This window comes from Lissotriton helveticus, chromosome 7 (assembly GCF_964261635.1).
Source record: "Lissotriton helveticus chromosome 7, aLisHel1.1, whole genome shotgun sequence".
NCBI classification, from domain to species: Eukaryota; Metazoa; Chordata; class Amphibia; order Caudata; family Salamandridae; genus Lissotriton; species Lissotriton helveticus.
The window spans coordinates 323,420,931-323,565,109 of NC_136068.1; positions in this window are offsets into that span (position 1 = coordinate 323,420,931).

A 144,179-nucleotide genomic window follows, 5' to 3' on the forward strand; every position below is an offset into this window, starting at 1 on the left:
ATTTTGCAACTTTCAAATGTGGTGCATTAAGCAGCACACATAGAAGTGACAAAATGGCATTTCAGGATTGTTTATGTGCAGTAAGGTACACCTTCCTACACATAAACAACCATCCCCTGCACGCAGACACCCTTGCACTACGGTGCAAGGTTGCCTGCATTGGCGCTCCACTGCTAAGTGTAGCGCCAGCGCAGGGGAAATGCAAGGCTTCACTATATTCTTCTAAATATGGTGCAGCCTCGCGTTTCTGAAGTGGCGTAGTGAGGCATTAAGCCATGACGGCTAACGCCTCACTCCGCCACTTCCTTGTACAAATGTCCCAAAGTGTGCTAAAATAAATAGGTTTTAGAGACATTTCTGACAGAAAGGACACACATTGAATAGTCTAATGTGTCATGGTTTACTTCAGTACCCAGCTGCATCATTCTTCTACAGCATATAGAACATCAACATACTCATTCGAATAACTGTCTGGATGGTGTATGCTCTAACATTTCTTTGAGATTCGAATTTAATGTGAACCATGTTTCAGAAAGAGGCACAGGAGAGCATGCCCTCTGCCACAGAAGTTATCATGTCCATCCAAATGCATACAAACCACACATTGTAATATAATTGCATTTATATAGCGCTTACTGCTACTGACGATGCGTCAAAGAGCCATTTTGGCAAGTAGCACTCTACTCTGGAATCCATAAAGGATTAGTGTTGAATTAGTATAGTGAAATATGCAAGTAATTTGATTGGTGGATAGGTTAGTCAGTTATTTGGATTCAGAAGGATATCAGAAGGATAGAAGAGGGAAAAAAGGTTTGCATTTATATAGCGATTGTTACCCCTGATGGAGAGTTGAAGTGCTTTTTTGCGAGTAGCATGCTATTCCGGAAACCCATAAAGGATTATTGTTGAAAATTAGTATAGTGAAATATGAAAGTAATTTGAGTAGTGGATATTAGTTGATTATTTGGATAGAGAAGGGTAGGGCGGTATACAAGAGGGAGCGAGGTTTGCATTTATATGGTGCATGAAGCACTTTTTTGGCGAGTAGCACGCTACTCCGGAACCCATAAAGGTTTAGTGTTGAAAATGAGTGAAATATGAAAATAATTTGATTGGTGGATATGTTATTCAGTTATTTGGATACAGAAGGGTAGCAGAGGGATAGAAGAGGGGAACAGGTTTGCATATATATAGTGCTTCCTGCCCCTGATGAGGTTCTTTTTTAGCGAGAAGTACTCTACTCTGGAACCCATAAAGGATTAGTGGTGAATTAGTATAATGAAATATGAAATTTGAGAAGTGGGCATACTAATATGTTATTTTGATAGAAAAGGAACGTGGAGGGATAGACGAGCGAAGGATTTAGACTTTTTTTTGTTTGTTTTGGAAGACATAGCAGTAGGGGGAGGCTTGGGACGAATAAAAAGGGATGTGGAGGGTAAGAGTCAGAGGAAAGAGTTTAGAAAGGCTTGTTTTGCGGGATCAGTATAGTAAAAGAGGTGTCAGATGATGCAAGGAGGGGTAGAGTAGGGGAGAGTCTTTTAAGAGTTATTTTGGGGATCATAGTGGTGGTAATGGGTTTAGGATTAATTAGAGAGTGGATGTATAAGATATATTGGTAGAGGTACAGGGTGAGAAATAGGGTAGTGCATTGGAAAGAGTAGTAGATAGAAGTTTGAGATGAGTCAGAAAGTTGGGGAAGAAGATCTATTGAGAGAGGTATAGGGTGAGAAATAGTATAGTGCTTTTTATATGCTGAATTAGAAGAAAGTGTTAAATATATAAATCCATAAGTACATGGAAAGTATATAGATGCATAAAGGAAGTAGGTTTATGTAGGTTAAAGATATTGATAGAGGCATAGGATAATAAATAGGGTAGTGCATTGAATATGCTTTTTTAGGAGAAAAGTAATAAATATATAGATCCAAGTACATGGAAGGTATATAGATGCACACAGGAAGTACATATATGTAGATTAAAGATGCATTAGATAAACTCTGGATTTCAAGTGTTGTTGTCCTAAAAAATTTATTTTATTTATTTTTAACAGCATAATTATTCTACATGTTTATACGAAGCAATACACAAAGATAGGTACATATCTATAGTACAAAGAAACGCATATATACTGACGGATATGCTGTATATTTCTGTATGCCTATGGTGCTTATGTGGGGAAGAGCCAATTCTTGAGTAGTTTTCTGAAGATATGGTGGTTGTCCATGGATCTTATTTTGGGGGGTAAAGATTTTGGCTGCTTGAACACAGAAGGATGTGCCACCCATGTTTTTTTTCTTGTCTCTTGGGATTTTGAGGCGAGTTGCCACTCTAGACCGGACATACCTTTGTTGAATGTGTTTGGGTATTTTGTTCCTGATGAAGAGCGGTCCCATTCCATGTATGACTTTGTGGGTGATAAAAAGCAGCTTGAACGTGGATCTTCTGGCAACTGGTAACCAATGCAGGGCTTTCAAGGCAGGTGAGATGTGGTTTTGCGGTTTGCAATGCAAGAGTAGTCTGGCAGCCGAGTTCTGGATCGTCGTAGTCTTTTCATGTTCGTTAAAGATGATCCGTGGTAGAGGCTATTGGCGTAATCGAGTTTGGACAGAACAAGGGAGACTGTAGCTTGGACCTTGTGTGGAAATCCCAAATGGGGATACATTTGTTGCAGATTTTTTATAGTGACAAAGCTTGATCTTGTTAGTTTGTCCACTTGGGCATTCATCGATAGCTTGGAGTCCATGGTCATTCCGAGGTTTCTCATTTCTTTCGATAATTTAGGTGGTGTTCCCAGTTCATCATCCAGATGGCAAGTGGGTCATAATGTTTCCAATTGCCACACATGAGTATTTCCATTTTGGAAGCATTCAATTTGAGATGTCTCCAAGTCATCCACTGATCCACAGCTCTGAGACAACTGAAAATTGGAGAGTTTCCAATGTCTTTGAGGCATTCCAGTTGTAGGAGTATTTGTATGTCATCTGCAAAGTTATAGCACTTAAGGTGAAATTGATTGATCAGTACCTGTAATGACTTCATGTAGATGTTGAAAAGCACGGGCGAGATGATCAATCCTTGAGGGGACCCTGCTTTTGTGGAGTATAGTTTGGAAGAGAAAGGTGGGGTCTGGATGGCATTAGTTCTGTTTCGAAGGTAGGATGCGATCCAGTCTAGACCAGCCCCCTTTATGCCGGCTTCATATAGTCTTTGTTTCAGAGTGTCATGGTCAACTGTGTCAAAGACAGCCGACAGGTCCAAGAGGAGTAGCGCAGCAACCCTGTTGCGGTCAACTGTGTTTTTCAGGTCATCACAGATGGCTAGGAGGGCAGATTCAGTGCCTCTTACTGGACGGAATCCTGTTTGGAAGTCTGAAAGTGTGGCATTCTCTTCAATTAGTTGTGATATCTGGGTGAATGCTGCTCTTACTATCAGTTTGCCCAGGAAAGGTCCATGTGTAATGGGTCTGTCAGGGTTCAGCTGGTCCAAGTCTGTTTTCTTCAGTAAAGCATATTTGTATGTCTTTTTGAGTTCTTCTGTAAATATTCCGGTACTTAAGGAATTGTTGATGATTTTTCTTACTGGAGTGGCAGCAGAGATAGTTAAAAGAATTGCCTTGAAAGTTTGCAGTGGACACAGGTCAGAAGGGCAGCCGTCTGGTCTGCTTGCTTTGACCAGGTCCATAAATTCATTGTATGAGATGTGTTGAAAGGAAAGGAGAGGCTGGGTTAGAGTATTCTTGGATTATTGTTTTGTAAAAGGGTTAGTGCTGGTACTTTGTGTCTGTTAAGTATGAGTCCAACATATCTGCTTTGTCCGTGTAATGATTTGTCGGTTTGTCTGTAAAATCTTGAGTAGCAGGATGAGTTCCTTCTAGGCAACCATGGGTTCTTTATTTGCACATTGAGCATTTGAATTATGTCTGAATAGTACCTTTTCTTAGCTTTTTTGATAGCTGACTTGTATATTCTGTTCATTTTCTGTAGGTGAACTTTGTCTTGTTTGGCGCTTGTTTTGAGCCAGGTACGTTGCTACTTTCTAATTTGTTGTTTTATGTCTTTTATCTCTATATTTCTCCAAGGTGCTTTTTTCTTTTGTTCTGTTGTGTGGTTTTGCGTGGTATCATATTTCATATGTCAAAGGGAATACTATCTAGTGTGCATCTTGTAGCAAGAGAAACAATAGCTTTCAAAACTATTGTACCAAAAATATGCAGAGCAGAATTCATGGGGCAGGAAAATATTCATCAGAATCCCTGTTTCACAGGATATGTCAGTTGGAATTCATACACCCATGCTATGTACATGAGTATAGATGTGCCCAGAGAAGAGTACAGTGACATAACCTGCCTCTAACAGCAGTATAATAATTTTTTTTATACCGTGCACATTTAAGCATATAGCAAACTACAGAGGAGTTCCATGCTATATGGAGGCACGAAACTGCCACTTGAGTAACCTTTACAACATTGCAAAACTCTGGAGACCTTGCACCTACCCCATAATTTATGGTAGGGTTTATAATACTACTGTTTATGATACTTATTCCCTTATTAGGAATTTGTCAGAATAAAGAGTGGTATTTAGCACAGTTGGAAAATGCAATTACCTCACTATGAGATATTTATCACTTGTCTTAAATAGCTCCTATTCTGGGTTTCTTAAAGTAAAATAGGCAATACAATACAATGCCGTATTGGTTTTTAACACACCACATTTCATGCTTTTTTGTTTTCTGGGCCTTTTCCCACAGTAGAGTTTGGAAGGTTTCACCTGCTGAGATGGTGTGATAATCATCATGCAACTCATAATTCTAATCCCTCTGCAAATACTTTATATTTTGAAGTAAGAAGAAATAAATAATTTAACTGTATTTGTTTTATAGTTTTGCAGTCGTCGAACAAAACATTTTTCATACAGAGTCTGAGTTACATATATACTACTATTGTGCTATATGAGTATTTAAGGTGGACTTTAAATATTAGTAAATATCTATTTAATATACTCTGTTACCAAATATTGTGTTTCATACTTACTTTTATCTGTATGCATGAATGTATGTGGTATTGTTAAAGCACAAACCTAGTTGAAAGGCAGTAGAGTGCTGTAAATCTGGAAAGACAAAGATACAGTCAAGAAGTGATTGAAGGACTGGCTGGGTTCTCAGAGCGAAACAGGAATCTCACTGTATCAAGATCTAGGGGCATATTTCTCATTGTAGTTGCATTGCCCTTGCACCACACAATAGGGCACGAGTGTGGCACAACAACAAAGTCAGATTCATCAAGCCACCCAAGACCACCTTGCATGGCCTCCTTGCCTGGCTTGATAAATCTTGAGTAATGCAGTGCAGCACAAACAACTGGATTGCGTTACTCTGCCCCAGGGAGGCGTTCCATGGGTGGAACGTGGGTGTTCCTATGCATTCACCCATGGGTTTTTGCACATTCCCAGATTTACCATTAGTGGTAGTCCTGGGAATGCGTCAAAATGCTACCCCTCCAGAGATGAGGTGTAACAAGGAGAAATATCTTTATTTCTCCTCAGTTATTTCCTCTTTCTATGTGTACTGATTTCTGCAGCACACATAATAAGAGGAAAATGCCACAGAGGATTGTTTTTGTGCAGGAAGGTGTCCGTTCCTGCAAAAATGCAATCCTGCTTACAACGAGGGAACCCTTGCACCTTGCATTGACACTAGGCAGCCCAGAGTGCACCAGCACAAGGAAAGGACAGGAATATGCTGTAGGATGTTAAATGTGGCACATTCCTGCCCTTTCATGCAGTGCATCTCCAACTCGGTCCTAAAACTGGAGCAGTATTGGAGCAGTTCTGTGTATAGGGGGATGTTATTTCAGACATTGGCAGGCATATTTATCAAATTATCATGCAGTGCAGCTCAGCAAGCCACCTAATTGCGCTGTGTGAAAGGAAAAGGGCAGGAATATGCTGTATTTAACATGAGTATTTGTAAAGTGCACGTTCACCACTACGGGCATCTTGGCGCTGAAATAACAGATGTTTGTTGTTACCCAACTCAATGGTACTCATTTTATCGACCCCAAATGGATGAAAGGCTGAGTGGACCCGCCGGGATTTGAACCTGTGACCATGAGGTCGAACACAGGCCCCTGCAGTAGACGCATTAGTCCACTGAGCCACCAGACCCGGCTATTTAATATTATGCAGTGCATTCCTGTAATTTCCCATCGCTGGTGCACAATTCCCTGCCTAGCGCCAACACAGGCACCCTTGCACCATGGTGCAAATGTGCCTGCATTGTAAGCGGGATTGTTTTTGTGCAGGAAGGGACACCTTCCTACAAAAAAAACAATCAAATAAGGAATTTTCCTCTTTTTGTGTGTGCTGCAGAATGCATCACATGTAGAAAGAAGAAAATGAGAAGTCTCTTTCATACATTTGACCATGGGTTCATAGCCAGAGAAGCATATTGCCTTGTTTTTATTTGTTTGCATGCTCTGTCCAGTCTCTATTTTGATGGTGCCTTGGTCCTGGAGGTTTCAAGGTTATCAACAGGACAGGCAGGTCTTCATCTTTTCTTCAAAGGTTATGTCAGGGGCAACTAGCTTACAATGGGATGTGGCTGGGGATCTATCTAGCAGTGAAACATGTGCAATTTAGTATGATAAAGGTAGCTGTGTTTGAGAAACCTTTTGTTGTGTTCTGTAACATGTAGACATTTTTTATTGTATTTTGTTCACTGAGTGAGAATAGTTCTTAATGCTTTGGTTTTTTGGGTACCGATAACTAAACACTGTGGATGGTATATGTGGTGTACTATTTTTATGCATCTTGGCTAGCATTTTGTTTTGGTTTCTGATGGTGTTGCTTTTGTTAATCTTTCTTTCTTTACTGTTGCAGTGGAAGAGTGTGTACTTTCATTTGCATTCCTTTAAGTCATAACCTATGTTGCCTGATGTATTGTAGTCCTTATAGTTCATATTAATTTCCAACTATTCCTTTCAATAATAGTAAAACATTGAAATTTTGAAGACCATTTTGCAGTTATGAGCGTAAGATATATATTATGTTGCATTTATCCTTTATGATTGTACGAGGATGATATCAGAAGTTGTTTCCTAATTGTGCTTTTTGTTCTGTTAAGGTTTTATGCTCGTATTCTGTCTCATGTGATGGCCATTGGTGTGGACAGTAGCATTATATTTGTAATTTGCAGACACGTTATTTTTCTGAATAAGAATAGTTGTTTCACCGGCTCTTTAGCCAGTCACCAGGTATATAGGGAATTTTCTCTGCTATATTCCTGGCCACTGGCTAAATGGTAGAAATTATTCAGTGTGTGGCCAGTAGCCTTCAAAATAGCAGAGAAACTTCACTATTTACCCAACTGCTGGCTAACTAGTAGAAAGTCTGCACTGCTTAGCCGTCAGCAGTGCCAGTAGCAATCTTCACTATTTACTCAATAGCTAGCTAAATAGTAGACATTCTGCACTGTTTGGCCATCAGCCGTGCAAATAACAAGGAAACTTTACTATTTACCCTGGCTAAATAGCAGAGGTTATGTACTATTTGGCTAGTAGCCATGCAAAAAAGCAAAGAACTTTGGCTAACATACAGACATGATGTACTGCTTGGCCCGCTGTAAAAGAAAAAGTAAAAAAAACTTTCACTCATAACCCAGCTGCTGGTATAACAGTAGACATTGAGTACATTTTGGCCAGCAGCCATGCAAATAGCAAATAAATGTCATTACTAATTGCACTTCTTGTTAAATAGCAGAAATATGTACTATTTGGCTGGTGGCCTGGTAAATTGCCTATTTACTTTGTTTCTGGCTAAATAGCAGAACTGATGTATTGTTTATCTGGTGGCCTTGGACATAGAAAATTAACTTGATTATTTACCTAGTTACTGGTTAAATAGCATGCATGATGCACAAGTTAACCGGTAGCCATGCAAATAGAAGAGAAACTTCACTATTTACCAAGCTGCCTACAAACAGCTTAACGTATGTATGCATTAGTATGCATTAGTTAGTATGCATTATGCAGACTTCAAAAGGCAGTTACTACCAGTGGCGGTTTCTGCTGTTGGGCTTTGGGACTTCGCCCCCCTTTACTTTAATTGCCAAGGACAGGAGTAAATAAAAGCAACTTGTGCACACCTGCTTTCTGGCTATGGAGCTGATGCAACCTGTTACTCACTGTGCTTGCTTCCGTCCGTAACAGAAGCAAGCATTCCTTAAAATGCTGCCCCAGGGCATGCCCAAAGTGTAGAGTATTTACCAGGCTGAAGCTCTCACTGCCTTAAGGCCTGTGAGGTCATCAATTCAGCAAAGACAAAGGTTTGTCAACCAGTCTCCACACCCTGATGCCCTGGGGATAAAATCAGCCCCAGGCGTGTTTCACAGAAGCCCTGTATCTCTGGGGCTTCCCGTCAATCAGGGAGGTGAGAGCATGGTCACCACACCCTTTCCCAGCTCGTCACACGGTGGGAGGTCCCCACCCTGTGATGTGCTAGGAAAGGGTGGAGTTATGGCTACAGGCAGCAGGGAAGCCAAGAAGTCTGCGCAGTTTGTCTTCATGAATTTTGAAGACACACTTTGCAGACTCGAGGTTTCTGCTTCCCGCGCTGCAGACATTTTTGGACGCCTTTTCTACCACCTGCAGACTCGTGGACATCAGACACTGCAGATGTCCAGTGCAGTCTCTGATGAAAGAACTGGCCTTGCTTCACTTGAAGATTCATCCGAGTCAGTCCTGACGATGCCTTTCAGTTCCGAATCCTGTGGGTGGACAGGCAGCCAAATGAGAAGAAAAAAACTTTGCAGCTGGTGAAATGGGAAAGTGACTTGCTCGGGCCCGGCCTATTTGAAGGAAGCAAAGTAAGCAATTCAATCAAACATCGCTGCTGTATTATAATCTCAATAAAATGGATACATTTATTGTTTTTGCATGTTGGAATGGACACATCGTTTTCATACTTTCTTAAAGTTTCTTTTTAGGATCCGAAGGGAGGAATTTTTATTGTATAAATGTAATTTGTAAATACAGGGAGGAATGTATTTATAATTCTTTAGAGTTTTATTTGGGGTGCTATTTTAAGTAGATGATTGTCCTTGTAAACAGAATGATCTCATGTGGTGTGCTTGTGACATGTAATGACTGACATTTTTCTTTACGGGAGACGATGTGAATGTCAGAGCGGCCGATTTTTGTGTGGCAAACCGGGATCGAGTCCTGGTGTCAGTTAAACATCCTGTGGATCTGGGCAAATATCTTACTCTCCCTGTCCTTATAGAACATGAATATGTCCGTGTATCGTGCAACTGGTGCTCATGTAAACACCAGTATCTTCGGTCGAGTTTGAGAGAGCACAAATCTGAAAAATGTATAAGTGCACCATATTTACAAGCACGTAGTTAGTTTAAATATATTTTGCACCAGAGTGTTTTATATCCAGAAGTGAATATACAGAGTGTATTAGTAGAGTAACGATAACCATAGTAATGTGAAGACTAATATAGAAATGTTAGAATGAATATGGAAACCTCATGTTCTCATGTTAAGTGATCATGTAAGGGTAAAGTGAAACCTTTCAAACCAGTTAAAATGTGTAGGCCTCATGGCGATTCACAGTAAATATAAAAGTGCTGCTAAAATAATGTGAGGTGGGGTTGACATTGTTCTTCTAAAATGTATTATTGAGATTAGTACTGAAATATATGTTTTATAGATGTGTTACATTATAGAAACGTGTGTTAGTTAAGAATACTGTTTAAATGCGGTTAAATGTTTTCAGAATGCAGGGACTCGCTTCATGTAAATCAAGTAGGCCTGAACAGATAATGTCGTTTCTTTGATCTGCAATGTGCTCGTTAGAGAAGAAGTCGAGAGGCGCCAAATACAGAGTTTTACGTATGTTTTATGACCTATAGATATGGTGGAGTCTGGAATTTGAGGCCCACTGTAGGACGGTCTGTATGCAGGTGCGAGGGGTCCTAATCAGTCGAAATGAATGGGGCTTTGTTCAGTGGCGCTTGGTGCAGGCCTGTAGGAGTTTTCAGGAATTTCAGGGGGTACCGGCGCGCTGGAGAAGAAGCCTGGGAACCAAGGTCAACTTTAACGAGGGTCTTGAAGAGTACCATCATGGAGTTTGCCGCTCAAAACTGCACCACGTGAGGGGCGTCCCGGGGGGCGTTCCTATCGGAAATGTGATTTTGTATTAGGGAAAGCGACCCGGGAGGAGAGCAGAACAGATGATTTTGGGAGCCTAAGAGAGCGGTTGGGTAGGCAGATAGGCTGATCATCAGAGACCGATTTTCAGAAGAGACTAAACGAAGTGTGTGATCTTCTTAGGAAGTCACCACGGCTGACACCTTTTGGGTAAAGATCTTGTTAAGTAGGGATGTCACTTAGTCTAGAGTAGGGACAGACTAACCTGAATTTTCTTTTCTGTAAATGACTCTCAGGTTGCAACTCACAGCGATTCTTGCAACGCCTATGCTCTTTGAAGTAGTTTTGATAATTTCCTTTTGTCGTTTAAGGATATTCAGAGAGTATCTTTTTGTATTAATACCTGTATACCTTTTGAATCTTATTCTGAGATGTTTGTATCTTCAGATACTTTTGACTTTGAATTAAAACTTTTTAACCTTTCCCAGTGGTAAGTGGTTCTTTAGAGTGGTCTAAGTTCCTAATTGTCTAACCTAGTAGTAGATTGCCTTTTACTCAATGACAGGTACCAACGATTCAGTCGACTTGATTTGGGATCTGGTAATATAACGAGTGACCAGAAACCCCGCGTTAACAGTTGGTAGCAGGTAGGATGGTTATCTTCTTGAGGAAGGTAATCTAGACAGGTTAGTTTACCCCAAGGCCCCTAGACATCGAGAGAAGAGCAGCGGAAGAATCGTGAGCCGAAGGTGCAGACGGTGCGAGAAAAGCCGCAGTATCGGAGGAGAGTGAGTATAACAAGGGTCATGCGTTAACAGATTGCGGTGTTTTGTGTTGTATTTGTATTGTAATGTCTTGCGGAGTTGAATGCCTGTAGTGTGATTGAGAGAAGGTTGTGATCGCGCGCAACCTGGTAAACTGGTTACCTCGTAAACGGGTGAACTGGTGAATCTTAAGTTCAGGCCAGAGCTTAAGTGGTTTTGGGTGTATCGAACATCCAGAGTAGTTGTCGACCATAGTACGGAAGTCATGAGGTACCATTGACTGCCGTGGGACCGAGATAGGGGGAGTGTCAGAGTGAGTGTATGAGTAACGGACGCTGGTCAAAAGTTACTGCGTGTGAGTAACCTATCAGAGAAGGCGATTGTCTGGAAGTAAACGGAAAGACATCTCGTCAAGTTAAGGTGACAACTACAGAAAAGACTGTGGGCGTACAGTCAAGAAAAGTGATCGCTTGGACGGAAGTAATTATTTTTCAGAGTATGAATGGGATGCATGCATGACCGAGGAGACGAGCTGAGAAAGGAGGGGAACTGCTGCGAAGGGGGACGGGTGACGTTGGTTAGAGCCGCGCTGTGATTGAGCGGTTGGTGTGACGTTAGCTAGAGCCGCGCTCTGGTTGGGCGGCTAGAGTGACGTCGGAGGAAAGCCGCGATCGGATAGGCCAGTTAGCAGGAACAGCGCGGTGATTGGTAGATTGTCATCAGGAAGTAAACAAACGCGGAGAAAAGAGAAATCATGAAGTGTTTTAAGTGTTTGAAAGGGATTTTTAAAAGAAAAAGTAGTGAACATTATTACGGGGAAGAGGCACCGCCGGAGGGTACACCAGCTCATTATATGGCAGCGAATGTGGGGCTGCATACAATATTATGGATTGGGGCTTGGAATAAGCTTACGGAAGGGAATGAGGAAATGCAGTTCCCGAAGTATGGGACGTTTAAGTTAGAAGTGTTACATCGGTTGAAAGCAACCATGTCCTCACTGAAACCCCCGCCTAGACCAACCCAGTTTGAAGCCCTTAATGCATGGATTAGGGCGGCGCATGACAGGAATTTGAACAGGCGTCAACAAAGACTGACGCGAACGGTAAGAGCAGTGCGGGATTCCAAATGGGACGAGGAAGCAAAGAGATGGAGGGTACAGGCTATTGAAGTAGAGAAATTGTATCCAATGAGGGAGGTGGGAGGAGGAGGCAACCTCATGGAAGAGGATGAGGAAAGCGAGTCGGAAGACAACGTGATAAATAGATTGCTGATAGATAGACCACCTCCGAGAGTTGGGGAGATAGAAGATAGAGGACTTGCAAGGGAAGACGGGTTTGCCATAGAGGGGTTTACACCACTCCCTATATCGGAATGGACACCTATCAAAGGCGAGGGGACACCTCAAAACAACACTGTACAGAGTGTAGTGGGAAGGTTTGTGGTACAGAAGACGCCAACCACCGAAAAGGTTGAGTCTTTTGGATTGCCAGACGCTCTTCAAGTGCCTGTTACCATAGGACCTATAGTATCGATCTATAACCCTGAGAGAGATAGAGAGGAAGAACAGAGGCAATTGGATAGAGAAAGGATTGAGATGGAAAGGAGGAATAACATGACAAATGCATGGAAGCAATTGCCAGGATCGGTAACGTGGAACACCCTGTTAGATACAACTGTGGGTCCCAACCCAGGACAGGGAGGTCAGAGAGGACAGATGGACCTGAGGGGACCGCGGCCGAAGTCCTATACAGAATTAAGAGCTGATTTGAGGGAATGGGATGGGTCCGCAGTAACCCCAAGTAACAGGTCAAGAACAGAACCCGAGTGGGAAAGCAGAGGTAACGGGACGGTATCTCATTGCGGGGCTAGCGAAAGCAGTCAGGGGCGAGAAGGCCAAAGTCAGGAGAATAGAGGAGTTACACATCCTATAGATGAGAGGGAACAGCAAGAGCAAAATAGTAGGAGTGTGGAGTGTGAGGAGATGTCCCGTCTCTGGGAGAAAGGTGGAGACCAAATGGTACAGGCATTCCAGAATAGGTTTAGGTGCCTTCATCATACACTCGGAGAGGACGTTCAACATTGGAGAAAGGAGAACAGTGATAGGTCCCGCCATGCCTCGAGTAATCAAGAATCACAGGGGAATAGTGAGGAAAGGGGGAGTAATGGAATGCCTTACTATGCATCCAGAGAAAGCAGGTTGGACGGGGAAGGTGGGAATAGGAGACGCAATGAAGTGTTTCACCATACACCCCGAGAGGATGGAAAAGCATGGGATCTGGAGAGGTGGGAGCATGGGAAGACTCCGCATAACTCACCGGAGCCTAAACGTAGAACTCGGAGCTGGGATGGGAGAGATGTGGATGGAGTAACTAAATCTAGTGTGATAAAAGCTGCAGTAAAGGCAAAGAGGCTTGATGTCTCCAGTTTAAAATCTGACGTGGATGAAATAATAGATGGTACGCTGCCTTTAGAAAGGATAGAATTGTATGAACAAGATGAGCTGCTGTTCATGGCAAAGGATGTTACTAGGAAGGCTAGAGCAATTCATGAGAAACTGACTAATTTGGCAGACAGGTACGCCGTAGATTTACCTAGGACAAGGGCATTACAGAGTAACCACAGATTGCAGTACGCAGACCAAGACCTAGATGAGAAGAGAACTACCGGATTAAAAACACACATAAGAGAATTGGTATCAGGAATAAGGGTATGGAGAGAACTGGAAAAATGGGAAGAGAGGTGGTCAAAAAAGGGCACGGTTAGGCGGAGTACAAGTGTGATGTCTCCAGAGGGAAGGGTAATGCAGATGGAGGCGTTCCCTTTGCGAGAAATATCGAACGGAAATTATGTACATGTGCCCTGGAGTAGAGGAGATTTAGCTGCATTTACCAACTCATTTCCGAAGTTAAGGGATAATCCAGTAGAGTGGTATAAGCAAGTAGAAAGGTTTGTAAAGATCTCGAAAGTATTGTGGATTGATTTGAACACTTTGTTTGACATCGTGGTCCCATCTGATTTGTGGACATCGTGCAAGACTAGTGTTGAATGGCCAACTACTGAACCAGTGAGGGATGCTCTGACAAATGGACCGTCCGAAATCGCCATGCAAAAGTATGAAAGGGTAATAGCTTGGCTGAAAGATAAGGTACCACCCCAGGACATAGATTGGGGAAAAATAGAACGAACAAGACAGGAACCAAAGGAGACAGTTCATGAGTTCTATGAAAGGTTGTTGAAAACATTCAAACAATACAGTGGACTAGATGTAATGGATCCCAAAGATATAGGACAGTTTGTGTCAAAGTTTGTTTTAGGGTTGAGACCTGATATTTGTTTGATGATTCAGCAACATTTAATTTGTTGGCAAAACAAACCACTGGATGAAATTTTAAGGTATGCCAGATACTGTAGCGATGAGATAGATTCCAAGACAAAGAAAATGAAGGAGAAGTTGATGGTGGTGCAAATGCAGTCAGCCGGGAAAGGCGGACAGCCGAAACAGGGAACGGGGACAATGGGACGGAAGTCAAACGGTCAGAACAAGAATAATGAAGAGGGCCAGAGACCTAGAGTAGACTTTGCCACTTTAAAGAAGACGACAAAGTGCCACCAGTGTCACCAGGTGGGACATTGGAGACGCGAGTGTCCCTTTAACCCTGAAAATGGAGAGCTAGAATTAGAAGAGCAAGTTCAAGAGGTTCCAGCTCAAAAGGCGACAGTCCCAGGAAGCAAGGTGGCCAAAGGGGGGACTTCGGCTCCAAGAGCTCAGTTTCCACAGCCACCGAAAATCGCGACAGGGGGAAAGGTCTTTAAACAGATGCCTCTTTTTATTGAGGAAGAAAAGTGGTATTATATTGATCCATTGACAGGACAGCGTGTGAGTAGGGAAGAGGACTGTACCCTCGGGGCAGTCCTAGAGGTGGATCAAAGGGGGCCATTTGTTGAGGCTGAAGTGGCAGGATGTCCTACAACGTTTTTGGTGGATACTGGAGCTACTCGATCAACTCTGAGATCAGCAGTGGTTCCAGATTTACCGATGTCAGGGGAAACAATTCAGGTGGTAGGAGTTGCAAACAAAAGGATGACTAGTCCTTTGACTGAACCAGTATCAGTGAAAATAGGAAACCATATGAATGAACATCAGTTTGTAGTATGTGATTCGAGTCCGGTATGTCTGTTAGGAAGGGATTTGTTGTGCAAGTTGAATTGTACAATATACTGCACACCGCAAGGTGTGGAGGTACAGACTACAGATGATGATGCTATTTTCAAGGTAGCCAATTCAAAATCTTGCATAGAACTATATCCTACTCTGACTGTAGAAGATCTTCCCCAGGACTTACGAGATGCAGTGGCATCAGAGGTATGGGATTTCACAGGCGAGGAAATAGGATTGATCAAAGGGGTGGAACCAGTAAAAATAATGGTAAAGCCGAATGCCGAGTTTCCGAGAACACCCCAATACAAACTGTCCCAGGAAACGATTGCAGGAATAAAACCTGTAATTGAGTCAATGATTCAGCAGGGAATACTAAAAGAAATCGTGGGAAGTCCTTGCAACTCCCCGATTATGGGATTGCAGAAACCTAGTGGGAAATTCAGGATAGTACAGGACCTTCGAAAAATTAACAATATAGTTGTTTCATGTTGTCCAGTGGTACCGAATCCATCAGTGATACTGTTTCAGATACCATGCCAAGCAGAATGGTTCACAGTGATAGATCTTTGCCAGGCTTTCTTTTCAATCCCTTTGGATGAAGAAAGCAGGTACCTTTTCGCTTTTAAAATGGAAGATCGCGTTTTAACATGGTGTCGAATCCCACAAGGATTCACAGACAGCCCATCCATCTTCAACCAGTTGTTGAAGAAGAATCTCGAAAATCTAGTACTGCCGCAGAATTCGGTTCTGGTCCAGTACATAGATGACCTACTTGTTGCGTCAGAGACCGAGGAAGCTTGTAAAATAGATTCCATTGCCTTATTGAACCATTTGGCTGAAAATGGACATAAGGTATCTCCGAGCAAGTTACAGTACTGTCTGACCGAAGTGCAGTATTTGGGACACCGGTTAGAAAAAGGAAAACGCAAGGTGTCCCCAGAGAGGATTGAGGCGATAATGAAGATGAATGCGCCTACGACACAGAGAGAAGTTAGGATGTTCCTAGGGATGGTTGGTTATTGTCGACAGTGGATAGTTAACTTTTCACTGAAAGCGAAACCCTTACAGAAACTGACGCACAAGGAGGTGAGTGATCCGGTACCATGGGACGACGAATGCCTAGTGGCATTCCTGCAGCTGAGAGACGACTTATGTCGTGCTCCGGCTCTGGGGATGCCCGACTACGAGAAGTCTTTTTCACTTTATTGCTGTGAGAGGGAGGGATGTGCTTTGTCAGTCTTGCCACAGACCCATGGAAATGCCCGTAGACCAGTTGCCTACTTTTCGGCTACATTAGATCCGGTAGCCGCAGCGTTGCCCGGATGTCTCAAATCCGTTGTTGCAACGGGTGTCAGCTTTGAAAGGTGTGAGAGTATTGTTATGGGACACCAGTTAGTGGTGTATGTACCACATTCTGTAGAATTGTTAATGACCAGGACGAAGACGCAGCATCTGACCAATAGCAGGCTCACGCGCTACGAGCAAGTTATTCTTGCTGCGGAGAACGTGACCCTCAAAAGATGCTCGGTCTTGAATCCTGCTACATTGATGCCACTACCTACTGTAATAGAAGGCGATGGATGTGAAGACCACGATTGCCTTGATGTGACTGAACTATGCACGAAGCCCAGACCAGATATTGTGGATGAGCCGTTGTCTGACCCTGATGAGATATACTTTGTCGATGGCTCATGTTTAAGAGACGATACTGGTCGGTTGAGAGCAGCTTATGCTGTTTGCACTATTGCTGGAGTTGTGGAAGCTGCTTGCCTGGAAGGAGTACATTCCGCACAGGTAGCAGAAATCATTGCATTAACTCGTGCCTGTATAGCTGGTAATGGAAAAAGAGTCACCATATACACAGACAGCCAATATGGTTTCGGTGTGGTTCATGATTTCGGGCAATTGTGGTCTCAGAGAGGTTACATGACCTCTTCTGGTTCGCCCATTCGAAATGGAGAATTTGTGCGACTGTTGTTGGAAGCATTACAAGGTCCAGCTGCCATTGCGATAGTAAAATGTGTAGCTCACACTAAGAATACAGATTTTGGGTCACAAGGTAATCGGTACGCTGATGAGGTCGCCCGCTATTGTGCGGAGCACGATTACAATTTCACGAAGGTGGAAATTGATGGTGCTGAAGAAAAAACAGATTTAAGCATGATGTTGGAGACAGTCGATACTTGGGAGGATTTAAGGGTAATGCAGGAGAACGCACCTGAAACTGAGAAAAAGACATGGGAGATAGCAGGTTGTGTGCGAAGTGAAATGGATTTTTGGATTTCAGCAGATGGGAGGGCTGTGTTACCTGAGGAACTAGCGAATCCCATGGCCAGACAAATACATGGTCCAGTACACCTAGGAAGGGATGCCATGCTGAGGGTGTTTAGGCAGACTTGGTATTGCCCTAAGTTTAGAATAGCAGCAGAATCAGTATGCAAACGATGTGTTACTTGCCAACAGTTAAATATAGGAAAAAGAACACCAGTTACACTGAGTCACATTGGGAGGGCTGGGGGGCCTTTCAACAGAATGCAATTAGATTTTATTCGAATGCTAAAAATTAACCGCCTTAGGTATGTTTTAGTGGTTGTATGCATATTTTCCAGATGGGTTGAAGCATACCCTACACGCAGGTGCGATACACTCACAGTAGCCAAATTGTTGCTCAGGGAGTTGATACCACGCTTCGGGGTGCCTGCCTCTCTGGAATCGGACAGAGGAACACATTTTAACAGCGAAATTGTGAAGATGCTGTGCTCTGCATTAAAGATCGACCAAAAACTGCATTGTAGTTATCGACCAGAGGCCTCAGGGATTGTGGAGCAAGTGAATGGCACCCTGAAGAGTCGACTAGCTAAAGTCTGTTCATCCACTTCTTTGAGTTGGCCAGATGCTCTTCCTTTAGTGCTCATGAGCATGCGTAGCACACCCGACAGGAGGACAGGTCTCTCTCCGCACGAGGTGCTGATGGGGAGGGCCATGAGACTTCCTACTGTTCCAACTGCTGCCCTATTAAACATTACAGATGATCTGATCTTGGATTATTGTAAGGGACTGTCTGACGCCATCCATTCTGTGTCCCTTCAGGTGCAGGCTGCTGAAGTTCCATCATCAAGGAACCTGTGTCATGATCTGTGCCCAGGAGACTGGGTGCTGGTCAAGAAGCACGTCCGGAAGAACTGCCTAGATGTACGTTGGCGTGGGCCCTTTCAGGTAATCCTGATCACGAATACCGCGGTGAAGTGCGGAGGGCTGCCAAATTGGATCCATGCATCCCATACTCGAAGAGTTCCAGCACCTCTAGAAGAAACAGCTCCTCTCCCCGAGGAAAGTCCAGTCGTGGAAGAAGAAACCCAAGAGGGGACTGGATCAGCTGTGGGGGTGTCGGAAGAAGTTGGGAACGCATCGGATCCAGAAGAAGAGGGAAGGCAGGACGGCAGTGAAACCGAAGACGCAACTGAAGGAGAGAGCTGCAGTGAATACGACTCAGACACAGATCAGTACCAGAGCGATCAAGAACCGAGTGTGAGGACGAGAAATAGGAGAACCAGGCGTGAAGCAGCCACTTGGCCGGAAAGAAGGAGAAGGCTAAGTTTGAGGTAGGCTCAGGAAGAAACGCTTGCTCCTATATCCGAAGACTCGGACCCGGAAGAAGATACCCAGGATCAAGCCTAGGAGGGTCCAAGAAGGTCAAGGAGGGTGCGAGTGCCTAGCAGAAGATACTCTACTCCTGATTGGACCTACCTCGTCGCAGATGTCCGGGGGACACAGAACTGGGAGGGTCAGGGAAGTGAGCCTGATCAGAATTGAATCTATTATCACAGTGCAAATAAGGTTCCTGCTACCAGGAGTAGAGGCCGAAAGGTTGCTGACACTCAACATCGTCTATCCTCCTCTCCTGAGCGGAATCAGAAAATGTATTTTAGAGACAGTTGACTTTCCGGTTTGTTGTTCTCAATATCCAATATTGGAGGGAACTCTTCTTCGATTGGAAATGCTTGAGCGAGTAGTGGAAGTTCTTGGCACGCTCATTGTCTTGGAAATACCTTATTGTAAATGTCTTCGAAGGGGCGCAGAACTGGGAAAGTGAAGAAAGTGATCTTGGTCAGAACGGACCCCTTCGTAACTGTGGACGTAGAGTTGATAGTACCAGGAGTGGAGATTGAAAAAACATTAACTCTCAATTTTGTTCGTCCACTTGTCCAGAGCGAAATAAGAAGAATAATCCTAGAGACAGTCGAATTTCCATGTTGTTGCACGAATTGCCCAGAATTTGAGGGAATACTTCTTCGTATGGACATTTATGAGGATGTGGTGTCCCTCCTTGGAACACTCATAGTTTCAGATTGATAAAAGACTTTTGAAAAGAACTTTGTAAATATTGCTGCAAGATAACCTAGCGCCGAGTGGAAGAAGAAAAAATGGTAGGGACTTCCTTTTAGAGGACGGAGCAGGGCTAGGATTGTCTATTTTCTACAGGACTTTAAGAATGTTTTGCGGAGTAGATTGTCAGCTTCCAAGTGTTCAAAAGAGAGACATTGTTTGAAAGAGAGACTTTGTTCGGAGAGAAGGAGAAGTTGATGCTAGAAGAACATCCAAAGCTACACTGTTTGAGAACATGGAGGCCGGCAACCCGAACCGCAGGGCAAAATGTATAGTTGGCACACTTTTAGGGGTAGTGATTTCTCTTATAGTTTTAGTGGTTACTGTCTCATACATAGTGGGACACGAGAGAGATGCAACTGCAGTCAAGGAAGTCAAGGGAGTGTCAACACAGAGAACCACTACGGTTAATTATAAGGGGAACATCAATGATAAAGACAAAGTGTTGTTGGATGCGGAAATAAAAAGGTTACATACAGATGAATCACAGGGGAATTTCAGGACAAATGCTTGTGCCAAATTACTTTATGAGTACATTGATGTCATGGAGGCGAAGAATTGCTACGTTTGTATGCAATTACCAGCTTCTGTGGATGAGGGTATCAGACACCATCATCTTCCATTGACATATGGAATCACATGTAGTTTGTTGTTGAGCATATTCTATGGACGAGAAGGATTCGAGTATTATTTCTCGAATTTTGACTCAACATTGCCAGAGGTCCCAAATTATAAGCATTTGAATAAGTGGGACTATTACAAGTGTGAAGACAGGTTACAGAAATGGTTTCTTCCATGGAGAACATTAGATACATCACATGCCCGAAGAAATAATTTGACTTGTCAAGTATCAGAAATTGAAAAAAAGTTTATAGGGCAGGTGGATACTCGATACAGAAGGCAAAAGATTCAAAAAGCTTCAGGACAATGGGAAACAGATTGGACCAAGGAGGAAAGGGAACACCAAAGGAAGGGTAGCAAGGGTCCAATTGCCTTAGATAAAGAGAAAAGGGGGAAACTATGTATACACAGAAGTTACTCCTATTATGAGAATTTGTTTGTAGGGGAAGTCAGTTGTGAACATGCTTTCCAATTGGAGTATTACTCCAAGGATTTCTTGAAAGAAATGCAAGCAATACCAAATGTATATTTTGTCTGTGGAAGAAATGCCTATGTGAAGTTACCAGATAATTGGTACGGATCATGCTATTTAGCGATTGTCTTTCCCAAAATATACCATGCCGAGAATTTAGAGACAACAAAGAGAGGAAAACAAGCTAGAGGGAGAAGAGATCTAGGCGCTGAAGAAGTGGTTGGAGATGTATTTGGTGTGGTATTTCCCTTTTTGGGATTGATATTGAATGACATCAAGCTTAGGAGATTGGCTACAGTTGTAGATAGGTTATCTGCCAGCACTGCCAGATCATTAATGCTGGTGGAGGGCGAGATGCAATCGATAAGGGCAATGGTTCTTCAGAACCGACTTGCTCTAGATGTTCTGTTCGCCAAAGAGGGAGGAGTTTGTAAGGCTTTGAAGGTCCAGGAATGCTGCACTTACATTCCGGACAATTCAAAACCTCTAGAGAAATACATACGTAACATCACTGAGATTCACCACGAAATTGAGGATCTGACAAAAGTAAATGTGTGGGAAAAGGTAGGTCATGGAATGGGTAAAGTTGGAGGTTGGTTTGCCAACCTAGGAAAGGGTATCGTTTGGTACATATTGAAACCCATCATCATAATTGTGATTTGTGTAATCACTTTGTGGGGATTGGTGCGTCTGTATCAGTGGTATAGAGCGAACAGGTTGCAGGGATCTATGAGAGAACAGGAGAGAAGACTGACTGCAATGCAAGATACTCAATATAAGAGTCTGAAGGCATTGGAGACAATGAAAAGAAGTGGTACTGCCACGACTTCACTTTGAAGGATTCTACATTTTTAAGGATGGTGTTTTGATGGTGATGACTCCTGAAAGTCATCAAAGGGGGGACTGAGAGAGCACAAATCTGAAAAATGTATAAGTGCACCATATTTACAAGCACGTAGTTAGTTTAAATATATTTTGCACCAGAGTGTTTTATATCCAGAAGTGAATATACAGAGTGTATTAGTAGAGTAACGATAACCATAGTAATGTGAAGACTAATATAGAAATGTTAGAATGAATATGGAAACCTCATGTTCTCATGTTAAGTGATCATGTAAGGGTAAAGTGAAACCTTTCAAACCAGTTAAAATGTGTAGGCCTCATGGCGATTCACAGTAAATATAAAAGTGCTGCTAAAATAATGTGAGGTGGGGTTGACATTGTTCTTCTAAAATGTATTATTGAGATTAGTACTGAAATATATGTTTTATAGATGTGTTACATTATAGAAACGTGTGTTAGTTAAGAATACTGTTTAAATGCAGTTAAATGTTTTCAGAATGCAGGGACTCGCTTCATGTAAATCAAGTAGGCCTGAACAGATAATGTCGTTTCTTTGATCTGCAATGTGCTCGTTAGAGAAGAAGTCGAGGGGCGCCAAGTACAGAGTTTTACGTATGTTTTATGACCTATAGATATGGTGGAGTCTGGAATTTGAGGCCCACTGTAGGACGGTCTGTATGCAGGTGCGAGGGGTCCTAATCAGTCGAAATGAATGGGGCTTTGTTCAGTGGCGCTTGGTGCAGGCCTGTAGGAGTTTTCAGGAATTTCAGGGGGTACCGGCGCGCTGGAGAAGAAGCCTGGGAACCAAGGTCAACTTTAACGAGGGTCTTGAAGAGTACCATCATGGAGTTTGCCGCTCAAAACTGCACCACGTGAGGGGCGTCCCGGGGGGCGTTCCTATCGGAAATGTGATTTTGTACTAGGGAAAGCGACCCGGGAGGAGAGCAGAACAGATGATTTTGGGAGCCTAAGAGAGCGGTTGGGTAGGCAGATAGGCTGATCATCAGAGACCGATTTTCAGAAGAGACTAAACGAAGTGTGTGATCTTCTTAGGAAGTCACCACGGCTGACACCTTTTGGGTAAAGATCTTGTTAAGTAGGGATGTCACTTAGTCTAGAGTAGGGACAGACTAACCTGAATTTTCTTTTCTGTAAATGACTCTCAGGTTGCAACTCACAGCGATTCTTGCAACGCCTATGCTCTTTGAAGTAGTTTTGATCATTTCCTTTTGTCGTTTAAGGATATTCAGAGAGTATCTTTTTGTATTAATACCTGTATACCGTTTGAATCTTATTCTGAGATGTTTGTATCTTCAGATACTTTTGACTTTGAATTAAAACTTTTTAACCTTTCCCAGTGGTAAGTGGTTCTTTAGAGTGGTCTAAGTTCCTAATTGTCTAACCTAGTAGTAGATTGCCTTTTACTCAATGACAGGTACCAACGATTCAGTCGACTTGATTTGGGATCTGGTAATATAACGAGTGACCAGAAACCCCGCGTTAACAAGTTCGACCTTTATAAAAGCTGCAAAAAACAAATACAGTGTGAGAATGCATTGTAAACTGAATTCTTAAACACACATTTACTGTTCATTTTTACTACATCCAGATATTCCTTCAGAACTGATTTGGGGGTCATACAACTAGATCTGAACTCGACAAAGCACGGAATGAATCAGCTTTGCAGAGATCCCTTCTCTTTTTGGAGCAAATAACATTGCATTTGGTTTCTCCACGAAGTACCCTTGATTAATAGTAAAATTAATTTCCTTATCTCTTTTGAAGATTTTACCTATGCCTAAGTGCAGAGCATGCATGACAGTTTTTTTTTGCATTTTCCAGGACTAGACAGCAAGATGCTGGTACCTGGCTGTTTGAACAGCCACCTAATTAAAAATTGTCTCTTAAAAGAATTTCATTTGAACTGAGCTTTTTCTGCTTATGCTCACCACAACATTGTTGTGCTCAATTCCTTGCTAATTTCCTTTATGTTTTTATGCAACACAAAAATATGCCAAATTAATGACTCCCATTAACCTGGAAACCATTGAAGTTAAAAACAACAATTGTTTTTTGCTCTTTTTATTCTAAAAAAATGTTCTTGAAAATATATTATTTAAGTTTTAAAACTAGATTTGCACATGGAATCGCGAACATGGAATGAACACATTTGGCATCCAACTCCTTATGCAAGTTAGGGTCCTGATGTATTAATATTTAATTCACAAAGTGGTTGCAAATTGTTAACAGACGTTTTGCACATGGAAACGTATTTTGCAAACTGAATTATGTACTATTAGGTCTGATCTCAAAATACTGAATCTCCGGAAGTTGCAGAATGACCTGTCTACTGAATGGGCATTTGGCAATTTGCAACCCTTTTTGATTGGCTGTAATCACAGGTATGGTAGCCAGCAAGAGGCAGCACACCACACTCTGTGTGACTGCCTTAGAAAACGGAAGACTGTTTTAGGTAGCATGTTTTCCTTAATGGATTCAGTGCTGTTTAAAAAAAAAAAAAGTTTTCTATTTTCACAAACGTTCGGGGGAAGAAGGCAGTAGTCTTTTTCTTCACCCTGAGGCTGCCATCTATATTCCCAAAGGGAAAGCTGTTCTAACGGGATCCGTCCCCTGTGCAAATGTGTTAACCCCCAACTCAGTGGTTGGTAGGTCATTAATGGTTATTGCCACAATTGCATTTGTAAACCAATCATTCCTTTCTGAATTGGAACTGGAAGGGGGAAACCCCTTTCACGATCCCTTCTATTTTCAATTCGAAAACATTAGCCAAAGTCCTTTTATGAGTTGGAGAATTTCCTAACACGTAAAATGTCTTTTGCACATTATGATAAGCACTTTTGTGGTCACAAACCTGAGATTATGCATCATAGGACCCTTAGGGCTAAAAGTGGCTAAGATGCAGTACTTATTCATAGTTCTCAAAGTCCCAAATGTTTGAATGTTTCTCCGTTATGCAAGCCACTCCATTACACTATGAGCCAATTTACAGAGATTTGGGAGAATCTTTTATGGAGCTATCTCATACTCTACATATGCTTCTAATCCTGTGCGTTTACCTGTCGTCGTGGCTAATGATAAAGATGATAAAAACCTTTGCATGATTAGTTGAAGCTAATGACTCTTCTGTAACTAGTTTCCCACTCTTAATCATAAATGCCATAGGAATGTACCATGACCAGATATAAGATTACCAAAGGGATTCATGTCAGTACATTATGGAATTTAGGTCACTTAAACAAATCAGACTAAAGAAACCTGAAACAATGATTTGTAAAAGTACAGGCCAGAACTGTAAATGTTGTATCCCAGTGCCATCTGATATTTATGGTGAACTTATCAAAATAGAAACAATTTCCTATGGCCCATTTTGAAGTCATGGATTCAATAAGATTGAGAAGTTTCATTCCCATCTAATGACGAAAAGAAGAAAAACTATAGGACTGATTTAGAAAATTAACTCCATCAGGTTGGTGGAGGAAAATAACTCTACCATCCTGAGGGACCTCCGCCTGCCAAATTCATAATTGTCTGCCAGTCCTGTGAACAACAATTTGCATTGAAAGGCGCTGTTGTCATGGCGGTTATTTTCTAGGCAGGAATAGTTTATCTAGTTATACCACCAGAAATTACTTTTCAAAGGAAAGTATTCTATCGACCGAACCACAAACCGAAGGAATGGGACTATAATTAATTTAACTCAATCTCATTGGAATATGAATTAATTTTCCAAGTAAATCAGAGAAAGAAACATAGTTATAAAAACACAGAACAAAAGAAACTGACAAAGATATTTTATTCATTGAAACTATTACAATTATTGCAGACAATAAGACACTGAATACACAGAGACACTTTGTTACCTTAAGTCTTTTGAAGTACGGCTCAATCATTTCACAGTTCCACTTTTAAACTCACTTTCCAGGCAGGGGATCTGGATCCACCGTTTAGTTTTCAGAACTGATTTTAGGTGATTATTTTTCAAATGTCATTTTCTGGCTGTAGCTCCTACACAACAAGAGGTTATGGCTCTCACAGCAGAACCAATAATTCTGTCTTGTACCAGGAATATCCAAAATAAGGACTCAATAAAGCGTAATTTCTCTGCACCAGGCTGTCATCAGCTTTCCGAGCCGTCATCAGGCAAAGAAAAAAGGGCAGGCCCAGCTTACAAATATGACGCTTTTAACAAGAGGAACCTCTTACCTACCCTTCACTCCTATAATCTACCCTATGTCATCACTCAGGAAGAACTAATCAGCAGCCATTTGCTAACAAGGAACTCACAGAATTTTCTATGGGAAGCTGTATCAGTTTATATCTTTATTTCGGTTAAAAACAAACCATAAAAGATGTACACATATTTTGAATACATTTCAAGTAAGAAAGACTGAAAGAACCAATTCTACGCCCATTTTTCCACAGTTCATTATTACTACTTGGAAGTCAGTCAGAGTTATTTGCGATGCTAAAATTATAAATACATTATTAACTCTTTTAAAAAAAAGGTAATATATTCATATAACTTGCAGTTAATAGTTCATTTGAAAACTGGTATTACTTCCATATCGTAAAAGGAAAACTAATTTAGCTAAACAGATTGTAAACAATACTGACACCAACTTTTGATCTCCCACCCATAGCTCCAGCAGCTACATTACAACAAGTAGTCTAAAATGCATCCCTATAGCATTAGAGTCTGAGACCCCCATCTCCTTCGTACTATCCCCACAGAGAATAGATATCTGCTTACACTGAAAACAATGGATTGTGTTGTTTCACTTCTGAGAACTCTCTCAGCCTCTCTGAGATGTCTAAATCCCAGGAGTCGGCAAATAGGTTTTATCCATTTTTCCTTTGATATATGTATGCAGGGCAAAGGAATAAAACATGCGCCTCATCCTCCCTTATACCTAAGGTGCACAATTCTCACTTTTCCAGGCTTCATCTCCCTCATTAACCTCGCTCCGCACCCATTTCGCAGTATTTGCTTTAATCTGCAATATGCCATAGCGAAATTTTTGTGACAGTGACTTTGCTACAGATGGTAAGATTTCGTCCATGAAGCATTCAAATCTGCTCTCTGATTTCATGTCGAGATACTTGAGGGTTAAAGCACCCAACTCTGGGTTATGCAAAGTAGAGTTAAGAAGAAACTACCAGTATCTTTAATTTAGCAGCTTTTTACATTTCGAAGTAAGACACTCAGGATCTGTCCAATAGTGGCAAAGCCCAAGTTTGATAAGCCAGTCCTCTGTATGGTTCAGCCATATCAACCGCGTCGTGTTTTTTATTTTCATAATTTCTTTAAGGGTGTCTCTGTAGTCTACTAATTCATCTGTTGACCACAGACGAACCCAATATAACAGCGGACGTAGTGTGGTAAATAAATAAATAATACCCTATTTTTGATTGAATAAATGAATAACAGATAGCTCAATAAATAAGAGTCAAGATTCGAGGTAGTAGGAGTTTCGCAGGTTTATTACAGCATAAAGGACAGGAACAGGACAACCTGCATAGGAATATGATGACAGGGCCCAGCAGCGCTGCTGATGTCAGGATCGGGACAAGGAAAAGGAAAAGGATGACCTTTTAATAACAGTGCATGAGCATATATACATAACGCAAACACATAGCATTACATTGCAATAGGCGTAGCAGTGGGTGGAGCAGAAGGTGTGACGCGTAGCAGTCGCGAAAGATAAGGGTGAAAAGAGGTGTAACGGGGCGTATACAGCAAACGTAACAGGATATGTCATGAATGGGGCGGAAACCATGGAGGGGGCTACCTGAGGAGCCGGGACCTCTAACCTGATGGTGCGCGCAAACTAGCAATGACGTATCACTAGGAGAAACTGGGGGCTATGAACTCTGTGCTAGGAGCAGAGACTGAAGTCTGGAGAGTCAGGGCGACATGTACCTAAGCAGTATCTAGTATCTGATGTTTAGAGAACATGTTGATATAAACTAGAAGTCAGGAGGGGAAAGGCTAACTTGATTCTAAGACTGGACCATGCATTATTCTACATGTAGTGCGTGATGAAGGATATTAAATGACCATTAAATGCAGTATTTCTCTAACGTGGAGACGTGAAGGCTAGACAATGACGGAAACTATTGATGCAGTTCAGTAGCTTAGGAATGCAGAGAAGGAGGACTGAACTGATAGCTGGAACTGTAACATACTTTTGGCAGACTCAGAGGCAGAGCCAGGCTGGACCGGGCACTGCAAGGCAGGAAGTAAGTGAAGGGTCGAGGATACAGGTGGGGGCTGTATCGCTCCTCAGCGAAGCTTCAGGAGACAGGAGCTGAGTCTGGTGTCCAGGCCCTTTTGAGGCCTAGAAACGGGGACTTTACAATGGAATAACGTACACACTGAGAAACGTGGCAACGTAGTTTTACATAGGCCTGATATTCGTAGTATTCACGAGAACTGGAAACTGGCATATTAGAGATGGACACAACTATAATTGCGTCATTAATCGAACATAGGGAATACATATGCATATTTAATCATGCACACATAACATATGATGGATGACACGTAGGGACACAGAACATGGTAAAATTTACTTTTCCACATTCCCTCCTTGTCACTACGTTTTCCATCAGGAAACATCAATATTCATGATACCATCTATCATTTCATACAGTATCATTTGCTCGTCTCGAATTATCCTGGAACGGGATTTAGAACGGGGCTTGGGACTAGGAATACAAGAGGTAGCACAAATGCCGCAAATCGCAGGGCCACATTGTATACAGAGACAGCAGCTGAATATGATCGCTACTGCAATACCTAGGAAGGACAAGACTTTCCATCCCCAGGCGGAAATTATATTCCAGAACCAACCGGACCATGTCCAGGTGCCTGGATCTTGGTGTATCAGATGGGCAATTTTATGGAGTCTGGTTATAGCTGAATAAACAGACGGCGCGTTATTTGGAATGAAAATGCAGCAACTAGATCCGATGACTCTACAGGCCCCGCCCCTATCGGCCAGTATGACGTCAAGGACGAGACGATTCTGTAAAACGACAAATCTCATAGCAGATTGCTCTTCGGTTAAGTTACCTAGAGCAGAGGCAGTCTCATTTACTACAGCTTCAAGAGTTCTTGTTAACCTACGGATCAGTTTACTATTCTGGATAGGTCCTATAAAGAAAAAGAAACCTCTGTTGAAATCTGTATATTGTTCTAGAGCAGTTTCAGTATAATCGACGATTGGGGACTCCCTTCTATGTCTAACGTGTACTAGATGTGTGTTTCTATGATAATCAGGTGGGGCTAGGAAAACAGGTGGCAGTAGGAAGGCAATGTAACAGGTTCCCTCCCAATCGAGGGGCAGACGAACATATGCAGTTTGACCACAAATAAAATAAGAATGACGTGAAGCTTTGAAAATAGATTTCCCACTGTCACTATACTTGACAATAGTAGTACAATCACTGTGTCCTACATGTACGGAACCATTATTTCGGACACATAATTCGCCTTTGACTGGTAGTACTAAAATAGCAGGTAAGTCTGGAGTAGTATCAGACTGAACATTCAAGACCATGAAATTCGACGAATAATTACCTAAATTATACACTTCATTTTCTAGATCTAACCCTGTTCTGTGGGGAAGACCTTGCTTGTCTGGGAAACAGGTACTGTTTAAGAAAAGACATATCTGTTGAGGATGACGTTAACGTGGACCATGCTCCACACGAACCATTATGTGAAAATGGATAAGGAAAAAGTGGCAGAACTCCCTTCGGCATCTGGAAAGGGGGGAGTCGACCACACACCCAACAATTAGTGGCATTGCTGGTCTGGTGTGAGTAATGTAACATGCGGATGAATGAGTTATTTCGCATAGCGAGGCGGTAAGAGAGTTCATGGGGAGGTAGATCACTAAACGTGTGCTCTACTGTAGCATTAGCAGACTTATTTACAGGAAGAACTGGGAAATACAAGATAAATGCATAACTGGTGCAGGAAATCATAATGCTGAGAAACAATATGAAACATAGAAAAACGATACATCGGATTGAGTTTTGACTAACTCTCTCACTATGGGGGTCTATTTTATACATGTCAGAAACAGTCTAACCGTTTCACCTAGGGGAGGACTTAGACAATCAAACTGACTGACTTATTTTACTAGACCGGAGTTTTAGTTTATACTCCTGTTGCAGAGTTTTCTCTAACAGGGGAGGGTTTGTAGCAATGTCTTTTGCGGGACAGTCCTTAAGAACAATGCTTTGGCAATCCTTCAAATCCTGGGAAATGTTCTTTAAGACGGGTTTCAGTCCATTAAATTGTTTTACATGAGAAAGGTGCACCCAGCCTTTGCGACCTTCCAACTTCACGGCTGTACGGGTGGTGAGGAGGACCTGTCGGGGCTCTTTCCAGCGAGGCTCCAGCGGACTTGATCTGTCAAAATTCCTCACCATCACCATGGATCCTGGAACGATTTCATGCGGTGCCACCTCGGTATTGTCTGGAAATGCGGCGGCAACCTGTGAACGACATGAGTTGAGGGCAGACATCAAGGAAGCTAGGTAATCTGTCAGCATATTACTTGAAACATCGGTAATACTTTGGGGTCTAGGAGTACCCCACATGTTAGGGGGGCGGCCGAAAACGACCTCATACGGGGACAGACCTGATCTGGAATGTGCGACCATGCGCATATAAAATAAAGCGACTGGCAGAGCTACTAGCCAGTCCACACCTTTCTCTTTACACACTTTTGCAATACGGATTTTCAGAGTCTGGTTATGTCTCTCTACAAGACCGGCTGCTTCAGGATGGCGTACACAATGAAACTTCCACTGGTACCCTAACAACAGGGAAACATGCTTCATGAGTTCAGATGAGAATGGCTGGCCGTTGTCAGAATATACGACTCTAGGGAGTCCATAACGGGGGAAGAACTCACGAACCAACTGCCTGGCAGTGGTCACGGCTGTGTAATCTGGGACTGGATATGCTTCTGTCCACCTGGACAAAGCGCATACAACTACAAGGACATACTTGAAACCTCGACATCGCTCCATCTGAATATAATCCATCTGGAGGACTTCAAAAGGGTGGTCAGGGGGCTGGAATCCACCTTGTTCCACCGGGACACTTTTACCTGGATTAAACTGACAACATATCATACAGGTACGGACTTTCTGCTTGGCTGCAGCTCGTAAATGCTTGTTGAACCAAATGTTCTGGATACTGTCTAACATAGCTTTTTCTCCTAAATGTGCTGGACTATGTGCGGTATTAATAATGACTTGAACCATAGAGTCGGGGAGAAACCATGTGGCTCTACCCTTCGTTAACCATCCTTGATCTGTCTGGACCCCTCCTTGTTCGGACCATTTCTTGATTTCTTCGGGAGTAGCATGTAACTGGATATCTATGACATCTTGTGTAGGGTCCTTAACTGTCATACATGTAGTCGGATCTGGAGTATGTGTCTGTGTCAGATTAACTTGAATGTCTGGAGTCTGTGCTGTAAGCTTGGCTGTGCGATCTGCTAGATCGTTACCTTGAGAAATAATGTCAGTAACTTTCGTATGTGCTTTGCATTTCATGATAGCAATGGATGTCGGTAAATGTATTGCGTCTAACAGAGCTTGAATAAGGAGACCATGCTGAATCTTGGTTCCATGAGAAGTCATGAAACCTCTCTCCTGCCAGAGCACTCCGAAGTCGTGTACAACTCCAAATGCGTAACGTGAATCTGTGTAAACATTAACTTTCAAGTTCTTGGCGTGTATGCAGGCTTGTGTCAGAGCAACTAGCTCTGCTGCTTGAGCGGACAGGGTATCAATACGGTGTGTTTCAATAACTTCGGTGTCAGTAGTCACTGCATACGCGGCGACTAGTTCTCCTGTACTTGTTCTCATACATGAACCATCCACATAAAGTGTCAGGTCGGGGTCTGGTAACGGAGTATCTGTCAGATCTTGTCTTGGCTTTGTCGTAATGTTAACTACTTCCACACAGTCATGTGTGGCAGAATTCGAAGTAACTGATGGTAACAGTGTAGCAGGATTAAGGATGTTGCAGCGTCTGATTTCTATGTGTGGCTGGAACAGTGTCAATTCATAACCTGTTAAACGTGCAATTGTCAAGTGCTGAGTTTGTGTTCGGTTTAAAAGAACTTCCACAGAGTGTGGAACTTGTACTGTCAAGGAGTGTCCTAAGACTATGGAATCACTTTGTCTGATAGCTAGTGCTGTGGCTGCAACTGACTTGAGGCACGCAGGCAGAGCCTGGGCTACAGGATCTAATGTGCTTGAAAAATAAGCACAGGGCTTGTATTGTCCTGCTTGATCTTGTGTGAGAACAGATAATGCTGTACCTTCACGTTCAGTGACGAAAAGTGTAAAAGGCTTACTGTAGTTCGGTGTCGCTAGAACTGGAGCTTGGCATAGGGCTTTCTTTAACTCATTGAAACTAAGTGTATGTTCAGATGTCCAAGGGAGGACAGTCGATACGGCTGCCTCCTGTGTCGTTAACTGTATCAGTGGTTTGGCTAGAAATGCATACTGAGGAATCCATTGTCTGCAGTAAGAAGTGAGGCCAATAAAAGCACGTACCTCCTTCTGGGTCTTGGGCTGAGGAAGACTCGCTATTAACTGGATACGGTCTGGTGTCAACTGCCTACCCCTCTTGGACAGCAAGTGTCCTAAGTAGACCACTTGCTGGACACAGAATTGAAGCTTAGAAGGGGACACCTTGTGCCCCATCTCGGCTAGGAAATACAAGACTGTAAGGGATGCTTGCTCGCAAGCACGTTCAGAACGGGCTGTGATCAGTAGATCATCGACATACTGGAGCAGGGCAGTGTCAGTTGGCATGTGAATGTTGTCTAGTTGTCTCTTGAGTGCTTGACTGTAAATACTAGGACTTTCTGTGAAACCTTGAGGAGCTCGTGTAAACATATAGCTCCTTCCATTTAAACAAAATCCGAAAAGGAACTGGCTGTCTGGATGAATAGGGACACTGAAAAATGCGTTCTTGAGGTCTATGACAGTGAAGAACGTGGCTTCGGAATCAATGGCTGTTAATAGGGAAGAGATGTCTGGGACAACTGGGTACTGCGGAATAATACATTTATTAAGCTCTCGTAGGTCAATCACTAATCGATATACTGGGGGTGCATTTGGATCAGTATGTTTCATGACTGGAATGATCGGAGAATTACATACATTGGAGTCAGTTTCTACAACTACTCCTTGAGCCATAAGCTCGTCAATAATTTTGGATAAGGCTGCTACAGCCTCAGGTGGCAATCTGTACTGTCTGATTCGTGGTAACACTACACCTGGCTTGAGAGTCACACGATAGGGTGTGATTTGCATGTAACCTACATCAGTTGGACCTTGCGCCCATAAGTGCTGCGGAACATTAGACAGTCTTGAATCAAAATCTCGTAATACATAGTGACCCTTAAAGTCACGTAGGAACAATCGTATTCCCTCTGGGGAACAGCATATAACTGCACCTAACTCTTTCAGTGTTTTAATGCCTAGTAGATTTTCTGGACATGACTTAGTAAGTAACAGATCAGTAGTACGGGACAATGGACCTACTTCTAGAGAAACTGGCTTTGAAATCTCATTTACGATAGGCTTTCCTGAAAATCCAAGGGAAACATTTCTTGAGCCTGAGAGCGGAGCCCCTGGAACTTCGGCGTGACTAATTGTGGTCCTACTTGCCCCTGTATCGATCAAAAACTTTCTGTCTTTCCCTAATACTTGGCTGTGAACATAGGGACCTTCTTGATCTACAGGTATCTCGATGAGAGGCAAGCCTACCTCCCTCTCTAGGCTGTTTCATGAATACTGCTGGTACTCTGGATACTCAGACTGTGCATACTGGTACATCTGCTGTGTAACGTGCTGTGTTGCAGCAATAGGCTGCGGTGCGGTAACTGTCTGTGGTGCATTCTGTGGCTGAGGAATCTGTGAAACTTGTTCTTGTCTAAGCGGACGTGGTCTTTCTTTAGTCTTACCAGTAGCTATGTTGTGTTTCAGAACTGCACACTCATTTATAAAATGACCTGGCTGTTTACAATAATTGCAATTCCCTTTAACGGGAGCTGCAAGATGACTGGCTTGATTTGGACCCCTCTTCTGACTGTCTTGAGGAACAGATTGTGCAACTAGTACTTTCATCTTCGTGTCTTTCATACGTTTTCTTTCGTGTTCTTGTTCTTCTCTGATTCTATTCTGGTGGTATTGAAGCATCTGCAACATCTGGGACGGGGTATTAGCTTGCCAGGTACTTTCGACTTTCAGAACTCGATTTTTAATTTGTGGGCTTGAATTCTCGACTAATTTAGTAACAAAAAGGTGAGGGTATGACTCACTACTTGTCTTGAGGCCACTGTTGATGCTAAAACATTTTTCAAATCTAGAATAAAAATCACTAATATCCTCATCTTGCTTCTGTTTACAGGCTGAGATTGCATCCCAGTCTTCTTTTCTAGTTGTCAATAATCTGGGTAAAACTTGTATTAATAATTCCGGTAATTCTTTACATTTATCTCCAAGACTGGTACCTGGTACTCGTGCCTTGTCTTCAGCTTCTAGAACTGCCCAATCGATCTTTTTCTCCCCCACCTCCCAATCTTTTTCCTTGAGCTTTTCATACACCCCTGCGGGCAGCAGAACCTTTAACATTTTAATTATGTCTGGATACGTGTATTCTCCCATACGGAGCATGTCTTTTAATTCTCTATGGAACCCTGCTGGATCTTTGTCATGACAGGGAATTAATTTCTTCATCTCGAGGAGTTCCATCTTTGTAATCGGAGTGTAAACAAACACTCGTTCTAGTTCGCCACCCGTTCCTCTAACTGGGTGGACTTCTCGTAACGGATTCTGTCTCTCCATGTAAAATGGTTTACTTTCTGGGGGTGAGACATGAACAAAATGCGGGTTCAGAAACGTTCTATATTTGTGGCACTGTTCTAGAATGACACTAATTAAGTCGGTACCTAAACCTTTCCATCTATACTGGAGTAACTCGTTCAGGACATCATGTAACGGACCTGGATCAGAGTGTTGACCCTCATACAAAGTAATGAGGTGCTGAATCATATACATACCCACCAGTCGTTGCTCGGCTGGGGGCAGTTTCAGAAACATCTGTGCCACTATTTCGTCTGGAAAAGTGGTAGAATCAGTAATCCATCGGACTGCTGATCGGGCTAGTTCTTGTTCATGTATAGTACTTAACTCACTGTAACCGATTCGTGATTTCAGAATGTGATCGGTAGCTTGAAACACTTGTTCTAGTGAACCTTGTTCTGGTGCTGGAGAATGAAAAATAGACTTGTGTTCTAGGCGTAAGTGGCGATCTGGAAATCTAGATTTTCCTACATACGCTATTCTGGCGGGATTCTCGTCGTCTACCTCTTCAGTATCAGAATTACTTTCTTTCTCGCTTACTTGTGCTGCTTTACGTTGTTCGTGTATCTTTATTATTTCTCTACGGATTTTCTTGTACATACTCTCCATAGCACCGACGGTCTTGTGCTTACCCTCGGCTATATTATCACTCCACCTTGTCAGGATTTTCATTTCGGCCGGATCTTTAGACGGGTAATCTTGTTCTCTTATTAGACAATTGATCAGAAACTTTAATATCATGAGCTGGATCTCGGCTTTCCTTTGAGACATGGCCTCGCTAATGCTTTCTGGATCATCCCCTGTACGGATGAAACGATATATTCTGTCTAGATCTTCTTTCATATTCGGTAAGGTGACTAGATACTCGGCCACCTTTCTTACGCGGAATGAATATAAAACCATATTATCCTCGCCTGGGACTGGATCATAGCCGCATTCGGCAAGGGATTTTCTTATTTCTGCTACAGTCTGATGTCTGGGCGTACGCTGTGACGCTTGTGCATGTAATTCGGCTGTCGTTAAACGCTTGTGTGGCGGCGGGGTTTGAGGAGGACCTCCCCCTGCGGCCCCTAAACTGGAGTCGTCTACTGAGGCTCTTCGTCCTGGCAGAGTGGGAAATGGAAATGTAGGCTGGACTTGTATGGTGGGCTGGACCGGGGGTACCGTAACAGGTACTCCGGTGTCTGGAGGAGCGGGAAGTGCCTGATTTACAGGGACTGGCGGAGCGCGAACAGGATTTGCATATTCTGGGACTGTGTCGTCCAAATAGGAGGAAATAAAATTATCAGCTGCGGTCTGTTTGTGACGTAGCTTGGTCGGAACTAATGGTGGCGGGAAATTACTGGATGCCTCTGGGGTCGCTTTTGGCAAGCCCTCGGCAAGAAGAGGATACATACCCTTAATAAGGGCATGCCTCTGTCTGTCTGACTGTTCGGCTCTGACTTGTTCACCTATCTCGATTAGTTCTTTTTCTTGTGCTCGTTCTAAGGATTCTCTACTTAATTCTGACTTTCTGATTTCCTTTTCAGTTCTTTTATGAGCTTCTTTGCGCCATAACTCGATGGCATCTTTCTGTGACTGTCTGGCTTTCTTTTTCCATAATGCTTCTTCTACTCGCATGATGCATTCGGCATCCCATGTACCCGATACGGGCCATCTATACTTTTCTTCTAACTGTTTGGTATACTCTACCCATAAATCTAGATACAATATGGCGCTTATTCCATGCTTCTGATACATAAAATGACCTGGACTGTCCCTAGGCGGAACTGGAACTGCTGCTTCCAGCAGACCCTTTCTGGTTTTTAACTGACGTAATTTCGAAAAGAGCGGCATGACTGAACTATAATCTAGACACAATACAATACACAATAAACACGATACTTATTCCCCATTCATACCACGATATTAAAATACATGAAGAACATTTAAAAATAACAGTTCGAACAGAATACTACCTGGAATACGGAACACAGAATACATGAATTTTCTCGAGAACAGAACTGACTAGAACAGGAACTAGATGCACTGCTGAAACAGTACGAAACTTACCGGTCTCATAAAGAGACACGTCAGGACCCGCATCCACCGAAGTGGACACTTCGTTTGTGGGTCTGTGTACCACCAACCCACGGACCAGAGTCAATGAGATTGACCCTGTCTAGATACCACCCCAGTAACGGTACTCACCGGGCAGCAAGAACGGAAGGCCTCGGACTGGACTGGACTGCTACGACGACGGACGACGAACTTCGGACTTCAGTTACGGGTGGGCCTCCGGATACCTCGGACCTTGGACTCTCGGCTTGGGCTCTGGTCGGGACTCGCCGCGTTCCTCCACCGTCTCGTTTGGATGCTGGACCGCCTCCTCCGTCTCCTCCGTGGGCCTGAGGGATACTTGAAGCAGAAATATCTGCCGGTGCGCAGAAGAGTTCCGTCACGACTGCAGAGGGTCAGGGGGTCGGCGTGGCTTCACCGACGCGTGGGGAAAGGGCAAGTCCCTGTTCGGGCGCCATTATGTGGTAAATAAATAAATAATACCCTATTTTTGATTGAATAAATGAATAACAGATAGCTCAATAAATAAGAGTCAAGATTCGAGGTAGTAGGAGTTTCGCAGGTTTATTACAGCATAAAGGACAGGAACAGGACAACCTGCATAGGAATAGGATGACAGGGCCCAGCAGCGCTGCTGATGTCAGGATCGGGACAAGGAAAAGGAAAAGGATGACCTTTTAATAACAGTGCATGAGCATATATACATAACGCAAACACATAGCATTACATTGCAATAGGCGTAGCAGTGGGTGGAGCAGAAGGTGTGACGCGTAGCAGTCGCGAAAGATAAGGGTGAAAAGAGGTGTAACGGGGCGTATACAGCAAACGTAACAGGATATGTCATGAATGGGGCGGAAACCATGGAGGGGGCTACCTGAGGAGCCGGGACCTCTAACCTGATGGTGCGCGCAAACTAGCAATGACGTATCACTAGGAGAAACTGGGGGCTATGAACTCTGTGCTAGGAGCAGAGACTGAAGTCTGGAGAGTCAGGGCGACATGTACCTAAGCAGTATCTAGTATCTGATGTTTAGAGAACATGTTGATATAAACTAGAAGTCAGGAGGGGAAAGGCTAACTTGATTCTAAGACTGGACCATGCATTATTCTACATGTAGTGCGTGATGAAGGATATTAAATGACCATTAAATGCAGTATTTCTCTAACGTGGAGACGTGAAGGCTAGACAATGACGGAAACTATTGATGCAGTTCAGTAGCTTAGGAATGCAGAGAAGGAGGACTGAACTGATAGCTGGAACTGTAACATACTTTTGGCAGACTCAGAGGCAGAGCCAGGCTGGACCGGGCACTGCAAGGCAGGAAGTAAGTGAAGGGTCGAGGATACAGGTGGGGGCTGTATCGCTCCTCAGCGAAGCTTCAGGAGACAGGAGCTGAGTCTGGTGTCCAGGCCCTTTTGAGGCCTAGAAACGGGGACTTTACAATGGAATAACGTACACACTGAGAAACGTGGCAACGTAGTTTTACATAGGCCTGATATTCGTAGTATTCACGAGAACTGGAAACTGGCATATTAGAGATGGACACAACTATAATTGCGTCATTAATCGAACAAAGGGAATACATATGCATATTTAATCATGCACACATAACATATGATGGATGACACGTAGGGACACAGAACATGGTAAAATTTACTTTTCCACAGTAGGACTGCAAGATCATCAGTGCGTTGTACATTCAGATCCATAGTAAGTGGAGTAGCGGTGTGCGTCCTGAGAGTGCTAGAATTTTTCTGAGAAAAATATTCTCCTGTATCATAAAAGCACACTTAGCAGCGCGGCCCCATAATTCTGCCCCGTACAGTGATGCGGATTGGGCTTTACATTTGTATAGCTCTAGTATTGGGGAAACTACTCTGGAGTAACTACTCTTGTGTCCCCTGGCTATTGGGACTAAATTTTGAGTTAGAATCGTTCTACTTTTGTCAATTTGAGATTTCCAATTCATTTTAGTATGTAAAGTAATGACCAAATAATTACAACTGTGCACGTATTCGATCAATCCATTATTAATAGTTAGTGTTTTTCTAAAACCTTTATGAGGATTAACTGCCATGTACTTCGTTTTTGACGAGTTAATCTCCAATCCTTTAATATCACAGTAAAACGGAAGGTATCAAGCAAGTTTTGTAACCCTCTGGGTGTCTGTGAGATTAAGATGGTATCATCTGCAAATAGCAGTGCAGGCACATGCTCACCACCCAGCTTGGGAGAGTCATGCTTGCAGCCCAAGAGGGTGGTCGGTTTATCGTTAACATATAAGGAGAACAATGTCGGTGCCAACACGCAACCTTGCTTGACCCCTCTCCCTACGTTGGGGCCCCATCTCACCCTTGCACAATTGGTCTCATATAGCCTGACAATCTGTTTCAAAATTTTCCCAGGCACACCCTGATCCCTCAATCTCAACCACAGGGCGCCCCTAGGGACAAGGTCAAAAGCTGCTCGGAGGTCAACAAAAGCCACATATTGATGGGCCCTCCTTATTTTATTATATTTCCAGATGATATATAAAAATCTAAATACCTGATCGATAGTGCTTATTTTTTCTCTAAAACCTGCCTGATACTTGGTTAAATTCTAGTTTCATCAATCCAAGTGCTCAGTTTACTTAATACTTGCTGCGCATATACCTTTTGAAGGACATCCATTAAACTAATGGGTCTATAATGGGCTGGGGTCATTTGGTCCCCCTTTTTAAAAATAGTGACAATTTCAGCACCCCGCCATGTATCAGGAATTGTAGCACCCCTGGCAATTTTATTACACAAGCAATTGATATATGGAGCCCATAACATATTTTCATGCTTCCACAAATCACAAGGTATCCTATCACATCCAGGTGCTTTCCCGGGTTTAGTTGCCTTAATGGCTGCAATAGTTTCTTCCATACTAAAGGTCAGTGATATTGCGCTTGAATTTAGTCCTAGCTCATCATAGTCGATAGTAGGTTCATTTTCGATAGGGGAGTATAAGCTAGAAAAGTGCGAGACCCAAGCATTGGTATCTAAGAACATATCTCTACAGGGAATACCATCTCTAGTGCCCCTAGCAATTAAATTCCAAAATGATGCCTGGTCTTTTGCCTTACAGGCTTCCAACAATTCAGACCAAATATTTTCATCCCAGCATTTCTTTGCTTTTGCAATTGTCCCCTTGTATAATCTCCTCTTTTCCCTTAATAGTAGGACATCATTACATTTTGCAGACGCAATTAGTTCCTTTTTAGCATCGCGGCATGCTTTATCATACCAGTTTTCCCCTTTGACCAGGTTTCGCTGGCCAGGTTTTAGTGTCTTTACAGCTTTTGTTAATATTTCACCAAGGCCCAATGACATGCTTTCATGGATCCGTATAATAGGGATCTCCTGTGTCGGGACATTTTGGAAAGGTGACATTAAGTTTGCGTAAAGCTCATAGATTTTCCTGATGGTACTATCATTCCCCAATACTGTTGGCCATTTTACTGCTCTGCGATTATTAGAGAGCAATGGGTCGATATTCATGTATTTTCGAGGAGTCCGTCCCAAGGGAGACAAGTTAAATAAAGCTGTGGTAACAGTCAGATTGAGTGGAAAGTGGTCACTCTCAATACGATTCTCCACTACAAAGTCTATTACCATTGGCCAAAGTGGGATTGAAACCATTACATAGTCTAAATGGCTATTACAACTGCCCCCCCTAAAGGTTGGTTGGCTAGGGCTATCTGAAGGGAGTCGCCCGTTACGAGCGTGCAGACCATGTGCAGCGGTCAATCACAATAACTGAGTTGTAGCTATAGAACATGGTACTGCTATGCTAGTTCGATTCCTGGGATATTATTAGAATTGTCCTCGGATTCGAAAATGTTTTCCAGCCCTACTACTGGTTCGAATTTCCGATTGAAGTCCCCTCCAATAAATATCAGGGTTTTCTGGTCAAGCATTGAGATAATATTGTCTAGATGTTTGATAACCTCTGATTCTTTGTTTGCCACCATCGGTCTGCTATAAACATAAAAAATGCAGTCTTATCTTTTATTGGGTCTTTTAAACCTTACTCCTAGGATATCTGGGCTGTTGGAGTGAATTTGTTTGAAGTTGATTCCCAATGTAGTCTCTGCCCAGATTACCAGCCCACCCTAGGGTCTCCCTTTATTTACGTTAGTTGCGGGTACACTGAACGATCCATAGCCAATTTTAAAATGGCTTTCAACAGCCCAAGTTTCTGGGAGTAGTATAATGTCACCACTGTACATATATTCCTGCCAAATGGGATCACTCAAGTTTTTTTTAATACCGGCCATGTTCCAGGACCTCAATATGATACTGGATGTGGCATCTATGTCTAATGTGTTACCACCCATGCTTATATCCTCAATTAATCTTAGCTGCCGTTTAGGATCATTTTTAGTATTTTGTTCAAGCTTATCTAGGGGAGTATTTTGAGTTATGTTGTCCTGGAATAAACCATCCAGGTCAAAATTTTGGGTACCTTCTTCTGGGGTTGTAACCATTTGAGTATTTCCACAACCCATATTATTAGACCGTTCACTATCCAAGGCCTCATCAATATTACCAATATTTAAATCTATGTCCTCTCTCGCGCCTTTTTTAGACAACTTATTTTCCAATTGGCCGCAAATTGAACCTAATTGCTTCATGTAATGTTCTTCCATAACCATTTCCGTATCTACTCCCACAAGCAAACCATCCCTCATTACTAATGGCCCCGTTTCCTGGCCTTTAAGTCAATCAACTCCTTCCATCCCATATAGCTCTACAAAACGGTTAGAAGTAGGGACAGAAAAATTAGTTTTGAACCTTTCCCGCTCCCCCGCTCCTTGCATTCCTAGGCGGTTATAGGTTGGTTGTGCCACATGGGACGGGCGGTAGAAATAGCTCAAGTCATAGGTGTTGATGCCTCTCCAATCCCTCGTGAGATATCGGTCAGTAATAAAACCAACTACTCGCCTGTCCCTAAAATTAACAATAATGGAATCCCCAGGTATGTCCTTGGGTTTGTGCCCCACCCAGCTTACTCTTCTTGCAAACAGAACCTCCCCATTGATATGGCCTGGGAGGGGTCAATTTTTATTTAACCAAAATATTACTTTATTTTTCAACTCTTGGTAGGTTTCTGTTTTTCCGTTCTTTAGCTCAGGGATCCCAGTAAGCACGACAACATACGGAGAGGAGTCAGGTGGCAAGTCGATACAGTTTAAAGTGGATTTTTCATATACCTTATTATCAATCTCTTTTTCTATTGAGGGGATTTCCTTAGATTGGCTTTCTATACTTTTTGAGCTTGTCTGAGTCTCCTTCCCTGACCTAGAATGGCTTCCAACCAGTTCGACCATTCCATTTACTGAAGCAGTAGTCGCCTGGTTAGTATTAGTAGAAGTCGAAGGGATGGAAATGTCTATCACTGAAGAGGCCAATAGGGGAGCTGCTACTGTAGGCGCCTTCATAGTATTTACTGCAGCCAAGTTATCACTCAATGTGCGCTCAACCTGTGTTTTTAGGGCCCCAAAATTGTCTAAAGTAGATTGTTTAAACCTCTCTAGCCTTTCAGCAATTAGCCTTGTCCTCTCTAAAAGAGTTAGAATTAGTGACTTTACTAGTTGCCCCATCTGATTGACAACACCTTCAGGTAATTGGGTCAAATGAATAGTTAACTCAGCCAACATGTTATTGGAAAGGGTTAAATGGGAGGTAGAAGACGGCCCCTTTGGTGGTGGTGCAAAAGGTTCGATGGTCACCACTTCATCTATGTCATTATGGGGCACTTTCGAAGTTTTTATTATCTTCGGACATGTCCTCTTATGAACACCCCCTCCCCGTTTCCTCTTAGCAGTATTTGCTTTATTTTTTCCATTTGCCCTTTTTGGGGAGCACGAGTTGACAGTATTCAATGTATCCACACTCGTTGGTGTACTCGGTGTAGCAGGGGTCCTATTTAACCCAAATGTTTCTTCTATATTCCCTCCACATTTTCTAAATTATCTCCCGCATTAGCGAGTCGATTTCTGGCAATGTACCCCTCTGATTGATTTGGGGAAGGGACTAACATTAGGGGCCCTAGGGAGGATCGCCTGGTATGCTTTGGTTCAACAGAAAGGCGGCGCTCTGTGAGGGCAATTTCGCGTTCAATTACAGAGGCTGCCCTAACAATAAATTGGTCCAGTGTACCACTTACACTTCCCCCCACTCCTACCCTCTTCCCCCTTCCAGTACATGTCACCATTAAACAGGTGCGTGTTTGCTTGCACTCCCCAAAGTGGATTTATCAATCAATCACAAAACAACAGTCAACAGTCACCAAAATGAGAGATGATAAAGGGAGGCTCCTTACGGATTTGTCAATGTTCGGGGTGTGGCCCACCCCAGCCTCCTCCTGGCTACGATGGGCGCGGGAGGAGCCCTTGGCCCGTTCTTTGCCCCTGCAGCGCCCGGGCACGCCCAAGCGTGTCCCGCGCTGTATGGGGCTCGAAAGATTCTTATGCGCCTCCTGACGCACAGCTGTGACTCGTTGCGCTGCTGGGGATGCTGGGAATTGTAGTTCCCCACTGCAGCGATGACGGTTTTGAAAGTGCTGGCATGGCAAGGAAAAGCAGTGTGCCCCGGTTAGAGATTCATAGCAGCAGGACCCACAGGTAAGGTTGAACAAGACAGCAAGACTTCCTGATAGCGCGTCCCGCGCTGCGTGGGCCTCAAAAGATTCTTGTGCGCCTCCTGGCGCACAGCTGTGACTCGTTGTGCTGCTGGGGATGCTGGGAATTGTAGTTCCCCACTGCAGCGATGACGGTTTTGAAAGTGCTGACGTGGCAAGGAAAAGCAGCGTGCCCCGTTTAGAGATTCAGAGCAGGGCCCAAAGGTAAGGTTGAACAAGACAGCAAGGTTTCCTGATAGCGCGTCCCGTGTATCTAATCTCCAAGACACATCATGCTAGACTATGGGGCCATACAAAATGCACTCCACTTGTCCCAGCACATAGACATTCATCACACTGTAGTCTTACTTCTACAAACTTGCTACATATCCACTGCACGTACGCTGATATGGAATATCAGCACAAAGGTGTGGGAGTCACACAAAATGCTCTCTGAGTTTTGACACTTTGACACTCAATGCCTCTTTGCTGGCCTTCCACACATTTCTGATATTGATAAATATATATATACCCAAGCGCCCCGCGAGTGTGGATTTTTCCTTGGAAGTTGGAAAATGGAGCGATAATATATATATATATATATATATCACAGCTCCAAAGTCCTGGTAATACCCAGCCGGGTCACAGGAATATTAAGCACTCTCGAGCACGGCAGTGTTCTTTAGCAGGGCGGTTTATTTGAAAAACAGACGCATTTCGGGAGAGCCCTCCCTTTCTCAATGTTTACATCTGAAACACAGTGCGCAGCGCCATTATCAATGTTTGCGAAGTGGATGAAAACAAACAAAGGACTGATTCTTACATGTAGTACTGGGCGCCATCTTAGAGTGTATACTTTCAACACGATTCACATTGAATTGCTAACAAGTTTGCAACACCTAAATACTGCCGTGTATCGGCAAGATTGATATCTTATAAACAAAACCATGTATTGTACTTAATCTTAATACATTTTATGGCTAAGACAGCAATACATTGTTGAGAAATACTCAACTACCGACAAAAACACAAAACTCTAATGTGGTCAAGTCGGACAAGATCTAGCCGTGGATCGGCAATTGCAGCCCAATAGGACTGCCACAACTTCGGTGTAGTCAAAAACTGAAGCAATTCATCTAGCTAAATGTTGCTAGTAATAGCGTCATCCATCACAAAAACAAAAAAATATATATATATATATATATGAACATCACTTCTGAATACACCTCAAGAATTGGACACCGACACAGGGGTAGCGTTAGCAATTCCGTCTTTCGCTTTATTCAAATATCCACTGTACATATATGTATATATTACCTACTGGAGATCGGCAGTAGGTTGTTTTAGTTAGGACCTAGTTACCATAGGAAAAGCATTTTTTCTTTTGCAAATATCTTTGGTGCCATTTGACGAATCTTGATGAAATTTTCAAAATTGGTACAACACTCAGTTCAACTGTTGTAGTATATGTTTTCAGGTGATTCGTCAAGCGAGGGCTGAGAAAAAGTAGGTTATGTACGGAGGCCTTATTTATATTTTAAATACAATGAGGGAGCTGACGAGGCTCTCCTGTCCATGGCCAATCGTGCCCCAGGACCACAAGCCTCCGAGGCTTTTATGAACCCTGGGGAGCACCACTTCATTCCCAGTGGGTGGTGCGTTTCTCGCCAGGTAATAAAGAGATTTGTAATCTACCCTCGTGTGCTGGGAATGAGATAGCGGGGTGCTTGGTTGCCATCGGACAGCCTGGTTGCAGCGAGAAGGTGCCCACAATAAGAAGCTGATCACTGCGGATGTATGACGTTACAACGCATACTTTTACAACGCCTACCTTTATATCGCAAGTTTTACAACACATACCTTTACAACGCATAGTGCTTTTGGGCGCTGGATAGTGAATAGTTTAATTTACTATTCCAACTCCAGTCCCCGTGGATAGTAGGGAAGGTGTTGGATAGTACATTAAACCTATTCCCTATCCTAGAGCGCCCCCCAGCGCTATGCGTTGTAATGGTTTGCGTTGTAAAAGTTGCGTTGTAATGGTAGTTTGTTGTAAAAGTTTTGTTGTAAAGGCTGTATACCGATCACTGCGCCTGGTGCCCACCAGAGGGCTGTTCAAATCGTAAAATGCCATCAATAATTGATTTTAAGTAACGGACCCCACCGAAGGGGAATTAGGGAACTGCAATTACAAGCATGCTGCTCACCAGGGAGCGCATGCGCAGTGGATAAATATGGTTGCAGAAATCCGATCTTGAAATGTATGCCGCCCCTTGAAAAAGAAGCAGGTGCTTTGAAACGCGTCGGGACCTTCTTATGGACAGTTGCAGTTGCAGTGCGCAGCTTCTGGTAATAAAGAGATTTGTAATCTACCCTCTTGCGAGTGGCGTTTCTAAAGATCTGGAGAAACTTGGAAGACATGCTTACGCGGCACCCTCAAGCCGCGAATAATGCACCACCCACAGGGAATGAGATAGCGGGGTGCTTGGTTGCCATCGGACAGCCTGGTTGCAGCCCTGAGAAATGCACCACCCACAGGGAATGAGATAGCGGGGTGCTTGGTTGCCATCGGACAGCCTGGTTGCAGCGCGAAGGTGCCCACAATAAGAAGCTGATCACTGCGCCTGGTGCCCACCGGGGGGCTGTTCAAATCGTAAAATGGCATCAATAATTGATTAAGTAACGGACCCCACCGAAGGGGAATTAGGGAACTGCAATTACCAGCATGCTGCTCACCAGGGAGCGCATGCGCAGTGGATAAATATGGTTGCAGGAATCCGATCTTGAAATGTGTGCTTTATTAAGAAAAAAAGGAGGGGGCCCGCACGGACACCCCTCCATTGCCCATAGGGGCCCAGGGACAAACACATCCCAGTGCCATGTATAAAATAGATGGACCGGCCATGCAGCCCCCCTCCTGGGCCATGTAGGTGCCTGTGGACTACCACCTATCCAGGTATTTTTTATTTTTTTAGAAGGCGGAGTTTGCATAGCACCCCTCCTGGGCCATTCTTGGCCCGAGGACCATTACCTCCCTGGGGCAGGCCCTTGGAAATGAAAGTAGGGGGCGGCGTGGACCCCCCTTGAAGCCATTAATGACCCTGAGGACCGCCACCCTCCAGGGCATGCTCCCTATCTCCTGAGATGCCCACCCTCGGGAGATAGCAGTTTGCTTTCGCTTGGTGGGTGCTCCTGCCAAGCAAGAACAAACTGTAAGTCTTCTCACAGCGGGCGGGAGCATAAAAACTGCTCCTGCCCTCTGAGAGCAAACTTTTCATCTGTTTTCCTGCACGCTACGAGCAGGAAAACAGATTAAAAATGAGCTCCCACACACAGGAAGCAGCATTTGTTGCTGCCCTTTACATGTGGGAGCAGTGCCAGCTCCATCTAGAGGCAGGGAGCCGGCAGGGACTGCAAGGATATTCAGGCTCCCCCGCCGACCCCAATACAGCAAACCAAGGGCCATATGTATCAAGCAAATTCGCATTCGCAAACGAATTTCGGCGTTTGCGAATGCGAATTTGCCGAATGGTATATATTAAGGAAAATCAGGTGCAAAACAAGGAATCGCAAAATTTGCAATTCCTTATTTTGCAATTCCATTTAAGAAATCGCAAATTAGCGATTCCTTAAATGTATGAACAAAAAACAAAAATGCAAATTGTCCTTAAGGAATCGCAAACTACCACCAACTTCAAGTTGGTGGTAATTTGCGAATTCCTTGAAAAATGCGAATGTTTGCATTTTTCTAAGTGCCATGTGACGCACATACATGCCCTAAGGGCATGTATGTGCGCCACATGTGCACCCATGCTTATTTCAGGGGTGCAACAGGGTGTCCTTTGGACACCCCTGCACCCTTGAAATTATTCTCAATTTGCGATTCTCAAATTGCGAATCGCAAATTGAGAATAACTTACCATTCATTCCTATGGGCCTCCTCTCCCATAGAAATGAATGGGAAAGTATTCCTTAATTGCGATTCGCAATTTGCTAATCGCAATTAAGGAATATTAAGAATTCGCCAAAGAATTGCGAATTTGTACATACATCCCTATTTGCAATGCTGAAATATCGATTTCTAAAAAATCGCTATTTCAGAATCGCAAATCAGTTTGATGATACATATGACCCTTAGTGCCCTGGATCGGCTCCAGGGCACCTAGCATAAAGAGGCCAGGCCCCGGGAATGGGGCCCTGGGGACGAAATCAGCCCAGGTAGGGGAGGGGGGGCATGGCCTCCCTCCTTTTGAAAACCTTAATAGAGGTGAATGCATCATTCATCAATTGGAGTGAATGTGATCTGGGGTGACTGTGGTTTCATTTTCACCTTTTCCTGGTGAAAGCAGAGTCCATGGTTCTCTCTTTTTATTACCATGAGAATACATATTCCCAAAATCAACAGTAAGCTCTGCTCATTTGGCCTTCCCCTTTTCATTAGTAGTATGCACAGATCTTCCCGCCTTTTTCCCACATTGATGGACAGCTTACCATAGTTAAGAGGAAGTTTCCCTGTTTGGTGGAGATTCACCCCTTTGTAGTCTAGTCGTCTTCTGTTGATAAGGATTAATGTTTTCACAGATTTGTGCATGAACACGCTGCTGGAACAATCACTTTGCCAAAATTATATTTACTCTGGGTCCCTGCAGACATTCATCAAAACAACAATGACTGTGTCTCCATTGGCATCTATATGTAAAAATTCTAACGTTTAACTTGTAATGTAACTTTACAATTATCTCCCCATTTCCTTACTTCCACTCGGGGTAGTGAGTATCACGTTGAGTGCCAAATTTTGAAAAAACCTCCAACCCAAATGCGACAGTCTATCAAGCAACACCAAACAACAGTGCGTGCTACTGTGCAAAAAATGTGCAAAGGCGAGATGACCCCTCACGGGCGAAACACCATCGGGATACCTGATAGGTACTCACCAGATAAGCCCTGTTCTCATCATCGGCGGTCATCAAGCCAAAAGTAAATGTGTTCAAAACAAACAGTGAGTGCAGTGAAAAACACGTGAAATAATAATCATAAATGTGTGTTTAAAAAGGATAGGTATACACGATTACTGACTCTTTTTTTTTAGCTTCGTGCAACCTATCAAGTTAAAAAGCAAAATTGGCTGCTAGACATGCATCCCAATTACCACAAGCCGACATGTTTCATTGCCTCCTCCATTTATGATTTTTTTTTATTCTTCTGTTGATAAAGATTAATGTTTTCACAGATTTGTGGATGAAGACGCTGCTGGAACAATCACATTGCCAAAATTATATTTACTCTGGGTCCCTGCAGACATTGCCTTGTGGTCCTTTACATAGCTGTAGTGTAGAATATGCACTAGACATTTAGCCAACGAAGTAGCACCAACTAATTAACAAGTAGAAGGTATTCCAGTTGGGTTGACTTTATCAGCAGAACTTTGGACTCTTCTTGGAAAAAATGAGGTTTCAATCTGGCCCTGATGCTAATTTCACTGAAATAAACCTCAATGGAAAGCACTTACAAATATAAACATAGTAGATGCCCCAGTTGAAGCTCCACTTCAGTAAAGCACAAACAATCCTAACTTCTTGGGCTTTGCAAAGACAAAGCAAGTGTGTTTCCTCTCTTATTCCTTGCTGAAAAACAATATAAAACCCTTAATGGAGGTGAATGCATCATTGATCTATTGGAGCGCAATCTGATCTGTAGTGATAATGATGAGCAGTTTCTTACTTGTCATCTCATGGTGAGAGAAGAGTCCATGGTTCTCCCTTTCAAAGACCCTAAGTATGTGAATGCCCAACATTCATGGCACCACTCATACACCCACCCACAGACATACAGCGGCATTCACCTACTTGCAGAGCCAACCAGGTACTCACAGACCCACTCACAGACCCACACAATCACTCACAGACCTGGTTCCTCATCCTTTTGGCTATCCTGTTCATAGTCCTGCTACTTGGTCCTCCTGTCAACCTGGCCTGCATGTCTCTGATTGGTTCTGGCCCTCCTTTTCCTCCTCACCCTGGTCCTGCTGGTCCTTGTACACCAACTCATGATAGTATTTTCCGTGATCTTGCTGATGCCTTAATATTTTATTTCCTGGTCCTCCTTTACTTCTAGCTGTAGTTGTCCTTGTGCCTGGTCTCACCTTTTTAGTCCTTCTGCCCGAAGTCGTCCTATTCTTGTTTTTCATGATCATTGTCCTTCTCGAGATACTGTTCCCATTGGCCCTGATCCTCATGGTCCTGGTCCTTATACAATGGGTTCTCCTGTGCCTTGTTCTCTTGGTCCTGGTTCGCCAGCCATTCTAGTCTTCGTCTCCTTGGTCCTGGTCATCCAGGTCCTTCTAAACCTATTGCTCTGCTTATCATAATCCTTGTATTTTTTTAGTTATCCTGGCACTTCTTGGTTGGCTAGTCTTGGCCCTCCTGACCCTTTTTCTTTCTGGCTCTCTGGAACCTGGCCACCTTGTCCTAGGTCTTCTCACCCTGAACCTTGAAGCCTTGGTGCCTTATTCTGGTCTAGTTAACCTTTGTGTCCTGATTTGGGTTGTCAAGGTCCTTCTGGATCAGTTCCTTGTTCTCTTAGTCCTTCTGGTACCGCTGCCACTGATCTTGTTCCTCTTGATCTGATGTTTTCTTGTTTGGGTCCTCCTGAGCCTGGTCAATTTGGTCCTGGCACTCCTGGCCACCTTTGTCCACACATCTTGGTCTTCCAGAACCAAGTTGGCCTTCTTACATTGGATCTCACTCACCCTGGTTCTGCTATCTGATATATTGCTCTGCTCCACTTGGAAGTCTGAGCCCTGGTCCCCGAGGTACATTCATGGCTTTCTTAGCACTGTTTCTGGTCCCCCTGGTTATAATATTTTTAGTTCACCCAGTTACCTCCTCGCCCTAGACTTCCGGGTGCCCTTGCTACTGTTCCCCCCTAGACTTCCTAGTCCCTTTACTGCTTATCCTGATGTTCTGGTCTTACTGCCCTTTTGCCTCACGATCTTCAATTTGGTCCTGATCTCCCTGGCCCTAGTCCTTCTGATCCATGTCCTCACAGTTTTTTAATAACTTATCCTGGCCCACCACAGATCATCCTAGTATTTCCTAGTTCTGATGTTCCTTGACTTCCTGTTCTTGTTAGCCATAGAACTTCCTGGACCTGTAGTTCCTGGTCAAGGTTTGTCTTGTCATTATTCCCCTGTATTTCTGCCCTTAGTCCTCAGAATACTTGGCCGCTTGTTTCACAGGTTTCCTGTCCTTGACCTTTTCACACTCCTTACCCTAATTATCCTCCATCAGTCCTCATGGTCATGCCCCCCCTGGTTGGCTGTTACTAATCTGTCTGCTCCTGAACTCACTGGTTCTTGTAGTCTTGATGTTAGTACTGGTACTCTTTTCTTGTCCTCCTGTATTGGGTCTTCTGTGTTAGTCACACTGGCCTTGGCTTCCCTAGCCCTCCTAGTCACCTGGTCCTGCTGCCCCACCCTAGTCCTGCTAGTCCTCCTGGTCTCCTGGTATGCCTTTCCACCTTGTTCTAGTCCTTCTGACCTTAGTACTCTTCTTCCTCATCCCCTTTGATCTGGTCCTTCAATGTCCCCAAGAGTCTGACCCTCATTGACCTCCCCATCCTGGTTCAGCCAATCTAAGATCTCCTGGTCTTGCTAGCCCTGGTCCTTTCTGGTCATGGTATTTTCCGTCTTGGTTCATTTGCTTCTGGACCCCTGGTAATCTGATCTCTTTTTTTGTTCAGTCCTCATACACCATATTGGGCATTCTTGAAGGGATTCCTCCACTCTTCTCATCTGGCTTGCTCGTTCCGGACCATGTATTAGGCCAGTAATGATAATGAGATGAGGTTCCCTCAAGTCAGAACTGTTTCCTTAGTCCACACCTGTTCACCATAGCTCCCAAGCCATATGTTACTTAGGAGAAAAAAGAACCAACAGTACCCAGGTAAAATCACGGGACCACTTTACTTATTGCGCCAGGCCACAAGGGCCAGCCATATCTTATCCAGGCTTGTAGTGTCACAGGCAATATCTGATTCACTAGTGAAAATTATATGTGACAGGCACTCTGCAAAGGTGGGAGGGTTTGGAGATTTCCATGCTCTGCAAATCTCTCTTCTAGCTAAAATGACCACATAAAAAATACATTTAGATGCTAGATCTTTCAAGCAGTAGTATGTGGTCATGCTGAAAAAGATTGTCCTAGGGTTAATCTCCACCTGTTGTTGAAGAACATCTCCAACAAACCTTTTTACCTCAAGCCAATAGCTGATAATCTTTGGACAGTCTACGAACATATGAAAGTCATCGGCCGCCAAGTACTTGCATCTAGGGCAATGATATGCTGACCCTAACGCCTTGGCTAGTTTCCCTGGGGTCCAATAAACCCTATAGACCATGTAGAGACGATTTCTCTTGAGGGCAGCTGGTTTTACTACTGTCTGCAACAAAGTAAAAGAGTCCCTTCAGAAGTCGTCTAGGTTATGCGTATCAGGGCCAAGACTATTGCCTCAAAGACGCTGAATTTCAGATGCCACCAGACTTTAATCTGCCAACAGGGCCCAATACCAGAAAGAAATTTCTCACTTCCAGCCTCCCTTTCTAGAAACCAAGTTAAACCTGACACTCGAATCTTCATGATCCCAGGACTGGGTTGCCCACCACCCAGACAGTTGATAATATTTAAATCTGGTGAGGGTGCCACCTGTAATGTTGGAGAGAGATTTCCAGCTCATCACCTGTGAATCCCTCTGGAGATCGCACCAAAATTGAATACCTGCAGTTTTAAGAGGCTGCGAGAGATGATCCCTGAGACAAGCAGGAGTGCCTGGAGAATCCCAGATAGGAGCCTGGGATGTGTAGTATGGTATTTTGAGACTCTTCCTGATATAAATCCAATTTTTCAATGCAGCCCCCAGGACCTTCAGCCTGACTTTTTTGTAAAATTTAGGGTCCCCGAATTTAAAAAGCATGAACTCCTGTCCTTGAGGAATATCGTGGAGTAGAGCCTGAAACAGTAAACCCAATGAGGACGGAACGTGTTTATTGGCCAATATTCTGAAGTTCTTGAAATGGAACGCGTGGCAATAATTAAGTAAATCGGGTAGTGCTAGACCCACCCCTTTGTAAGTTCCTCCTGAGCTTTTTCCAGGTAATTCGGGGGGATTTGGTGTTCCAGATAAAGGAGACTATTTTCCCCTGCAATTTTGAGATATCCAATGCACAAAAAAGATAATGGAATACAATTGAATAATAAAGTTAACTTGGGCAAAACAATCATTTTTATTAGGTTTACTCTGCCGAATATATTCAGAAGAAGGCTTGACCACCGAAGATGGAGACTACAAACCTATTTGGAGACCCTGCTCTAATTGATCTTAGGGATATCTTCTATTTTCTGAGCTAATTGAATGCCCAGATACCTCATACGAGATTTAGCCCCTTGTGTCCCATTGGCCTGATTCCACTCCATGATCTCGGTCTTACCCCTATTTATTCTGTAACCCGAGATTTCCCCGAATACTTCGGCCTGCTCTACCAATCTACCAATGAAAGGTATATTTAACGGGTCAGCCCCAAGCCGACAAACAAAAGGTTCTATAAATAAATTAAACAGAAGGGGTGATAGGGGACACCCCTGCCTGGTGCCTCGAGAGATATTGACCCAGTCCGAAAGAGCACCGTTAACCAGAATTTTAGCTCAGGGAGCAAAATAAAGAGATCTAACACTGGAAAAAAAATTGCTAGGGAATCCAAAACCATTTAACGCTTCCCAGAGATATGACCAGCTCACCTGATCAAAAGCCTTGGCGGCATCAATGGCAACTAAAGTTAGCAGGAGTTGTTTATCTGCCGCCACGTCGATGGCGCCAATGGCCTGAAAAGTGAGTTCGTTCAGCTGTCTTCCGGGAATGAAGCCCCTTTGGTCTTGATGTATTACAGTTTTAATGGCTTTAGCGGTCCTAGTTGCCAATACCCCAGCAAAGATTTTATAATCTATGTTTAAAACAGAAATGGGTCTATAAGACTGAGATTTTAGTGGATCTTTATTGGCTTTGAGAATGAGGGTGACAGTTGCTTCAGACCAAGAACTTGGTATGGGCTCTCCCAGCATATATTATTTTATTGAAAAGATCTTTTAGGACAGGCACAATTATATCAGTTAAAGCAAGGTATACCTCTGTGGGGAGGCCATCAGAACCGGGAGCCTTACCTCGGCCCATATTCTTGAGCTGAGCCTCTATCTCGCCCTCTGTAATGCTGGAATGTAGAAAAGCTTGATCTGCTTGGGACAACTGAGGAAGATCAATCTGGTTTAGCCAATCCTTTGCTCCCTGAACGCTAATATTTAGGTCTTCCTTATATAGGTCCTGCATAAATAGTCTAGCTTCCTCCCGGATCTCATCATCACCATGTAAGATGTTTCCTGTGCTTTTTTGAGATAGACTATTTATCTGATTCCTTGCTCTATCCACCCTGGCCTTCCCATCTAAGAGGGACCCACATCTTTCCCCATTCGCAAAGTTTTGGAGTTTGCTGACGTCCCACCTATCCTTTAAAATCTTATCCAAATTTGACTGGAATTCTGCCCGAAGGCCCTCAAGCTCAGTTTGTAGACCTAGGACTTGGTTCTGAGCATTAGCCGAGGCCCACTACAGCTCCTGTTCTTTGCTTTTAATCTTACGGAGCCAATCTTCCTCCACCTTTCTCTTGGATTTATTTTTTGTGATCATTAGCGAGGTTAACACACCACTTAAAAAAGCTTTAAAGGCCTCCCATGCTATCTGATCATTTGTAGTCCCAAGATTGTAGCTAAAGTATTGTTCTGCTTGAGCTATTACTTCAGCTTTTACCGCCTCTTTTAATAATAGGGATCGATCTAGGGTCCACCTCACCTGACATTTGTTTTGCTTTAGATCTGATCTCTGTGATCTTGATCCTACTGTCTTTGGTCCTTCTTTCCAATGGTCTCCTGGTAATAGTCCTCTTTGGTCTATATATATATAAAGTCTAACATAGTAAATCTTACATATTTTAATATATATCATTATTATAATGTTAACTAAATACATTTCACTAATATTTAATACTATATATTACTTATATTTGTTATATATATACATATATATATATATATATATATATATTCCAAAACACACAGTCCTCCATCCCGGGACCGTTCCGCAATTAAGGGCACTCACAGCACTTTCACGTAGTTTTCATTGCCATAATTTATTACAGCGCTGCACAATCGTATCCACAAACGCGTTTCGGCGTTACCGCCTTCGTCAGTGTCGATAGAAACAAACTTTCAAATGATTTAAATAAAGTTACAACGTGGTATTCACACACATGATTAAAATGAACATAAAAGAAGGCACAGTCAATTTACTACATTACTGTGGCGGCCATCTTGTAATGTCAAAAAGGTGCTTGATCCTATTACCATTTCAATTAATCACATCATGTGGAATGCATGAATTACATTTCATTATTTAATCACAGCATTAGTATACAGTGTGCATTTGATTCTACATGTAATCGTAGCCAAATATCAAAATTTCAAAATTATTTTGCCCTGAATGGGCTTTTCCTGTTCTCTTCACGGGATATATCACCTAAAAACTTGTTTCTGACTTAGTGGCCTTGAGTGAGTGCCAACAATTTCGCTTTTCACTTCTATTATGTTGCCCTGAATGGGCTGAAACTTGAAAACTAATGTTCTCATGGAGGGAGTGGTATATGCAGGTAAGCAAGATTTAATTTGGAACAATTACTGTCCTACCCAATGTGTACCCACATCTCTTCTTCATTGTTCAGGCCTGCCGGGTTCTTTGTCTGCAGCATTATTATATATCGTGATTCGAGGGTTCTTAATTTCTTGACCCATTCTCCCCCGCGTTCTTTTCTTGTCAATTGATCTAGGATAAAAAATGAGAGCAGATTGCTGTTGCTTTTGTGCATTTTCTCATAATGCCGAGCCACAGGATAGCTCTGATCTTTGGTGTTAATCGCTCTCATATGTTCCAAGACCCTCAGTTTTGTCTGTTTCGTTGTGCTGCCCACGTATTTTTTACCACACGGGCACACCAGACAATATACGGTAAACTCTGAGTTGCAGTTCAGGAGTTTAGAGATTATGATCTTATTTACTCTGCCTCGAATTCCTTGACTTTGCTGGAGTTCCTACAGGCCTTACATTTCATGCATGTATAGAATCCCAATGCCTGGGGAAACTTGGAAGACATGCTTACACGGCACCCTCAAGCCGGGAGAAACGCACCACCCGCTGGGAATAAGATAGCAGGGTGCTTGGTTGCCATGGGACAGCCTGGTTGCAGCGCGAAGGTGCCCACAATAAGAAGCTGATCACTGCGCCTGGTGCCCACCGGAGGGCTGTTCACATCGTAAAATGGCATCAATAATTGATTTTAAGTAATGGACCCCACCGAAGGGGAATTAGGGAACTGCAATTACCAGCATGCTGCTCACCAGGGAGCGCATGCGCAGTGGATAAATATGGTTGCAGGAATCCAATCTTGAAATGTATGCCGTCCCTTGAAAAAGAAGCAGGTGCTTTGAAACGCGTCGCGACCTTCTTATGGACAGTTGCAGTTGCAGTGCGCAGCTTCTGGTACTAAAGAGATTTGTAATCTACCCTTGTGCGAGTGGCGTTTCTAAAGATCTGAGGAAACTTGGAATATATATATATATATATATATATTACCTACTGGCGATAGCCAGTAGGTATATATAGTTAGGATTGTTTTCCATAGGGAAATCGCAACATTCTATTGGCAATAACGTTGGCGCCGAATGAGGAATCTTCCTGATATTTTCCTTAACTTTGCCTCGCGGCGCTCCGCTCCTTCCCTGAAAGTTTAGGGGGGATTTGTCAAGCGGGGGCCGAGATAAAAGGAGGGTCCCAAAACGTGTTTTCCCCATGTTAATTTCCATAGGGCGGTTGGACTCACTTTTAGCCCGAACGGCTGAATGGTTTTCCACCAAACTTGGCAAAATTGTAGGGACTGGTAGCCCGATGTGCCTTTGCTATGTCTCAAGATATGTGCTCCAGTGGTTTTTACGAAAATTAACTTTGAAAAAATATATATTGGGCTACATTGGGCTATATATATGTTAGAGCCCAAATGTAGCCCAATGTAGCCCAATGTAGCCCAATGTAGCCCAAAGATGGCCACCAGATACAAAAAAAACAAATGTAGCCCAAATATCAGCCAGATGTAGCCCAACTATAGCCCAATGACAGAATGTCCCAGAGTGTTCTAAAGGACAACTAGAGCGCTAACAGTCTTACTTATGACAAAAGTATGGCACACCTGAAGTCATCTTGATTGGAATAAAGTGTTAACACTTAAAACATTTAATTTGCAAAGGAACAAAATGAAGGGGTTCATTTTGCCATAGAAATTATGATTAGTGCTGAAGAAAGAAAAATTAGGGCACATTTTGAGTGACTTCTCAAATCCTCTTATATTTCATTAAAAAATTCTGATATGCAGTCTCCCAAGATGGCCACCAGAGACAAAAGAGCCCAAATGTAGCCCAAATATCATCCAGTTGTAGCCCAACTATAGCCCAATGGCAGAATGTCCCAGAGTGTTCTAAAGAACAACTAGAACGCTAACAGTCTTACTTATGACAAAAGTATGGCACACCTGAAGTCATCTTGATTGGAATAAAGTGGTAACACTTAATACATTTAATTTGAAACGGAACAAAATGAGGGGTTTCATTTTGCCATAGAAATTTTATATATATATATATATATATTCACTGAAAAAATCATAGGTTACACACCAGTTATAGTTAGCTGGAAATTTTACTCGCATAAAACCATTGAAATTCCCACGTTATAGTTAGTTGGACTCACTATAACTTGCACGTCTGCAATGCACTGCTGATGACGTCACATATTACATCACTCATGCATATATTTGAATATTTAAACATTACTCGCTAATATATGTATTCACTAAGATACACTTAATAAGCCAGTTAACCAATCAATTTTTTTTTTTAAAACACTGAAAAACCATAGGTTTCAGGCCTTATATAGTTAGGAATTAGCATTTAAAAAACCTTTGAAATTCACTGAAAAAAACATAGGTTTCAGGCCTTATATAGTTAGGAATTAACATTTGAAAAACCTTTGAAATTCACTGAAAAAAACATAGGTTTCAGGCCTTATATAGTTAGGAATCATGATCTAATATGTGACATCATCAGCAGTGGATTGCGGGTGCGCGAAATATAGTTAGTACAACTAACTATATAGGAGCAATTTCATTGGTTTTGTATGAGTAAAATGTCCAGCTAACTATAACACCACTAAAACGTATAGTTTTTTGAGTGAATTTCAAAGGTTTTTTAAAAACTAATTCCTAGCTAATTAACTCCTGAAACCAATGGTTTTTTCAGTGAATTTGAAAGGTTTTTTTAAATGCTAATTCCTAACTATATAAGGCCTGAAACCTATGGTTTTTTCAGTGAATATATATATATATTACGCTCCATGGGGTTGTCCAAGTAGCGGGTAGCACCCGAGCCTGCGTGCGCCTTCCCCAAAGCGTTAGTTGGTATGGGCAGTTGCGTGTTTAAAATAGGCCCTATGCGTTTCGGAAATTTATTTTCCTCATCAGGGGCCAGCAGTAAAGTGCACGACGTCTACCATCTCCCTATATGAAAACACACATTGTGCTTGTGGGAGATGTAGTCCATATATCCTGGATGGATGCACTTTCAAATTACTGCTCGTTCCAAAGGCTCTACCATGAGCCCCAAACATCACTCCTGTCCTCATCCATCGCGCCGCTCCACATACGAGACTCCTTGGATAGCGAGTCTCGTGACCCCCGTTTCTTCGGGGTGGTGCAACCCAGCGGCAGGACCGCCGCTAATGTATTACGCTCCATGGGGTTGTCCAAGTAGCGGGTATCACCCAAGCCTGCGTGCCCCTTCCCCAAAGCGTTAGTTGGTATGGGCAGTTGCGTGTTTGAAATAGGCCCGACGCGTTTCGGAAATTAATTTTCCTCATCAGGGGCCAGCAGTAAAGTGCACGACGTCTACCATCTCCCTATATGAAAACACACATTGTGCTTGTGGGAGATGTAGTCCATATATCCTGGATGGATGCACTTTCAAATTACTGCTCGTTCCAAAGGCTCTACCATGAGCCCCAAACATCACTCCTGATCTCATCCATCGCGCAGCTCCACATACGAGACTCCTTGGATAGCGAGTCTCGTGGCCCCTGTTTCTTCGGGGTGGTGCAACCCAGCGGCAGGACCGCCGCTAATGTATTACGCTCCATGGCGTTGTCCAAGTAGCGGGTAGCACTCGAGCCTGCGTGCGCCTTCCCCAAAGCGTTAATTGGTATGGGCAGTTGTGTGTTTGAAATAGGCCCGACGCGTTTCGGAAATTTATTTTCCTCATCAGGGGCCAGCAGTAAAGTGCACGACGTTTACCATCTCCCTATATGAAAACACACATTGTGCTTGTGGGAGATGTAGTCCATGTATCCTGGATGGATGCACTTTCAAATACTGCTCGTTCCAAAGGCTCTACCATGAGCCCCAAACATCAATCCTGTCCTCATCCATCGCGCTGCTCCACATACGAGACTCCTTGGATAGCGAGTCTCGTGGCCCCCGTTTCTTCGGGGTGGTGCAACCCAGCGGCAGGACCGCCACTAATGTATTACGCTCCATGGGGTTGTCCAAGTAGCGGGTAGCACCCGAGCCTGCGTGCGCCTTCCCCAAAGCGTTAGTTGGTATGGGCAGTTGCGTGTTTGAAATAGGCCCGACGCGTTTCGGAAATTTATTTTCCTCATCAGGGGCCAGCAGTAAAGTGCACAACGTCTACCATCTCCCTATATGAAAACACACATTGTGCTTGTGGGAGATGTAGTCCATATATCCTGGATGGATGCACTTTCAAATTACTGCTCGTTCCAAAGGCTCTACCATGAGCCCCAAACATCACTCCTGATCTCATCCATCGCGCAGCTCCACATACGAGACTCCTTGGATAGCGAGTCTCGTGGCCCCTGTTTCTTCGGGGTGGTGCAACCCAGCGGCAGGACCGCCGCTAATGTATTACGCTCCATGGCGTTGTCCAAGTAGCGGGTAGCACTCGAGCCTGCGTGCGCCTTCCCCAAAGCGTTAATTGGTATGGGCAGTTGTGTGTTTGAAATAGGCCCGACGCGTTTCGGAAATTTATTTTCCTCATCAGGGGCCAGCAGTAAAGTGCACGACGTTTACCATCTCCCTATATGAAAACACACATTGTGCTTGTGGGAGATGTAGTCCATGTATCCTGGATGGATGCACTTTCAAATACTGCTCGTTCCAAAGGCTCTACCATGAGCCCCAAACATCACTCCTGTCCTCATCCATCGCGCTGCTCCACATACGAGACTCCTTGGATAGCGAGTCTCGTGGCCCCTGTTTCTTCGGGGTGGTGCAACCCAGCGGCAGGACCGCCGCTAATGTATTACGCTCCATGGGGTTGTCCAAGTAGCGGGTAGCACCCGAGCCTGCGTGCGCCTTCCCCAAAGCGTTAATTGGTATGGGCAGTTGTGTGTTTGAAATAGGCCCGACGCGTTTCGGAAATTTATTTTCCTCATCAGGGGCCAGCAGTAAAGTGCACGACGTCTACCATCTCCCTATATGAAAACACACATTGTGCTTGTGGGAGATGTAGTCCATATATCCTGGATGGATGCACTTTCAAATACTGCTCGTTCCAAAGGCTCTACCATGAGCCCCAAACATCACTCCTGTCCTCATCCATCGCGCTGCTCCACATACGAGACTCCTTGGATAGCGAGTCTCGTGGCCCCCGTTTCTTCGGGGTGGTGCAACCCAGCGGCAGGACCGCCACTAATGTATTACGCTCCATGGGGTTGTCCAAGTAGCGGGTAGCACCCGAGCCTGCGTGCGCCTTCCCCAAAGCGTTAGTTGGTATGGGCAGTTACGTGTTTGAAATAGGCCTGACGCGTTTTGGAATTTTTTTTTCCTCATCAGGGCCAGCAGTAAAGTGCACGACGTCTACCCTCTCCCTATATGAAAACACACATTGTGCTTGTGGGAGATGTAGTCCATATATCCTGGATGGATGCACTTTCAAATTACTGCTCGTTCCAAAGGCTCTACCATGAGCCCCAAACATCACTCCTGTCCTCATCCATCGCGCAGCTCCACATACGAGACTCCTTGGATAGCGAGTCTCGTGGCCCCCGTTTCTTCGGGGTGGTGCAACCCAGCGGCAGGACCGCCGCTAATGTATTACGCTCCATGGGGTTGTCCAAGTAGCGGGTAGCACCCGAGCCTGCGTGCGCCTTCCCCAAAGCGTTAGTTGGTATGGGCAGTTGCGTGTTTGAAATAGGCCCGACGCGTTTCGGAAACTTATTTTCCTCATCAGGGGCCAGCAGTAAAGTGCACGACGTCTACCATCTCCCTATATGAAAACACACATTGTGCTTGTGGGAGATGTAGTCCATATATCCTGGATGGATGCACTTTCAAATTACTGCTCGTTCCAAAGGCTCTACCATGAGCCCCAAACATCACTCCTGTCCTCATCCATCGCGCAGCTCCACATACGAGACTCCTTGGATAGCGAGTCTCGTGGACCCCGTTTCTTCGGGGTGGTGCAATCCAGCGGCAGGACCGCCGCTAATGTATTACGCTCCACGGGGTTGTCCAAGTAGCGGGTACCACCCGAGCCTGCGTGCGCCTTCCCCAAAGCGTTAGTTGGTATGGGCAGTTGCGTGTTTGAAATAGGCCCGACGCGTTTCGGAAATTTATTTTCCTCATCAGGGGCCAGCAGTAAAGTGCACGACGTCTACCATCTCCCTATATGAAAACACACATTGTGCTTGTGGGAGATGTAGTCCATATATCCTGGATGGATGCACTTTCAAATTACTTCTCGTTCCAAAGGCTCTACCATGAGCCCCAAACATCAATCCTGTCCTCATCCATCGCGCAGCTCCACATACGAGACTCCTTGGATAGCGAGTCTCGTGGCCCCCGTTTCTTCGGGGTGGTGCAACCCAGCGGCAGGACCGCCGCTAATGTATTACGCTCCATGGGGTTGTCCAAGTAGCGGGTAGCACCCGAGCCTGCGTGCGCCTTCCCCAAAGCGTTAGTTGGTATGGGCAGTTGCGTGTTTTAAATAGGCCCGACGCGTTTCGGAAATTTATTTTCCTCATCAGGGGCCAGCAGTAAAGTGCACGACGTCTACCATCTCCCTATATGAAAACACACATTGTGCGTGTGGGAGATGTAGTCCATATATCCTGGATGGATGCACTTTCAAATTACTGCTCGTTCCAAAGGCTCTACCATGAGCCCCAAACATCACTCCTGTCCTCATCCATCACGCAGTTCCACATACGAGACTCCTTGGATAGCGAGTCTCGTGGCCCCCGTTTCTTCGGGGTGGTGCAACCCAGCGGCAGGACCGCCGCTAATGTATTACGCTCTATGGGGTTGTCCAAGTAGCGGGTAGCACCCGAGCCTGCGTGCGCCTTCCCCAAAGCGTTAGTTGGTATGGGCAGTTGCGTGTTTGAAATAGGCCCGACGCGTTTCGGAAATTTATTTTCCTCATCAGGGGCCAGCAGTAAAGTGCACGCCGTCTACAATCTCCCTATATGAAAACAAACATTGTGCTTGTGGGAGATGTAGTACATATATCCTGGATAGATGCACTTTCAAATTACTGCTCGTTCCAAAGGCTCTACCATGAGCTCCAAACATCACTCCTGTCCTCATCCATCGCGCAGCTCCACATACGAGACTCCTTGGATAGCGAGTCTCGTGGCCCCCGTTTCTTCGGGGTGGTGCAACCCAGCGGCAGGACCGCCGCTAATGTATTACGCTCCATGGGGTTGTCCAAGTAGCGGGTATCACCCGAGCCTGCGTGCGCCTTCCCCAAAGCGTTAGTTGGTATGGGCAGTTGCGTGTTTGAAATAGGCCCGACGCGTTTCGGAAATTTATTTTCCTCATCAGGGGCCAGCAGTAAAGTGCACGACGTCTACCATCTCCCTATATGAAAACACACATTGTGCTTGTGGGAGATGTAGTCCATATATCCTGGATGGATGCACTTTCAAATTACTGCTCGTTCCAAAGGCTCTACCATGAGCCCCAAACATCACTCCTGTCCTCATCCATCGCGCAGCTCCACATACGAGACTCCTTGGATAGCGAGTCTCGTGGCCCCCGTTTCTTCGGGGTGGTGCAACCCAGCGGCAGGACCGCCGCTAATGTATTACGCTCCATGTGGTTGTCCAAGTAGCGGGTAGCACCCGAGCATGCGTGCGCCTTCCTCAAAGCGTTAGTTGGTATGGGCAGTTGCGTGTTTGAAATAGGCCCGACGCGTTTCGGAAATTTATTTTCCTGATCAGGGGCCAGCAGTAAAGTGCACAACGTCTACCATCTCCCTATATGAAAACACACATTGTGCTTGTGGGAGATGTAGTCCATATATCCTGGATGGATGCACTTTCAAATTACTGCTCGTTCCAAAGGCTCTACCATGAGCCCCAAACATCACTCCTGTCCTCATCCATCGCGCAGCTCCACATACGAGACTCCTTGGATAGCGAGTCTCGTGGCCCCCGTTTCTTCGGGGTGGTGCAACCCAGCGGCAGGACCGCCGCTAATGTATTACGCTCCATGGGGTTGTCCAAGTAGCGGGTAGCACCCGAGCCTGCGTGCGCCTTCCCCAAAGCGTTAGTTGGTATGGGCAGTTGCGTGTTTGAAATAGGCCCGACGCGTTTCGGAAATTTATTTTCCTCATCAGGGGCCAGCAGTAAAGTGCACGACGTCTACCATCTCCCTATATGAAAACACACATTGTGCTTGTGGGAGATGTAGTCCATATATCCTGGATGGATGCACTTTCAAATTACTGCTCGTTCCAAAGGCTCTACCATGAGCCCCAAACATCACTCCTGTCCTCATCCATCGCGCAGCTCCACATACGAGACTCCTTGGATAGCGAGTCTCGTGGCCCCCGTTTCTTCGGGGTGGTGCAACCCAGCGGCAGGACCGCCGCTAATGTATTACGCTCCATGGACTTGATTGTGTGCTTCCCGGACCACACTTCCCAGAATGGACAGTCTCATTTGAGCCTCCCATCGGTGGGTGTGTTATATATAAAATGGGGAAGTGGGTCGGCGGTTGCGCACACCGCTTCCGCTAAAGCCCCTGAAGAGAAGCATATGGAGCTTCGAAACGCGTCAGGCATATCCCGTACGGAGCGGCGTCTACAAGTGGATCCCCGTCCTCACCTATACATAAACCAAGCTGCTGTTCGCGTGCTACTCAAAGGTGGACACCTTCGAGCATTGATATATATATATATATATATTTGCAAAGCAACTCGCCAGATCCCCACAGAGCATCCACAGCACAAAGAGTATCCACAGCACAGCAGTTTCCTTTAAGGTATCGTTATGTTTTTCTTCTTCTCTACACCATGTGCAAAACAAAAGGAAGGTCGACGCATTTCGGCTGATGCCTTCAACTGGACAATAGAGTCCCACCGTCTAGACAGTCTATTTAAAGTGACAAGTGCAATTGATACCTTCTTTGTTTTTAAAAATAGACTAGACCACTCACCAACTTAAAAACATCTGTGAATCGGCAGTTAATAGCTGCCATTTTCTAAGAGCATTCATTAAATACATTATCACATTTTAAGACAGTGTTGGCGGTATTCTCAGTAAAGTACTCTTTTAGTTATAGGTAGAATGGAAATGTTTGTTAGGCAGGCCTGTGACCAAAATTTTTGAATGTGTATTTATATATATATCTCTGAAGTTTGCATGTCTCAATTGGATATAGAGGGTCATATCTATCTATGTGAAGTACTATATGCAGGTCCCAGTTCCCATGGTATTTACTTTAGGACAATTCAGAGATAGAAAAATATAAAAAATCTATAAAATCATGTTGTGTACAATTAAGGTTTAATTCCAGGGCCTCTATTAATTGAAGTAGCCACCAGATGATTATAGTATCCATTGTTCATGGGAGAAAGAGAAAGTGTCATGTGCTTAAGTGCAAAGTATGCATTAATGGGTATTAAGAGAAATCATCCACCAGTTTGCATAATATATCTTAGATGATCAGGCAAGCAGATTAATTGATCATAAAATTATAATTGTAAAGTACATTGTGCAAGTTGACGTTTCAAGGACCTGTTCTCTAGTAGTTCATCGATCCCGTGGGTTACCTTTTAAGACCCAGTATATAAAGTGACAAGTGCATTGTGCAATCATGTTGTGCAAATTTGCAAATTTAAGAAGTGTCTCTTTCTCCAGATATTCCATCTTTCCTCTATGATAAGGAACGTGTTGTATATATATATATATATATATATATATATATATATATACATATATATATATATATAGATATATATATATGTATGTATATATATTATTGTACCACAAATTCATTAATCTAATGAGCCATACTTACCAATGACTCGCGATAGTTATCTTACCAAAATAATTCAGTCAGTTGGCAGTAAAGAAAAGGCAACCATTTATTATTCAATATACTCTATAGAGGAGCCTCTCCATCCACACCCAGCCGGTGCGCCTAGAAGACTGCCTCATCACACTTAATGCACATCATATATACCTTTGCTACAGTTCATGAGATCACCTTACAAGGAAAACTACTAGTTGGCACAGTAATTCGAGGAAGGACCATATATGGCACACAAAGCTTGTTCAGAAGTCTGCCTTTGCTAATATTGGGGAAGGTCAGGCGGGGTGACTCCCTTTCGTCTCGGTGCATGGGAGTACCATCCCGGCGCCTCCGAGAATGTGCTTATCTCCTTGAAGGCCAGATGCGACCTTGGACCTCAGAGCAGAGAAAGAACATCATGAATTCAGCTGTCCTGTGTAACTCGACTAATTGGAGCCTGCTCGGCTATTTGACAAACAACACGTGATCATTGCCAGGGCCTAGTTCATGTAAATGCAAAATGGCGTTGGTGGGGTTCTTAATTCGTAAATGAAGAATACCATATAACACGTGCAAAGGCCATTTCAATTACTAATGTGCTATAAAGCATGATATACAAAAATATATAGGTATAGATGCATCATGCTAACAACTAATATGTGTGTGTATACGATAGAACTCGATTTTTTATCCCTCAGAACCGCCCTTTTAGCATGATGTAGCTAAATTAATCCTCAAAAATCCCCCCATCTATCTGCATCATATCTTGGATTTCCTGTTGCACCTTTTGAGATTTTGCTTTAGTCGGAGACGGCTTAACCAAGGAAGATGATAATCTTGTTGCACAGTAAGAACAACAAGCCGGTCCACAGTGTATGCACAGACAACAAGTAAATATGATACCCACTATACCGGCCAATACCATCAGGTCCTTCCACCCCCATGCAGATAATAAACCCCAAAACCACCCAGAGATGGACCAGGTCCCCGTGTCAGTATGTAGTTCCGAAGTTAGCTGATGCAATTTTTGAATAGCTAAATGGACAGATGGGGCGGAGTCAGGGATGTACACACAACAGGAGCTGCCGATAACGTGACAGGCTCCTCCTTGATCTGCTAAGATGACATCTAACATCATTCAATTTTGAAGAGATACGAGTCTCGTGGCCTGAAGTTCTATTGTCAAATTAGTTAATATACCAGCTGTGGTATTAATAACTCTCTCAACTACTCTGGATAACCCCCTCACCTCCTTACTAGTAATTATGGGCCCCCAAATAGGAAACACTCCTTTCACTATGTCAATAAAATGCTGCTCGGGGGTGTCAGTTTGATCTACCTCGGACGTATCCAATTCTCTTCTATCACGTTTTACAAGTAACCCTTGTCCTTCTAAGCGATGATCCTTATGGTAATTTTAGGGTGCTATATATACAGGTGGATATAGAAAGGACAAATAACAATGGCCCATCCATTCTCGAGGCAGTCAAGTATATGCATTCTCTCCACACACAAAATATACATTTGGAGGGGTTATCAACGGGGGACTACTGAAGGTGTGTAATCGATAGGTGTAATTACACCGACTGTCTCCTACTGGGATATGTCCTGTTCCTTGCACACAGAGTGCAGAAGTACTATTCAATAAAGGCACAGGGATGGGTTTATCATCAGTGACATTTCATTGCTGGAACTGTTGAAAATACTGGGTAAAGTTAAATTCTGCAAAATCTAAGATTTCAGTTTTTAACCAGGTGACATTTTCATATTCAGTATATACATTCATTCAGGCCTTAGGATCAAGTGATCCTTCCCCATTATTTCCTTGCGGGTCAAAACCTTGATGTACTTCTATATAAACTAGTATCATTTCGTAGTCACGCTCTGAATATCGGGAAGCATCTACAGTGTAATGTAAGTACATCATAGACAGTAATTTAAACCAGGCATCACAACTTCCCAAATAAGATAAGGGCAATGAAATAAAGAGATCTTGTCGATGCATCACTGAGGGTAACAGGCCACAAACCCAACAATTTGTTGTATTGGTAGAACTATGGATCTGATGCAACATTTCTACAAATAAATTTTTAACATAAGTTTGGCGATGTCTTTCATTATAAGGGGCCAACGTAAAGAAATGATGCTCAGTCGGCGGGGTGGGAGTTCTTAACACAGTATGCATAGGGTGATTAAATTCCAAATACAAAAACACGCTCATTATTACGGTAAACAGTACTGCAATCGTTACTACGAAGGCAATTTTCACACAAGTTGTCCATGAAGAAAACATAAGTACATAATCGGGCATGTATCGGGGAGCGAGGGAGCGCTCCTCTTCAGGAATAAAATGACCGAACGGGTACATCTTAACTTAAAGTCCAAACTACTCTAAGGGACGCAGTCCAACCTGCCAAAGGGTGCTTTTTTCCTGTGTCCGTCTAGAGCCTCACAGGCAGGCTCCTATCGTTCATCAAAGAAACAAAATAAATCCTTCCATTGTTTATATTTTCAGATACAACCTGAGCCCTTCCTTTTCAGTTTCTGAGTCTTTCTTTCTGAACAGATCAATACAATGTTCCATCTCTCAGCGCGTTCAGTCCAGTGTCTCACTCAGTACCCCCAGACTAATCTAGCAAGTCCCTAATGCTCAAGTGTTTCCCTATCCCCTACTGCATTCATTGGGGGTACCATGTTGTTTTCTGGGCCGCAGGTTGTATCGAGCCTAACCGGACAACTCTTGGTCAGTAAACAAAACAGATGAAGAGACATCTGAGACATCTGAGATGCCTGATTTATCATGAACTGCTTGTGCAACAACTGGGGCAACAGATTCAGAGGCCAATTCTGCACTTGACGATGTGGCCCCTCTCGTGCCCAATGCTCCTTCCTCTTGCCTTTCAATTCCCTGGGCGTCAGAAAAAGGAACCACACAAGGAGCTCTCTCGCTTTCCTGGGTCAGTATTCCTTCTGGATTTGGGTGATCAAATGGTAGAGGAAAAGGTATCCTCTTAAGATGTGTGACGTGAATCCAATGTTTTCGCCCGGTCACTTTCACCGCTGTTCGGGTGGCCAGCAGAACCTGCACCGGCTCCGTCCACCTGGGTTCTAGACTCGACAGGGGATGCAACGTATCAGATACCTGTTGGTGGACAGAACGGAGGTCTTTAGTCAACGCATACAAATAATCTGTCATCATCGGATAATCAATTTCTTGAAAATTTCTGGGACGTGGCACACCCCACACCTTAGCCGGTCGCCCAAAGATGACCTCGTAGGGTGACAGGCCAGATCGAGAATGAGGGGTCATTCGTAGAGACATTAAGGGTAAAGGTAGAGTGTCTGGCCACTTTAACCGTGTACTTTCTTGAATCTTGGCCATTTTCAGTTTCAACTCCGATTATATTTTTCGACTAACCCAGCTGACTGGGGATGTCGAGCAGCATGAAATTTCTGTTTTATGTGTAATCCATTACAGATGTGCCTGATAAGATCTGCATTAAAGTGTTTCCTATTGTCTGACCAAATCACTCTAGGTACCCCATATCGTGGGAAATACTCCTTGATCAAGGCTTTAGCTGTCACCAGAGCAGTATTCTCCTTGGTGGGGTAGGCTTCTACCCATTTACTGAAAGCACAAACCACCACAGGACATACTTTAAATTATTTACTCTCTCGAATTTAATATAATCCATCTGAAGTACTTCAAAAGGTAGGGATGGAGGTGCAAAATTTCCACTAAGAACAGAATCTCTCCCCCCTTGATTATACCGTAGGCAAATCATACAATGCTGAACTAGATGGGTTGCAGTTCTGGAGAGATTGGGATTATTCCAAACTGGGTCTAACATGTCACAAATACCTTTGGCTCATACGTGTGAAGTCCCATGGGCCATAGTCACTACCGCATTAACAAATGCATTGGGAAGCATCCATCGTTGTTTCTCACTCAAAACAACCCAGCGCCCATTATCATCCAACCTGCCTTTTTCATTCTCCCAGCGGGCCAGTTCATCAAGGGTAGCTTCCTTCTGTATCTCTCAGACTCTTTCCATGGTGTTATCAAACATATCAGACTCTTCAACCCATCTAGCTGAATTTACATACATGGGAGACATATTGGATCTAGCAGTATCCTTTGCTGTTTGGTCAGCGAAAGCATTCCCTTTTCCCACAGTATCCACTATTGTCTTGTGCGCACTATATTTCACAATTGCTACCTTTTGGGGCAATGTCAAAGCAGTTAACAACCTTAAGATCAAAGGGCCATGTTCTATTCACTGGCCGTGTGAGGTCAGGAACCCCCTTTCCGCCCACAATTTCCCAAAGCTATGAGCCACGCCAAAGGCGTACTGGCTATCAGTGTAGATGTTTACTTTTAGTCCCTCGCTTAACTCACAGGCTCGTAACAATGCTATTAGCTCAGCTGCTTGCGCGGAATGATAGGGAACTTGAGACGCCTCAACTACAGTGCGCAGGGTAGTGATCGCATACGCAGCTGTTGTCGTGCCATCTGGTAACTTAAAACAGGAGCCATCCACATACAACTCCCTTTGCTGGTCAGATAGGGGCATGTCTGTGAGGTCCACCCGTCCCTTTGTTTCTTCTTCGGTCCGAAATATACAATCATGTATGTCATTATTTTGTTCATCTGAAGGGAGGGGAAGTAACATGGCTGGGATCAGAGTGGCAAACCTTTTGATAGTAATATGGGAAGCAAATAAAGTCAATTCATATCCAGTAAGACGTGCACTAGTAAGGTGCTGTGTCTTAGTTTTATTAAAAAGCGTGTCCACAGCGTGGGGTACAATCACTGTGAGATCAGAATTTAACACAAGTCCTCCCGACTGCTGAATGGCCACCGCCACTGTGGCTGTAGCCCTCAAACAGCTAGGAAGTGTTCTGGCAACATAATCCAAAACTGCTGAAAAATAAGCACAAGGCCTTTGCTTACCCCCAAATCCTTGTGTTAACACTGAAAGCAAACAACCGTACACCTAGTGCACGTAAAGCACAAAAGATTTTGGTAGTCTGGAGTTCCTAAAACAGGTGCAGAACAAAGAGCCGTTTTGAAAGAGTCAAAAGCTTTCTGACATTCGTGAGTCCAAGGTAAAGGTTCATGCACTTCCTTAGTGGTCAAATACAAGAGGGGTTTAGTAAGAAGAGAAAAGTTAGGAATCCACTGGCGACAGTAAGAGGTTATGCCAAGGAATGAACGAACATCACGTTGAGTACGAGGAACAGGCATATTATGTAGTGTAGTTCCTATATTCCCTATAGGCTCTGCGCATTGGAATAATATAAACAGCAGTGTAGACGTAGGACTGAGGTCATCTAGGTCTCTACTGACTATATTAGACTTAATTAGTTTTACCAGCTAGCTCAGAGGTCACGAGAAACTTTCTCGAATGTTCAGGAAAGAGTTAACTCTCCAGATTTAGACAAGAAGAGATTAGTTTCTGACAACCGCATAAACATGACAACTTTGCTCCCTCAGAATAAAGAGTGTATCTCTAGAGTCGTGTGAAAAGAATAGACGGGTATTTCACTCAGTCAATCGTGCATACTTAGTTTCACCAGAGTGCAGAGAAATAGAGAGACAGGCGTTTTCAATAAAAGGTGTTATTTATTGAGCAGTCTTCTTTCTCATGCAAGAGAAATGAGTTTCCACAATTGCAATACTTATCATGAAGTAAAGTACGTACAGTAAACGGAGTATTATGAAATAATACTGTAAAAGCATTGATATGGTTTCTTAGCCATATGATACTTTAAAATGGATAAAATATATACATACATAAAAACATTGACTAACGTACTCAATTTGTGCTTCTAAGATACGCCTACCCGGGTGTACCTGACCTAAGTCTAATACGTGGGAAGGAGTAAGTAAGTTACAGTTTAAGTTAAGTTAGGTTTTTGCCAAGAATCTGAATCAAGAATTCTCTTAAGGGTTTAGTCAGCTCCGTACCTTGGTTCTAGAATGTAGGAGGTCTTGTATCTCTCTCTCAGGACTCGATCTCCCAGCAACCCGCAAGGGTGACTGGAAACACCGGAGCTGGATTTTCTCATCAGGAGAAAAAGACAGAGTCTCTCTCAGTGCGTCAAAGGGGAGGGGAGGGGCGGTTTCCTTCGGCTCTCGCATCATCTGGGCTTCCGGGCAAGTAGATAGCCGCTCTGCTCCAAACCACTGTGTGTTTGCCTAAGGCAACTTTGGTATATTTATACCTGGAAGGTGCCGGGTTTGATGTAAGGTTGGACATAAGATGTCACTAAGAACTAACAGTTCTTTCTGGACTCTAGGAGTTCTTGTGCAAATCAAAACAAGAGCAGGGGAAATTCCTGGGCTGCTGGAGGCTTGGTTTGTTTAAAGAACGTGTTGTACTTTCTAGGAGTCTAGGGGAGTAGCCTTGCCATATTTGGACTGCATTGGCTATTACTAAATATGGATATGATTCTTATGCCTTTATAAGGATATTATTTGTTATAACCATATAAGGGCATACATCGGGAATATCTAATTAGGGTCCTAGATAGAAACACAACAATTAGAAATGGCTGACACATGTTCAGGAGTCGACTTCCTCCCCTCTTTCGACAGTAGATGACCAAGGTAGGTCACCTCCTGTCAACAATATTGAAACTTAGAGAGAGAGACTTTATTCCCATGGGCTGCTAGGTGTGACAATAATTTAACAGTGGCCTCTCTGCAACCTTCTTCGGTATCAGATGCCACCAACAAGTCATCGACATACTGGAGGAGAACATTTCCTGGAGGTAATGTTAATTCGTCTAAAATCACTTTAAAAGCTTGACTATAAATACTGGGACTTTCTGTATAGCCCTGAGGAGCACGACAAAATCTGAAACTGCGTCCTGATAACGAGAAGCCGAAAATATGTCGGCTATCAGGATGTTTTGGAATGCTAAAGAAAGCATTCTTTAGGTCAGTGACGGAAAAAAATGTAGCAGTTGGGAGAATCATATTAAGTATCCTGGTAATATCTGAAATCACTGGATATTGTGGTACTACCACCTTATTAACTTCACGTAGGTCAATTACAAAGCGATAAGTATCAGCATAATCAGGGCTACTCCCTATAGGAGCCTTCTTCAAGATCGGTAGTATAAGGCTATTACATATGTTTGAAGCTGTTTCTTCTACTACACCCTTATCGATCAGATCCTGTATTATCGTCATCAATGCTTTCTCACCTGCCGGTGAGATCTTATACAGTGGAATGCGGGGCAAACGGACATTTGGTTTCAACGTAACAGAGACCGGTGGAATATTTAAAAGACCAACATCAGTATCACCAGTCACCCACAATGTAGAGGAGATGGCAGCCAACTCAGGAGGGAGCTGCTCATTCTTCATGAAACTCTGTCTAGTATGTTGTTCGGGCAATTGAACAGTCAAGTACACTCCGTCAGGAGAACAATAAATCCTAGCATGCAGCCTTTTTAACAGATCCAATCCCAGTAAATTTTCCCCACAATGCGACGTCAACAAAAATGGAGAATCCACTGTAACTGGACCTATCATGAATGAGAGGGGTTTAGAAATGGGGCTCACTACCGGAATACCAGAAAATCTAACTGAAACATTATTGTGCCCGGACAGAGCAGCCCCTGGGACCAGTGAACCGACAATCAAACTATTCATTGCACCCGTGTCCACCAGAAAATCCTCATCAATTCCCATTATTTGTCTTTTGACATAAGGCCCCTTTTGGTCAACGGGTACTGGCACTTGGGCCCCTCTCTGTCCATGGCTGTCCTATGCATAAAAATGCCCACTTGACTCACCCATTCCATAATCTTCATTATAGTACTGCTTCCCCTTGGAAGTATTAAAACAATTCCCTCCTGTCTCACCTCGTATCACTTCTTCTCTTCTCATATCACAGTGATCAACACCTCCTCGTCCTCTCCCTCTACCTCTCACAGCTCTGCTCTGTGCTAAAAGGAGAGGACACTGAGCTCGCCAGTGTCATTCCTGCTTACAATAAGCACATTGGTTTGGACCCAAAGCAACAGTCGGACCTCCTCCTCCCCGTCCTGTTCCTGCCACCCTTGAGGCGAACCCTTTTCCGCCTCCTTTATTCCTGCAACGTCCCCTGACCACTGGCTGTAATAATACACAAGTCTTGAGATCCTTCGTCTTTTTGTCAGATTTGTCTTTACTCTCGTTTTCTCTATGTTCATAATATTGGGCCAGACTCAGAATAACTGAAGGGGTGGAGGTTGTCCAAGTACTTTCTGCGGCTTGAAGCCGTGCAGATACCTCAGGCAATAAGTTAGTTACAAAACGATTGACGAACAATCTTATCCCCCCTTCCATGGACAGGTCTTGCCCACTGAAATCAATAAATACCCCTTTAAATTGGGTAAAGAAATCGGACACACTCTCATCCTTTTTCTGCTTGCAAGCCGTTAATTTATCCCAATCTACCTTCTGGGGCGGGAACAAAGTATGAATGTATGTAATTATTTGACCTGGTATGGCCAAGATTTATGGTCTAGGTTTATCTCCCGGTTTCCGATCCCTATCCCAATCTTTGAATTGATCCCACGTTCCCCCTAACTCATTAGCATGGGGCTGATCATGTACTTGGCTCCACACATCGACTGGAACTAAAAACCCAAAAAATAATTCTATATCGGCTAAAGTCATTACCGCGGAAGAAGCTGCTTCAGTGAGTTCTTTGTATTAAGCAGTAGGATTTTTCCGAGGGTCAGGTAACTGCGATTTGAGAGAGAGAACTTCACTTCTTTTTCAAGGCGTATAAACCAATTGTTCTTGGAACCGGGCTTCAACACAAGCTTGAATAATTTGATTAGCATTGTCCCTAAGTTTCGGAATTTCAGGATGATAAATTGGATGACCTCTCGCATAGGATGCTGAGAGTCCCAATTCGGACTTTTGGCAAATAACCTTTCCCGGTACTTCATGATTGTAACCAAATTCCCATACACATTTTCTAATCCTAATTCAAACTTGTGGGCCCAGTCCACAATTTCATACAGGACCTGCGGAGCCCTCCCATCCTCAAAACACTGTTCCCATAGGGAGATCAACCGATTAGCCATGGTTTCCAACACATATAGCTGCATGACTGGTTCATAATATTTCGTGGTTGCCCAAATGTCGGCAACAGTTTCTCTCTATAACCTACTACAACCGTTGAGTGCCCCCAATCCCGGTGGCATGGGAGGGAGTCAAATCTATCATGGCGTGCGTCGAAGTGGCCGAATGAGAAGGCCAAGCCGAGGCTGGTGAAACCAAGGTCACCGGAGACATAATAGGGGTCGACGTGTCACCCGTTAATAAAGTGGCCCTAACAGGCGCTGGGGAAGCAGGAGTGAAACTTGTTCTCCCCATCGTAGAGGTGGTAGAAACCACCGGGGCTGTAGCCAATGAGGCAGACGAGGTGGGGGCATTTACGAGAGGTATCGCAGGGTACACTCGTTGCAGGGCATAAGGGGACGCGGGACGTACGTCTAATAAGTCCTCCACTTCATCTTCCGGCTCAGTTCGGGCTGTATAACTTTTATCTGCCTGTAGCCGAAATTGCCTATCTAAACATTCAATTTTGTTCTCAGTTTGTTCCCTGTCATACACTACGGCTTTCTGGGTTATGGTCTGACCATTCTGTATTTTGAGCAATTTTTCTTCTCTAATTCGATGACGTTTTGCCTCTTTTTGCCACAGTCTTAAAGAGTCGAACATTCCCTGCCGGCTTCTTTTAGAAAATAAACAATCCTGCAAATACTGTATCTTTTTCTCATCAAACGATCAAGTTAAAGGCCATTGGAGCTCCTCATTATCTTTGGTATATTTGTGCCATAGATTACTAAACAAAAAAGGCGTAAGGCCATGTTCTACATACATATCAAAATTTGGACGGCCCTCTTGCGGGGCAGGCTGGCTTTCATCCAATCGCGCATCTCTTCGACGACAACAACATCCAAAACATATCTTACTAAAACACGACATTTTGATTTGTCAAATTATACACTCCTTCACAAACATTCAAACATGGCCATTTTCATTCACACTCGAACTCTTCGAAACTCAAGACCCAACATATAAAGGAAACAAACAAAACATACAATATTTCACAATAACATTTTCTTTTTCTTCAATACAAAACAAACAATCAAAGAACGGAGCCGTTGATTCCCGTCCGTGGACCAAACATATACCAACAAAATCAGGCAGTCCGGAGACTACCAAGAGGTCATCAGACAGGAGTTAACCACAGACCGGCCTACAGACCATCCCGCGATCTTCCTGGTTCACCTTCAGGACTATTCTGACTGAGCCCGCTACCATAGCGCCGCTTCAGATGGGTCCTGAAGTCACCCCGGTACAACCACGGGCTTTTCCGAGTGCAGTCCGGCCGGGTGCGCACCTCACCTGCCACACCAAGGCACCTGATCAGAACATCTATTATTCACCAATCAAGTCCGTGGAGCATCTGCCCATGCAGCCTCAATGCTGCCCCGTCAGACCTCCAAAACTCTCCGTGGTACACCAACCACCAAAACCAAAATCAGTTATCTGTTCCCAGACGCCGTTCAACAGCGTAATCCAAAGACATCAAACTAATACACTCACCTGGTGCACACAGGTATGATTGTGAGTTCTCCACTGCCCACTCCTGAAGACCAACACGGGTGAGCTCCTGGGTTACGCCCGTAGGACTCCGGTGAGGGGTCACTAGCAGCTGGGGCTCCCTGATCGTGAGACCGGAGTTCAGCCAGAATCATTAGTCAGTCCACCCCCTCGACCAGAGTACCCCTTCAATTGTCCTTATTTCACCCAGTATTACGGGAGGACGACCCCAAATGCGGAGTCCCGGCGAAGTCGCCAACTGTTGTACCACAAATTCATTAATCTAATGAGCCATACTTACCAATGACTCGCGATAGGTATCTTACCAAAATAAATCAGTCAGTTGGCAGTAAAGAAAAGGCAATCATTTATTATTCAACATACTCTATAGAGGAGCCTCTCCATCCACACCCAGCCGGTGCGCTGAGAAGACTGCCTCATCACACTTAATACACATCATATATATCTTTGTTACAGTTCACAAGATCACCTTACAAGGAAAACTACTAGTTGGCACAGTAATTCGAGGAAGGACCATATATGGCACATGAAGCTTGTTCAGAAGTCTGCCTTTGCTATTATTGGGGAAGGTCAGGAGGGGTGACTCCCTTTCGTCTCGGTGCATGGGAGTACCATCCCGACGCCTCCGAGAATGTGCTTATCTCCTTGAAGGCCAGATGCGACCTTGGGCCTCAGAGCACAGAGAGAACATCATGAATTCAGCTGTCCTGTGTAACTCGACTAATTGGAGCCTGCTCGGCTATTTGACAAACAACACGTGATCATTGCCCGGGCCTGGTTCATGTAAATGCAAAATGGCATTGGTGCAGTTCTTAATTCGTAAACGAAGAATACCATATAACATGTGCAAAGGCCATTTCAATTACTAATGTACTATAAAGCATGATATACAAGAATATATAGGTATAGATGCATCATGCTAACAACTAATATGTATGTGTATACGATAGAAATCGATTTTTTATCCCTCAATATATATGTGTATATATATATGTATATATATATATATATATATATATATATTCACTGAAAAAAACATAGGTTTCAGGAGTTATATAGTTAGGAATTCGTTTTTAAAAAACCTTTGAAATTCACTCAAAAAACTATAAGTTTTAGTGGTGTTATAGTTAGCTGGACATTTTACTCATACAAAACCAATGAAATTGCTCCTATATAGTTAGTTGTACTAACTATATTTCGCGCACCCGCAATCCACTGCTGATGATGTCACATATTAGATCATTCATGACATCGTCAGTGACATCACTGATGACATCTCAAATGACATCACTGATGACATCACTGAGGCCATCATCCAGTGAATATGGTTTGCTTCGTTATTTAAATATGCATTATATATATAGCAATTTACATTGAAGAATGAGTTGATATATATAAATAAATATTTGGATGGAGGATTTAGTAGCAGTGTAATTGACTGTTTACTTGACCAATTTATAATGTCTCACTAAATATAGTGGATAGTGACTAAACTGTTTGAATATCTGTATCACTTTGTCAGTTGTTGTGTAAACTGATTCTAAAGTTGGTTACTAGCTATGTGAAAGTCTACATTAGTTATTGATTAGTTAACTGAGTATTTGTATGGGAGTCTGAAAGTGTGTTTGGTTCAGTGGGGGGTATGTGACTGTCCAAAGATGTGTGAATAGTTGATTCAGTAGATATATGAAGTTAAAACTACATGTTCTAACAGTTTGGGTGAGGGAATCTCTTTATGGGTGTGATGATGAGCAAATATATTTCTCAAAGGTACAGGTCCAACAAACTAGAAAAATAAAAGGCAGTGTATGTGTCAGTTGTTGTATATAAATAAGTATACATAAGACACAATGATTGTGTGAGTGACTGTATGGATAACTGTATACTTGTAATAATGATTTTATAATTCACTAAGTATGACTTACTATCTAAATGAATAGAAGAAGTGGTGTTTGTACAAGTGTTTTGCTAAGTAAATATGTAAGTATGATCCATTGTTTGCATAAGTGAGTAGGATGACTTCATATGTGAATAGGATGCGTGCTGTTGTTTAATGTCGATATAGATGTATAAGTATTTTTGATAGTGTTCTATTGTTCATTGACAGCATGTATGAGTGAATCCATAGGTAAGTGATTAGATGTGTGTATACATCTATGAATCACTGAGTGGATTTTTAGATACTTGTATTGCTGTGACAATGGATTTAAATATGATACTCTGCATTTTACAAACAGTGATGAAAAATTGTAATAGTGTATAAAAAGGTGTATGTGATTGTCACGTGGATGATGTCATCAGTGATGTCATCAGTGATGTCATTTGAGATGTCATCAGTGATGTCACTGACGATGTCATGAATGATCTAATATGTGACATCATCAGCAGTGGATTGCGGGTGCGCTAAATATAGTTAGTACAACTAACTATATAGGAGCAATTTCATTGGTTTTGTATGAGTAAAATGTCCAGCTAACTATAACACCACTAAAACTTATAGTTTTTTGAGTGAATTTCAAAGGTTTTTTAAAAACTAATTCCGAACTATATAACTCCTGAAACCTATGGTTTTTTCAGTGAATTTCAAAGGTTTTTTTAAATGCTAATTCCTAACTATATAAGGCCTGAAACCTATGGTTTTTTCAGTGAATTTCAAAGGTTTTTTAAATGCTGATTCCTAACTATATAAGGCCCGAAACCTATGGTTTTTTCAGTGAATTTCAAAGGTTTTTTAAATGCTAATTCCTAACTATATAAGGCCTGAAACCTATGGTTTTTTCAGTGAATTTCAAAGGTTTTTTAAATGCTAATTCCTAACTATATAAGGCCTGAAACCTATGGTTTTTTCAGTGAATTTCAAAGGTTTTTTAAATGCTAATTCCTAACTATATAAGGCCTGAAACCTATGGTTTTTTCAGTGTTTTAAAAAAAAAGAATTGATTGGTTAACTGGCTTATTAAGTGTATCTTAGTGAATACATATATTTGCGAGTAATGTTTAAATATTTAAATATATGCATGAGTGATGTAATATGTGACGTCATCAGCAGTGCATTGCAGACGTGCAAGTTATAGTGAGTCCAACTAACTATAACGTGGGAATTTCAATGGTTTTATGGGAGTAAAATTTCCAGCTAACTATAACTGGTGTGAAACCTATGGTTTTTTCAGTGAATTTCAAAGGTTTTTTAAATGCTAATTCCTAACTATAACTGGTGTGTAACCTATGGTTTTTTCAGTGAATATATATATATATAAAATTTCTATGGCAAAATGAAACCCCTCATTTTGTTCCTTTTCAAATTAAATGTATTAAATGTTACCACTTTATTCCAATCAAGATGACTTCAGGTGTGCCATACTTTTGTCATAAGTAAGACTGTTAGCGTTCTAGTTGTTCTTTAGAACACTCTGGGACATTCTGTCATTGGGCTATAGTTGGGCTACATCTGGCTGATATTTGGGCTACATTTGGGCTCTTTTGTCTCTGGTGGCCATCTTGGGAGACTGCATATCAGAATTGTTTTAATGAAATATAAGAGTATTTTAGAAGTCACTCAAACTGTGCCCTAATTTTTCTTTCTTCAGCACTAATCATAATTTCTATGGCAAAATGAACCCCCTCATTTTGTTCCTTTGCAAATTAAATGTTTTAAGTGTTAACACTTTATTCCAATCAAGATGACTTCAGGTGTGCCATACTTTTGTCATAAGTAAGACTGTTAGCGCTCTAGTTGTTCTTTAGAACACTCTGGGACATTCTGTCATTGGGCTATAGTTGGGCTACATCTGGCTGATATTTGGGCTACATTTGTTTTTTTTGTCTCTGGTGGCCATCTTTGGGCTACATTGGGCTACATTGGGCTACATTGGGCTACATTGGGCTACATTTGGGCTCTAACATATGTATAGCCCAATGTAGCCCAATATATATTTTTTCAAAGTTAACTTTCGTAAAAACCACTGGAGCACATATCTTGAGACATAGCAAAGGCACATCGGGCTACCAGTCCCTACAATTTTGCCAAGTTTGGTGGAAAACCATTCAGCCGTTCGGGCTAAAAAGTGAGTCCAACCGCCCTATGGAAATTAACATGGGAAAACACGTTTTGGGACCCCCCTTTTATCTCGGCCCCCGCTTGACGAATCACCCCAAACTTTCAGGGAAGGAGCGGAGCGCCGCGAGGCAAAGCTAAGGAAAATTTCAGGAAGATTCCTCAACCGGCGCCAAAGTTATTCCCAATAGAATGTTGCGATTTCCCTATGGAAAACAATCCTAACTATATATACCTACTGGCTATCGCCAGTAGGTAATATATATATATATATCCAGCACAGTATCCTTATAACTTCATAAGAAAAACGCCGAGCCCCAATTTTCAGTGAAGCAATTTATTCTTCAAAAAGCAGTGGCAAACAACACCTGACGCGTTTTGGAACCAGCCGGCTCCTTGGTCACGGGCCAGCTGTCATTACGGCATGTTTCGTGATATAGTGCAATACAATAGAAAGAGGACTACGGAGTTTGTTTCGCCCGTTTTTTCATTTCAGAGTCGCCATGTTGGAACAGTGTGTAATTACCTGAGTCTCCCTGTTCTTCACGCACTAGGGCGTGAAGAACAGGGAGACTCAGGTCTCGACCAATATATGGAATAAAGTTTTGAGATTTTGAATCAGATCAAATCTCTAATTAAGAGACTCCAAAAATCGAAGGGGGATTACAAATATGCAAATTTCGTTTTGTTATAAAGCAGCAAAATGTAATCTAAGATTGTGGGGAAACATTTGTTTAATTACACACTGTTCCAACATGGCGACTTATGGCAAAGATTCTTAGTAGTAAATACTAAGGGGCTCATTACGATGGCGGGCGGACCTGAGTCCGCTCGCCATCGTTGTGGTGTTCGGGACTACCCGCCAGACATGCAGCAGTCCCACCACTGCAATTAGGATGTGCCCCCCATACTGGTGGGCGCATCCAGGGCAGTTAACATTGCAGACAGTGCTGCTGGCTGCCGCATTTCCCTGCCCTACGTGTCAGGCACCGCGCAGTGCCTGCCACACAGTGCAGGGAAATTTAGGGGGTACCATGGGTACCCTCCCAGTGCACAGCTACCACCCCCCAACACAAATCTGTTTCCACCTGTCTTTTCGCGGTGGGATGACCGCTGCGAAAAGACAGACAGAAAGAGATATTGTAATCCCTACGGTGGTGCCTGCAAAGCCCCGCCGCAATGCTGCCCTATGTTTTGGTTCCTCAAGGCGAGTGGAAACGGACCGCCTTGCAGAACTGTGGCAGGCCGTAATTGCGTCCACCGCGCTCCCCGGAGGTTTCCCCCTGCCATCAGAATCTGGCGGGGGGCAAAACTGCTGTCTGATGGCGGAAGGACCGCCACCGCCGTACCTGCCTTAGTGGTCCTTCCACGTTCCTAACCGGCCTCTAGGTATTGTAAGCAGCCTTGAGTTATCATTCAAGTCAAATCAACTAGCAGTAGCGGTCGGCAGTAGGTGTTTCTGTAGGGCGGTGACGTGGGCAGGGGGAGGGGCAGGGTGGGGGGTAAAAAAGTATGGATTACGGAGTTTTACAGGTAAGTAAACATTTAAAAAATAAAACAAATTTTGTTGCGCGCACTGCATCACATTTGGTGATGCAGTGCGCGCAACGAAATTCGTTTTATTTATTTAAATGTTTACTTACCTGTAAAACTCTGTAATCCATACATTACTACCCCCCACCCTGCCCCTCCCCCTGCCCACGTCACCGCCCTACGGAAACACCTACTGCCGACCGCTACTGTGAACTAGAATTTGTGAAGTGCGGCTAATCACCCGCAAGGGTATTCAGGGGTTATTGGACAGAATCGTGTCAGCCAGCAAATTCTACATCACATATAAGACTGTGTGCACAAGGTACTAATCTGTGTACTTTTTTAGCTTTATAAGATGGTGTATCTGTAAAGTTTTCAGCCCAATAGGAAGGCTGCTGGTAGTGAGCAGACCTTGTTTTTTAAGCGAACAGTGTCTGTTTGGAAACATTTTGGATTGAGTGTACACTGTTCTTACTAGATAGAGTCTCCTGGGTTATTGCTGGTTATTTGGGGCCAAGAACCCCTTCAGGTGCTGCTAAAATGTCGCAGATAAATGCAATAGTTGAACATACTTATTTTAAAATACTGTTAAATTAGTACTGTATGTTAAACTATTGCGGGTATCTGGGAGTAGTACAATTAGGAATAATAAGAATTTACAACATTAGTGATTACAAAGTAAACAGAATTACATATTGAAAATTCTATATTAAGATGTTCATTCCAAAAGTCTTCCCAGACGCTTTCTTTTGTACAGAATAATCGTAACTCATACAATAATGCCGCAAATTAATTTGTATGTGCTTGGAATAGTAATGACAAACACACTATATACTTAAAAAAGCTACATTAAACATATATGTTGGTATAAAGAAGAATCCTAAATTAGGCAACTGCTTATGAGTCAGAGCATTAAAGAAACATCAAATGAGGGAGAGCACATAACTAAAATACACGCTGAACTAAGCTAACATTTCAAAGTTTATTTTATGCTCTGTTGCTAATTAAAAGCACTGAGGATCAAAAATGTTTGTTTCATTTGCCAAAAAATATATGACACAATATACAACAAAGCCTCATGTTTCGTATTATTGCCTAATGTCATTTTCTTTTCCTGGGTTTTGTTGCAATTTGCTGTTAAAATTATCAATAATAAAAAGTAAAACAAAATCAGCCTTCGGTTTAAAAACAGAGTTCATAATAAGGTAGCTACCACCAGCCACATTGAATAGGGAACTCTGCTTTTCTATTAGAGAAAATGCGAAATTTAAGCCCAGGTTTATCAACCCTTTGCGCTGTCCTTGCGCTGCACAAGGACAACTCAAATGCTTCAGTTATATTTACAAAGCTATGGATGGGGTAATTTACGTTGCCTTACATGGCTTTGTATAGAAATGTAACACAGTGCAGTTGCTTGCACTGCATTACTTTACATTTGAAGCTGGAAGGAATTCCGTGGATGGATCATGGGCGTTCCCTGCATCCACTGATAAATGTTGGCACTTACCCTGATTTATGAAAGCTGGTATAAAACCTAGGAATGCATCTTAATGCTACGCATTCCCCAGTGAGGCGCAACAAGGAGACATATCTTTATTTACCTACATTATTCCCTCTTTCCACGTGTGCTGCATTCTTCAGCTCATATAGAAAGAGAAAAATGCCCCTAAGCGTTATTTTTCTGTAGGAAGGTGCCAGCAAAATGAGAGAAGAAATACTCAATATCTTTGTAAATATGGAGCATTTCTGCTCTCTCCCTTCCACCAAGGCAGTGCAGAAACTTTGCTTGCAGCCCTGCCTTGTGTGAAAGATTACTGAATACGCCACTTGCCCAGTTTAGCAGAGTGGAAACCACAGATAAATCTGTGGGGCTTCTGTTCTGCTAAATGCGCAGTTCTTCCACCTCATGTAGTGACGGGGGAAGCACCGGGCTTACACTGGTGGAGTCTCAGCTAGCTCCGTCATCCATAAACATCTGACTTGGATGTTCATTCACCATGGACCACCAAGTTATTTTGAGGTATTTTATTTTATTTACCAAAAGCAGAGTAAATATTTTTTTGTGGTGGAGGACAGGTATTGTTTAAGGGTGACTGATCTCAAGTATTGCCTTAGATTAAGCACAGTGAAAATTCTCAGCTAGACTGGTGTTCACTTCAGGGCTCCCTCATCAATGGCCGCCGATGGCACGGAACAACAGCCTCATATCAATAGTTTCTGGAAGGAAATGTAACCCTCTCCAACCATGTCCTGTACTGAAGATTGGAGGGTGGCATTATCAGGGGGGGGGACTAGGGGCCAGATTTACAAAGGGCTAGTGTTTCCCTTGCTTTACGCATGGTGACGCAAGATACTGCAAGCCATTAACTGGGACCTACTAAGTCACACAAACCTACCTTATGTGGCTCTCCGTGATTTAGCAAATTCAAGTTAACGCAAGGCAGCACAATTTACTGTGGCAGGGAGAGGTTCCATGGGTACATTGGTAAAAAGAGTTGTACACCTTGGAATGCGTCAAGACGGCACACCTCCCAGACCCAGGCTTAATGATGAGAAATATTTTTATTTCACCTCATTACTACCCCTTTTTAGGTCTTGCGTCAGCGAAAGACCTTATGTCGCCCGTTTGCGGGAATGTGGACAGGAGATATGCACGCGCTTTCCCTCGGCGGATTTCACCTCGTGGGCGCGCACGTGCACATTGTAGAGAGCCACTCGGGCTCTCCCATACTTTGTAGTATTTACACGCACGCACGCACGCATACCCCGGGGCGGGCTCGCGCCGGGGTATAAATAAATAAAGCGGAAGACCGCTCGGGGTCTTTTCGGCTAACCGTTAACTGTGGTCACTGTGCCTTCTTTCAGTAATCCACGGCCACGTGTTAGGCCCCGATCTAACACTCCACATTGGCGACGAGGCCGGCCTACCTGTGCGTGTGCCTGGCTGCCTCGGTCCGTGGCTCCGCAGTGAACCTGCCTCCTGCTGCGGTGCCCACCCACGTACTATACTGCGCTGGTCCTGCTCCGAGACCCGCTCACACGCCTCCCTGCCGGGAGCGCCTTCAGCTGGCGGAACTCGACTGGAGCCGGGAGCTGCCCTGCTGCCGCCGGAGGTGCGGTGAGTCTGTCCCTCTCCCGCCCGCGCAGCCTCTCCACGTGCGCTCGCCCCACCACCAGCGCAGTCCCGGCAATAGCGAAGGAGCGCTCACTCTGTCTAAAGAAACGGCGGCGCGCCCGGTGCACCGCTCGCACCACGTGGCCGGAATCGGCCCAACGCTTAAGGACACCTCCGAGGCTGCACCCTCGTGCAGCGCTACGCTCGTGCGTGCCGACCCTCGGCCCTGCCCCACGGAGCGCCTGCTGATAGGAAGGATATGCTCTGAGGTTCGAGGTCTCCAGAGCCTGCGGCCTAAACGCGCTAGGGGTGAAAACGGAAACAAGCATAGGCAAAGGCAATTCGCCTATAAGACTTCCCCATAGCATCTGTCGGAAGACCAGCATAGGCTATTATATCTCGCCTACAGTATTCATCCAAGGCATCTCTCTGCTAACAAGCATAAGCAACATCAAGCCACCTACTGTGCCAACAAGCATAGGCAACGGCAACTCGCCTGACGGTGCCCATCCTACGCACCTTCTCACTCCTGGTGTCTGCCACGTGTTTCCGGTCATCTGGATCGTGATCCGTCCGCAGTCTACGCCCCGGAAGGGACACAAGGGACAGAGGGAACACCCCACACGCCACCAAACATCGGTCAGCGCACAGTCCTTGACTGACTCCTCTGGTGCACAAGCATCAACCAACCTGCTGTTGGAAGCCTCCTCGCTAAGCCATGTCGGTGGTAGCGCCAGGAGCTAATCAAGATGGGGCGGGTCAAACCCCACCCGCAGCGGCCGCACAGGCGCCAGCGGCACAGGCGTTGCCTCCACCGGGACCCAACCAGGCTGGTGCCAACGCGCCGATGCCTCCCACCCACCTACACTCGGGCGCAGCACCAATTCCCCCGTTCAATGAGGCGGCGGACCCTGCGACGGCGGTGCCGAGATGGAAGGCGTGGGTTGGGAGGTTAAACCTCTACTTCAAGGGCACCAGGGAGACGGACGGAACAGTGAAAAGGTCACTCCTCATTCTATATGGCGGACCGGAAATATATGATCTATTCGAGACGCTGCCCAACACCGGACAGGACCACGACTATGATGCCGCAGTCGCAGCCCTAAACACACACTTTGATCCACAACTCAATAATGACTTTGAGAAGTTTAAGTTCAAAAGAGCATGGCAAACGGAGTCTGAGTCGGTAGACATGTACTACGCCCGGCTACGCCGGCTCGCCAGCACCTGCCCGTTCACCAACCCACGGGAGGAGATGCGTGACCAGATCATAGTGGGCTGCAGGTCGAAGCTACTCAGGATGGAAGCTCATACTCCGCCAACCGGGTATATCGCTGGATGAGATACTAGTCCTGGCCATTTCACACGAACTGTCCGACGCAAGGGCGGAAGAAATGGAAGCTGCGCTACACACTCCTATCATATCGCCGACAGCCTCCAGAATGACACCCATCAAGGAGGAAAGGGTCGACGCAATCCAGAGACAACCCGTGGCTGCCCGATCAAGAAACACACCGCCTCGGGGCAATGCATGTGGTTACTGCGGTGAAGACTATTCGGCAACCGCGACGTGTAGTGCAAAAGGAAAGACGTGTCTCAAATGCGGGCGGCTCAACCACTTCGCTGCAGTATGCCGCGGAGGAAAATACAAACCGGCTGGCCAGAGACCCAGGACGATGACACAACGGGTCAGACAGCTGTCATTAGACCAAGAATCGCCCCCACCAGATCACCAAGCCCAAGACAGAAGACAGCGGTGTGAAGACGAAGAAGACGATGAGGTATATGTCATCTCCTATGTTAGCAGGGCCTCCACCAAAAGAAGACCTCCGCCCGTGTGCTCAATAGCTGTCGAGGGCACGAAGATGACGGCCCTCAACGACACAGGCGCGTCAGTGAACGTCATGGACTCTGACCAATATGAGAAAATGTCCCCCAAACCTCCGCTTGCACCTTCCACCGCAAGGATCTACACATACGGGGGCACAGAGCCGCTACCATTAAGAGGAGTCATTCAAACGACGGTCGTAAACGGCGACTACTCCACAGAAACGCGCTTCCACATCACAGAAGGGAAGAAAGGCACCCTCCTGAGCTGCCACACCGGGGAAGACCTCGGTCTCGTGTTCTTTGCCAATCAGGTGCACCAAGCACATGCGGACTTCCTGTTGAGAGACTTCCCCGAGCTGTTCCAAGGCCTTGGGAAACTGAAGGGACGCAAGTTCAAGTTGCATATCGACGAGTCTGTACGACCAGTAGCCCTCAGACACCGGCGGGTGCCATTCAACTTGAGACCGCAAGTTGAAGAAGAGCTTCAGAAACTGGAGGACCTAGGCGTAATAGAGAAGGTGTCAGGCCCGACACCCTGGGTTTCCCCATTGGTAGTGGCACCCAAGCCGAAACAACCTGGAGCGATCATACTGTGCGTGGACATGAGATTGCCGAATGTAGCCGTCAAACGAGAGAGGCACATTACCCCCACCATGGATGATATTGTAGCCGACCTCAACGGAGCAAAGTGGTTTTCGAAACTGGACCTCAACTCGGGATACCACCAGCTTGAGCTAGACCCAGCCAGCAGATACATAACCACCTTCTCCACCCATGTGGGACTAAGGCGCTACAAACGACTAAGCTTTGGTGTCTCTTCCGCCGGTGAGGTGTTTCAGAACGCCATTCGGGAAGTGCTCTCCGGGCTGAGCGGAGTGATTAACCTCAGCGACGACATCCTGGTATACTCGTCAACCTTGGAAGAACACCATGAACATCTGCGAGCAACCCTCCGAAGGCTAGCAGACAGCGGTTTGACCCTCCACAGGTCGAAATGCTTGTTCTATCAGGAATCGATAGACTTCTTTGGCTACACGTTCATGAGGGAAGGACTGAAAGTTGACCCCAAAAAGGCAAGAGGCGATCAAGGCAGCAAGCACTCCCAGGAACCCCACCGAAGTGCGCAGTTTCCTGGGCATGGCCACCTATTGTGGCCGGTTCATCCCCAACCTGGCCAATCTTGCGGAGCCCCTCAGAGCCCTCACCCGCGCAGACCACCAGTGGGAGTGGACAATGGCAGCCCATAACGCTTTCCAGAGCGTCAAGACCAATCTCCTGGACACGACCGTGATGGCCTATTTTCAGCCCCGACGCAAGACGGAACTGATCGTCGACGCCAGCCCAGTGGACCTTGGGGCGGTGCTCCTGCAGGAACATGGACCCGAAGTGTGGAAGCCAGTTGCGTATGCCAGCAAAGCGCTGTCGGATACTGAGGCCAAATGGGCGTGCCAGCATTTTCACTTATACCTGTGTGGGCAAGAATTCACCGTAGTTACAGACCACAAACCGCTGCTGCCACTGTTCACTGGATCTTCCCGGCTAGCACCACCTCGGATTGAGCGATGGGCAGTCCAGCTGCAAGGCTACAACTTTAAATTAGTGTTCCGACTTGGGGCCCATAATCCAGCTGACTATCTCTCCCGACACCCTGATGCCATCAGCCAACACCCACCACGAGATGAAGGCCTGGAAGCTGATGCTTTTGTCCACATGATCTCGACTGCAGCGTGCCCGGAGCACATGACCTTGAAAGAAGTTGGTGAAGCTACTGCTTGAGATGAGACACTGACGAGAGTCCGTCATGCCTTGGAAGGAAACAGGTGGGCACACTTCCTAGACGGAGCGCCGAATCTTCGGCTGGAAGTCAGCCTTGCCCGCCAGCAGTTGTGGCAGATCCGGAGCGAACTGAGCATAGGAGACGAGGGGGTCATCCTCCGAGGACACCTCCTTGTCATACCCGAAAGCCTCCAACAGAAGGCCCTGGAGTTGGCACACGTAGGACACCAGGGCATGGCCAAAACTAAGGCCCATCTCAGGAGCAAAGTGTGGTTCCCGGCCATGGACAGCCGTGTCGAAGCAATGGTGCGGTCCTGCCATGCTTGCACTATCACAGGCCTGGACCCTGCTCCCGCACCTGTGATTACCGAAGATGCTCCACAGACGCCATGGACACATGTCAGCATAGACTTTGGGAGCTTCCCAGATGGCCGACACACCTTAGTCTTGGTCGACTCCTTCTCCAAATTCCCGGTAGTTGAGATCATACCCTCAACTGCGTTTCCGCAAGTAAAGAAAGCACTGAACCGCGTGTTTGCCACCCTAGGGCTCCCCGAGGAAATCAAATCTGACAACGGACCCCCATTTCAAGGAAGAGACTTTCAGAGCTATCTAGAGAGCCTTCGGATCAAACACAGGAAGATCACACCCCTGTGGCCCCTGACCAACGGGGAAGTTGAGAGACTGATGAGAACGCTCAACAGAGCCCTGAGAATTGCGGTGGACAATTGTGACGATCCGGAACTAGCTCTTGATCAATTCTTGGGAGCCTATCGGCAGACACCCCATAGCACCACAAAGTGCGCTCCTGCCCATGTGCTGTTTAAGAGGGCACCCCGCGACAGCATTCCAACCGACAGCACCTGGACACCTGGGAACATGGATGGGGAAGCCATTCAAGCCAGGAGACGACTTACCAACCAGAAAGCGAGCGAGTCTCGTCACGCCAAAGAGCCTACGCTGAAGGAAGGGGATACCGTAGTGGTGCGAGATCGCCACTCGGGGTGGAAGTATCGGACACCCTACGAGCCCGAGACATGGGTAATTGAGAAGGTCCAAGGAACTATGGTCACCGCCAGGAGTAATGGACGGTCAGTGACCCGCAATGTGTCGTGCTTTAAGAAGGCCCTGGAACCAGCGGAAAGGCATCAAGAGGTGGAATGCCCTGAGACAGGAAATGATGGCATTTGGGACTTGGAAGGCATGATGCTAAGATCGCCAAGAGACAGGCAAACGGGAGAAAGTCGGTCACCTCCAGCGACGCCTCAAAACATCGTGGCTCATGATCATCGCCAAGGGGATACCCTCCGTGGAGAAAATGCAGTGGCGACCCCAGTCAGGGTCGCAACATCCCCCTGTGCCCGCAGTCAACAATACAATCTGCGTTCGAACCCGAGGCCTAGCCAGAGGCTGAGAGACTTTGTCTGGACCTCTCCGTGAGCAAAGAAAACTCCCGACCCTGCTGCAAGAACTGATCTAAATCAAAGGAGGGATGTAGAGAGCCACTCGGGCTCTCCCATACTTTGTAGCATTTACACGCATGCACGCACGCATACCCCGGGGCGGGCTCGCGCCGGGGTATAAATAAATAAAGCGGAAGACCGCTCGGGGTCTTTTTGGCTAACCGTTAAATGTGGTCACTGTGCCTTCTTTCAGTAATCCACGGCCACGTGTTAGGCCCTGGCCTAACACTCCACACACATCTCCTGTTCAACATTCAGCAGCCTCTCGCCTCTCTCATTCACGCGCGCACACACACACACAGCCACACTCACGCATGCGCACACACATTCCCAGGCGCACACTCACCCCCCCCCCGCGCACACAGGGCTTACATACACACACAAACGCGCACACACACACCCTCCCAACCCCACTCACTGGGCACACGCAGGGCTTCCATCACTGGGGGCATGTCATCCGGCATCATGTCAGGAGGGAGTGGCTACGTGTCCAGCCCCGGTCGCCGATACCAGCCCGGCAGGAGCGTGAGGCTCTGACGTAGCACGGTGGGTAGGGGCTTCTGGCGCGCGCAGCATTGTATATGGAGGAGGCGGCTTCCGCGCGCGTGAGCTTCTCTGTAGAAAGCCGCTGGTAAGTTTAGTTTTTGCTACCAGATTTGTCCTGTCTCTTGTTTACAGTGCAAACGTTCAGCCTATCACAGGACAGTGAGTCTTAGTAATAAGTAATTCAGAACTCAAATTTATTACAAGTAGCTTTAAAGAAATATGAGAAAATAGTCTACCGTTCTGTGCATTTGCGAAGCTACATTTCTCATAAAGCTTCAGGGAAAACCTCGAGTTAGAGCTAATGAGGAAGGTGAGTGGGACGTGCCCATTTTCATGGGCTATACCTTATCTACTTCATTGCAGAGTACTTTTAACATTACTTATACTCATAACAATGAGTTTTGCAAAAATAGGATGAAACTGTTCTGTGGTTGTTGACCCTCTTTGAGAGCCTATGTTGTCGCTTGTGTAGGCCACACTTCCTTTAGAATATAAACTTGTATTACGTTTTTTGCTTAGACAATTACATTATAAAAATCTTGTTTCCACAAGTACACAGTCTCCTGTTTTGGGGTGCATTTTCCACACGTTTCACCACTCTGTACCAGGTATCAAAAGACGTGACCGACCCTAAAGTTGTTAAAGTTCACCACCTCCAACTTAATAAAAAAAAAATTTCTAACTAATCGAATTTTCTTCTCGAGTAAAGAATAATAGAAGGCACCATTGAAACAGAAAAGGGAAGTAATATCCAAATATTAACTTTTAAATAAAAAACATTTATGGGATCGACCACTTGATCCTGAAGACTGAAGAGAGAGAATATGATTTTGTTTTTTTGTGTTTGTTTTGCTTTTTTAATAAAAATCTAATTCGTAGCAGCCACTCCTTGCAATAAATGTTTCTCTCTGCAGTAAACTGCCCGTTATTTCCCTCTGTGGCACAAACGTCTTTTCCTCAGTCTTGGGGAGCCACAGCATGGACACATAATGGAAGCCAGCAGGATAGCTTGGAGGGTCAATGCACGTGCTATAGATTTCTGAGTTCACAGTGCCTGTCCCACTTTTTTGGTAACGCTGATGCACACTTCCATCCTAGGTCGATAAATGGGAGGGGGGGGGGGTCTAGTGTTTACATTGAATCAAGAGCTAATCCCAAATTCCTAACTTGTAAATTCATACAAACTTTATTTCCATCTCTGGTTCCCTGCCAAAAAGGGGACCGGTTTTCAAGAAGCTAAGCACCCCCTACAAGGATGCAACATGTTAACAACTAGGGATTTATTACATTGTTCAGTGAAACTACTTTCAGCCACTCTCCGACTTAACTTGCTAGTTTAGGGAGCGCCTTTTCAACAGATGCATGTGAAATGTGTTCTGTCAGACAGCACCTTCTCACTGCCTCCTCATATTTACCACTAGTGACACCTACTGCAAATGCTGGCGGAGTTTGTGGTATAAGGTGGATATGTGCTGTTCATGCACACCAGAGTCGAACTGGGACAGAAAAATGGGCTTGTGCACCAACATAAAAAGTGCCCTTCAGTAGTGAATTAGATAGCTAAACAAGCATTGGCAAAGACAATAGGTCTCTCCTAGGTGAGACATGTTGGCTTTGTCAATTTTAGTTTTTTTAAAGCTATGTTGCACAGCAGTGAGAGCTGCTGGGCAACACGGCTTGAATTCAAGAAATTAAGTGCTAGGACGTGGCCAGCATTGGCCATGACATAGCATTTTTTTTGCCATGTTGCACAGCAGACTGTGCTGATGTGAAATATGTTAACCAAGCATTTGCAATCCAATATGTCTCACATTTATGCGAGTTTAAGCTATTGGCATTGTAAATGACAATGCTTTTATTCATGTTTTAAAAACCAAAACATAAATAAAAGGCATTGTCATGTACAATGCCAATAGCTCAAACTTGCGTAAATGCGAGACCTATTGCATTGCAAATGCTGGTTCTATGTGTGATTGTGTTTGTGCAGGAAGGTTTCCTTTCCGGCACAAAAACAATCCTGCTCGTAAGGCCGGCATCCTTGCACTATGGTGCAAGGATACTTACATGGGCCCTAGGCAGCACACCGAACACCAGCATAAGGAAGCAGCAGAAATGTGCCATATCTTTGTAAATGTTACTAATATCTGCTCTCTTCCTTTAAGGCAACGCACTGCAGCAAGTTCCCTTGCTGGGCTGTGTTGAGTGAAATGCTAGTACATCTGCCCCTAGGTGCACTAATCCTTGTTTCCTGGTACTTGATTTACCTATCCAAGCTGGGTTGGAGAGGCTAACATTCTTCGGCCTCTCTCCTTCTCCCCTAATGACCCACCTGGATGCCAAAAACTAGGGATATGAGATGGGAACAGGAAATAACTGACTTGGCTGCTTCAAGTCAATCCACTTCCTACAATCACTTTCGTATGAACACTTTGTTGAAACTGTGAACTATATGAATGACTTTGTTTCACCTAGATTGGAATAGGCATTATTTGCTTTGCCTCCGTGCTATTAACTATTTTTGAATGTACTTTTGCACCTATTTGTTCATTTACCTGTTTTTTGTATTTCCTTATTTTGTCATGTGTGAGTAAAAAAGCTCTGCAAGCTTTTGTACAAAATGTGTTTGTAATTAAAACATTTCTACAACAGGAAAATGTCTTCATGGCACATTGTTATAATGGGACTGGTCCAACATTAATTAATCATTTAAGTTTTTGAATTTATCAGCAAATTTTAAACATATATCTCAGAGAACCATTGTTGCTTATCTATCCACTGATCCACATATGTAATTGGTTACATAGCCTCTTAAAGCCACAGCCATGAGCAGTGCAAAATGCAGAGCTACAGAAACAGAAGGCACATGATTTATTTGAGGCTGTCATTCGCCTGCAGGCTCAAGGAAATGCTGTGACAGGCAGACCTGGGAGGTACTGGGGGCATATTAACAAGGAACAGGTAAAATTGACGGTAAAGGCGCTTAGCGTTAATTTTTTTAACACCTGATATTGCTGGGTAATATCTAGGGGTGGGCGGAATTTGCGGAATGGACTATCGCGGAGAGGCACAGAGATTGAATAAATCTCCGTGCCTCTCCGCGATATTTCTGTTTTGCAGAGCCCGCACACCCGCCTCCCGCCGGCCTCCCGCTTTCCGCCCGCCTTTCCACCCGCCTTATTAATTATATTTAAAGCTGGGAATAAAGTTAAATAAAAGGTACCTTATTATTGAACTGCAAACTTCCCGATGCGGCTTCTTCTCTGAAACTTCGCATGCGCGGGAGCCTGGGCATGCGCATTCCTGGTGAGGAATGCGCATGCGCAGGCTCCCGCGCATGCGCAGTTTCAAAGAAGAAGCCGCGATCGGGAAGTTTGCAGTTCAGTTTTCAGAGGGATAGTGCTTGACAGAAATTGTCTCACTACTCACATTTTTAATGTACACAGTAGGTGTAGTGGGGTGAATAGTTTCTCTAATATATTATCCACCTTGTGGTAGTCTCTAGAAGTACTACCAAGGAATATCCCTCAACTCATCGCAGGAGACTTCAATGTTACATTCAAACCCCCTGGTCCCCTGTCTTCTAATAACTGAAGAGGCAGACGCAGCCTGGGGTATTTCTCATCTAGATCTAGCACTGGTTAAAAGGTGGTCAATGGTGGCTAGCCAGTTGCTGGGAATGTTCTTGCACTTATGTACAAGAGCATATAATGGCAGGTCAATTTCACATCGCAGGGGTGCCCATACTTTTGAAAGGCTTTCCTAAACAAATCATATTGATTATATATTTTTGCCCCTTAAAATGTGGTCCTCTTTGGTTGGCATGGAGGTTGTTGAAAGATTCGATAGTGATCATAATGCCCTCAGATTAATCATTACTAACATGGGGACTCAAGATTAGCCACAGGCCACATCTAAGATCGTAGTTGAGTGGGGTATCTCCAATAATAGGCGAGCCCTAAAATGGGACTTCATGTCACAGGACACAAATCCATTGGTGAACATCTTTGGGGTGGTCACAGATACTCAGTAGAAGTTGCAAAGTGTTGCTTTTCTGTACCTCCTTGCTGGATTTGTACATAATTGCCATAACCAGTTACATAAAGAACTTTAGGCATTGCTAACTAAAGCTGGGGGTACCGCAAGCAAACCTTAATCATGAAGTGTTTGGTTTAATAGCCAGTGGAGAATGGGCAGGGTCAATCTGAATAGGGCACTCAAGGCAGACAACAGAATAGAAATTGCCTCTGCCAGAAAGAAATATAAAGACACCCAGCCCAGAGCTAAATTCTCTTGGGAACTGGGGCTGTTGGAGGACTTAGTATAAGCAGCTAGGGCTGGTGACACTGAACTTTTTCGAAACATATTGGCACATGACTTTCTGCATGATGCTTCTTGCACTAATTTTCATCTTCAACCCTAAACTTGGGTCAATTTTTTCAAGAAGGTATATGCAACTAGGGGTGCTACTGCATCAAATATTATCACAAGAACGTTGACCAGCTAGCCGTCACACTTAGAGATATTGTAGAGGCAATTAAGTCAATTTGGCTTAATAAAGCACCTGACCCGGACTTTGTGCCAAGTGAACTTTATTTGTTGAAAGTGGAACCTCATGCCTAGGGACCTTATTTTTATGCACTGTTTCGATCAGTTTTGGAAGGTGGACCTATACCTAGATTGTGACAGGAAGCCAAAATAGTGCACATTTTCAAAAAGAGCTGTAGACATAACCCTGGCAACTAAAGATCAATTGGTCTAATATATGTGTCACGGAAAGTTTTTGGCCAGCTTATAGTTGGGAAATTCATAGAGTGGGCGCAAGTAAAATTATTTGAGATTTCCAGGTGGTTTTCAGGAGGAACATTAGCACAATAGATCATATTCTATGATTTTAAACATTTACTGGAAAACTGTACACTGGATCGAGGCCACCTGTGTGTGGTCTTTGTTGACCTTAGGTCAGCGTTTAATTCTATCACTAAGGCAACATTCTGGGAGGTGCTGAAGCAGATGTGGGTTCCCAATAACCTTGTGACAATTCTCAGTAAATTACATACCATGAATTACGCATGTGTTAGATATGGGAAGGAAGGTGAATTTTTAGCCCTCACTGTTACCACTTCCCCTTTGTGAATGCTGGCAAAAACCTTTTTATAGAGTATGCGGTGGCCCCCTCCCTACACTTGAAAAAAATGTTACTCAAACTTTTTTTAATTATTTTTTTTAATAAATCCTGTCTTCCTTGAAGGAAAATGGGCTGCATTTAAAGAAAAATTTATTATTTAAAAGAAATTCATGAGGTTGAATTGCGACCCCCTACTATTTGGTATTTCGTTTACTGACCTATTAGTACATAGGTCAGTTCACAAAATACTGCACTGGTTGCAAAAATATTGGTTGGAAAGTGCAACCATTATTTTGCAATTAGTGCTTCATACATCTTGACCAAGATATTTAGTAAAAGCACTTTCTTGTTGCAATTTTACTGCCATCACTTGTGCCTGCAGCTAAAATTAAAGGAATGTCTGTAAACCGTAACATCTAGAAACAGAATATAGTCTATGCTGAAAGGAATAGTCACTTTTTTGAGTTACAATGCTCTGCTTATTCAATTCTAGTCTAATCAGTAACATGACAGACAAATGACAACAGTAGCAGCCCACATTGGTATGGCCAAGAGGGCCACAGGAGCGGTCACGTAAAAGTGAGCCCAGGCCTGGCGCCACTCTAATACTCACCCAACTATGTGTTTTTGTCTTCCTCAAACTGGTGCAATCTCAGGGGAGCTGCTTTGCTCAACACCCCTGGCAGCCACAGACAACTGGAGCAAATGGTGTGTGTGCTTGGGAGATGGACAGCGCACCCACAAGGCATCCGGTGTGCAGACGCTAGTAAAGAACACCACCGAAGTGCCGGCATCCAGCCAGGGGCATGGTGAATGTCGCTGGGGCCCTGGAACCTGATGTGGCGGCACTCACCCCACTGAGAGGATCACCTAGAGCCCCATTTGGCCACAGATGCAGCGGGACACTGTGAGTGGGCAACTCCCCCACTGGGAGCAGTGCAGGGATGGTGAGTGCATGGAGCCCAGCTTAATCAGGACAGGCACAGTAATTCACTGCTGAGTCCTAGGGTAATTGCTGTCGGTGCTCTGAGCGGTAACAGAATGGCTAATGAGCCCACTCGTGGACAGAAGACTGTCTCTGGCACCAGCCTAGTTGCACAGATGGTGGGCCCAAGCTGGGTCTGAGTGAAGGCTGGGCTGATGGAATCAAGTCCTGAGCTGCTGCAGGGAGCAGATGAGGTCCTGTGACTGTTGGTGATACGAGTGGGGACTTCTCCCAACAGTTGGCCCCACATGTTTACAGCAGACCAGCATGGGTCCTGAATGGTTGTGGAATCTACCCATGGCTGGCCAACAGCGGTGTTATATTATTGGTCCTGGAGGACTTGATGCCTGGGTACACACAGGGAGTGGTGAGGCATACTGAAACTGCCTATGGGGTGGCAGTAGACCCCTTTTGACATTCGCCTCCTGCTGCAGGAGTCAGGCCCATTTGATTCCTTGCCCTACTTCCCTGACCTACTAGTGGGAGCATGGGCTGCACACTGTGGGTGCTTGGGGTCAGGCTGGGTCATGCAAGCCAACAAATGTGCTGGCGGAGGTATTGGCTGTGGGCTCATGGAGGTGAGAGGGCTGTGGCTCATTCACAAGACATTGGCTTCACTTCTTGAACTATAGTGGACATTCAAGTGAGTACCTGGCAGCACCGGGCCAGGGTGCTTTGGTTTTCCCAGACAGTGGTACTGGTGGTCGGGTGTGTCTTTGGCACCCGATCCAAGAGGGATGTGAATGCACATGGGCCCTGATTACCTGTTAGTATATCTACAGCCATCGAATTGCGGGGGTATCACTTAATTGAGGAACGAGGCCCCATGCACACCTACCACATGGTGTCTCATTCATGATGCAACAACATCTGTGTAGTCGGATTGCCGGAGAAGGCGGAGGGGATGAGTATGGATCTTTTTATTGAGCAATTGCTGGCTCCCACAGTGTTAGGTGGAAAAACATTCAGTTCTTTCTGTGGAGAGGGCTCAGTGCTGGCCTGGCCCCCTTACCCAGAGCACTCCCACACCCAGTAGTAGTGAAATCTTTTGATTTTTGGGACCGGAACAACATCCTGATTGCATGCACCAAAGGTCACTGGCACAGTGTCAAAGTACAAGTGTTCCCTATGTAAAATGTAATGGTAATTGTTTGGCCATGATTGGTATGTTTGCCTTACTAGTAAAGTCCCTAGTGATGTGCACTGTGTGTGCCAGGGCTAGTAATGCAAAGGTGCTCGGAGAAGGGAACTCAGGCCTGCAGTGTAGGATCTGCACGCAGAGTGCTAAGTTAGCATGTTGTCCTGACAAGTGCAACCACTTGTCAGGCCTGACTTTCCCTTTTACATACACATTGGGCACCCCTGTGGTAGGTCTTGGGTAATCCCTGGGCAGGGTGCAGAGTAGGTAAAAGACAGGATATATACTAAGGTGTGTGTTTTGTCCTGACAGTGAAAAACACTCCATTTCGTTTGTCACTGCTGAAAGGCCATCCTGCCCATAGGACAGATTCGGGGAGGCTGGCTGTTGTGTTTTTTAGCCTAGTTTCCTGTAAGTTTATAATGGAGAGGTGAAGTTTAGTATGTATGAACTCACAGTGTCATAACACATCTTTCTGTGAAGGTGATTTTGTCACTGTGTGTTCAGAAACCACCCTTTTAGAAAGTGGCTGAGTTTTGTGCTCTAAGCATTTTTGTGTGTCTCTGCTGAAATGTGGATTGTCTGTCTGGGTCTGAAAGGTGAGAGGAGCTGGGAGAGGTCTTAACCCAGGGATGAGTTCAGATGGCACCAGGCTGCCCTGCATCTGGAGAGTAGGGGGAGGAGAAGCCCGGGAGGTGGAAAGGACTGGGCCGGTGCTATAAACCAACTGACCCATCTCCTGCTGAGTGATTAAGGATCCAGACCCCGAGTATCAATGGGAGAGAGGTGACACCGGAAGGGAGACACCCAAAACTGATTTAGGGAGGGGTCACGGTCCCCTGAGCACAAACAAACTTCAAAGACATTAATGGGTATAACTATGAGACCTGAAACCCCTGAACGTTGGAATGAAACAGAAATGGATTGAGACTGAAAAGGCTTGGACCCATTCTGTGGTCAAGAGGAACCTCTGCTAAAGAAGGAGCAACTGAAGAGACTGCTGTGGAAAGAACAATCCTTGTTTCGTGATCTGGGGCTGGTCTGCAGTTTGCTGTTCTAACCAAGGGAGAGGCTGCTGGGACTGTGCTTGGAGGCGCTGAGTCCCCCTGCTTGAAGAAGGCTGTGCTTTGTACTGTGTCTTGTAACCCCAAGAGCCCGAGGTGAGATGGCTCCCTGTTTGGAAATACAGGATCATAAAAGTTTTCGGAGAAGTCCCAAGCAACGCAGTGTGTGCATGCTTTTGCAGCTCAAGACCCTCAGAAGTTGTGCCTTGTGATCATGGGCACGCAGGAGTAAGCTGAGTCGTGGACACGCTAGCTGTGTGTCATGGTGCAGGCTAAGGTTTTGGTGAGGAGTGCCTGGTCGCTGTGTGCACGGGGAGATGAAGTGAAACTCAGACACGCTGGGTGCATGTCATGGTGCAGGCGAGGGCATTGGTGAGGAGCGCCTGGTCAATGAGTGCAGCAAAAGAAGAAGTGAGTCTCAGACGCGCAGTGTGAGTGTCGTGGTGCAGCCAGGGTGTTGGTGAGCAGCGCCTGGTTATCGTGTGCACTGGGAGGAGAGGTGCGACTTGGACGCACAGAGTGCATGTCGTGGTGCAGCCAGGGCCTTGGGGAAGAATGCCTGGACATCGTGTGCACCGAAAGAAGAAGTGAGTCTTGGACGCGCGGAGTGCGTGTCGTGGTGCAGCCAAGGCGTTGGTGAGGGGCCTCCGGTCATTGTGTGCACCGGGAGATGAGGTGAGACTCGGACGCTCAGTGTGCGTGTCGAGGTGCAGCCAGGGCATAGGTGATGAGTGCCTGGACATCCTGTGCACCGGGAGAAGAGGAGAGACTTGGACGCGCAGGGTGCGTGTAGATGTGCAAGCAGCGGCACCTGTGAAGTGCACCAGGTCATTGTGAGCACCAGAGAAGAGGCGAGTCTCGGACGCGGAGTTTGCGTTTTGAGGTGCAACCTGAGGCGCTGGTGAAGAGTGCCTGGGGAGGGTGTGCACCGAATTGGAAGTAAGGTCTCTACAGTGCTGAGGGCAGGTCTCAGTGTTCCCTGACACTGCCGGAAGGAGGCCCAACTTATTAGTCCATCGGAGTAATACAGTAGCGGCCCAGACCGGCAGCCCCCGCAGAGCAGAGCCGACGGCCCGAGCTCACCACTCCCCTTGACTGAGTTCTGGATCAAGGCCGAAGTCACTGACGTCGGAGAGGATATTGGGGTCGCACCCCACCCAGGTAACATGGATCACCACCTGGGGTGGGGTGCGGCCCAGAGGGACACACTCTCAGCCTCTCGCTTCTGTCAGCTGCGCGAGTCTGTTGCCTCAGCTCGGATCCCCGTGCTGACCCAAGGAGGGGCAGTACTGGGGCTGGAGTGGGAAGCAGGACATTTGTGTCATCATTGATCCATATTGGGAGCACTGTTAACGGAGCACCTAAACTGCCATGTTACACTTTGCATTATTGCTGCTAAGGATCTATTGAACTGTCATATGATGCCTGACCTCATTTGTGCCTGACAAACTACATGCTTGGTGCAGTACGCACTGTGTTATTTTTCCCTAGCAGATTACCTGATTGTAACGTGTCACATTGCATTATTTCTTCCCTGCACAGTATCTGATAATAACGTGGCGCAGTGCATTATTTCTTCATTGCATTGTACAGGATTGTAGCGTGAAGCATTGCTTTGTTTCTTCCTGGTACTGGGCATGCTGGTAGTGATACGCATTGCAATATTCCTTTTATTGCAATGTACATGACTGTGGCGCTATGTATGGTATTGTTTCCCTGTTGCACAGTACTAGAGAATATCGTTACGCATTGCAGTATTTGTTTCCTTTTGCAACATGTGTGTTTCTATCAATACAACTGGCCTTACCTTTTGGAAACGGTTAGAAGTGACCTTAACTGTTGGTTAAAAGCGGTGTTTGGGATTAGAACCTACCAATCCACCTGAAAGATTACTACCCATTCTTATATGTTGATTTTCTATTGTGTGGTCATAACGTATAACTTCTTATATAAAGATTATACTAATTTTTTAAAAACTTGTGTGGAGTCTATTTGTGGTGACATCATTGGGTTGCTGTGAGTGTGGCTTCACATATTGTACACTCGGGCCTTGGAGATAAGCCTGGCTGCTTGTGCCAAGCTACTAAGGGGGTGAGCAGGGCTATCTCAAACGGTGTCCTTACTTAGCCTAACGTTGAAGCGAGGGGTCGGGGACTCCCACCTCCAGCATTTGGTGGCGGCGGTAAGCGATAAGGACTCCCACTTCCAACACAGAGTTAGAGAGGTCTGGCTCCCCGCGAACTGGCTCTGGTGGCCCGAGTAGTGCTAGTACAGCCTTGCTGTGTGGCTCCCTTCCCATCGAGATGCGAGAGGCCCTACTGGGGGGTTCCCGGTCATACCGATGACAGCCACATTTCTATGAAGCTATAAACTTTGTTGTATCCATTTTACTGAGACTCTGGGGAAATGGGAGCTGTTGACTCTGATGGTTTGTATGGTGATGCAGGGAGTTGATCTGGCGAGTTGGAAGGATGAGGTAAAACACACATATGGTATGGTGCTAGGTTGCTCAAGTACCACTCTGAATGTTCTTATTGGTTTCCATGCATTACCCCACATTTTTGACAGGACTACTGTTAATGTTTGCTATGTTTTGCACGGTTTGTAGCCGGATATTGCACAGTTTCATGACAGCCTGGGGAGAGGAGTTTGGGGACTTCTTTTATTTGCTCATGTGTGTGAGGTTGAGAAAGATAGCTCCCCACACCAGAGTGTGTAGGGAACACAAACATATAGAAACCACATTGCCCAACCAAGCTTCAAACTTCTCATGTGGAACAAAAGAGGCATGGCTTCCTACATTGAGCGCCACAGGATCTATGCCTACCTGAGGAGGCAGCAGGTGCATTTCGCCTGTCTCCAAGAGACACACCTCACAGAGGCAGAACTTATCAAACTATTTAGGCAATAGAGGGGCAGCCATTACAGTCAGTCCTTCTGTGGTTTTGCCAGGAGAGTGTTGGTGTGGGTGGCCCTGGGGGTCCCCCTCAGCATTGTTCACACCAAGATAGATCCTGAGAGCCGTTTTGTGGTTGTGGGGGAACATTAGACGGGCTTCCCCTCACATTGGTTGAGATATATGCCCCTAATGCATGACAAGGTGCTTTTTTGGGTCCATCCCACCCAACCTGCTAGCAGATTTTGCCAGCCCCATTATTTGTTGCAAAGACTTTAATGAGGTCAATCATACTGATATCATGTTGGAACACAGGGAGGTGCCTGGAGGGTACGGGGGAGGAGGCGTAGCAGGGCTAGACACACACACAAATTGTATTTATTTATTTATGTTTATGGTCATTGCTTTTTTTGTATTATTTAATGCATCATGTATATTAATCTATGGTAGCGTACCTGATTTGACTCCTGCGACATGCTGTGTGATTTCTGTGTATGATATGTGGATATGTTCTATGTCTGAAAACCAAACAAATACATTGAGAAAAACAAACAGTAGCCGTCCACGTTGATCTACTGCCAAAGGGTCAAATATGGTTCATTCTGCTGTGCTCTAACTAAAACTAGCCAGTTACCCATGGCATTTGTTGTTCTTTTTATTGCTGGTGTCCATTTCTTTGTTGGTTTTCAGCAGAAGGACTCTTTGTAATGCATACTCAGGAGAGCCCCCTGCACAGTGATAAATGACAATGAATGCAGTCCTCTAGGCACGCATTCTAGAGGGAACAGTGATAGGAACTAATGTTTAAAATATAAACAAAACACTGAAACTACACAGTTATAGTTTATTGAAATAACTAACTTGTGCCCCAAGCATTCACTGCTTGCAACCTCACATATTACATCACTAATGCCATCTAAAATTATATCATTGATGGCGTCTCTGATAACATCCCTAATAACATCATCCATGATACTTCTATATACATTGCACTATGAATGAAGACGTTTATAAGTGTGTATATTTGTTTCAAGAACCTAGCTGAAGATTTTGAATCATTCCAGGTGATTGAATAGTGTGGAATGTAAGGGTGATCCACTTAGAGGTGGTTTAACTCACCCTTTGGTTTTAAGCATGGCTCTAACATTCTATGCCATTTTAACCATTAAAGGAATGTGTGTAGTGCATTTTAGCAAACTATGGAGGGATGTCCAGAATGCCTGGCAGAAGCTGTTTTATCAGAGGCATGTGCATACCTGTCAACCTCTTGGCTTAAAATTGAGGGTAATGTGACATCGTTAAGAGGGTAAGTCCATTGAAGTTACTAGAGTAACAAACCTTTTAATTAAGAGTGTTCAAGGTTTGAAAAGTGGATGCCCATAATAAAGTCTACAGGGACATTCAGAATTTTAGGTGGGTGAATACAAGTAAAACCAAATGTGACCAAAGGCCATGCATGTTGGCGGTATGGGCGGCACAGGGCCTAGAAGATGCATCCAGCACGACTTGCACCTAACTGCGTACGGGCGCCCTAAGCCCCAGTGCAAAGCTTTCTGCAATGGGCAGTAGTAGGTTGGCTCTGTGCCTATCACAGCCGTAACTGTACATCCTGCAAAGAGAGTGGCAAGAAGAAGCCACATGAAAGCTCATCTCAGTATGAGCTTGAGGTTCTAACAGAATTCGAGCTGAGCCAGAGCCTGGATTCTGGTTTTGAGACTGGTTCGAGTTTTCAGTGGCTCACCCATTTCCAGAGGAACTTAAAGACATACCTTGGGGTACCTTTTTGCTGCATTATTGTTTATTCAGACACAGTACAGAAAAACTATTAAAGTTGGTAGATAGTGAAACACCCATATTATGTTGGTGTGTGCTTAGTCAGTAATAATCACATGCTCTTTAACAGTATTATAATGTTAATTCTGTATGGGGGATCAACTAGACAATACTTTCTATTGTGCTGCAGTGCATCATTTTCTTTGTGTATTATATGTTGAAAATTCGCCATTGGCCATAACGTTAAACAGTCATGGTAATCATACAAAATGTATCATATCTGGGGATGCCCAGTATAGATGGCCATCGAGTATACTTTCTTTTTTTAAGTTCAAGAAGAATTTTATTGATCATAAAATTTGGCAGCAATACACAAAGAAGCAAGAAAAATGAGGAAAAGAAGGGGGGGGAATGGGAAACAAAAAAAAGAATAATCAGGGTATACTTTACCAGAAATTAAATAGCAAAAGACTTATCATGGGCAATAAGAATAAAAAGAAGGGATACAATAATTATACATCAGAAACAAGTGCAAATGAGGACAAAGCAGATAATAATGCAGAAAAATAAAGGAAATGAAAAGGATATCAGGGGGGGTTGGGAACCTCCTGCAGAGCAGGTTGTGGGCAAAAAGAACGAGTCACACAATTATCCAAATACATTGTTACAGGGAGCCATAAATCTGCACGTTTGGTTGCCAATTAGGCAGGAAAAACAAAAGCAGTATCAAGCCTATGATTATGACAAACATTGTACCACCATGCTTTAAAGGAAATGTCAGAAGAAGTCTTCCAATTAATAGTAATCTGTTGGAACGCAACAGCCAAAAGCAAATAAACAATGCGAACATGTAGGTCAGTCCCCTTCCAACAGGGAGAGAGGCTCCCTTGAAAAAGATGAGTATGGGACAGGGGAATACATGTATGGAAAATTACATTAATCTGAGCCCAAACCTGCAACCAAAAAGCATGTACATGTTTACAAAGAAATAACATATGAAACAGAGTAGCGTGAGGTAAGGAACAAGACCAGCATACATCTGAAACAATAGAGAACCGTTTGTTAAGGGTAAAAGGAGTATGGAGCAACCTGTTGTAGATGAAAAATAAGGATTGCGTCAAGGACGCCGCTCTAGACATTTTACGAACCTTTGTCCATATCTTGTCCCACAGGGATATTGGCCAAGACACAGCAAGGTCCTGTTCCCACTGCTCCTCTACCCTAGACTTAGGTCTAGTAGATGTATGAGCATGAAGATGCTTGTAAATAATGGAAGATTTCGGAGTAGTATGCAGGAGAGAATGAAGTTAGAGAGCAGGGTCAGGAGAAATGGAGGGGGATGGTGTCTGCATGAGTCGTGTGTAGACCTCCATGACCGCTGCTTTAAGTAGAAGGTATTTGGGAGCAAAGGATGAGGGCAAATCAAAGGAGGAACAAAGAGTGTGAAAAGGCAAAAAGGTGGAGTGTGAAAACAACTGCGATATCCAGAGCAATCCTCTGGTCCTCCAGGATTTCCAGTAAAAGGGTCTATCATGAATTAAAAGATACTTGTTATGCCAAATGGTGGGAGAGAGAAAATCAGCAATAGTCGTAGGGGGAGGAGGATTGGAGGATAAAAGGAGCTTGACAGTATATTTATGAATGGGAGTGGGAATCGAAAAGGGTTTACATGAGAAAGAGATATATTCAACGAAGGAAAATGGAGAAAGGAAAAGGCGCTCAACCTTAGTCCACAAAGGGCAGGAGGAGGCAGGATCTTGGAGCCAAAAGGAAGCTTGGCATAACAAAAAGGCTTTTTGATAAGCTGGAAAGTCTGGGAAATTGACTCCACCTTCAGAAGTAGGGCGAATTAGTCTGGCAAGGGACATTCTGGGTGTCTATCGAGTATACTTTCTATGTGATAGGTGTCGCAGTTCAGTAGAGGTGCATGTATCATGCTGCCTCACTTACCATTAACTTGTATTTTTTCAAGATAGTATCAACACTGCATAGTATTTACTAAATGTATTTATATTTATTTTTGCTGTGATCTTGAGTTCCCCCTTCAGAATATCAGGGTTGCCAAGGTTCATACAAAATTCCATACACCATACAGAAGCACTTCTAGAGGATCAACATATAGAAAGGCCTAAACAATTGATATGTGTCAGCACCTAAAATAGTAACTCCAATTAGGTGGAAAAAGATGCAAAAGAACTCTGGTGCATCTCTACTTATAACAAACTCTCACTTGAAAAAAACAATGTTTTCTTTCAAAACAAACACGAGTCTGAGGGATCTACCTATCCACATGAGACCTAGGAAAGCCAGCCATATAAATCAGTTAACATTATATATAATTGTTGTGATGATGTTGTTAACTTAATAATAAACTTAATGTAAAAAATTACATCAAACCTCAAAATTAAAAAGTTATATATAGTTTATTTAAACTAAAAGCATAACTTTTAAGCAAGTTTAGCAATTGTTAAATAAACACATAACATTAGTTAGGATGAGTAAATGTTTAAAATTGTTGTTTAGAAAAAATGTTTATTAAAGTATATTTAGAATATATGTATATTTGATACACACTTAATTTGAGGAGTTAAGGGATAAAAACTTTTTACTTTATTACTTTCAATTTAATATTATTATTGTAAACTATTCTACATTTATAGTTTATATTAAAATGTACCGGACCTCTAAGTCATTGTTAGAGTTGTGGTAAAACTAGCGGGATTAGCACTGGTACAAAACTACTTTTAGGTAGAAGGTACAATATATATACTACAGCATGGCACATCCATGGGAAGTACCTTTACGGCAAGTACAGGTTGCACTTATATATGCTATTAGGTAAAAACATTTGAAAAGGAACATATATGGACCAACAAATGTTATCAAAATCCAACTACAGTTATGACAACAGTACATCTACAATGTCTTTATTGTATTGCATGGCAAATCTGACTCTGCAACAGGGTTCCTTGATTCTCTAAATACACAGATTGAATACCTTCAATTCACCCTACATATGCCCAACTAGGAAATCTCATTTTTTGGTGGGGTGATTAGAGCAGAGGATACTCTAGGCGTACCCAAAATTGACAGCATAAAACACTTTGAAAGTGCATACCCATCCTCCCTCAGAGAAAACATACCTGTTGGACAATTCCTGAGAGTAAGAAGAAACTGCTCCGACCTACAAGAACATACAGGGGCGGAGCAGAGGAGCGTCATCCCACTTAAGTGCTCCCCAAGCCTCAAAGATGAAAAATGAAATGATTATTGAGCATCATTCTATTTCTCATGTTTTCGTACTGAACCAAGCGTCAGGACGGGGCAGGGTCTGCTTAGAGACAGCAGGGAGGAGTGGTGCCCAGAGGGCTGTCTTTGCTCTTGTTCAAACTGAGCATGACTTTTTGGCTGGCCGTCTTGCATCGGCCAGCCGGACTTGCGCTCTTTGAAGCTCCCAACCCAGCTGTCTTTATACAGCTGGGTTGAGAGCAAGTGCAGGTATATAGTGCCCTCAGGAGTGCCGAGAGAGGCCGCTCCCACAAATCAGGACACTGGTCACATGCTGGTTAACAGCACATGAGCAGGCTAGGATTGGTCAAGGGAGTTTGCCGGGGCCTGCACTACAGTCCCTGCAGTAGAGGTCAGAGTGAGGAGGACGTCATCCATCAAGATCCAGGTAAATGGTTTTCCTTTTTTTTGTTTTTTATTCACCCATCCCCCCGACCCTCAATATATGCCAGTCATTACTGAAAACATATGGCTGAAGCTTAAAAATTAGCTGAGAAACTTATGAACAGACACTATCCTAAACTCCTGATAGAGAGACGTAATAGGAGAGGAAAGAAAAACTGTACTAAAGCACTTCCAGAAAGCCAATATAGAGAAAGGCTCAAACCATTGATCCGTATCTGCAATTTTTAACAGACACTGGTGCATCCTTAATTATAACAAACTCTCACTTGAAAAACAATGTTTCCTTTGAAACAAAACACTGGCCTGAGGGATCTACCTATCCATATGAGACCTAGGAAAGACAGTAATACAAATCAGTTAAAATTAATTTCTGTAATTGTTTTAATTATGTTTTTGACTTAATAATAAACTCAATGAAAAAAATTCATCAAACATTTCAACTTTAAAAAAAACAGTTTTTATGTGAACTTAAAACATAACCTTTGACCAAGTTTAAATCTTATCAAATAAAAAAGATAAACGTTAGTAAAGATGAGTAATTGTTGTTTAAATATTAATGTTTATTGAGGCGCTAGGGAGTGCGCAACCAAGATGGCCACACGACTGGGAGGCTCTAGTGGCCCAGACCACAAATGCTACATTAATCCACTGAACCACTGCTCCAAAGGGAATAAAGCATGCAGAAACTATTGCCGAATTCAACTGCGACCTCACAGAGACTTGAGTGAGACCTGCGGCTCAATAAGGATCTGCCGAAGCTGAGTGTGAACCAACGCGGATGCGGCAGAGCGAGGCGTGGAGGTGGGCTGCAGGCGCATCGACTAATTAAGGCCGGTGCTACGCATGAGGAGCGGGACATGCCCACAGCGCTCCTGAGACTCTGCGACAGGCGGGGGAGACCGCAGTTCGTGGCGATCCGAGATCTCAGAACGGTGCTTCGGGAATGCATGCAACAAAGAAGGTAAAGAGGGATCATTCACTGTCTAGAGCAAAAGCCACATAGAGCAGGCGAATCCGGGCCTCGGAAAACGAGCCCTGCATAAGACAGGTGCTGCGTCTGTGGATTCCTGCTCTGCCAGAATAACAGCTTGCACAACAGAGCGCCCCAAGAAGTAACATAACAGTGCGACTGCCTTCTGCAAATCTCGGATGCATCCAGAGGGGACAGTTATTTTACCCTGGATTCGGATGCTGCATGTGAAGGAGTAACGACTGGTCCCCATCAGCCTCTGGCTGAGGTACAATGCAATTAAGGGTGATGGTGGAGGTCTGTACCCACATCACATCATGGACTACTGTCTAGAAGGAGATAGAGTAGTGAGCCTCACACGAGTGGCAGAAAAATATTAGCACAACAGAACACCTCCACTCTCCCCAAGCACGCACACTGCTGATGTCCCAGCGCCACAACTACACATTCGGAGGGGAGAGCGAACCACTGGAATAACGCCCTATGAGACCGGGGAAGCCGGAGGAATAGGCATCAGTCCCTGCCTTGTCTAATCCACCAAGCAATAGCAGCCTGAACAGCACCCACTGAACTTCCATACATACAGCACAGATTGAAGGATCGTGTAGCACCTGCGTTGGACCAGAGTATCACCCGCAATATTACCAAAAAGGGGAAGAACAGGTCAAGATGCACCAATATAACTTCTAAGATGGGGCGAACAAACGGAAACCATTTGAAGCTGCTATTCGAGGTCCGAAAAACAGCTTGCACACAGCATGAGGAGCAGACTGAAGCTGAGCCTCCCCTCGATAGCCAGGAAGACATCTGGAGGGCAATAAAGTTAGGATTTTTCTCAGTTTAGGAGTAGTAAAGTTAGGAGTCCTACCTTTACTACTCCTAAACTGAGAAAAATCCTAATTTTAAGACCTTCAGTATTCACAGAAGGCATTTAGGAGTCCTAAAGTTAGGAGTCCTAACTTTACTACTCCTAAACTGAGAAAAGTCCTAACTTTAGGGCTTTCGGTATTCACAGAAGGCATTTAGGAGTCCTAAAGTTAGGAGTCCTAACTTTACTACTCCTAAACTGAGAAAAATCCTAATTTTAAGACTTTCGGTATTCACAGAAGGCATTTAAGAGTCCTAAAGTTAGGAGTCCTAAAAGCCTTCTGTGAATACCGAAAGACTTTCAGTATTCACAGAAGGCAATTAGGAGTCCTAAAGTTAGGAATCCTTAGGAGTAAAAAGGGCTATTATATTGCCTTCTCTACATATCATAAAAACATTAGATTGGCCCGAAAAAACCACATTGCCTTGCAACTAACTGAGGCAGGCAATACCTCCAAGGTATTGTATCGAATTTTACAATCCTTTACTAAACCTACGGCTTGTGAAAGTCTTGACTCATCCTCATAAACATTATGTGATGACATCTCTCTTCTTTTTAGCAATAAAATAGAGCTGATTTATGACAAAATCATCAAGACCACAAACCCTATGGATTGCCCCCCCACACCACAACATCACTCCCGGACCATTAATTCCGCCACACTCACTGCCTTTCCAGCAGTTAGTCAGAGTGATATTGAGATTCTAATAGGCCAAATTAAGACAGGCTCTCCGTTAGACCTCATCCCTGCCAGAATTGTTTCTTCCTTGGGCAATTCTCTTGGTCCTATGATCCAGACTTTGGTGAATCTCTCTCTTGTTGAGGGTCAGGTACCACAGGAGTGGAAGAAGGCTCTTGTAAATCCCATCTGTAAAAATTCTACTCTTCCCTGGACTGATTTATCCAACCTCCACCCCATATCTCTCCTCCCATACCTGAGCAAGATAACGGAAAAGCATATCAACATCCACCTGTCGCATTTCATTGAGCTAACTGGAGGTTTAGATCATTCCCAGTCCGGATTCAGGCCCAACTATAGCACGGAATCAACGCTCCTCTCTGTAACTGATACCATCAGAATGTCACAGGATAAGGGGAGCTCTGTGATTCTGGTGCTGTTGGACCTGTCCTCAGCTTTCGACATGATATCGCACGAAATCTTGCTCAGTCGCTTGCAGGAGGTAGAGGTTAGGGATATGGCCCAGTCCTGGTTGAAGAGTTTTCTATCTGCCGCTCGAAGAGTGTCAGTTTGGGTTCTTTCCGTTCGGCACCTGTGGAGCTCACCAAAGGGGTGCCACAGGGCTCGTGTTTAAGTCCCACGCTTTTTAATGTGTATGTGGCCCCTCTGACTGACCTTATGAGATCTTATGGATTAATTCCTGTGTCGTACGCTGACGATACTCAGCTGCTTTTTCTCTTCCAGACCCTGACTACTGCAGTTAAACACTCCTTTTCTGAAGGTATGAGGGCTGTGTCTCGATGGATGGCCACGCATTTCCTGCAGTGTAATGTAGGGAAAACCGAGGTTATGCTGTTTGGGGAGGCCCCATTACTTTGGTCGCCGGACTGGTGGCCATTAGATCTGGGCCCCATTCCCAGTCCTAAGCAGGTAGTGAAAAATCTGGGTGTTCGGTTGGACTAAAGTCTGTCTTTAAAGTAGCATGTCAATCAAACAGCAGGGTCCTGTTTCCATGTAATTGGAATCCTTAGAAGAGTGTTTCCATTACTGCCAGATTCATCTAGAAAGACCCTTGTTCAGGACCTAGTGCTTAGCCGCCTGGACTACTGTAATGGCCTACTAATATCAGCAAATGACAACTTGCTCGGTAGACTCCAGGTGGCTCAGAATACTGCCGCAAGACTGGTTCTAAATTCCCCGCCCAGAACCCCCTCTTGCCCCCTTTTAGAAAAGCTCCATTGGCTACCAATCCGACAACGGGTTAAATTTAAAACCTGTTGCATTATCCATAAGAGCATTTATGGCCCAGGCCCCCTCTATCTGGCGGAGAAGTTTGTCCCCTACAATCCTGCACGTACCCTTTGCTCCAGCAACCAATGTCTTCTACAAATTCCCTCTATCAGAAGGGTGAGACTGGGTGGAAGGGCTCTCTCATTTTTGGGTCCCAGTCTCTGGAACAAACTGCCTGCTGCCCTCAGGCTTTGTACCAATCATCTAGCCTTTAGGAAATCGCTGAAGACTTTCCTGTTTCAAACTAAGCGTCTCCTTCTCTTTAGATCTTGATAGGACTGCTGTTCTGCCTGTAGGGTGAATTGAGCGCAGAGATACTCCTTCGGGAGTCGAGTCTAGCGCTATACAAGCCTATAAATAAATAAATAAATAAATAACTTTACTACTACTAAACTGAGTAAAATCCTAATTTTAAGGCTTTCGGTATTCACAGAAGGCATTTAAGAGTCCTAAAGTTAGGATTCCTAACTTTACAACTACTAAACTGAGAAAATCCTAATTTTAAGACTTTCGGTATTCACAGAAGGCTTTTAGGAGTCCTAAAGTTAGGACTCCTAACTTCTGTGAATGTTGAAATGAGTAAGTGCCTTCTGTGAATACCAAAATGAGTAAGTGCCTTCTGTGAATACCAAAATGGTAGTAAGTTTAGGATTTTGTCTTAAGTTAGTTCCTTGAATCGCGCCCTATGTCCTTAGCTTTTATCCCGATTTGACGCAGACAGTCCAAGAGGCAAGGAGGAAATTCATCATGGAAAAACTGAAATTTCACCACAAAAAGAGAGGGGTCCTCCTTTGCCCAAGGGACAGGACACCAAAATGACAAAAAGTCAATTCTCATAAGAAAAGGTGGAAATTTTCTGTTCATACTGGCTGCTCTCAAGGGAAATGGGGCACTGGGTAGAGCAGATTGACCACCTAGCAAGGACACTTTCCGATCACTCCCAAGAGAAAATGATACTTTCCATTCCAGGCTGTGAGCTGCCATATAACAAATGGCGATTAAGCCCAATGGCACGGCTAGATACAGTCTTTAAAGAAGAGATAGAATAAGAGTAACAAGATTTTTTTTAGCACAATATCGACACTGTCCCAAAATTCACCACTGTATGGGAAGCATTTAAGGTCACCACAAGGGGGCTTTGCATTAAGAAGGGAGGGGGTATGCTACGAGATATTCGAACGCAGCTCAACAAGCTGGAGTGTGGGATAAAAGAACTAGAACAAGAAATGACCAAGCTAAATACGGAGGGAAGCACAAAAGCTACCTTACAAGACAAATTAACAGAGTACAAAGATGCAGTGGAAAGGGAGTGCAAATTCAAGAGTAAATACCACAGAGAGAGAATCTATGGAGAAGGTGACCGCCCAGGGAAGGCCATTGCTGACCACATCAGGCGGACTAGGTTTTCCAACTATATTACGGAACTGCATGACCCGAGGGAAATATCCATAGTGACTCCACCGATGTAATAAATGTATTCATGACATATTACTCTGCCCTGTATACCTCAAATAGAACACAACCCATTAACCTTACACAATACCTTAAAGACACTGCACTAGCCTGGCTTGGGGACTTCCAAAGAGAGTTCCTAGCAGCAGACCTAGAAGAGGACAAAATCACACCAACCATAATGCAAATGAACTCAGGGCGTGCCCCTTGGTCATATGGGCTACCTGTAGAATTTTATAAGACATACGCCATATAACTAGTCCCTATACTAAAGAAGGTGTTTGACGAGGCCTACGAAGATGGAATTCTCCCATTGACAATGAGAGAGGCCATGATGTCCTCACTGCTCAATAGGGGCAAGCCAGCAGACTATTGCTCTCGCTAATAAATTGTGATACTAAAATCCTTGCTAAGACCCTAGCAAAAATATTAAGGGCCATATTAGCAAGGACTTGCGATAATCATTGCAATGTGCGCTTAGTGCTGTATTTTTTATCGACAGCTATCGCTGGTTTAGATCGCGGAGATAACACGTTATTATCAACGTTCATCTCCAAGGCGATAATAAACCAGCGATAGCGGCGATTCTCCATCACTAACCCGGGAATTCCAGTGATGAATTCCCATCGCTAAGGAACAGGTCGCTAATAGGCAGGTGAGGATGCAGTCGTAGAAGTCACCTCCCATAGAAAACAATGGCTAAGTCAGGATTTTAGCAGGTGTTAAAATCCAGTGATAATGGCGGTTAGCACAAGATTTTTTATCGCTTCGCCTGCGTTGCTAATAGGGGGAAGTTGTGTCAGCTACTGTTTTCAGTCGCTTATAGTAGGGAACGCCTACCTTGCATGTCATTAGCGATAATTATCGCTGGCATGTAAGGCGATAGGAAAACTGCCCGCTATCGCCAGGAGGCTGTCGCTAACGCCTGCCAGCGAAAGCTTGCTGATAGGGCGATAAAAAAACTTGCTGCTTTAGCGGCAAAAAAGTGCCGCTAAAACGCGATAAAGGCCTTGCTAATATGCCCCTAAATCTGTTAATGGACAGATTGGTATTGCCTGATCAGGCTGGGTTCATCCCAGGCAGAGCGACATCGCACAACCTCAGAACACTGTTCTCGGTTCTTCAAGACATAGACCCAGATACTGCTACGGTGGCTGCATTTCTGGACGCCACCAAAGCATCCGATTCTGTAGAATGGGACCACCTCAGTGGAAGACTCCGACAAATGGGTATGCCCCCCGGCTTCCTGAGGTGGATAAAGCTTCTATATCGGAAGCCCCAGACCACCGTACTCCTTAATTGGACCCACTCATCCTCATTCGAAATTATAAGTTGAACTAGGAAGGCTGCCTGTTATCTCTTATATAATTCACTCTAGCAATTGAACCATTGGCTGCAAAATTAAGACAGCACCATAAAGAGCAGGCATTAGCATACCCCACCTGTCACATCCTCATATCGCTATATGCGGATGACATTACTTTATATGTTAAGGACCCACGGGAAAATCTGAATCCACTATTACGAGAATTTACCAAATTCGGGGAGTATTCAGATATAAACATAAATTGGAGAAAGTCAAGCATATTACCCCTTACTGATAAAGTCTCACCCTACGCCCTGGACTATCCCTTAGAATGGAACGAGACGGAAGTTAAACACTTAGGGATAAAGGTTACAAGGGAAAGATTGAATTAATGCTAAAAATTACGGCAAGACCCTAGATACTTAAACAGATTTAATATCCTGTTAGATAGCGATGCCGCTGTCCATGGCAGGACGGATGTCACTAATAAAAATGGTCATACTTCCCAAAATGCTTTACTTATTCACAAACATTCCATACATCCCAGGCAAAGCTTTTTTTTTAAAGCCCTACGAATGCAAACGATCCGACTAGCATGGGGGGGCAAACAGCCAAGACTCAAGTGGGAAGTACTCACACTCCCATACTCACAAGGAGGATTTGAGATACCTGATCTCGAACTATAGTTTTTATATTAATACACATTCAATGAGATGGGCTAATGTACTATAACTTTTTACTTTATTACGTTCAATGTAATATTATTAGTATAAAGTATTCTACATTTTTAGTTTATATTAAAATATTCTTATTTTTTCTTAGCAAATAAACTTCAAACCATTTTACTATACTTTCGTATTGTGAGATCTCCACCACTATGGCGGAGATCTCTGTCAACTTGTGAATGTTACCTGTACTAACTTTGCACTCGTAAATTCATTCATAACATGCTTCACACCCTGGAGGGAGTGGAGACATGCAAGTCTACACTGAGGGCCCGATTACAATGCAGGTAGGAAAGCATTCCCACCGAATCGGATTGGGAATGGTTTCCGACCGACTCGGATCGGGAGAGTCCAACCGACTGATTACGATGCATCCGGATACTTCCAGATACAATTTGGGTCGGACTCCCATGGACTTCAATGGGAACCTATGTTCCGACCAAATGCATAGGCTTCGATTGGAGAAATGGGTGGCTGGGGAAAATTGGGCACCCTGTGGCGGACACCCCCTGGTGCCTGCCACACATGGCTGGTAAGGGGGGACTCATGGGTGCCAAATCACTCGTAGGATAGCTAAATTCTGCCAAAATTGTAATTAACACAATTTTTTCGTTGTGCAGTTGAGCTAGTAAACTTGCTGGGAATATATGATTCCTAACACAAGAGAGCAATTACCTGATTGCATGAAAGGAACATTCGATCCACCACATAAAGTATTGATTGATATCAGTGCTGAGTTTGTGCCAGAAGGTTGGCATGAAACCCTCCTCCATTATTCACTTCACTTTTGATCAATCACTCAACGAATGTGTAGATTTTGACTGCAATGCAATTCAAAAGGAAGTTTTAGCACTTAGATAAGAATATGAATAATATAAGCATTTGCACATTTGAAGGATCTTTTTTGTGGTATCCAGATAACAGTTGAATGATTTTCCAACACTCAAAAAAGACACCATTGCATAGTAAACTCTGAAAATGATTGTCTTTAACTGCCATCCAGTACTGACCAATGGTCGTAGTCCAGTGGGTTTCAACCCTTTCCCTGCTTTCTGGCTCTATCCATACATGCAATTTGAAGGCCGGAAGCAAAAGCCCTATTATGCCACTCATTTCCTAGATATCTGTGGGGTAGAACCTCCAAACCACCCGGTAAAGTTGTATTCATATCCTGATCACTTACGACCATCGTTAATGTCCCGATGTGTTTTAAAAAAGGGTAGGAAATGTAGTCGAGCCAAGTCTGGAAACTACAGATTGGCAAAGATTGGACACGTTTTCGGACTTTTCCTGACTTCACGAAGCCAAAGTTTACCCACCTGGCTTCATTTCTTGACTGTTGGATGTCCTGCTCATGAAGGGCAACATTTCCAGGCACTGGAACCAGGACCTACAATGTGGTTTGTTTGGAGACCCATCAGGAGAAAGAGAATGGTGTAGGTTGTTGTGGAACTCTGAGGATGGTTCCGGCAACTAAAAAATAGAATTTGCTCGGGAAGTAAGATGACCAACAGACCAGGTGAAGATCAAGGAGTTTGTTTTGACCACTATAAAAAATCTGAATAGTGTCCCTCTGCCACATAGATTAAGGAAAGATGCCATTTTCATTTCAATTTTGCAATTTTGTAAAAAAAGCACAAGTTGCAATTCGCACAACATCTCCAACATCTAGCTTAAAAAGCACCAATCACCACAAACGTATAAAAAACCCTCCAGGAGAACTTCTCAGGGCCCCAGTAAAATTGACTTTAACAACGACAACGTTTTAACAAATGGCACTAGCCCAATGTGTTCTGAAATGCCACATTCCCGAATATTTTCTCCAACACAATCCTTTGGGGGAATTCCCGAATTACTTCTGGAAATTTGCTTTTGAAATTTGTGCAGTGACATTTTTACCATTGTTTGCCCAGTCTCAATCTGGAACTGCTCATGTTTTAAGTCAGAAATGGTTTGCTGCGCAGAACTTGTTCCACGGACTTTAGACATGTCCACCTGTGGTTTTAGTTTTATTTCTGATTTCACCTTAACCATGTAGCCATTAGCGAGATGCAACAGAGCATCTGAATAAATGTACATGAGAGTACAAAATGGAAAGTAGATTGAAGATTTCAGCAGAACAGAAGGTGAGAAAAAGACAATTCCCACATATAACTTATTACATTCACCCCCACACAAAGGCCCTTTGTTAGAGCTTTCAACAGGAATCTATCATCAGGCCAGAACTGTACAAAGCAGCAGAAGTAATAGTTGTTGGCGATCTTGCGAGAAGCCATTGGATGATTTTTCTTTGTTTAAAAAACATCCTGCCAAAAACATTGCAATTAAAACAAAAGAACACGAAGTAAAGCTGTGGTAATTGAGCAAAAGAACAGGGACACAGATAAAGCTGCGGCATTTGAGAGAGTATTTGCTGTAGACGGGACCACGCAGTAGATTGCCTGACGAAAGTAATACAGAGTGCTTTGGTGTGGGTGTTTTACTCAGCGGGAAACTAGAGAGAATTCTGGGGGAGCAAACGAGGCTATCTCTGAGATGTTATTGAAACAGATGCGAAGCACAAGTGTGTGTGTGTGTGGGTAAGAAACGCTACTCGGTCGTTTATTTTCCATTTATGTGATATAACGATTGGGGTATCACAAATGATATATCACGTGACGTAAGAAAATTATTGCCTCCACCCTTTCAGATTTTTCTATTTATCCCAGGAAATTAGATGTAGAATTACAAATATTAAATATATACTCACCTCAGTGATGTAGTTGTGGGCGATGTGGCGGGTGCAATTTTATTGGAGGTTAATATTGTTGACCTCAATATAGTGATGTAAACCTATACAGTACAGCTTATATAGGTCAAGAGTGGCTTTTAAAGACAGCATTCCTATTATCGGAGCAGGAGCACTTGGTCGGTAGTAATGGAAGGTGGCTGTGATTGAGGCTAGATTGTAGATATTTTACGGAAAGCTGAGTGGGAAGTGTAAGCAATTTATTCAAGAGACATTTGCAGTTTGTAGCAGGTGATAACAATGTGGGATTACCAGCATTATATGATGTGTTAGTAAAAATATGAAGCTCCTTCTGCAGAAACCAAACATCGACAGCCAAAGGGAATTGGGGCCATCGGTAGAAGTACATCTGTCCATCAAACCTGTGGACGGGCTGATGCACTATTCTTCCTCTTTGGGATTGCCAGTAAATGGCTAGTGGTCCAAATGATAACAAATTAAAATGACCCTCAGACCGTGGGAGAAAACAATTAGGGTGCCAGGGAAAATCATCTTTTATTTTATAGGAACAAACCCACTGGTTGGAGGTATATTTTGGAAACAAAAAGTTTGCTGAGTGGCCACCTGAAACATGAAAGCCACTCAGCAGCAATTCAATGCTTTCAGATTAATCCATGGTGGTTACGCTTCGGAAGGCATAGATTTCTCTGCCAGGTTAGCAGAAATCTCTCAGTAAATGATGGGGTTGGGGAAAGGTCTGCAGTGCAATGAAGGTCATTACTTCCATTCCATCCATTCCACGTGTAGAGGTCAGACTGCTTAATGCCTTTTGTTGCAATTTAGCCAACTCTGTAGGCCATTTGCAGTGCTGACCTAATGCATCTACTTCAAGTGGCCTTCCTATATCAGCAGCCCTGAGGAGAGGGCATCAAGCCAGAGACTGCCGCTGGATTAAAAAGAAAGGTTGTGGAGTAAGCCACAAGACAAAAGTAGAAAATGTTGAAAGTCAGCAGGAGGGAGTCTGCACAGGTGTGGAGATGTAGAGACCAGGAGGGTGTGTTACCTGCAGAAAACCCCAAAGAAAGTGTGTATTACAAAAAACATAGAAAAGAACTAGTTGAAATGAACATTTTGGACATATAATTTGAAAGTGAAATGATAAAATGACAAGTCAAGTCAAACTTTATTTCGGTTACACAAGTAACCATAAAAGTGCATTGAAATAACATTATTAGTATACTCACAAGAAATCCTTGCACAGAAAAAAATAAGACATCAACAAATACATAATACTGGCTAAAAAACCAAAAAAATAAAAAAAGCCTATTGCAGCCATCAACATATCTGACCAAGATCAGGTCATCAATCTTTAGAGGGTCCTTCTTCCGATAAAAAGATAGCAAAGTGCAAGTAACAAATATCAAAAGGCTAGACAGAGCCCAATGTACATTTACCGATATTTATAATATGAATACATAAAGTCCACAAAACCTACACAACATAATTTCATAAATAAACAGCCACTAAAAGTCCCTAATTATTAGAATACTGGTGCCCACCCAACAGAAAGGTCCACATCAGTTAGAACACCACTGTTTTCCTTCCACTGATGGCACATATTAAAAAAGAACAGTTGTTTACACAATTAGATGGCAAGTCAAGTTGTTGCAAATAAACCAGGGCTGCACAGGAGCTCCTGATTCCCTGCTCCCTAATAATTGGAATTAAAAACCTTTTTAGTAAAATCAGAATAAAATGGACAAAAAAGATAAAATGCAGCAGGCTGTGGGGGGAGGATTCATTCGATGGGCATATTAATATTTTAGTTGGATCAAATTGACTGAGTATGAAACCAAGATTGCATCTTACTAAATTTAACCTGAATTGGGTTAGTAACATTCTGTCCCACGTACTATCAATCTACTCTAAATACGGCTCCATGGCTGATGTACTATGGAGTATAACATACTCCCTTACAGTACTTTTTTGTAAATGCAAGTTCCTCCCATAGACAGCACCTCTTCCACTTAAAAGTGTTTTTCTCCCAGACCATGTCAGATTTGGTTATGGTAGTAGACTTAGAGAAAATGTTCGGCCTCCTCAGATTTTTCACATCAGTCTTGATATAATTAGACCAAATGATTTTCAAACCTCTCTCACATAAAAGACAGTCATTGATGAGCTCCCCATTAAATGAGTCATGTGGGTTCTCCGAAATCAAGCACCACAAAACCACGGGAGCAGTGTAGTAATATCTGTCCCAAGCTCCTGGTACTTAATAAAGGTTGAAAATGCAGGTGGAAGGCCCAGGAGCAGCCTGAGCACCCTGTTTTTTTCCTCCTGGAGAGAGTAAGTATTAGAGTATCCTCAGATACCTGTCCCATAGGTGTGGATTGGGAGACACTTTCTTTTATATACCTCCAATCGAGGAACAACAGTTTTTTCCCCCAATGCAGGTGGCTAGATTGAAAATATGCCCTGCACAACATACACATTTCTGGCACACATGGTCCCAAATTACCCATCGCATCAAAAATAATACCCAAATACGAAAAGTCCTGGGTCAGAGCAACAGGGTGATCTTGCAAAGATACCAGAAAGAAACAAGAGTGGCTATACCATCCTACCCACCCACATAGGGAAACAACGTTTACAACGCAACTTTTACAACGTACTACCATTACAACGAAACTTTTACAACGCAACATCCATTACAACGCATGTCATTATAACGCAACCATTACAATGCATGACACTACAACGCACACCACTACAACGCATGTCTTTACAACGCAGTCATTACAACGCATACCATTATAACGCATAACATTACCATCCAACACTTAACCTACTGTTGCACCCCCTGGAGTTAGAATAGTAATTTTTACCCCTACACTATCCAACACTTACTCTACTGTTGCACCCCCTGGAGTTAGAATAGTAATTTGTACCCCTACACCATCCAACACTTACCCTACTGTTGCACCCCCTGGAGTTAGAATAGTAAATTTTACCCCTACACTATCCAATACTTACCAAACATGCAATGTAATGTTATGCGTTGTAATGGTATGCGTTTTAAAGGTATTATGCGTTGTAATGGAATGCGTTGTAAATGTAGTTTTTTAATTTTCGTTGTAATGGCATGCGTTTTAATGGAATGCGTTGTAATGGATGTTGCGTTGTAAAAAATGCGTTGCAAAGATATGCGTTGTAAAAGTATGCGTTGTAGTGACATACATCCCACACATATATTAGCACAGTAATGTAACGGCAATGTTGTTGGTGACAACATAGAAACATGTTCTTTTCGTGGTGCTTATTCGGTAATAGGCCCCGCCACTGAGGTGCTGTGGCCAGAACACAGAATCCTGGTTGGCAATGTTCAGTAGGAAAACCAAAGAGCACAACACATACATACAGTTCATGATAGTATACGTTCAATACAATAATCTTCTTGTTTCAGAATATGAGTGTTAAAGGTGCTTTATTCTCTGCACAGACATGTAGCGATTCAGTAGAAGTACATTCTTCGTTACGGATAGGCAGCTGACCAGTGTTTCATCCGAAGACTTCATCAAGGCTGAACAATGATATTAATAAATGAGATTACAAGCCATAATAAAAGTTCTGGTTCGGTTGGTGAAGAGACCAAGTGACCCTAACAAAGTGACAAACTCTTGGGATAAAATATTAAGTAAATTTGAGGTTATAGAAAGTAAAACAGCATCATCCGCATAATGTAAAACTGGGACCTCTTTCCTACCAATTTAGGGGGCAGTCAAAACTTTATTGGACAGGACTGTGCCTAGACCATTGATGCATAAAAGAACCCTATTGGACACAGTACACTGTCCTGGCGCACCCCATTCCCCAGTTTAAAGCTGTCTAGGAGCTAAGTTGATGGGCCGCACCTAACTGAGGCTGAGAAGTCAAAATGCAATGTTCGCAAGAACTGCACTAGACCACCACCCACCCCTAAATTAATCTAGATCTCTCACTATGTAGGCAATACCACACTGTGGAAGGGGCAGGAGAGGTTCATGAAGGCTAGGCAGATGGAGCCCTGCTTTCCAACAGTATATTTACTAATCAGCAGATTCAAATTTAGGCATTGCTCCACCGTGCCAAGCCACTCACGAAATCCATACTGCACCTCTGATAGCTTATCCGCCTCCCTGACCCAAATTAAAAGGCGCTCCAGGGTCTCTGTCCCTGCCAGATTTACTGCTGAATCCAACAGGGATATTGGTTGATAACACCCTGGTGATTGTGGGTGACCCTTTTTAAAAATCAGCACTATAACGGCAATGTGCCATGATTGTGAGAGTTCCGATTTAATGATTACAATAAAAACAATTGCACAACAGGTGGGCCCACAGTTCATGAAGGGATATACACAAATCCATGGGCACCCAATATGACCCGTTGCCTTGTTTTATAGACTCTTATTGATCACCTCCAGAACTTCATCAAGGGTGAATTCTAGGGCTAAAGGAAAAGCCTCCTCTTCCTCATCTTGCTGATTGGTGATATTGGACCTTGAACTTCTTTAAAATTATTAACACAAACCTCTGGGATGATGGTAGTAATAACAGCATTGGATTTTGCACTCACAGTTTTGAAGTTATTAGCCACAGCCCAAACAGCCCTGGTGTAATTCATCTTACATGCCTTAACCAACTTCCCCAGGATTAATTTTTAACTCTTTAACCCTGATCTGTTAGGATGCTTTATAGTCCACTCTACATCATTGAATTTTGAAGATATCCCTGGGTATTTCCTTCAGTGCCTCATGCAAATTTGCTGAGGCCTTCCTACAGGGTTGGTCAAACCATGTAACCTTGTGGACCCCTGGTCTACTGGGTTTCCTGAGCATACTACGCACAGCTGAACCAAGCTGGACAAATTGATTAACCACAGCCCGGTGATCATCAGTAATAGTAAGGTAGTTAGACACCAGGGGAAGATGATTCAAACAAAGTTTTGACAAAAGAGTTTTCGGGTCGGCATTTCTCCACGCCATACGTTTTTGCCTCTCCCTCTCCTGGAAATACATAAGCCGAGACTTAAGGGATTATGGTCACTATATAAGCTTTCAACAACTGCCCCCCTAGATGCCCTAGCCAAAACATTGTGGGTAGCAAAGGTATAGTCAATAACAGAACAGCACTCTCCTGTTTCAAAAGTAACCTTGGCTAAGTAGGATGGATCACAAAGTTCATCAACATTGGTTAGATCAAAGGATTTGATGAGTTGCAAGAGAGCATGCCCCCTCTGATCCCACCACCTATACTAATACAATCAAGCATAATGCATTCCCTTTTCCTCAAGTGTCAGCCTACGATTGGCATTAAAATCCTGACCTAAAATAATTTGATACACTATGTGCAAAAAGCAAGTTGGAGTCCAAGGCAAATAATAAAATCAGATAAAGTATTAAAATTAGCAGTCTCAGAATGCCCATTGTGAAAATGAATTAAGACAATATTTAAACCATTGGGCCTCATAGATAAAAAATGCTTGACATTTTTTCCTACTGGAAAGGACCAGACTTAATTTGAACTCCGAGGTGACATTAAACCAGCCAATTAATCCTGCCCTTGCCCTGCCTGATGGAGATGGGACCGCTCAAACCCTTTGGGAATAATAGCCATCCAGACTTATAATTTCGGTAGCCCAGGCCTATTGGAAAAAAGAATAGCATATTACGTTTGAAGTTACCCCAATGCTCGCAGACCACGGGACATATTAGCAAGAACCTCGTTAAAATGATCGCCCTTTTAGCGTCAGGAAACTGCCGCTAAAACTGCGATAATGGGCTTGCTAATATGCATTTCAGAATTCCAATAGAAGCCCAGGTTAGATGTGCAGGACATCTAACCTGGGCTTCTATTGGATTTCTATAACACATATTAGCAAGCCCATAATCGCCGTTTTATCGGCAGTTTCCTGCCGCTAAAACGGCGATAATTTTAACGAGGTTCTTGCTAATATGTCCCCACTTTACTAGCAAGACCAGCAATATTCCAAAACACAATATTAACCTCTTGAGAAAAATCAGCTGCAGTGGCTATATTCAACACACTAGTTGACAAAGAGCATTCTTCGAGATTAACAACTGTTGAATTCCCACTATTTACTAAGTCATGAAGTGGGCTGTCCTGGCCAACAGAATGGCCCACTCCACGGGTAACACCCTGAACAGGGGTCATCTCAGTCACCTGACAAATGCTAAATCAGTAATTCTGTGACAAACCGTCCAAGGGATAAAGCGATTTTGAATGAGAATGTTGCAAGAAAATTACTGGGCAGGGATACGACAAGGAAAACTCTCCATTGTTCGGACTTTTTTAACCAAATCTCTGTAAAAGTTACCAAGGGGCAGGATCTTAACATTACCAGGCTTATTTTGACCTTGATAAGGGGCCCGAATAAGGTCGCCTGCAATCCTAGGACTTCTAAGAGAGACAATAACACAGTCCCCCTTAACTTGTGCATCTTCCCGAACCAACCTACTCTTCTCACAATAAGGATCCCAGTAAATAAACTGCCTTGGCACCTAATGTTCCAGTGTATCTACTGAGTAGTCTTATTAATTAACCCCACAGCATCTCAGAAGCTTCAGTCGTAGCATCAGGACCTTTGCCCTAACAATCACATAAGGACAAGATCACATCTAGAGGCACATGGTAAAGCTGAACCCACCTGCCTAGGAGGTGAATGAAGGTTTCCCAGGGTCCCGGGGCCCCAAACTTGTATTCCGGGCTCCTCGGGTTCGCTCGGGCAACTAGAAGTAGCTAAACCAGTCACAGGGACTTGGCACGCAAATAGGCAACTGTCAGACGGATGTATGACGTTAGCACGCACACTGTTACAACGCGTACCATTACCACGCGGTTGTAACAACGCAAGTCGTTACAACGACTTGCGTTGGGGGGGGGGGCGCAAATTTAAAAAATATAATTTACTATTCCAACACCAGTCCCCGTGGATAGTAGGGAAGGTGTTGGGATAGTAAATTAAATGATTTTTTATCCTTGAGCGCCCCCAGCGCAATTCGTTGTAACAACTTTCGTTGTTATAACCGCGTGGTAATGGTACTTCGTTGTAACGCGCGCGTTGTAAACGTTGTATACCGTCTCTTCCGCTATACAGGGTAAGTGGCTCATGAGCAACCCGTATTGGTCTCCTTGCTATACTGGAACATTATAGCACCAATATTATATTTATTATTGAAGATCATATCAGGCATTACATTTCAAGAGGGTGGTGGCTTAGTTCAATTAGCTATTTGTTTATGAGTTGTCCCTCATTTCTGTTTAATGCAAGGCAACAAAATTGGCTAAACAGCCTGCATATTAGAAGGAGAAACACATTTGTCAGGAGGGACCTCACCCTCTCAAAACTAATGAGGTAATGAGGCTCCACTGTCATTAGGCAAAGTGGCAATTGATAGCTGCCTTTCGGCAAGGAGAATTTCTTTAGCTAAAGCCCCCGCTGCCTTTTCAATATACATACCCATCTAGTGTACCAGTTTTGTTTGCAGCAGCCCCCTTCATGTTAGGGCCTTGCTTTCGTGTAACCATTCTGCTACACTAATGGACAAGCAGCAGGCAGCAAGGAGGTCGGACAAGCACAATAAAGACCAATTAAATCGTTTTGGCAGTCATTAATAGTCACAGAAGATGCTTCAATGACAGTCATAATAGCAGTACACAGTATCTTTAAAAAACAAAGGCAGTGGCTCAGCGCAGCTTCCTCCAGGCTCTGATGGGTGTGGACGGGCCACCCTTGACCCAGGCTTTGCCTGGGCGCGGCACATGCGCGTCCTGTGCAGTGGGAATCAGGTCGGCGCTTTTTAGCATGATTGAAGAGCTGATCCCACTACCATCAAGGGCATCTTGGGACTTGAAGTCCCCTGTGCAGCACAGTTCGTAAACAGGTCCCGCACAGCAGGAATCAGATAGACACTTTGTGGCGAGGTTAAAGAGCTGTCCCCACCTCCTTCAAGGGCCTCCTGCGACTTGCAGTACCTTGTGCAGCAAAGTCTGTGATCAGGTCCTGCACAGTTGGAATCAGGTTGGAACTTTGTAGCACGGTTAAAGAACAGGCCCCACTTCCTTCAAGAGCCTTCTGGGACTAGTAGTCTCCTGTGCATCAGGGTCCATGATCGGGTTCTCAAATGAGAAAAGTTACAGAGACACTTTATATCCATTGATGGAGTCTAATGCTTCCACAGCGAAGGAAAGGTTCATACCCCGGAGATCGGTTAGTCGTCTTGATGTGGTCTTTTGTCAAATAATAACTTTCTTTTATATTGCACTCTTGCTATAGAAAGAATAGCACTTGGACATTATGGTACAACAGTTGACAAGATCCACATCTTTTAGATCACAAAATTGGGTCCATGGAGAGCAGATTGTAGCAGTGCATGACAATGTTTGATGAGAAGGAATTAACTGAGACAATGAAGAGAAGCAGATGATTGCAAGGATATTACAGAGAAGGAGGTTGGTCAGACCGATCCAAAAGAAAGGAGGCTGATCGTTAAAGCATAAAATCATGACTCATATAGTGGCAGGTAGAAAGATATTATGATGGGTCAGTGAAAAAGACTCACATTCAATGAAGGGATTTATTCTAGGGAACAGCAATGAAATGTAATTAAGAGACAACGCTAAATGAAGGGAGTGGGAGGGAAGTGGGGGAAAATGACTGGGATAGGATAATGATAGTGTGTAGGTAAGGCTGAGGACAGGGATTCACATGTGATTCCCCCATGTCATCCTACCAAATAACAGACAAGCAATAGTAAGTAAATATTTTATTGCCTATAGTTAATTAAAACCATTACAATTTTATATTAAAACCATCATAGAAAAAAAAAGAAGAGAGAAAAAAGAACAAAAAGAAGCTTTCCTGTTTACAAATTCAGCATTAATCATCTTCCAATTATGTATAAGTCAACTGTATATAAGTTGACCTCAAACTAAACCATCATTAACCCCTTCCATGCTCATGACGAGCTCAGCTCGTCATGTATCGTCATGTAAGGCGGCTTTTCGCAAAATGCCGCACAGCGCGAAAAAAATCGCCGCATGCATGCGGTTAATCTTGGGGCTAAAATCATGTGCAAAATACAAATTTATACTAGGTATTGCTGATCCTCTATTTTATGGCTAAGATCATGAACAAAAATGCAATACGAACTATACAAAATGACACTAGTTTTAGATGGTCATCAGATTTCATTACTGTGCAAAATGCAAATATGCACACATCCTCAATTACATAGCTAAAATCACTTGCAAAGTGCAAATGTAAACTAGATGTTACAGATCCACGATTTCGTGTCCAGAACCACGTGCAAAACTGCAATATGAACTACAAACAAGTTGATCGCTAGATGTTAGTAATCCCCAATTTCTTAGCTAAAATCATGTGGAAAAATGCAATAAGATGCAATTAACCCTTTTTAGCAACATTAGGAGAAGCACAGACTGGGTAAAAACATAACATTCTAACATATGTCACGCAGTTTACATGCAGCTCTTGATGGCAGTTCATAGCTCACTGAGCTATATTAGGGTTGTAACTGATGAACTGCAAGTTAAAAAAAATTATATCTATGATAAGATAAAAGTAGTAATCCACTGATCTAACCACATAAAATACAGGCCAGTGATTTGTGTGGGTCACATTCTTTGCAGCAGGCATTTTAACCCTCTCCACCCCGTTATCACGAGTGAAACTTGCCACTAGACAAAAGATCTCTCTCCAGCAGAAACATGAACCAAGAGTTATCTTCAACTTTTTTTGCTGCCTGAAACCTGCTGGACACACAAGAAGCTCTGTAGCAGGTGCTAATTATGCCATGGGCTAAAATGTACAAAGGTTTTGCAGTGTTAGAAAAGTAACGTAAAAACAAAGCAAAATCTTTTTGGGGATTTACAAACCAACGCAAATTGTTATTTTTATTGGTTAGTAAGGAAAAATAACCCAAACCAATGCGATGCGCTGCTTTGCATTTCATAGTATCAAAGGGGCTTTACTTGGGAGGCACATGGATGTCTCCAGGCAACCTTCTATGCTTTTTGATGCAAAACCAACATTAGAAGACAGGTTTTGTTCCCAAAAAAATGCAGCTGGAAAGAAGGCATTAAAAGGAGAAATATTTTCATTTCTCCTGTCTTTTCCTACTTTGCATGGGTGATTCACTCTACAGCACACATACAAAGTAGTAAAAGTTTTAAAACGTGTCTAGTCATAGTATTTTGTACTGGAAGGGTATCCTTCCAAAATAAAACTTATGCTAGACTCATGTACACACCCTTGCACTATGGTGCCAAGCTGACTGTGTGGCGCTTTGCAGAAAAATTCTGTGCCAGCGCTAGGGAGAGGGGAGGAGAGTGATATATCTCTGTAGATATGGTGCTCTTCTGCTCTTTCCTGTCACGCAATGCAGCACAGCAACGCTGCATGACCCCTTATTAAATCTGGGCCATGGTATCACTAAACATGGCATAAAAGGACGACATGAAGAAATGCAGTGGAACAACCAGTGCTTGATATGAGCTGGTGGTTTCCGGTGCCTATCACTTGCACTTAATTGTCCGGACCGGCACTTATGACAGACTGCCGAATGGTGGCGATGCATGTTTATTTCAAGATGAGCAAAAAAACAGTTGTTTATTAATTCAGTATTCATTAAAAATGATTAACTCCTGCAGCCCAAGCCATTTGTATAGGTTTGAAAGATCTGGAACAGTCTGAACTATCACACTTCTGAGATAGTGATGGTTTTAGTTGTGTTGGTACTGCCATTGACACAATGCTGGCAGGGACAGTGGGTGATGCAAGCAGCAGTGACCCTCTGAAGAGAGCTCTGGCACTTATGTTTTACAAATTAAGCACTGGGAACAACCAAACGCAATTTTCAAACACCAGACCTTTCCTTCATCATAGTGTTATTTGAGAAAGGATCCAGGACACATGATGTTGGAATTCTTTTCCTTGTATTATTTATTGTTTATTCTTTGACTTGGACAATTTTTACAGCACTCTGTCCTGCAATTCAGTGACTTCAGATTTCTAACATCTTTGCAATATAAGTGACTTTAAATTGATAGCATTGTCCACTATCAAGATCACCATGTCTCCATGGCTAACTAAATTAGATGGGTATGATTCCACCAGTAGGAGGCAGTGGGGGTACCAGATGGTTTTCTGGAACTTCATGGGCTTGAGACGTGAAACTCACAATTCCTCTCCAGTAATGTTATGTTATGTTATGTTACAAACTTTTGTATTGCGCACAGCTGCCCCAGCTAAGGGGCGTCCTGGCGCATGGCAAGAAATAAGCAACACCTACAGGAAACATAACAGAGAAGAAGATCAAAGCAAATTATTCAAACAAGAGAGTCTTTAAAGCTTTACGGAAAACTAAGAGATCAGTGAGCAGCCGCATCTCAACAGGAAGAGAGTTCCAGAGCTCTGCCACTCTGACCCGGAAAGAGCGGCCACCAACCCGACACAGCCTGTATCGGGGGATCACCGTACGATCCTGACCCAAAGATCTCAAGGACCGGGTAGGCACATACCAGGACAAAAGGCCAGCAAGAATCTGAGGGCTCCCACCCCTCAGAATCTTGAACGCCAGACACAGCACTTTAAACTGTATTCTTGCCTTGATAGGCAACCAATGCAGCGATCTCAATGTGCCGGAGACGGAACAGGTTCGAGGTAAGCCGACAATGGCTCTCGCCGCGGCGTTCTGAACGCGTTGGAGGCGGGTAACCTCCGCCACGTTGGCCCCTGCCAGGAGCGAGCTGGCATAGTCCAGGCGAGATAGCACTGTGGCCTGGACTATCAGCTGCCTGGTGCGATGGTCAAAAAACTTCAAGACGGGACGCAGCGACCGTAGAATCCCAAAGCAGCAGGCCGCGATTCTCTTCGTGTGACCCACATAGTTGAAGGAGGGGTCCTGCCAAACTCCTAAGTTCCTTAGTTCTGTGACCGGAGTGGGGGCCGGCCCCAGCTCCGTAGGCCACCACCTGTCCCCCCATAGTTCCGACTTCCTACCGACGATCATGATCTCCGTTTTCTTTGCGTTGTGCTGGAGACAGTTGTTCTTCATCCAGCTCGCCACCGCCCTAAGTCCACTCTGAAATCTAGGGGCATCCCGGTCCGCATCCCCGCTGATCGTAACCGCTAGCTGGGTATCGTCGGCATATGAGACCATAGTCATGCCCCATTGCCTGACGACCTCAGCCAGCGGTCTCACGTAAAGATTGAACAACGTGGGACTCAGCGAGGAGCCTTGCGGCACCCCCTGTTTCAGAGGATGGAATTGGGACTGGAACGGTGGAATGGCAACGCTAAAGAAACGATCGTCTAGGAAAGACCGGAACCACTGGAGGGCCAAGCCACTCAGCCCGATCTCCTCCAGGCGATGCAATAGGATGGGATGCGAGACAGTATCGAACGCGGCGCTTAGATCTAATAAAACGAGCGCCGCTGTCTGCCCCGCATCCATCACCATGCGAAGATGTTCAGCCATGGAGAGAAGGGCGGTCTCCGTGCTGTGCCCAGCACGGAACCCGTTTTGAGTGGGATCCAAGATGTTAGCATGGATAAGGTGGGCCGAGAGAACCTTGTTGACATGGGCCTCCAACACTTTGGTCGGCCACGGGAGCAAGGAGATAGGCCGATAGTTTTCTGGTTTCTCAGGGTCCAGGGAAGGTTTCTTTAAAATGGGAGAAACCACCGCCCGCTTCCAGCTAGCGGGAACCGTGCCAGACTCCAACGAGATGTTAATCAAGGAGTGTACCACGGACCGGCCCACGAACGACTGATCTCTAAAAAGAGCCGGTTTGAGCGGATCAGCGGGGGACCCTGATGTAACCTGCTGAGCCAGGAGGTCGAACCCCTCAGCTGTCAATGGGGGCAGCACGTGCAGAGGAGTGTCTCCATAGATGTTAGTAGGAGACTCAGCTGGGGGCCCTGTGTAAGGGAACGTCGTATAGGTGTTTTGGACTTTGTCCACAAAAAACAGAGCAAGGGCCTCACAGTGAGCAGTAGAGCCAGTCGTTGGGGCACAGGCTCGCTTTGCTATAAGATCTTTCATCACTTTGAAAATAGTTTTGGAGGGGTTAGAGCTGTTACCGAATTCAGCAGCGTAGTAGGCTGCCCGTGCTCGGCAAACAGCCCGATGGTAGGTTTTGACGGAGGCGAGATAAATAGCTTTTTTTCCGTTATCGTACGCCTTTCGCCAAGCCCTCTCCGCTCGCCTGCAACTCCCCTTGAGTGTGCGTAAGGTGCCATCATACCACGGACTTGATTCCCTGGAACTGATCTTACGGGTGGTAATAGGTATAAGGGCGTCAAGCGCCTTGGAGATCCAAGAGCAAAACCTATCGTAGCCTGTATCAACAGCTACCAGAGGTTCTAAAGGACACGATGCAGGTCCTCTAGCCGTAGTTTACTCCAATGCCTCCTCGCGACCAGCTTCACAGGGGGAGTAGTAATCGCTCCCGGCAAGGGGGCACAGATGGCGACCAAGGAGTGGTCCGTCCAGCCAAGGGGTGTAATGGCGGTGACAGAAGCATCTGCCAGGTTGGTGAAAAACGGATCCAAGGTATGGCCACCTGTGTGAGTATGCTGCTGAACCAATTGCACAAGCTGAAGGGCCTCCAATAATATAATGATATAATATTATATCATATAATAATATATATATAATATAATATATATATAATATAATATATATAATATATATAATAATAATAGGAATAGGAATATTCCTCACTCAAGCCTTGCAGGTGGTAAGTGATCAACTGGATTTAAGACATTAATAGCTCGGCGCAAAGTTTTTGGTATACTGGCTTAATCTAATGTTTTGTGTCATATCATTTGTGCAAAATTTCCACCATTTTACATAACACAATATTTTGCATGACTAATGCCCAGGAGAGACTGCTCTGGCTAGAAAATGTCCACTTTTTTCCTCAAAGGAGAACTTCTATGTGTTGATATATTGCGCAGCATTTGTTTGTTAGGTTTTCCTTCCCAGTTGATAGTTAATTCAGGTACCTTTAAAATATATTTTGTTTACTACACTTAATTTAATAAAAAATAGGGATCATATTTAATAAGATTTCAGGCATCACAGCACAGCAAGGTAAGTTGGTGAGCTGCTTTGAATGAAAGAGACTGAGCAGAATGGTGCCATATTTACAATATATGGTCTCTCATATCCCTGGCACACTGTGGGCTGCCTAGTGGCAACACAGACACCCTTTGTGTCATGTCGGAAGGGTGTCTGTGTTGTGGTCAGGATAGTTTTTGTACAGGAAGAGACACATTCTTGCACAAAGCCTATCCTTTGAGAGGTATTCCTCTTTATATGTGCTGCACAATAAAAAACACTTGCAAAGAGGAAACAATGAAGAGAAATAGAGATATTTCCCAACGTTAACGGGTAGGCGCCCCATTTTGGCACACATCTGTGTTAACAAGTCTTTGGTTTGTTTAAAATTACATCAATTGAAGCACTGGGATGCCCATGCGCCATCCATGTAACTTCTACCTGATGGAAGAGTTGTGCACTGCATTGCAGTACTGTTTTTTATGAAGCCACTCAAAGTCACGCAAATCGTGTTATGTTTGGCTTTGTAAATTTAAAAATAGATTTTGTGTGGGAACTGCACCAAAAAAGTGACAAAGCCCGACACAATATCTTGGTAAATCTAGGACTCTAATAAAAAAAAAAATTGTGTACCTTATATCATCGTGAGTAGGGCATTCTGACAACTTTTAATTTTTCATTTGCGTCCTTTTGTTCAATTTGCATCATAAAATATGCAGATAATAAATATAGAACCAGTGCAAAAATAACCCCTGCTACCCCTGTGTCGCAGGGGTGCCCCCAACCCAATAAGGGGCCCACAGCCCCCAGGGAGCCCCCATTCAGTCCGAAGGCCTATGATAATCTGTGAGATTCCGAGGCTCAGGAGGCCCTTATCATATTTCAAGTGGGCCCCCCTCATTTTACATTACGCCACTGTATAGACCCAGTACCTATATTCAGGGCATGTCTAACTATGGAGATGATTCAGAAAAGCATTGACGAGTACAGGAAGTAGAACGTCTTTTTTGTATTATCGCATGCCTTAATAAATGGGCCCTGAAACATCTAACACCTCATTAGTAAAGACACAAAGAGGGAACAGTAATACTATTAGTACTAATTTTGTATGATTATGGCCTACATGGTCCCATTTTATGTGAGAGTACGTAACAGAGTAACAAAACTTTTTGTAAGCGCTTTTACCTGGAGGCGCTTGCTTCTCTGGGACATCACCACTGCCACTGGAACTTCGCCGCCTTTGTGAGGGGCAGGACTCTGGACGCTGTAGGGAGCAGAACCGGCACAGTGCAGGACTTGGGCTTGGGCTAGTGGCTACAGCGGGGCTGCGAGCGTTGCAGGGACTCCATTGCCCAGGAGTCCCTGCGTGACCGTGGGAGAGCTTCCGGTCCACCCTCCCTGTTGGCCCGCCCACCGCCCACTGGAGGGTTCTTAAACCCCTGTGATTACTTCTCACTTGGGACGCCAAAAAACTTTTTGTAAGCGCTTTTACCTGGAGGCGCTTGCTTCTCTGGGACATCACCACTGCCACCGGAACCTCGCCGCACCCACTCCGCGGGTGCCGCTTCGCCGCCTTTGTGAGGGGCAGGACTCTGGACGCTGCAGGGAGCAGAACCGGCACAGTGCAGGACTTGGGCTTGGGCTAGTGGCTACAGCGGGGCTGCGAGCGTTGCAGGGACTCCATTGCCCAGGAGTCCCTGCGTGACCGTGGGAGAGCTTCCGGTCCGCTCTCCCTGTTGGCCAGCCCAACGCCATCTACGTTTACTACATCTAGGCTCAGTACTCCCGCAGCGCGGGACGCAGCTCGGGGCAAAGACCGGGCTAAGAGCGGGCCGTTTGAGGCCGTTCGAGGTCAGAGAGGTCTGGGCTGGGCCACCCCCCTTGCCCTGTTGTAGACACACTCTATCTATGCCATTTTGTATACTTATATTTTCATAATGTGTTCACGGGGTAGTCGCAGCAAAACCGCTAAGGGAGCAATTAAGTCAAATGGGACCCTAGACGAATTCCTCACCAAGACCAACTTGGCAATTGACGAGGAAATCAGTAAAATGCAACATAGGGTATCATTGGAACTAGAAGCTGCACGAAGGCTTTCTGAGAACCTAGCATCCTCTAAAAAGTCATCTTTGGGCAATATTGCCTCAGCTTTAACTCCTGAGCGTACATCAGGCCCTCGCCCATTGTTAACGTCGGCAGACATCCACCCTGTTCCAACCACATCTCTACATGAGCCCCTTCACATCCCATCACCACTACCTTCAAACTCCATTGAGGTGTCTGCGCCATTTGTTGGTGTGGTAGGTATAGGCTTCCCCACCAAACCTAATTTGTCTAAGCCAACAGCATGTGCTAAGAAAGTTGCCATCTATAAAAAGAAATGTCTTGCTAGATCTATTTATGCACGCAAAAAGGCAAAAATTGCGAGGTCCCAGTTCTTTAATAGTAGACGACCGTTGGCCACATATGGGGTCAATGAAGAAGCCTCTAAAACTATCACTTGCACTTTGGATGAGGAAAAGGATTCTGGCTTACGTAGCGCTGTGTTAGATCCTACATTAGGAGCCTCTCCAGTTAAGATCGAAGAGAGCCAAACAGAGGGTGGGTTGAGTGAAACAGGGAAGGATAGGTGGGGAGATGAAGAATTCCTTAAAATTGTTTGGAGCACACTAAAACAGCTACTCACCCCCTGGAACTCAGGCTTTCCCGTATTGAAAACAACTTACTTGAAATGGATAAGACTATAGTCACTTTGGCTAGTCTTGGTCTAAAACAAATGGAAGCAAATTTTCCCCAGGGTGAGGATTGTACCCCACAGGCTCAGGTGCCAGAACCCCCGCCCGTGCCCCTCCCAATACTCAAACCTATACCAAAGCCCCGCACAACAGTCTGCAACTCCACTGCTTCTACTCCTAGATCCACAGCACCAAGCATTCGTCCCCCCCAAAGCATAGCTCCTTCTAAATTAAGGTCACAAGCTGCACCACATCAGTTTAAACAGCCAGTAACCATGAATATACTACCCCAGCAAACAAGTCGTCTAAATTTTCGTGGGGGTTTTATTGATCTGCCACCAGAAGCTGGGCCCTATGTTATTGTATTAGCTGGAGTGCCTGCCCTGGGTCCGCAAATCCTAGAGAACCATCATTCCCTAAAAAATAAAGTTATTCACTGGCTCAGTGAAAATAGACAGCTTCCAAATCACCAAAGAAGCCGGGTACTAATGGTACGTAGAGTACCTTGGGTAGGCCCCACATGCAAGTCCATTGCCGGGGATTGTATAGTAGTATCCTTTGCGGATCCTCATACAGCTCAGCATCTTTGTGTATGGCCTTCACGAGAAGTCAACCCTTCCATTGTCATCAGACCCCTTACTTTTTTCTATCCTCCACGGCAGCAGTTTGAGATGGAGGGGTCGTGGTCAACAGTCCAAAATACCAGATGGAAAGGTCGAAGGGATGGTGGGCAAAGTCAACACAACTGGTGGCAAGGGGCGCCCACTTCTAATATGTTTGGTTGTTTGGATGAGGTTGACTGACTTGGGGGGACTGACGCATTAATGCACCCTACGGAACCCACCCTCCCACAGGTGACTGCTCTCCCTACCCCCCCATTAATCTGTACGGATTGTTTAACCTCTCCCAAAGGTTCTGGTTTAAATCTGGATCTTGTTAATATTCCTACTAAGATCAGGTCAGAGGACTTGGGTTTACCGCAGACTATCTCAGCTAGTAGCCCTATGGATATAAGCAGGGTGGCTTCATGGAATATTGCAGGACTAAGGGGTCGCCTGGACAACGATGATTGGGTCGATTATATCGACACACATGATATCATCGTTTTCCAGGAAACCTGGACAACTGTCCCCCTATTTAGAGTGGGCTACCTGAATTATCACAAACCGGCCATACAGGGCCTTAGGGGTAGGGCTTCGGGAGGACTCACGGTGTGGATCAGAAATACACTGGGATTCCGTGTTAAGGAAATTTTGGTAGAGAATGCCGACCTCCTATGTATTAGCCTGAGCAAGGATAACAGCAAGGACATTCTCTTAGTTAATATCTACGCCCGAGGCTGTCAGGGTGGGAGGAAGCAACCAGCTCTGAATGATTTAGAATATTTTTTGAAGAAGCACAAAGGCGATCATTATGTCATAATAGCAGGTGACCTGAACTGCTCATTTGAACCCATCCTCAGTCTGGCAGAAGATGTGGGAATTGAAGAGGATACCGCCTGGAATATTCCCCCGTTAACTATAAGCAAGGGTGTTAGGGGCACGGAGGCGGCCCTCCACTGGTTGGGACTCTGCCTGGAGTGGGGTCTTCGGGCTGTGAATGGCCGTACTCTGTCTGACAACTCGGGGAAGCCAACTTTTGATAATGGGCTCAGTGCTAGTCGTATTGACTATATACTGGTCAATATAGAATCTTGGTCACATGTTATAGATATGGTGGTAGAGACTAGGCCAGAGAGTGACCATAACCCTCTCTCTTTGGGTCTTAGGGTTCCCGGACTGGGTGATCGACAAATGGAAACAACCTGCCTTACGTCTGACTTAGTCTTGTGTGACAACAGAAGACGAGTTAAATGGTCTAGAGTTATAGACGACCCTGCGCTTATTCGTCAAATAGAGGAGTTGGTTTTTGACATAAGGTGTAGGATGATTGCATTATCCCCCTCTGGTGGGGTTGATCCTTTAATCATTAACCTTCATGAGAAGTGTTTTACGGATCTTAAAAACTTCCTCACCAAGCCATCAAATAATAAGATCGTTAAATCACGCAAAAAATGGTACAATAAGAGCTGAAGAGAAGCTCACAGTAAACTAATAGCAGCTGTCAAATCTAGGATTACTTATGATATTAGGAAAGCTAGGCAGTTCTATAAACAAGTCCTTTGGGTAGCTAAGCGGGACTGGGACGATTCCTACTGGTTAGATCTCCTTAAAGCCTGTGAGTCATCTAACCAAGTGAAATTTTGGGAGACAGTTAGATGGGGCAGGGACTCTGACTCCCAAATATCGGTCAACCATGTTTCTGCTTTGGACTGGGTGGAATTTTTTTCTTCCCAATTCAAAGACACTAGTGCCGAGCATGAACTGACAACCGAACCTGCATTGAAGGCTATACCTATAAACCCCGGGGACAGACTTACATTTTCCGCTTTAGATACTGTACATGCCCTGGGTTCTATCCAGTCCGGTAAAGCTCCAGGTTTGGATGCTATATCAGCGGACCTTTTTAAACTATACCTTGATTTATGGGTCCCATATATCACGCTATTGGCAAATAATATCGCAGCAGGGGCAAGGATTCCGCAATCCTGGAAAGGGGCTGAGATACTGCCAGTATATAAAAAAGGGGATTGCTCACTGCCAAACAACTATCGCCCCATAAGCCTGATCGATTCGATACAAAAAATAGTATCAAGAATGGTCCTAGCAAGAATCCAGGGGTGGATTGAGCAGAACAATATACTTTCCCCTATGCAGGCAGGATTTAGATTAGGCACCACCACCATAGACCAGGTGTTTCGACTCACCATGCTCTATTGGAAGGTGGTTTTTTTGGGCGGTGGAGTTATCTATGCCGCATTTGTTGATCTCAAGTCGGCTTTCGACTTAGTTCCAAGGGTGAAACTATGGGAGGCTCTTGGATTAATGGGTCTTCCCCTAGAACTGCTGGAATTAGTCAGGCGTTTACATGAGGATAATTTCGCTCAGGTAAGGTGGGGGAGGCAGGGTCAGGTGACCAACAGCTTTCCAGTCCAACGAGGGGTGCGCCAGGGCTGCGTGTTGGCCCCTACTCTGTTTCTCCTTTTCATCAATCAGGTAGCCCAATTTTTTAACAATACGCAGACTGATGCACCTACCCTGGGCGGATTAAAATATCCCATGTTAATCTTCGCCGATGACACCCTGCTCCTCTCTAAAACCCGGAGCGGGTTACAGGCGGCCCTGAATAAGTTTTCAGAGTTCTGCAAGAATAACGACTTGCAGATCAACGTTGATAAAACTAAATTCATGGTCTTTAGCAAGAAAACCCCTACTAAAAGTTCGGTTATTTTGAATGGTGTCCCAATTGAGCAGGTCAAGGTCATGACGTATTTGGGTGTGACCCTTGATCATCAATTTAGCTGGAATCCACAGTTGGAGACATTAAAACTCAAATTCGTCCGCCTTACAGGTTGCTTGTTGCAGGAACAAAAAAAATCCTTGACTAAACGTATCACTCCAGCACTGAAAATGTATGAGGCCAAGGTCAATGCAGCAACCTTGTATGGGGCGGACATATGGGGTTACAAGGAGCTGTCAGTTTTGGCCACAGCACAGAACAGGTTCCTTCGGAACCTGGTAGGGCTTCCACAATCCTCACCCATTAAACCACTGCTATTAGACCTTGGTTGTAGACCCTTAGATGAGCTGGCACAGTTCCGTCTAGTGGCACTATGGCGCCGGCTATGGACGACTCCAGAGCTTAGCCTTTTTGCCCACGAATTGGATGAGGTTAAATCACTGTGGGGTGCCCACAAAATCCCATGGCTCAGGGAAGTCAAACAAATATTGTATGCAATGGGTCTGCCCGAGTTATGGTTAAATCCTGGGTGCTCCAGTTTTCCTTCAAAACTGGAGTTCAAGGATCTTTTCTGGGCCTCGAAAAAATCTATACTGGTCATACAATCCGCGGACAAAAATTTAACGGGATTTTTTTTAACACACAAGGTAATTCCGTCCCTTGAGCCCTACTGGGATTTGATTTGCAAAACCCTAGACCGCAAACTGTATCACCAGTTTCGTATAGGTACATTACCCATCAACTCCTTCACTACAAAGTGGGCGAAGAATGCAAGCAATAAATGTTTTTGGTGTCCCGACCAGGTTGAAAGTATCGGTCACTTGTTTTTTGCATGTCCAGCATATCGTTCCCCTCGAATTAAATGGCTGAAACCTTTATGTGCAATTTTGGATTGTGGGGGACACCGGGAAGCCCTGCAGAAATTACGTGATATTAGAACCGAAATGTCTGTGATTTGTGTAGCTAAATTTCTGGGTTGGGCGTGGTTGATCCGCACAAAGAAATTGAATTTTTTTTTAAATTAATTGTTATGATCACATGTGTTTGCTTGCCATACTCTTTTTAGCCAATTGGGGATATGTCTGTAGCAGTTTTAATTATATTAATATTGTATGTCGTCTTTTATGAATTTTATTCGAAATAAAGACATAATGAATTGAATTGAGTACTTTTTTACGTAATCATACATCCCTTTGTGAATCGACAGCAGAGTCTCAGTCTCCATTATTAGAAAATCCAGGTGAAAACACAGTCTATCATGCACAGATCATTTCTATAGAATGAGTATGCTCTGCTTCTTTATAATAAAATACAAGCTCTGCATGTCTCTTCATGCTTAGATCAATACCAAACAGAAAAACGAGTTAACTTTGGTGGAAGCTACTGGCATATAGGTGTGGCAATCGACATCATACATTATGGATCAAAACTGTTACCGAAATATCACAGAAATCAAGGAAAATAAAAAAATAGCAAGCAAGTTGGCCTACTGCAAAGTAAAATAGAAAGTACAAATTCTACCACCAATAAGCCCAATAGCGTTAATAACTGCATAACCACAAAGCAAACTGGTGAAAAGATCCTTTTGTTATGTAAATAACTATCACCAACCTGAATTTTGCATGCCTCAACGTTATCCATCCAGTCGATGTCATGCACCTCGTGTGAATGCATCTTGTCTGCATAATTATCCTGTACAGTTTATTGAGGGCAAAAACTCAAAAAACAAGTGTACTTCTGGGCTGGACATTTCCTGTAGCAAGGCATCAGTCACTCAGAAACTACACAACTCAGCACAAATAAAATGACAGGGGAATTGTGCAAATGCGCTTTAGTGTGCAATACTACACATCACTCGTTTACATAAGTGTAATGAGGCAAGATGGGCGCCTAAAGAGGGAACAACCAGCACCAGCTCCACGGCAGCCTCAGGCTTATACACACACTAATGACATCAAACATTGGGCATATTTATGAAAGAGTTGCATCGCCCTTATGCCATGCAATGGGGTGCAAGAGCGACACAACTCTTAAGTTTGATTTATCAAGCCCTGCAAGGTCAACTTGCATAGCTTGATAAATCTGGAATAATGCAGTGCTGTGAAAATTGCCGAGTTGCGCACTCTGCCCCAGTGAGGCGTTCCATAGGTGAAGTGTGGTGTTGCCACACATCCACCCATGAATTTTGGCACATTCCCAGAATCTACCAATAGTGGTAAAAATTTGAATGCATCAAAATGCTATGCTTCCCCAGGTAAGCAATAATTAGGAGAAATTTCTCCTCGTTATTTCCTCTTTCCACGTGTGGTACATTCTGCACCACACATAAAAAAGGAAAATGCCTCTAAGGGTTGTTTTTGTGCGGGAAGGTGTCCCTGCCTGCACAAAAACTATTCCGCCTGTAATGCAGGCACCCTTGTTCGACAGTGCAAAGGTGCCTGCATTAGTACTAGGCTGTCTCCAAAAGAAGAGAGTTTCCCAGGGACCAGAAAGGACTGGGTATCAAGAACTTTATCAAAAAGGATTCCTTTCTGTGTATTAGTCTTTCAATAAGTGACCTTGAGGCCTACACATTTGAATCAATTGTTATTGCTTTATGGTTATAGTTTTACTCAACATTAGTACTCCACACTAGAATGTCATTTTTAGTTACTCTCAAAGTTTTATTTTTTTAAAGAAAGACATTTGTATTTATAAACTTTGTATTTAGTTATACACACTTAAAATTATTAAAAGGGTGCTCTGTTACACTTTTAACTACTATCTAATCTAATTTGGAATTGTTAGATAGTAGTTAAAAGTGTAACAGAGCACCCTTTTAATAATTTTAAGGGACTTAGTACTAGGCTGCACACAGTGCGCCGGCACATGGAGACAGCAGAAATTCTCCATATGTTTATGAATATGAAGCATTTCATCTCTCTCCCTTTCATACATTGCAGCACAATGAATCAATCCACCAATCAGTTCTTGTAATGCATGCTAATAACCCTGAGGGGTATCCAGGCACTACATGACGTGGAGCTACTCGAAAAGCCAGGTCTTGCGTCCACTCCTGAATGCAACGAGGGAGGTAGCGGTTCAGAGGTGGAAGGGGAGGCTGTTCCAAGCTTTGGCTGTGTGATGGGAGAAGGAGCGTCCTCCGGCTCAGGTTCAATGGATGTGGGGGACAGTGCCAGGGAGGTAGACAGCGAGTGTGTCGTGGGCTGGTGAAAGGTTAGGTGGTTGTTGAGGTATTCTAGTCCTGTGTTGTGAAGGCTTTGTAGGCAGCTTGAAGTGGCATCGCTTTTTGACGGGGAGCCAGTGCAGGCTACAGAGGTGGGGGGTGAAGCGGAATTGTCTGGGAAAGTCCAGGATGATTCTTGCTGCTGTGTTCTGGATTTTTTGGAGGCGCCTGAGGAGAAGGGTTGTGGTTCCGGCATAGAGGTCTTTTCTGTTATCAAGTCGACTGGTGATGAGGGCTTGCTGCCCTGCATTGCATGAAAGTTTAGTACATGTCCCTCAGAGTCTTCATCTCACCTACCAGTGCTGTTGTCTTTTTCTGAACGGGTGATTGGTGTCTCAGAGTACTGGGCGACATGCTAAGTAAAGGGTTTCAAGATCCTAAAGTGCTTGTGCTCCTTCGTTTTGCAGCACTTGCCGAGATCTGTGTCTCTGTGATGAGCCATACATTGCTTCCATATGGTGGTGACGGTCAACACCCAGATCCTCCTGACCACCTGGTCTCTCCTGATGTTCACCAGAGTACTAGGGAATCCTCTCCACAAATACCCTCACATCATAAACCTTCACTGCCCACACTTACTTCCTGGAGGCCAAGACCATCTGTGATGTTCCACAACCCAGAAGATCTCCAATGATTACACTCCAGTTTCCCCAGTGCTGAATTGCAGAACATTGATGGAAGACACCCTCCTGATTCAAGGCATAGTGCTACTGAGCACTCTGTCAGTCACAGACTGTGACGTGTCAGAGTTTCCAATAGCGACAGACCAAGGAACGCGTGGTATTTTTGTGGAAGGCACATATTCTACTTGCTGCAAATATGGCATATTTTATGGGGTTTGGGACCGCAGTTTGCTTTTTTTCTGTACAATTTGCCGTCCGAGTCCACAAAATATTGATCTGACTATCAAATGCAGGTTATAGTAACAAACTATGGGGCAGATTTATAACAAAGTGACTCATCTGTACAGATGAGTCACATTCCCTGCGCCACTCCGAGAAACCCTTGCGCCACCATGGATGTGCCATATTTACAATACTGGTAGGTTTAATGGACAACCCAATCTACCCTTGAGGGCTCAGGCAAAGTTAATGAACCGATAAAAAGTGCCTTCAAGGGATTCATTAAAGTACTTAGTTTCGTGATTCTAAATCTCAGCTAGGTGTAAGGTTTGTTACTTGCTTACTCATTAATTTCTTTTGGCAATCTGTATTCTAACAATGCAATTTTATATAATTATGAGCTAATTACATAAAGATACATCTAATTACACAAGATACAAAGCTACCTCTGACCCTGCCTTCAGGTGAGGTCGCCCCCACGCTGCTGCCGCCTGCCTTGCCCGGTCTCCTGCTGCCCGCCTAGCCCGGTCTCCTGCTGCACTTTTTCCCGCCGCTGCCACCCTGCGGCCCGCCCCCCCCGGCACACTGTCTCCCGAATCGCCGTCCCGCTCCCGCCACCTAGCTGCTCCTCTCTCCCGCGAGCGCCCCCGGGACCATGCACACAATTCAGCGAAGCCATCGCAGACTTCATCAACCCGCACGCCCTCACCTCCTCAGACTACATCCTCCTAGGGGACCTCAACTTCCACCTGGAGAACAACAATGACAGCAACACCGCCGCCCTGCTGGACAACCTTGCCAACCTCGGACTCAAGCACTGATGAACACCCCCACCCACTACGCCGGCTAGACCCCATCTTCTCCTCCAGCAAGCACATCTCCTTCAGCCACTCCACCGGACTACACTGGACTGATTACAGCTGCGTCCACTTCAACTTCAGGAGAACTACGACCCACCACCACCCGCAACAGGTTCCCCGCAGGAGCTGGAGCAAGATCACCGCCGACCAGCTCACCAACTCCCTCAGCCAGAACCCTCCCGCCAACACAACGGACCCCAACGAAGCAGCCCGCAACTTCACACAGTGGCTCACCAACTGCGCCGATGACCTCGCCCAGCTGAAGAACCCTCTCAGCAAACCCGGCAGCAAGAAAACCTCGTGGTTCACCAACAAACTCAAAACCTCCAAGAAAAACTGCCACACCCTCGAGAAAGCCTGGCGCCACGACCAGACTACAGAAAACATGACAGCCCTCAAGAATGCCACCCGCATACACCACCAGCTGATCCGCACCACCAAAAGGGCAACATTCAAAGAACGACTGGACAACAACACCCACAACTGCAAGGAACTCTTCAGCATCGTCAAAGAGCTCTCCAACCCCAGCGCCTGCAACAACGAGATCACACCCTCGCAAGACCTGTGCGACTCACTCGCCTCGTTCTTCCACCGCAAGATCGCCGACATACACAACAGCTTCGGCGCACAGACCACGCACCCAACCACCGAACCAGCGCCCCCGACCACCACCGTCTGCAACTGGACCCCGGTCAGCACCGAAGACACCACCCGCACGATGAACACCATCCACTCTGGATCACCAACCGACCCCTGCCCTCATCACGTCTTCAACAAGGCCGACTCCATCATCACACACCAACTCCGAGACATCATCAACATCTCCTTCGCCACCGCCACCTTCCCGGAGAGCTGGAAACATGCCGAACTCAGCGCCCTCCTGAAGAAACCCACCGCAGACTCCACGGACCTCAAGAATTTCCGCCCCATCTCGCTCCTCCCTTTTCCTGCTAAAGTCATCGAGAAGACCGTCAACAAGCAACTCGCCGCCTTCCTCGAGACAAATGGATCCCTCGACCCCTCACAGTCCGGTTTCCGAGCTAACCACAGCACCGAGACCGCCCTCATCGCAGCTACCGACAACATCAGATCCCTGCTTGACAACGGGGAAACAGCTGCCCTCATCCTCCTGGATCTCTCAGCAGTGTTCGACACAGTATGCCACCGCACACTAATACAGCGCCTCACAACACCAGAATCCAAGGGAAGGCCCTGGAGTTGTTCATCTCGTTCCTCGCTGGAAGAACCCAGAGAGTCCGCCTCCCCCCGTTCCGATCCGCGGCCACCGAAGTCATCTGCGGCGTACCCCAAGGATCCTCGCTCAGCCCCACCCTCTTCAACGTCTACATGAGCCCCCTCGCAGCCATCGCACGCCAACACAACCTTAACATAATTTCCTACGCTGACGACACCCAGCTGATTCTCTCCCTCACCAACGACCCCGCCACCGCCAGAGCCAGCCTCCAGGAAGGAATGAAAGACGTCGCAGAGTGGATGAAGAACAGCCGCCTGAAACTGAACTCAGACAAGATGGAAGTCCTCATCCTGGGATCATCCCCCTCCGCCTGGGACGACTCCTGGTGGCCCCCTGCCCTGGGCACCGCCCCCAAGCCAACGGACCACGCACCCAATCTGGGCTTCATCCTGGACTCCTCCCTCACGATGACCAAACAAGTCAACGCCGTCTCGTCATCCTGCTTCAACACCCTGCGCATGCTCCGATAGATCTTCCGATGGATCCCCACTGAAACCAGGAAGACGGTCACCCAGGCCCTCGTCACCAGCCGACTGGACTACGGGAACACCCTCTACGCGGGAACCACAGCCAAACTCCAGAGAAGACGCCAGCGCATACAGAACGCCTCCGCACGACTCATCCTGGACATCCCCCGCCACAGCCACATCTCTGCCCACCTGAGAGACCTGCACTGGCTCCCCGTCAGCAAGAGAATCACGTTCAGACTCCTCACCCATGCACACAAGGCTCTCCATGACTTGGGCCCCAAGTACCTTAACAGCCGCCTCACATTCTACACACCCACCCGCCAGCTCCGCTCGACCAGCCTCGCCCTTGCCACCGTCCCACGCATGCGCAGAGCCACCGCCGGAGGAAGATCCTCTCCTACCTGGCGGCCAAGACATGGAACTCCCTCCCCATCCACCTACGACTGACCCAGGACCATCTCTCCTTCAGGAAACAACTCAAGACCTGGCTATTCGAGCAGTAGCGGATCCCTCCCCTCCCAGCGCATTGAGACCCTAGCCGGTGAGTAGCGCGCTTTACAAATTTGTCTGATTGATTGATTGAAAAGAGTATATATCACAGAACAGGAGATTAGATTAAGGCTCGGTCGCACTCGCCCTATGCCGGCGAGTGTGACCGAGCCCTAATGAAAGAGATTACAGATTGAAAACGGTACGTTCATACGTTTACCTGGCTATAAATCAAGACGTCCGAATTTTTTTTAAAATAATCGGAGCTTATCAAACGAGTTTCCATACGCTTAAGGTTCTAATACCAAGATTGACCATTCAAGGTCCTACACAACCGCTAAAGAAAAGACAGCCGTTGTCTACAAATCTGTTGGAATTTACAAACAACATAATTCAGGGGTCAACATTTTTAACATTCTAGTCCTGAAGATGGCCTTACCAACGAAAGCCTAAAGACCGAAACGTCGACTCGCACACTTTTTTTTCCAAAAGTTCATCAACTGTAATTGTGAAAAAGTGTATATAATTATTACAGTGAAGGTCCAAATAGTTGAATGCTTCCTTCCAGTTTGATTGTAATTGTTTACTCTGAGTACCCTTTATGAAGTCTGAAGA